Genomic DNA, 144,179 nt, shown 5'->3' on the forward strand with positions numbered 1-144,179 from the left:
CCATTATATATCCTGCCATAAGCTACAGAATTGAGTTGGAGAGAGTGTAAACTACAATGTAAACTATAATCCATGCTTAGTGGCAATGCTCCAAAATGTGTTCATCAATTGCAATGAATGTATCACACTAATGAAAGAAGTTGTTAATGTGGGGAAAAGTGGGTGGTGTGGGGAGTGGGGCATATGGGAATCCCTTATATTTTTTTAATGTATCATTTTATGTAATCTAAGTATCTTTTAAGAATAAATATTAAAAAAGAAAAAAACGTTCAGGCTGACAACTACCAAAACACAATTGGCATTAAAAAAAAAAAAAATCCCATCTCTTGCCTCCCCCGACCATGGTGTAAATATACAACCAAGTTATGTGTGTGTGGTGTGTGAGAGACAGGTGAAGAAAATACTAAATATGAGTATTTGTTTTTTGTTTTTTTTTTTTGAGGTATAGCAGTGCTCCAAAATGTATTCATCAAATGCAATGACAATGCCACACTGATGAAAGAGGTTGTTGAGGTAGGAGGAGGGGAGGGAGTGGGGAGTGGGGTATGTGGGAACTGCTTATATTTTTTAATGTAACATTTTGTGTGATCTATGTATCTTTAACAAAAAAGACAATTAAAAAATTTGATTTTCCAAAAAAAGAAAAAAGAAAGCACAACTACCTTGTCCCTAGGGTCTGCCTGAGGCTTCCCTTGCTTTTCCCATCCCTCCCAAGAGTAGTAATCAACAATAGTCTTTGAAGACAGGCATAAGGAAGGATGTATAAGGATACAAACTATATATACAGGTGGGAAATTATAGGTTCATGAACTAGATTGAGAGGCCAGTTTAGGAAATGAGCATTAAAAAAAATCCTGAGGTCAATATCTCTTTTACCTACTCAAATCCAATGTAATTTCCAAAGAGATCCTTATTTGGCCAGCTAAGAATAAATGTACCTTCATCTTACTTTTACATCCCTTCAGTGTAAGCTGGGATTTCCCTTAAGGAAACAGCAATTTTTATCTAGGTACTGAATTCCTTTTCTAACCCATATTTGACTATAGTTGCAGCTTATATCTTTGTAGGGGTGGTTTTCAAATTTTTAAAGCCTTACTGAACTTGCTTTTCCTTTCCAATAATCCCTTTCTTCTACCTAGACACATAGGGTTCCATATTTCAATATAAATATGAGTATTTGTAATCGCCCATTTGCTAGTCTTCTGGATGGCCACTTTTCTTTGTGAAACCAGCAGGAAAATGGGGTAGAGGGTGGGAAGGGGTGAGAAAAGGGAGAAGCTGGCAGTGAAAAGAGGCTTCAGAGTGCAAATGAAGAACCAGCATGGGCTGCCTGATTTAGGGGTAAGGAACAGGGATGGTGGTGGATGAGAGTGATGGATTGGCAGTTACTATAGTTATGTAGGATGAGGTCCACAGGAAACTTTCATAGAAGGTAAATATTACTCAAAATATTTACAGATGGGATTGTAACCCCTCCTCCTTTTTCTTTTACTTTCTTTTTTATTTAATAGCCATTTATATATATATATATATATATATATTTTAAAGATTTATTTTTTTATTTATTTCTCTCCCCCCCCCCCCAGTTGTCTGCTCTCTGTCATTTGCTGTCTGTTCTTCTGTGGCCGCTTCTATCCTCATCAGTGGCACCAGGAATCTGTGTTTCTTTTTGTTGCGTCATCTTGCTGCGTCAGCTCTCTGTGTGTGCAGCACCATTCTTGGGCAGGCTGCACTTTCTTTCATGCTGGGCGGCTCTCCTTATGGGGTGCACTCCTTGCGCGTGGGGCTCCCCTACGCGGGGACACCCCTGTGTGGGGGATACCCCTGAATGGCAGGGCATTCCTTGCGTGCATCAGCGCTGTGCATGAGCCAGCTCCACACGGGTCAAGGAGGCCCGGGGTTTGAACCACAGACATGCCACGTGGTAGGCAGACGCCCTATCCATTGGGCCAAGTCCGCTTCCCTATATATATTTTTTATTAGAGCAGTTGTGAACTTACAAAACAGTCATGCATAACGTATAGAGTTCCCAAAGAACAACCCTCCACCAACACATCGCATTGTTGTGGAACATTTGTTACAGATTATGAAAGAACATTATCAGACTATTACCAATAACTATAGTCTATAGCATACATTTGGTATATATTAATATTTTTCCATACCCCATTCCCTATTATTAACAGTTACCTTCTTTGATATTGAGGCAAGAATTGCCATTTTGAAATATTCCTTGAGGTGAGGCAGAGTGGCATGAGCATTCTGAGGTGCATTCCAGAAAAGTCCATGTCCTATCAGAGTCAAACAATAACCTGATCACAGCTCTGGATCACTGGCTCTTCCTGTGATTTAAACCTTTCCTCCTGAGAATATAGATAAATTGGAATGCATAGAATCTTCAGGAATCAGTAATGTTACAGAGAGCAAACAGTGGGTAGAGATTATGAAACAGAGTCTGGATATAGAGCACCATGAGCAGGCGCTTCTCTGCCTCTGCGTGACTGTCTACGCCCCCCACTCCCCGCCAGCTCAGGTGCCACTCAACCAAGCTTCCCACGCAGCCCTCGGTGCCCACAAGCTCCCTAACAGCTTGAGGTGCCTCGATTTCTGTCCAGAACACATAGGCCCTTATTGACATCTATCCTTTTTAATTATAGCCCCTTCCCTATTTTAAGACTCCTGTGATGCTTTCTCCCATCTTCAACTAAATCAGGCTACAGAGGAAAAAATTAAAGAAGCCCCAGCCTAGTTCTGATTATAGCAGTTAAATACAATTATGCAGCAATCACCTATAGTCTCATAAATATGCACAAATTGAGACCCAGAACTTGTGCAATATAAATTTATGTATTTTTTTTTCACCTTAAATAAACTAAACCCACATTGTACGTGTCACTACTCTTGGCCCTCATCCATGTCTGCATCTTCCTAGACTCACACATTACAGACCGCCATGCCGCCTTTTATGTAGAGGGGACACGTCCCAGAGTTGGAAGATCGTGGGTTAGAATCCTGTTTCAAACAGATTATTATATGGCTTGTGTGAAGGGGAACCTTCTAGTTACCGAGCAAAGAATGCGTGGGGGGAGGTAGGGTTCTCTGTTCGTTAACATACTGAGGAGAAAGAGTGGGTAGACTGGGAGGATCAGTGACTCCATAAAATCCTCAGAATTTCTACTGAAAATGTTAGGTGTTCTAAACTGTAGGGAATCCTTTTCCTAACATTTAAAACGTGCTTTCACATCAGTCACCCCCTTGAGGTTCTGCCCTGGGGCCTCACATACACTGTATTATTTCTTTGTCCGCACTGAGAAGAGAAGGCTCTTCAAAGAGTTCAAACTGCAGAGAAGGAAAACAAGTTAGTCCTACACCAAGGATCTACTTTATGTAGAGAATTTAAGTTCCTGAAAGGGGGGGAGGGATGCAAAAAAATTTCTACTCTGAAATAACTACCATTTTGGGGGGCGACAGTCTTAATAACCACAGCTTAGTTTGACGGGCTACAGCGAGGAACACCCGGAAGACTCCACGGTTCTAGTAAGAGGTCGTGCCCGGAAGCCCCCGCCGTGGCGTCCCGCGCATGCGCACAACCCCACCCTCGCCCTCCCCGGCTCCAGGGGGGCGGGCCCTGGCTGCCATCTTGCAGTGCGCGGGATCCCCTCGCCGCCTGCGTAAAAGCGGGGTCGGGCGCAGGGTGTCACTCTTTACCCTTAAGCTTGCGAGCAGCCTCACTTGCGCTGCCCGTTCCCAACTCTAGGCCCATGAGGTGAGCCGTCGCCTGAGGCCCGCTTCTCTGCAGCCCTCTTCCCCCGCGCTGCGGAGCACCAGCTCCCGCCTGCCGCGATGCCGAACGTGCAGCTGCCGCCCAAGGAGAGTAACCTCTTCAAACGCGTCCTGGTGAGTGGCCGCAGGGCGCGCCGCCGACCCCCGAGGCCTTGCCCGGCGCTGCCAGGGCTTGGGCCGCGGCGCCTGCGTGGGCCGGGCTCCGCCTCGCCGGTTTCTTTGTTTATCTTGAGCCCGCAGCACCGAGCTGCCCGCCCTGCCCGGCGCGCTGCCTCCCTGCAGCCGCCTGCCCACCTCCCGCCGCGCGCTTTCCAGAAACTTCACGCCTCCTGTACGCCCTCCAGGCAAACCTCCTCTGCCCGCCCGGGGCTCCTGAGTCCCCGCAGCCTCCTCCCTCCCGCGTCCTCCTCCATCTGTTTTATCTTGCCAGCCTCACCTGGTCTCACCGCTATTGATTGCACAGCGCATCCCAATATTTATTTAAAAGTATTCAGCAGAGCGGGCGCTACCCGATGGTGGGGCGGAGCCCTGACTTATCCGGGAGAATTGAAACTGGACATCCTAGTCAAACTATGTCCCTTTGGGTGAGAGTTTGCAGGTTTTTAAAATACCCGTTGTTATTAACATAAATCCGAATATAGCCCTTTCGTTACTTTTAACTTTGCAGCCCTTGTCTTGAGTAAGGGGTTAAGGGCGCCTGGACCTGCTTGCTGGGTTTGCAGTTGAGAGCACCTTGTTTCCGAGCAGAAACTGAATAATGGCCGGGCAGTTTTCAACGTGTGTGCCAGCGGGAGGGGAAGTTTTCAACGTGTGTGCCAGCGTCTGTGGTGCCCTCATGGTTTTCCAGGTTCCGTTCTACCAGAGAGGAGAAAGCCGCATACCTTTGTTTTCCTCAATGTCCACTGAGGATCCCCACACCTGCAAAATCAGCAGGTCCAGACGGCTTTCACCGCCTCGTCAAGGCAAGGTTTGCGCAAGTTAAAAGTAATCCAAGAGCTGTATTCGAATTTACGTTAACTTAGCAATACAGTTCAAATCGGTTTTAGATGATTTTTTTTTTTTATCTGAAAACTAGCCTTTAGATTTTAAGGATTAATTTATTTAGAGCTTGTGTTGGCTTTATGGCTGTTAACCAATGCTTAACCTTACTGTAAGCACAATACTAGTTTTAGGATAGTTTTACATTTTATCAGAGGCACATAACTTCTATTTCAAACCAGCAAAACTTCACACTTAGTCTTTAGAATGTCAAAAACGATACATAATAGATGGGATGCAAATTTTAACTCAATTTTGTGTGGTGCTTAATGTGTAAATGAGAGACATGAAAAACAAAAATAAAGCATTGTGTCAAATTGTATTGGGCTGTGTATTTTTAACTCTTGGTTTTCTCATATCATTTTTCACAGTATGAAACGGGAAGTGAACTTTTCTCTGACTTTCAATTTTTAAAAAATGTTTATTCAGGCAGCGGACTTGGCCCAGTGGTTAGGGCCGCGGTCTACCACATGGGAGGCAAACCCTGGGCCTCCCTGACCCAGTTGTGCAGCTGGCCCATGCCAGTGCTGATGCGCACAAGGAGTGTCCTGACACACAGGGGTGTCCGCTGCGTAGGGGAGCCCCCCATGCCAGGACTGCATGAGTAAGGAGAGCCGCCCAGCGTGAAAGAAAGTGCAGCCTGCCCAGGAATGGTGCGGCACACACGGAGAGCTGACACAAGATGACGCAACAAAAAGAAACACAGATTCCTGTGCCGCTGACAACAACAGAAGCGGACAAAGACGACGCAGCAAATAGACACAGAGAACAGACAACCAGGGTGGGGGAGAAGGGGAGAGAAATAAATCTTAAAAAAAAAAAAAAGTTTATTCCGTGAACCTGTAGCATTGTTAGTGAGAAATCATCTATAGATTTTTTTTGTTAGATTTCAGGAATTTGACTTTATACCTAAAAGATGACAGAAGACTTCTTTTCTCTGTTCAAATCATGTAATCAGGAGCATTAAGAGAAACAATTATTTGATAAACTCAAGTTATGAAAAAGTTAATGCTGCTGTTGAGTTCTTTTTCCCCAAATAAAGTGGGAAATGCTAAGGGTTTTCTTTTGTGGGTATGTAATGTTTATTCCTAGGTTGCATGAATTTGGGAGCATACCTTAAAAGTGAGTGATTGCAATAAATATGGTAAACTTTGCTGGAACAAATTCCATGGCAAATAGAAGTCTTTATAATTCAATTATTTTTTAAGTTTCCTTGGTGTATGAAAGTGCTTTGCCACCAACAATAAATTTTTAAAAATTAATGATAATTTACTAAACACATTCACACAAATTCATCAGCTAGCTTATTGCATGCTCTGCATGGCTTATACTTGCCTAACTTATTTCCCAAACTGGCTATACACATTAAATTTGGTTGAATTTTGGAGCTACTCCATGCTGTTTTTTATGCATCAGAAGAATGAAGCCCAAGAATGGTAAATGATTCTCTGTCTGATTAGTAGCAAAGTTGAGACTAGAATTGTTATCACTTTTATTAACTATACTGTTGTTCCTTACAGAACTGGCTTTTCTTTAACCTGCGTACTAAGTCTGGAGCCAGACAACCTGGCTTTTAGTTGTGACTCTTGACACTTAGTAGTTGTGTAAACTCAGCTGTGCCTCAATTTCTCCGAATGGAGATAAAAAATATGTAACTCATAAGCTTTCCCAGAATTTGTTAGGTTTAAATGAGAATAATGCCTAATGCAAGTAAATGCTTCCAATAAGTATTAACTATTATTGTTACTGTTATAAATAGTTGTATGGTTATATTTGTGGAATACATGATACATGCCTAGGGTTCAAAATTCAAGTTTTTCTCTTTTCTCCCAACCACTCAGTTCCCTTCCTAGAAGCAACCAGTAAGCTTCAGTTTGAACACTTAAACATTGTTTTTCTTTGAAGACTTTTCTAATTGTTCACTCCCCACCTCTACTGCAAGCATTAATTACTTCCTCCATTGGTTGGTATCATTTTGCCCAGAATTGAGTAGACTTTATTTATTTAGCAGCTCTTATTTGTCTAAGTCTTGTGGATGCAGCAGTGTTAAAATAGATCCCTGCTCTCATGGAGCTTACATTTTGGTTGAGGAGACAGATGATAAGTAATTAAATAAGAATTTCAGAGAATGATTGCACTGTAAAGAAAATGAAATAGAGTATTATATAGAATGTGTATGTGGGTGCTAGCAGACTGTCAGTATTAGGTAGAATGGTTGAGGTGGTGACGTGAGACTTAGATAATATGGAATCAGTTGTGGGAAGATCAGGTGAAGAACATTTCATACAGAAGAATGAAAGTGTAAAAGTGGGGATAAACTTGGCATGTTGAGGAATGGAAAGACCACCCAGTTTGGCTGGACAGAATCAGTGAGGGGGAGAGGGGAAGAAGGTGGTGTTCTCTTAGGATCAGTGGCTGCTGAGGACTTAATCTGGCTGCTAGCATTTAGGAATTAAGATGTCATGTACAGTGGTGTGGTAATGGGGAGTGACACTAGAGTGTGCTGCTAAGTTGAAACACAAGTCTTATGAACTCTTTTCAGTTTCCCTTCTGTAAGTGGAGGTAAGGATGCCAACCTTAAGGAATTGTTAAGAGAAGTAAGATATAAAAAGTTTTGTACAGGTGCATAGTGGAGTACTATTCTTGAAGTAACAGACGTTTCTAGTATTTTTCTTTTAGCACATTTTTGCTTTTGAGTTTTAAAATTCTGTATCATTATTCATTGACAATTAAACTCCATGTTTCTTTGCTGTGTTTTTTCATTTTCTTCTATAAAAGTAAAAAATACCCTTTGATTCCAGAGCAATTTCGCAAGAAGTGACAAAAGTACATTTCGTGTTATGATCAACATAAATTGCTATAAAAACCTTTCCAGCATATACTTTTTAGAACTCCTTTTAGATCTTGAATTTAGAATTTATATGATGCAATGAAAAGGGCTCCATACATATTCATTTTATAAAATAACTTTTGTTTGTATTTCTTTACAGAAATGTTATGAACAGAAGCAGTACAAAAATGGCCTCAAGTTTTGCAAGATGATTCTTTCAAACCCAAAATTTGCTGAACATGGAGGTATTACTAGCCCATCTGTGAGAAATAAAATTGCTTTGGAAAAATATTCCAAAATTGGATAAATAGAATGCTAAGCTGAAAGAAGAATGCTTCCCAGACCCCTTGACCTTTAGCTCTAGAGTATATTAATGTTCAACATTTTTAGTTATGCCTCTTTATGTGCCTTACTCTAGATTACCGTACATTATGTTAGTACATGTACAATGTCTACTTATAGATGAGAGGTTGGTGGTTCTGTTGGGGAAACAAAAATTGAAATGAGATAGGTAACAGTATTTTTATAGACCTATTTTCCTTTGTTACTTTGAAAAGATTTTATATTTTGGTTTTCTATGCATAAAATGAGAACAATATTTGCAGTACAGAAGTAGTATGATGATATAGTCAAAGAGCATTTTATTCTTTGGTAAAGTCTGCTGACCTTTATGTATAATATGATACTAATGATTTACTCTAAGAGTATCTATTTTGAGTTGTTTTTCTAGCTGATGTTAACAAGTCTGTATTTGCTTGTGTGTCACCCTTTCTCATCAGTGCCTGGGAGGCATCCATCCATACAAGGATGGATCAAGTTAGACTTAAAAGTTATTGTACAAAATCAGAGCAAATCTAATAGGGGTTTCTGAATATGAGTTGAGTAACTCTTGAGACCATCTAATTGGGAAACAGGCTGCCCCTTCTCACTCTTCAAATAACCTAAAAGTCTCTTTGAAGGGAATAGAAAGAAGTCTTCATTTCATAGAAGTTTAGAAATCTAAAGCTTGTTTTCAGACTTTTTAGCTGTGGATCCTTGTCTGAGTAGAAGCTTGAAGGGAAGTTTAAAACAGATAAAAGAAGTTGGTTCTAGGGGCCTGGGCAGTTGGATCACCTTATTCTGCAGGGAACCATAAGAACCCACAAGCTCAGTTTGAAAATTCTTGATCTTGTCTACTTCCTTTCTTGTGGATTAATCAGAGAATTATTTTATCCCAAACTATCTTCCATTAACTTTCCAACGTATTCTTGGGTTGTCACTCCCCAAATCGTGTATTAATACTCTTGAAATTCAAACTGATATTAATTAGCCTAAGTAGAATTCGTTGTAATAAATGGCTGTCAAAAACGAAGCCCAATCCAGTATTGATTACAATGATTTTTAAATTGTGTATTTAAGATAGTTTGGTTGTTTCTGTAGGTCGTGAGGTGATAATTTGATAAGAATTGATCTCAGGTGAAGGCTGTGGAGCTGCTGAAATAGATTTAATTGAACAAGGATCTCTTCCTATGCCGGTTGTGTTTCTTTTTTTCAGCAAAATAATCTCAGCCCCCTTAATTGAGTCTTCTAAAGGCAGAAAGCATTTTAGCATCTCAGTCCCAGCTGAACAGACTTCAGAAAAGGACATAGGTTAATCTTTAAGTAAAAGCTTAAATGTGGTTTTGCTCTTTGTATATGGAGAGATGTTCTTCTATGGGATTAAAAAGATGACTAGTATAAGCATTGGTGTAGTAATAATCTTTCAGATCTCAAATATTAAAATACTACCAAGAGAATAATTTGAGTCTTTCCTGTGCAAATAGAGGTCACAATTATTTTTCAGAGACTTTGGCTATGAAAGGATTAACATTGAACTGTTTAGGAAAAAAAGAAGAAGCTTATGAATTTGTTCGTAAAGGACTTCGTAATGATGTCAAGAGTCATGTCTGTATCCTTTTGAAGTTGTTGAATACTTTAATTTCATCTGTATATTTTCCATTTACTAGTTTTTTCTTCAAATTTTAAAAAACCTTTTTACTAAGAAATATTCAAACCTACACAGGAGAGAATTTAATGAACTCTTACATACCTATGACTCAGCCTTAATAATTATCAAAATTTTGTTATATTCATTTTGTCTGTTAATTCCCTCGTTTATTTGTTGGAGTATTTTAAAGAAAATCCCTATTCAGTATATGTATGTGTTTACTTCAGTTGTGCTTAGTGTGAGAAAAGGTTACTCTGCGAGTTTTATGTAAACTTGAAACCTGTTTTTTCTTAAATGTCCGTGAACTGAGTGATACTCTAATAGTCCAATACTTTTAATTACTTATCCATATAGAAAACTTGTGTTTTTTAAACTTTCTAAAGAGTTTTAGAAGAAAATTTCAGAAAATACTTATTTTTAAACAAGTTTTTATAGTATTAAGAATGATTGTTTTGGTTCTTCAGCTTGGTTTCTCTTTTACGGGGATATAGCTGATGTTTTGCTGGATACTTAAAATGTAGTTTTCTTTTGCTAGTATTCTAGTTGGTTAAAAATACTGTTAAGAATGAATCATTGAAATTGGTTTTCATTTGTTTTGCTTATCTATATGTTTGTTCACAATCTTTTCATATATGTCCTTGTATCTTTTTACATTTAATTCATCTAGCCATTGGCTAATACTGAACATGAAATAATCTTAGTCTTTTCACATATTTACGTTAAGGTTCTTAAAGTATTAAGTACTTATTTATCCCAGTGCTTATTTCAGAGATATGATAGTATCATATGAAGTATGGTAGTTTTTTTTGGCTCTAAGATAAGCTAAGACTTTAATTTAAAATAAACAAAACTTAATTTTTGTGAACTTCTTTAATATCACTAATCAGTTAAATGAAGGTTACATGTTGCTTTAGGGCTGGTTGAATGTAAACTTATTGTTTTAAAAGGTAATTGTGATTTTTCCATGGTAATTGTTTCATACATTGTGGTGAAGAGTAAGTGAATGTTGAGACTGAAGAGGTAGGGAAATGAGGCTATCAGTAGAGGCCAGGGAACATAAGGGATTTTTACCAGCAAGTCTACTTAAAAAATGCTATGGAAAATTTTAAACAGGTACAGAAGTAAATGGAATGGAATAATGAATCCTCCCCATGTTTATCACCTAGCTTCAAAAGTTTAACACTTGTGAGCAAGACTGAATTTGTCTTTATCTTTACCCCTCACTGTTCCCCCCTCCATCCTTGTGAAGCAAGTGTCAGTCAAAATATCATTTTGCTACGGTAAGTTTTATACTAGATGTATAGCTTAGTATATTTTAGTATCTGTGAATTTCTCTATTTCCTTAACTTACTAGGTTGGCATGTATATGGACTCTTGCAGCGTTCTGATAAGAAATATGATGAAGCTATTAAGTGTTACCGAAATGCTCTCAAATTAGATAAAGATAATCTGCAAATTTTGAGGGATCTCTCTCTGTTGCAGATCCAAATGAGAGACCTTGAAGGTTACCGAGTAAGTACTTTGGTGTTAAGTATATGTTTTTACAGTAGATATAATTTAAAAGTGTGTAAATTCAGAATGAGATGAGTGTAAGCCCAAGATCATGTAGATTTGCTTGCTCATTATAGTCTGTATTAAAAGGAGGAAGTCATTTGGGACCTCACCTTTCCTTCCCCGTAGAAGTTGTGGAACTGCTTATTTGATCATCAGAAATGAAAGTTTTTACTCATTTAATTCTCTCTTTTTAAAATAGAATACCTTTTACATGTAAAATGCTGTACTAGATTCTTTGTGGGTTTGACATTTGCAGATTTGGTCAAATCATTAGAACTTTTATAATTGAAATATAAAATAAATGCACTGAAGATTAATTAGCTTTCTTTATTTATGGGTGAGCAAATATTAAATAATATGAGAAGGATTGCCATGAATCAGTATTTTTGTAGTCCATACCCCTCCATATTTGCATGTTCAACTCTGCCGGACAGCTCCTTGTGCTTACCACTGAGTATCACAGCTTCAGTATGTCCAAGATGGAAATCTCTCATTTTCTTAAGTGAAGGCGACCACAAACTTTTTTTAATGAATATTTTTATTATTGAAAATTTCTCACTTCTGTGAAAGTAGAGTGACTGATAAAATAAATTCCATGAAACTATTAGCAATGTTCAACATTTATCAACTCATGACCCTCCTTATTCATCTAAATTGTACCCCCTCATACCCTTGTATCCTTCTCCACACTGTATTAATTGATACTTATAGTACTTCTGTTGGGGATTGAATCTTGTTCCCCCAAATGTCACATTCAAATCTCAATCCTCATTTCCTGTGATGTGAACCCATTTGTAAATAGGACCTTTGAAGATGATGTTATTGGTTAAGGTATAGATGCATTTGCACATAGGATCTTTTTTTTTTCTTCTTTTTTTTTTTTTTTTTTTTAAGGATACATAGATGTGCATAGGATCTTTGAAGATCTGATTTAGATGATGCCACAGTGAATCAGGGTGGACTTTAACCCATATGGCTGAAGTTCTTACAAGGACAGGAGGTCTAGACAGAGACACAGGCAGCTGAGCAGGACAGGAAGGGTAGAAGCCAGAAGCAGCAGCCAGGTGACAAAGGCAGAGATACAGGCCAGGGCATCCAGAGATTGTAGCAAGCCAGCACCAGAGCACTACAGACTAGGGGAGAATGCACACATGGTCTGTTGATAACTTGATTTTGGACTTGTAGCTTCCAAAACCACTAGACAGTAAATTCCCATTGTTTAAGACATCCCATTGTGTGGTATTTATCTTAGCAGCTGTGTCAAATTAAGACAGCTTGCAAATTTAAATTGTATGTGTAATTAGCCAACGAACATTTTTGTGATTAAAGTGTTTTGTTTTATTACAGTAATTTCTTTATGATAGATCTTTGGAAGTAAAATTATTGGGTCATTAGGTAATGTGTTTTCTTGTTTGATTGTTTTTTACATTTTTATTATGGTAACATACATAAAATTGTCCATTTTAACTATCATACACACAATTCAGTCTTAATTAGCGACCATCAACTCTTAACAGTTTTCTTCAAATAAACCTTCTTTCATTTATGTCTTACTTTACCTTTCTGCTGTCATAGATGTCCTTACATCCTATGCCTGCCTAGATTATTGCCGCAGTTTCAAGGGCTCTGCTGAGCCTAATTAGGGTACCATTCTTCTAAGGTCATATTTCTCTTCAGTACTTAGCAGCCTGAGTGGGTGGGAGTTAAAATCAGTTACCTTTAGAAATGAGACAAAGACTTTAGGAATATTGGTAAGAAAGTGGTTGCCAAGCTGGTTAGTGAAACAAATGAAGATAGAGAGAGCTGATGGTAAGAAGTGAAGGACCCAAGGAACTCGAGGTAATGGTGATGCCGGAGAACAAGGGTATGGGAATGTCACCAAGGGAGAGTGTCTGAAGCATTAGAGTTATATTCAGAGTGAGATTTCAGAATTAATGATTTCTGGGTGGCAGTAAGGTCTGGGTGTGGTTGTGGTGGTGGGTCTCCAAAGCGGGAGGGACGAGAAGAGGATCAAAGATGAGGAAATCTTAGACCTGAGAATACAGGTTGTTGGTGGGACGTCTACATGACTGTTACATTTGCCTGGGATAATGGCAGGATTTGGGAGAGAGAAGAAAATGGAGCCAATCGCCAAATACTTTAATGGAGTAGTGACAGAAGCGAAAAGAAAGTAAAGGGTGGGAGTAGTATAGCTTAATGTTATATGCTTAAGGGAACCAGGGACTTAACATGAATTAGAGGAGCGAAGCACTCTGAATTGTTTTGCCAAAGTTTTCTTTTGAAAAGACATCTGACCATATTACTCCCTGTGGCTGTGGAGGGACTCCAGTCGCCTCCACCAGAATCAAGAAGGTTAAACTACATTATCCAGGCTCTACCGCAGTTAGGGTGCTTGTGCATATAAGTTGTTGCACTTCCCTTAGAGGCAGCAATAGACCATGAGAAGTGGAGTCTGTTGGGAGGTTGGATTTCTGTCTAGTGAAGAAAATGTGATTCTTCTGAGGAAGTTGTGATGGAGTTTCTGGTGCTTTGTCCCTGATGTCATAGGTGATGAGCTGTCAGACAGTGGCAACAGTGCTCTTTTTACTTGAAGAGTCCTTTTGTATGTTTGTTTCCCAGGCCTTCTACCCTGTTTGCTTTTGTAGCTGTGAAGTGTTAAGCTGTGGGCCAATTATGACAGTATAACTAGGTTGAATTTCATATAACTTTGTGAAAAGCAAATTACAGTTTAAAAAAAGCTTAGTCTCTATTCTAAGATATTTAGTTATCAAAAGAAATGTGCACTATAAAAAGGTAATTTTATAAAGCAGACCAAAATCCTGGCCTCCAAGGACAGCTTCTCAATAGCATTGTGACAGTGTACATGACAGAGTAGTCTAGGACTTAAATAATTTAGATAAGGTACATAAAAAAATCTATAATCTGAAACTGGTGTTTGTTGATTGAATTTTTCAGAAAGATATTAAATATAATTGTTTTTTAAAACATGAAATGTAACCTTTAAAGACAGTTAAAAAGTTTAAATTTTTATTTATTTATTTTTTAAAGGAGACAAGGTATCAGCTTCTTCAGTTGCGTCCAACACAACGTGCTTCCTGGATTGGATATGCTATTGCATACCATTTGCTGAAAGATTATGATATGGCACTAAAACTATTGGAAGAATTTAGACAAACTCAGCAAGTAAGAACTTCATTTTAATGTTCCATCCTACCTTTACAAATGAAGATAGTTATTTATAAATTTCCCTCCCCCTAAAATTTGTGAATTAAAGTCTTTGGAACTTATGGAAAAAGTTCTAGAATAAGTTAAGATGTAGAATTTCTAAATGCAAAATAATATAAGCTTTGAACACAATATTCAAGTGGATAAAGAAACTAAAGGAATTGTAAAAATGAAAATAGCTTTGGAGACTGGGAATTTTCTTTAACATATTTTATACTTTAGAAATATGTATATTTAATACAAATTTTGTGAAATTTAAAAATAGAAAAACATACATATAAATATACCACCGGAGAGATTAAGTAGATGTTGACAGTTTGCAATAATTATTCCAGATTTTATTCTTTTTTAAAGAATTAAATGAATTAGCTGAAGCCCTCCCATGGACCTCTCCAGAGGTTACCATGACTCTGGAGTTGGTGCATGCCATTTCCACTCATGTTAGCAATATATATAAATCCACTAAAGATACAGACTATTACTTTGTGTATTAAAAAGTTTACATGAATAACTCATGGTTTTTTCATCCAACTTTTTTTTTTTATTTCCCCTTCCCTGCCCACCTTCCCCCCCAGTTGTCTGCTTTCTGTGTCCATTCGCTTTGTGTTCTTCTGTGTCCGCTTGTATTCTTGTCAGCGGCACCAGGAATCTGTGTCTCTTTTTGTTGCATCATCTTGCTACGTCAGCTCTCTGTGTGCCGCGCCACTCCTGGGCTGGCTGCACTTTTTTCTGCACTGGGCGGCTCTCCTTATGGGGTGCACTCCTTGTGCATGGGGCTCCCCTACATGGGGGACACCCCTGTGTGCATGGCGCTCCTTGTATGCATCAGCACTGTGCGTGGGCCAACTCATCACATGGGTCAGGAGGCCCTGGGTTTGAACCCTGGACCTCCCATGTGGTAGGCGGACACTCTATCCATTGAGCCAAATCCGCTTCCCTCATTCAACATTTTTTGAGCTATATCCATGTTGATAGGGCTAGTTTAACCTTTTTTAACTGCTCTATGAAGTTCCATTATGTAAATAAGAATGCTGCAATGAATATCCTTACCTGTTTTTTCATTGGCTATGTTTGAGTTTCTCATAAGTGTATACTTAAGGCATATGGTTTACAAGTATTTTTCCCTCTTATGTTGATTGTCTTTTCACTTTCTCGATAATGTTCTTAAATGCACAAAAGTTTAAATTTTGTTGAAGTGCGGATTATCTATTTTTTGTTTTGTTGCTCTGCTTTTGGTCTTAGAATCCATTGTCTAATAAAAGGTCCTGCAAATCTTTGTAATTTCCTCTCAGAGTTTTATAGTTTTAACTCTTAAGGGTTGTTGATCCATTTTGAGTTAATTTTTATACATTGTCTGAGGAAGGGGTCCACTTTGATTCTTTTCCATGTGGATATCTAGTTTTCCCAGCTCCATTTCCCCATTGAGTGGACTTGACTCCCTTGTCTGGAGTCAACTTGGGAGCTGAGGTGGCTCAGTGGTTGAGTCCCAGATTCAATCCCCTGCATATGAGGTCCTGCATATGAGGTCCCAGATTCAATCCCCAATCCTGGTACCTCAAAAAAAAATTTGTGTGTGTGTGTGTGGGTGCATTTCGGTACTCTCAGTTCCATTCCATTGGTCCATATGTTTGTCCTTGTATTAGTACCACACTGTTTTGATTACTGTAGCTTTTTAATAAGTTTTGTAATTGGGAAGTATGAGTCCTTTAACATTTTTTTTCTTTTTCAAGATTGTTTTGGCTACTTGGAGTCCCTTATAATTCCATTTATATTTAAGGATTGTCTTTTCCACTTCTGCAGGAAAAGTTGATGGAATTTTGATAGGGATCACATTGAATCTGTAGGGTTTTTTGGGTGGTTTTACAATTTTACAAGTCTTGCAATCCATAAACATGGGATGTCTTGCTATTTATTATTAGATGTTTCATTTATTTCAGCAGTGTTTTGTACTTCTGAGTGTGAAGTCTTTTGCCATCTTGATTAAATTTTTCCCTAGGTATTCTTTTTTTTTTTCTTTATAATTCATGTTTTAAGTATTTTTTTTAATGCTGTTGTAATTGAAACTGTTTTCTTAATTTCCATTTTGGATTGTTCAGTGCTTGTGTGTGGAAACATGCCCGACTTTGTTTATCTTGTACTGTACAACTTTGCCGTATTAATTTATTTGCTCTGGTAGCTTTCTTGTGGATTCCTTGGCATTTTCTGTAATCAGGTTCATGTTAGCAGCAATTATAGATGGTTTACTCCTTTCCAATTTGGATGCCTTTTCTTTCTTTTTCTTACTTACCCGCTCTGGTTAGAATTCTAGTATAATGTTGAATACCAGGGGTAAAGGCAAGCATCCTTGTCTTGTTAATGGTCTTAGAAAATGCTCTCCTTTTAAAAACAAAATTACAACAAATTTATGGTTAAATTCAGATGTTTGGGATTTTTTTGTTTTTGTTTTTAAAGTTCTATTTGATTACAATTTACATCCATAAAGTTCACTCATTGTAAGTGCATATTTTAGTGTTTTGTGTGTTTATTTGTTTTTAGAAAATTTATACCATTGTGTAACTGCCACCACAATCTAGTTTAGAACACTTCGTCACCTAAAACTTCTCTCCTGCCCATTTGCAGTCAATTCCCACTCCTGTTCCCTGCTCCAGACAATCACCAATCTGTTCTCTTTCTCTATAGGTTTGCCTTTTCTTGAAATTTCACATAAATGGAATCTTAATGTAGTTCTTCATTTCTGGGTTCTTCCATATTACAGCATGTTTCAGTATTTTATTCCTTTTTAGTGCTGAATAGTATTCTGTTATATGAATATGTCATTTTGCTTATCTATTTCTCTTGATAAACATTCAGCTTGTTTCCAGTTTTTTGGCTACTGTGAACAGTGATGCATGAACATTCGCTTATATTTTTCACAGATACATGTTTTCATTTCTCAATTAGTTGCATTTGAATGAAATTGCTGGATTGTACAGTAACTGTATGTTGAAATTTTTAAGGAACTGCCAAACTGTTTTCAAAGGCAGTTGCACCATTTTACCTACCAGCAGTGTATGAGGGTTCCAATTTCTATGCATGCTTGCCAACATTTGTTGTTGTCTGTCTTTTAATGACAACCATTTTAGTAGGTATGTAGTGTAGTAGTACCTTAATTTAATTTGCATTTCCCTAGTAGCTAATAATAATGTTGTTGTTTTTTTTCATGTACTTATTAGACATTTGTACTTACTTGTGTTTACTCTTAGGTGAAATGTCTACTCAAATCTTTCCCCATTTTCAAATTCTATTTGTTTTATAAGTAATTTGTGAGAGTTTCTTACCTACTCTGAATACACATTCCTTATCAGATATATGTTTTGCAGAGTTTTCTCCCAGTATATAGCTTGTATTTTCATGTTCTTAATGGTGTACTTTGAAGAGGAAACATTTTTTAATTTTGGTGTTCATTTTATCAGTTTTTTTCTTTAATGGGCTATGATTTTGATATTCTCTCTAAGAAATCTTTGGTCTAAGGTCACAAGGATTTTCTTTCATTTTTCTAATAAACCTTTTATGGTTTTAGTTCTTATATTTAGATCTCTGATACATTTTGGGTTAATTTTTGTATATGGTATGAGTTACATGTCTAGGAACATTTTTTGTATGTGCATATTTAATTGTTGCAGCATCATGTGTTGGAAAAAACTGCCATTTCTCCATTGCTCCTTGACTCCTTTGTTGAATATTAATTGGTAATAAATATAAAGGGTTATTTCTGGCCCTTGTAGTCCATTTATCTGTATGTCTATACTTATGCTGATACCACATTATCTTGGTTACTATAAAGTGAGTTCTGAAATTTGAAATGTATGTCCTCCAGCTTTTTTTTTTTTTTTAAGTTGTTTTGACTATTCTGGGTTCCTTGAATTTCCATATGAGTTTTAGGATCAGCTTGTCACTTTGAACAAAAAAGCTTAATGAGATTTTGATAATAATTGCATCACATCTGTCCAGTGATTTGGGGAGAATTACCATCTTGACAGGATTTTGTCATCTAACCTGTAAATGTGGAACTGAGTGCTTTTTCACTAATTATAACTTTAATTTTCTTGGTAGTGTTTTGTAGTTTTCAGTATATAGATCTTAGTTCTTTGGTTAAACTTATTCCTAAATGTTTTGCTCTTTTTAATGCTATTGTGAATAAAATTCTGTTCTTAATTTCTTTTCCTTCCTAACACATAGAAATACAGTTGATTTTTCATATATTGCTCTTGTATCCTGTGACCTTGCTAAACTCATTTATTAGTATTTGTAGATTCCTTAGGATTTTGATCATTTTTATACTTCTTTTTGGGGGGGATAGGATTTGTTGACCACCTTACTTTACCAAAGCAGAAATCTTGTCCTTATTTGTTTTAAAGGATATAGCAATCTTTTGTGCTGGTAATCAGTCTAACCTTTGCACTTGCTTGTGAGTTGCTTTTTAAAGTCTGTGCAAATATTTTTGGTAAGGCAATTTAATTAAATATCTGTAACTACTTTATTTATAGATAGATAGATACAAATCAGGTAATTCAGTTTTTTAAAAATTTATTTTCAGGTTCCTCCCAACAAATTAGATTATGAATATAGCGAACTGATATTATATCAAAATCAAGTGATGAGAGAGGCAGATCTATTTCAGGAATCCTTGGAACATATAGAAATATATGAGAAACAAATATGTGATAAGCTTTTGGTGGAAGAAATTAAAGGTAAGAAGGCTGTTTTTTGTCTTTAATAGCCTCAATTATAAAACAAAAACAAAATTCCATGTACTTTATTCTGTACTAACATTTAAATAATAGTTTCACTTTATTATTAAGTCGTTATTAATTAATTCTCATAACCCTTTTCAGAGATGCAGGGACTGAGGCACAAAGAGTTTAGGTGACTTCTCCAAAATCATGTAACTAAGATTCATTGCTGGACAGGCTGGGTTTTTTTTTTTTTTTTTTTTTTTTTTTTTTTTAAGGTACTGAGGCCAGGGATTGAAATCAGAGCTTCATATGTGGGAAGCCAGTGCTCAACCACTGAGCCACATTGGCTCGCCTGAGTTGTTGTTTGTTTTTTTTTTTTAAGGAGGAATGGGGAACTGAACCTGGAACTGCCCATGTGGGAAGCAGGTGCTCAACCTGTTTGAGCCATGTCTGTTCCCCAGCTGGGATTTACGTCCAGGTGGTTTGATTTCAAATTCCATTCTCTTAAGCATTATGTTATAATGGCTTCATACCATATATATGTGTGTGTCCATCTGTATAAAATACAGTGAGATTAGTAAATGTTGACACTTGGGCCAGTCATCAAAGCAAGATGAGTTTATTTTTATTTTTGGGTAATTATGAAAATAAAAGCCCTAGAAATATTTTTAACAAGATTCATTAACAAAGAATCAGACATGTTTTTTCACAAAGCTTAATCAGTTATCCATTCCTTATGCAATACTGTATTATTGAACTATTGTAAATAGAATGTCCAACTAAAATAATTTACATAAAACTAAATTTTCATAAAGTTGCAGCAAGTCTAAGACTTACTAAAAATAATAATTAACTTTTATTTTCTCTTCCTGTATATTACAGTATACTAATGGCTCAACATGCATTATTGCATTTAATTTTTTTGCAGCTCTGAGATGGGTACTACTTATTACCTCCATTTTATACTTGAAGAAATTGAGGCTTAGGGTGGTTAAGGACTTGTGCAAAGTACCTGGCCTTTGCAGTAGTAGGTAGTTTCTAAATACATCTTTTGGACTTCAGAACCCATACTCTAACTGCCATACTACCCTTAACTTGTTAATGTGTAGTTTTTATTGAGATTGATAGTAATACCAATATTGACTATAACACTATTTTTTAAGCTATACATAAAATGTGTATAAAGAATTTAATATTGTACTCGCTTCGGCACATATACTAAAAGTGGAACGATACAGAGAAGATTAGCATGGCCCCTGCGCAAGGATGACACGCAAATTCGTGAAGTGTTCCATATTAAAAAACAAAACAAAACATAGCATTAGTGAAATAAAACTATGCCCTGAACAACTTTCAAAAAAAAAAAAAAGGATTTAATATTATGGTTTCTTCCTTGTTTTATTACTTGTAACTGGGCCCCCTCCAAAGTAACTTTTGCTGTGTGATGTACTATTATATTTCCTGTTAATACATAAATCTTAGCTTGCTGTTTTTCTTTCTGTGGACTGTAGCATCAATAGGGAATGCTTTAATTAAAAAATAGATATATGATGAGATCAATTCTAGTTTTTTTTTTTTTAATAAAACAATTCTGCAAGCTGCAACATAGCCACATTCATTCATATAGTGCTGGTGAGGGTAATTTGGGACTATTAATCTTCCTTATAGTGATGTATGTTGCTTATAGAGGCAGGTTATTGGTTTGGCTTTTTGGTTTTTTGTTTTTTTTTTTAAAGTGACCCTTGCACATCCCAAAAGACCTTGGATATTCACAGTTTTACAGCTTTCATAGTCATTAGCATATTAAGATCTTTTTTACATAATAATTTTTTAAAAATCCATGGAGCTACACTAAACAAACATTGAACCCTAAGTTAAACCATAGACTTTAACTAGTAGTACAATTATAAAAATGTGCTATAATCAGTTGTAACAAATATTCCACACCAATGCAAGGTATTGGTGGTGGGATGGCGTATGGGAATCCTGTATTTTATGCATGCTTTTTCTGTAAATCCCCAATTTCTCTAATAAAGGGGGAGATAAAAAGATCTTTTAAAAACTTCAAGAATAAGGTTAAAGATTTTTAAATTATTTTATTAAATGTACTTTATGTTTTGAAGGGTACTTTTTTGTTCTTGTGTTTCAATGATAACTTTTGTGTCGTGGCGGTAGCAGATAAAGGATTTTGAAAATGAGAACTATGTTGTCTGTTACATCTGGAGTTAGCAGGGCAAAAATTCGACTGGTCAGAAAAGAATTGAAGGTGGAATGGGGCATAATTAGTTTTAAGTAGCAAATATTTCTCACTTTGTATGAGACACTCTGTTAGCCACTTTGAATTATTTCATTTGATTATCACAAAACCTGGTAGTTGATATTTTACAAGTACAGTTGACTTTGGAAAGTTGTAACTTGCTTAAGGTCAGATAGCTACTAAGTAGTAGAGCTGGCATTTACACATAGTTTGGCCTTAATCTAGAATTTGAGTAATATATACTATATATACATAATAATAGTATTTAATAACTGCTATAATATGCTGCCTCTTCCAAGGCAATAAAAGTTGAAGTACTGTGAAGACATTTTTTGTCTCAAGTAGATTTTTTGAGGAATGGGAAATCATGGGGACTGAGGTTGAGGTCTATAATTTTTGCAAATCCCTTATCTTAGATATCTGACAGGTCTTGAATCCCTCTTTCCCACTCCCACTTTCAATTCCTGTGGCTTAGGAAAAGCATTTGAACATTGGAGGTAGCCCACACATTAATGTGGTCTCTGGTTTCTTGCTCTAAAGTGTTTTCTGGTGTTACTATTTTACTGTGTTAAATTTCTTCAATTTTAGGGACCTGGAAAGGAAATTGAGAGAGTTGAGTAGAGAATTGTTTAATAGATTAATTGATCAGGAAAGATCCTTTGAAATTTTGTAGTAGGAAGGCAGGGATATCTCATTAGAGTTGTTTACCAATCTAATTTTGCTGTATAGGGAGTCTTTAGTTTTCTTAAAGGATCTCTAAAAATGTGTAAATGCAAAGTGGTTTTTTTTGGTTTGTTTTTTAAATTTATTGAAGTATATCAGTCATACATAAACATACATAAACAATAAGTGTAGAGTAATAGTTGTGAACTTACAAAACAAATATACATAACATCATACAGGGCTCTCAAACCTTACCCTATCACCAATAACTTGAATTGTTGTGAAACATTTTCAACTAATGATTAAAGAGCATCCTCAAAATACTACTACTAACCAAACTATTTCTCCTCTATCACACCCTATTATTTTTTATATCATTTATACATGGATATACACAAACAAGTGTATAGTAAGAGTTGTGAATTTACAAACCAAACATGCATAATGTCATACAGGGGTCCCATGTATTAACCTACCACCATGCATTGTTGTGAAACATTTGTTACAAGTTATGAAAGAATATTGTCCAAATCTTGCTACTAACTATAGTCCTTATATTTGGTATATTCCCCCCCAACCTATTATTTTAAAAATAATTTTTATGACAGAAGTTGTAAACTTACAAAACAATCATGCACATGTGCACAATTCCCATATAGCACCCCTCCATCAGCACACCACATTGTGGTGGAACATTTGTTACAGATGATGAGATAATATCATCAGATTATTACCAGGTCCATAGCATACATTTGGCACACTATTTCCATACTCCCTCATTATCAACACAGTATGTCTTTAGCATAGATGAGTGAATATTACATTACTACTCTTAACCACAGTCCATAGATCAATCCAGTTGTATTTTTCCCTTGCTTCTCCATATTCCCACCACCGTGCAATAGTATCTTAAATATATCATGCCACTCCCTCCTAAAGGTGGGGCTGAAGCCTGGGCTGGGGCTGCAGGCTGATAGAAACCAGTCCCTACAGTCACTGTAATTTTCAGTCAACCCATCTCCCCCTCCTGCTGGGGATGGAGTCAAAATAGCAGCTCCCTGCATTTTTCCAACTTGGACAGTTTCAAACTTAGCTGTTTTTAGAGTTATACTTTAGCCAGTGGAATTTACTAATCAGTTGCTGAAATCAGTGGCCAACCATCTCTTATTCCCCTGTTTTTGGGAAATGGAGCCTTCAGTTCCAGCCACAGAATAGCTCCTGAGGTGGCTTGTGCTGCCCGAGTAGCCCAAATGATCACCAGCCTCTTTGCATGGCCAATGTCCCAGAGAGGCCAGTGCATGTGCTCCTAGCTTCCTCCCCGCCAGGGGTGGGATCGGGGCTTAAGCTAGAGCTGCAGTACGATCTGGATGGAAAGAAGCTGGTTCCCACCAGCACTGTGATTTTCAGTTCGCCCCTCTTCCCCTCATGCCAGGGGTGGAGTTAAAATGGTGGCTTCTGGCCCCTTTCTGACTTGGACAGGTTTAAACTTTAGCTGTTCTTAGGATTATACTTTAGCCCACCAAATTTACTTATCAGTAGCTGAAACTGGTGCCCAACTGTCTCTTCCCGTCCCGTTTTTGGGAAGTGGAACTTCCAATTCCAGCTGCGGAACAGCTCCTGAGTAGGCTTGTGCATCCAGTGGAGGGTGGGCTTGGGCCTGTGGGGTGTGGAGTGCTCTCTTTATGAGTCTTCTCTGCATTTGGGCAGTCTCATGCTTCCATTTTTTTCCGGGATGTTGTAGGGTGCTCTTCTGGTCTCCTGGAGCCCCTAAACAGGTGCTTTAGATAGCTCTGGGTGATTACTAGCAGTTGACTCTAGGAGCTCCTTACTCTGCCGCCATCTTGCTGGTTGTCTCACATGCAAAGATTTTGATGAACAGCTTTATATGCTGCATGTATATTTGTGGTATGGAAGGGAGCAAAAAATGAATGTTAGTATGATGTCTTTCTTTTAATAGGATGCATAAATGAAGGTTCATTTCCAAAGCCAAGCTGTAAATTAATCTGTGCTTTGTTATATAAACTACAATGTACCCGAAGAGAATCACATGAATTTTTGTGTTTCATAAACATCTATTACCCTAGTAATGCTTAAAATTTCTGGGATTGAAAAGGTATTTAGGGGAAGCAGACTTGGCCCAGTGGTTAGGGCATCCGTCTACCACATGGGAGGTCCACGGTTCAAACCCCGGGCCTCCTTGACCTGTGTGGAGCTGGCCCATGCGCAGTGCTGATGTGCGCAACGAGTGCCATGCCATGCAGGGGTGTCCCCCACGTAGGGGAGCCCCACGCGCAAGGAGTGTGCCCCATAAGGAGAGCTGCCCAGAGCGAAAGAAAGTGCAGCCTACCTAAGAATGGTGCTGCCCACATGGAGAGCTGAAACAAGATGATGCAACAAAAAGAAACACAGATTCCCATGCCGCTGACAACAACAGAAGTGGACAGAGAAGAAGACGCAGGAAATAGACACAGAGAACAGACAACCGGGGCGGGGGGAGGGTGTTGGGGGGGGAAATAAATAAATCTTTTTAAAAAAAGGTATTTAATGTTTTACATAAAATGAATTTGACTTTTAACTTTATTTTAGGAGAAATGCTGTTGAAATTGGGAAGATTAGAAGAAGCCAGTGCAATATTCAAAAACTTGATTGATCGGAATGCAGAAAATTGGTGTTATTATGAAAGCTTGGAAAAAGCTCTACAACTTAGTATGTGAAGATTTTTCTTCTCAACTTTGTCTTAGCTGGTATTTGAAGTATAGTGAAATGTGATGCTGTAATACTGCTTGAGGATAGATATTTTAGTATTTAGGAAGTGAGAATGAGTTTGAATATTTAAATTTAAACTGTTAAATCCTTACATATAATCAATCAGATTTTGCTGAGGGTATGTAGTATATAGCATCAGAGTGAAAATTACTCTGCTAATTTCGAACTAGACTAATTTATGTAGAGCAAAATGTTATATAACTTGTTTTAAAATTGGATAATCTCGACCATTTTCAGAAAGCTAGAATATTATTCCACATTTTCCCTAATATTTTCATAATTAAATGTTTAGGGTATCTAATGATGCTGAACTCAGGTATGGTCGTGGATAAGTGTATGGCTAAAATAATTATGAAAGTATGGCTTGAGAATGTTGAAACAGTAGAATTTTTAAATTTAAAAGTTTGGGTAAATAGGTAGCTACCCATATTCATTTATAGTAGTATGAGCTATGAGAAAAATGTATGTGTATTGTAATTACTACTATAAATTAATCAAGATGAATTCCTTAAATGTTTTTAATAAATAATGAAAAACTATTGATTAGATCAATAATCTAGTTGACAATAGGGGAGAAAAATCATATACCAGATGGTCAGAAATGTGAGATAGCTGTCATTTGTCTTTAAACTACTAGTTACTGACGCCGTAATTAATAATAAAGATACTTAATGTTTTAGTCAAATAAATGTAAATGTTCTTTATGTCAAGATCCTTGGTTACTACAGAATGTATCCATCACAAAACTAATTATACTAATTTATCTTTTTAGGTTCCTTAGGACCTTTTCTCCCCCATGGTAAGTTCTGGAGCTCCAACTTGTGATTTCACACAGGGCTTTGAAATGGTTTGGTTTTGTCTTAATGCTAATTTAACTACATATATAAAACTTGCTATATCTGGAGTAGAGAATTTTTTTTGATACTTACAGCTTGTCATTGTTTTAAGATTAGGCATTAAATATGAGGATTGCCTTTTTTTTTTTATGTACAGTAGCCTTCATGTAAATTTTAGTGTAATGGTCTTTACTATTTCATGAAGTCTCTAAATTGTTAACAGAATGGAAAATTATTTTTCATACATCCCAATTTTTAAAATTCCGACCACATTGGAGCTCCAAAACATATTACTGGGGGAGGGAGGAAGAAGTCTGAACAAAATCAGACTTTACCTCTTAAACTTTAGTCTTTATAATCTTGACAAATACTACATTTACTATGGAGATAGCTTGATTCTTTTCATTATGGAGGTTATTCTAATGATAATTACATTTCTGTACTAATTAAAATTCACATAAACTATAGTCTAAAACAGATTTGTATGCTTTTCTTAAAATTCTGCTGTAAATTGTTTTATTTCTTGTATAAAATAATGCATATAATCTCTTTGTAATTATGTAGGATATTACTCTGAAATAACAAACTAGACCCAGATCCTACTCTAAATTATTGTTGAAGAGTAACATACAGTTTATATAGAGATCTTCTGTGTGGTAGTATAAAATTAGGTTGGTCTTGGAAAGAAGATACAACTTCATGTTAGAACTAAATTTTATATCATATTTGGGAGAAATGATTTCCACTTTAAACAGTGCGACCCCAGTGGGTTCTTTATAATGGAGTTTGGAGTTCCATTGAAGCTTTTAAATATCAAAGTTATTGTGGAAATTTAATTCATCTTTTAAAATATAAAATGTTTGCATTTATGATCCTAAAACTGTTGCTGTTTTAAGCCTAACCAATAGGAGTTACAGAGTTTTATCGGGATATATATGTAAGCTTCATGGGTTTAGAGTATTTATGTAAGATATGTTAGAAAAGATCTTTTTTGTTTTTGTTTTTCATGGTTTGTGTGCCAAGGAATATTAGAGAAGCACACTGTGTCTAGTTGGATGTAGAGTCTGTTGGGATGAAAGTAGTTTTGGATTTCTCTAGAGATTGGGTTTTTAAAAATGTGATTTTACTAATTACAGTATTTTGCCACCACAGAGATTTTAATGTTGTTCCTACCATAATTGTGAGCACCTTTAATATGGATGATGCAGTTTATTTATAACTTTTAATTTTTAAGTTTATTAGCACTTTTTAATAGGTAAAAGTTTTGATGTTGTGTTTCTTACACCTATTTATTGATAATAGGTACATTAGAAGAAAGACTACAAATTTATGAAGAAATTAGTAAGCAACATCCCAGAGCATTTTCACCCAGAAGATTACCTCTGAATCTTGTCCCAGGTAATATTGGGATATTTTTTGTAAAACTAATAATTATCTGTAGAAATTACTCAGCACCATCTACATTTTAAAAATGTTTGTTTCTAATACAGCGTATACATCTATACCAATCTTAGGGTTGGGAGTAATCACTTACAAATTTTATTATGCACATGTTAATGAGAGTTTTATGCTTCATTGTTTAGCTATATGTTGGTCTTAAGCATCAGATATAAACTTTATAAAATAATTTTTTGTGTGATTATAAATAGTACAAAGGTAAATTATATTCCTTAGAATTAATGGTAAATTATTTATGGGGAATTGTGATTTAAGTGGTAGAAGGTTTTTGTTTTTTTTTAAATTTAATTTAATTTTTATTAAAAATTTTTTTGTAGAGGTACTGGGTATTGAAACCAGGACCTCGGGCATACGAAGCAGGTGCTCAACCACTGTCCTACACCTGCTCCCCATAAGTGGTAGAAGTTTTGAAGTTTCATACATTATTTTAGAGCATAAATTCTAGAGGTGAGCTGTTTTTGCCAACTATACATCTAAGGTGGAGCCATCACCATGCCCTTTGAAGGCCTCTCAGAGTTAACCACTTTCCTCAAGTTTGCCTTTTTTTATGCCATTGCTTTTCTTTACAGAGTTCTGTGCATTTTGTATACCTAAAAACAAAGAAAAAAATTGCTCTTTGCTTTATGTAAATTGGAGTACTATGGTTTGTATTTTGTTATTTACTTTTGTATTCTTTTATTTACTTTTATCATAACAGTATATGCATCACCTTGATCCAAGTTGTTGTATGTATCTGAACTCATTCACTTTTTGGCTGTATAGAATGTGGAGAGTATATTAGCTTTTCAGACAGTTAACATCATTGTTGATGATTTTATTTTGCATTTTTGGTAAAGCCTTATTTTAAATTATAATTGTATGGATTATGAATTATCTGTTGGAACACCAGGTATTTCTTTGATATGTCTGGCCTAAATAATCTAATAACTTAAAATTTCTATTCCAAGGAAAGATTGTACATTTTCTAATGAATTCTCATTTACAGTAGAAATATTTGTTTAAGTATGTGTGTTATTCTTTTATCAGAAAATTTATGGAAATTAAAAACTTTTAGTTGACTCACCTTAAAAATATATGAAATACCTTTTAGAAATGTATTGGATTAGATAGTAGATGTAAATTCATTTAAAAGATCCATTTTCGACTAGAGCATTTCATTTCTGCAGATGATGAGTATTACTCTTCTGATCCTCTCTTTTTTGTATTGGCTTTGTGAACTGCTGAGAACAGAGTTCCCTAATGTTTTCCAGGAAACACTAAGTCTGAATGATATTAAGTGGGGAGGGTGCTGGTGTGCTCTTCAGTTAAGTAAGGTGGAGAAACTTTGGGTTAAACACAGCCACCAGATTTCTTTGCTGCAGGATTTCTCTGTGCTTTTCATATGCATATACATTAGGAAATTCCATGATGGGGATATACTGTGCAGGGAGGAGCATTTCCCTAGTAAAAGTTTTTTTATGGAAGATGCTTAGGCTCACATTTCTACAACCTTTTTTTTTTAAAAAAGAGCTTTATTTAATATAATTCATTTACCATAAAATCCAGCCTTTTAAAATGTACAATTCATTGTTTTTTAGTATATTCATAGAGTTGTGCTACTATCACCACTATCTGATTCCAGAAAATTTTCACCATACCCAAAGGAAATCCCGTACCCATTGGTAGTCACTCCCTATTTTGTACCCCTGGCACCAGGCAACCACTAATCTATTTTCTGTATCTATCGATACGCCTATTCTGGACATTCATAATCGATCTAAAGTCTTGTCTTATGTTTCATAGTGTGGGTCAGTGGTATTCTTTAGTCTAGAGGTTTAAAATGCACTTATGTGCCTCTTGGGAAAGGAAGAGATCTCATTTTTAGTGTTAAGATTATAAACAAGACTTTTGTTTTTCCTTTTTGGAACGTGGAGTATCAAATATATGCTGCCTAGATTTATTTCCATAGACAACAAAGTTTCCTAAAGCTCTTAGTATGTTGTAGGAAGTACTTTTTTACTGAAAGGTAACCTGGAACCACCTATTCATGGTAAAGTGCAATTCAGGTTAAAATGGAACCCCGTGGACCCTCTGGATCCATTTTGTCTTTGAGATGTTAAAAGAATCTGTTTTCAAGATAAGTCTCACTTGAGGAACTCTGATGTTATGGGCTTCAGCGTCAACAGTACTCTGAGGTTCTAAAATGACATGTATTCATACAGCTCCAGTGAACATTTTACCTAAATACTTAATAATAAATTGTGCTTGTGCAAAAGCTGAACACTATGAAATTTTTTTACCTGTCTAGAAATATTCTTATATGCAATAAAAAAGGCATCTCAGTACTATCAAAACAATAAAATATTTTTCAAGAAAATGAGATGGAATTTGAGAACGCAAGGTAAAAGTTTTTAATAAGATTTTCCATTGTTTAGATTAAAAAGCTTAATTCCTTCAGAGCAGTGATACAGCAGAAGTCCTGGGGAAACACCCTAACTATTAAGTGTAATATAGGGATAAAGTTACTTACCAAAATAATTTGTTTAATTCATCCTGTTTTATTATTTTCTGGCCAGGAGTAGAATGAGGTAAGGAGATAATCCAGAGTGAGAGTGTGAAACAGAATTCTAGTCAAATTTTGTTCCATTATTTAGAATAGGTTTCCAGTGAATTATAAACAGTCTGATTTGGCTGTTAATGTTAATTACTTTAACAGTGGTTTTGGGGACCTTAAATTTGTTGTGAATCTACCCTATACATCTAGAGAAGAATTAAGCATAGCCTCTATGTAATTATATAACCTATTTTGTGAGAAGTAATGCTAAACACACACATAATGGTCGACAGTCTTTTTTCTACCTAAAATAAAGACCATAGGAATATTAAAGTATTATTTAAAAAACAAAACAAACCAAAGAAAACTAGGAAGAAGGAAGATAATTTGTTTTCGTGAAAGGGTTTTCCTTAAACCTAAAGAAAAAAATTGTAAAATGGATTTTAAATAGTAATTTTGGGATATGCTGTATGACTAAGCACTTGAGTTACTGTGTGTGGACTTTTTGTTTAGGTAATATATTCATACAGTTCCAAATTAAAAGCTTATAAAAGGGTTAGTAAAGAGTCTTCCTCCTCCATGGCCACCAAATTCACTTCTGTAGCAAAAACCATTATTAAAAGTTGATAGTGTATTCTTCCAGGAATATGTTGTGTATATAAGAAACAAAAATGTTTGTGTGTGGGGTGTGCATATAGCTTTCCTTTCTCTCGCTCCCCATCAAAGTAGGAGCATAGGTTACTATGTACCTTTTCATTTCACTCTGTATCTGCATACAGATGAGTACTGTATCAGCATATAAAGAGCTTCCTCATTCTTTTTCACAGCTGCACACTCAAAATAACGGTTTAATGGGAGAAGAGGCTTCCAGCATTATGGAAAATTGAGAGTTGAGTGTATGGTCTTTTAAATCAAATCTGCTAGTACAATCTGAGTAGACTGACTCTTCTGAGTAATGGCATCTTACTGTCTGCCGCAATATTTTTAGTTTTCCTCTCTGCTCTCTGATACGGTTTATGATTTTTAAGGAAATTATGATACATATGGAGATGTTAAGTTCTGTGTGGGGAGGATTTAATTTAAAAACCTGTTTTAATAACTGCTGTATCCTTAGTACCTAGAACAGTGCCTGGCACATAAGAGGTGCTCAGTACATGATTGTGAAATGAATGTTTATTAGTTAATTCGGGAAAGCATTTGTAAATACTGCTTTAGTATTTTAGAAGATATTTTAGTTAAATGCTGGAAAATAGTTCTGACTGTAGTAGTAGATTCTTTTCACAGTCTGCAGAGTGCTTTGGGTTATAGATAGTAGGACTGAGTCTGTCCTAGTCATTGAAAATTGTGAACAGTACTTGGTATGGTGGCTATATTCAGAATAGACAGCAGGTTACTTTTACTCTCTACTTAATGCTGCACAATCATTTTGTTTACCTGTCTTGAATTATCCCTTGGAGATAGTTTGAACCTAGAATTAGGGGAAAATATGGTTGCCAGCTTTTTGTGGTAACAAATAAGAAATATTGCTCTTTTTTTTTTTTGGTTAAAAATTGGATGGGGGAATAATTATTTCTGAGGGAGTTTCATATTTATCAAATCATTTTATAAGAATTGTCTGCATCAATTGGAATATAACAAAGTACACTTTTGTTTCCAGGTGAAAAATTTAGAGAACTAATGGATAAGTTCCTGAGGGTTAACTTCAGTAAAGGCTGCCCACCCTTGTTTACTACTTTGAAATCTTTATATTACAATACAGAAAAGGTAAAATTTGGTATTTATTCAGTTTTGCTGCTATAGTCTTTTTACTAACCTAATTATTATAGAAAGATTTCCGTGTAAATAATATGCTATGATTTAATCATTTCCTCTATTCTGATAATGTTGTTCACCTTATTTTTAGTCTAATAATAGATGAACTGAAAGTTATGTATATAGTATATGTTATATCAAAGGAAATGCCAATCTGAAATATATAGGAGAGTAAAGGATTTATATAAACACTAAGATTGTAAGTTTTATTTGTTTTTATGGGTATACTTCTCAAGTGGAATTTAAAATTTGACATTTTAATTTTGATATCACTAGAAGTTTATATTTAATGATTCCATGGACTGGTTATTACTTTGTAGTATGGTTATGGATTTTTCAGTTATGCATGCTTTTAAAGGATGCATGAAAATTGAATTAGTAAAATAATAAAATGCCATTTGGTCAATAGAGTATTAATTATTAGCTTTAATGGCTATATTTTAATAAAAATTTTTTACTAATTCTTGAATAAAGAGAATATACTTTTATGTTTTTTTAAAATTAGAAAATGGACATTTAACTCATGAGCTTAAATAATAGGAAGATCATTAAACATTAATAGAAAACTATGCTCTTATTTCCACGTATTGCTTCTTATTTACTATGATCCAAACTCTTGCATTGTTTTCTGTGGTCAGAACTTCTGAAAATTAACTAGTGGTTAAGGAAATGGATAAGGAACAAATTTTTTTAGAAATGCCAAAAGAATTTTAATTAATCTTCTATCACTTTATATTTATTTGGCTTTACTTATATTAATTTGTTAATTAGCAATTATTATAAATAATACTGAATATAAGGTCAATGATAGGTATAAATGATTGACACTTTCCTCCCTGGCAGCAGGTTTCATAAACAACTAAAATAAACTGACATTGTCTAGCAAAAGTGTCATGTATCTTTTTTGACTGTAGTCTGCTTTCTATGACTATAATGGCTTTGCTGTCAGTTTTTTTGAGAAGTAGTGAATGGTTTATATGAAAATGTGTAGCATTGTCTACCAATAACTTTTTTAAAAGATTTATTTTATTTATTACCTCCCCCCCTTTTTGTTTGTGCTCACTGTCTGCTTTCTTTGTCCGTTTGTTGTGTGCTCTCTGTGTCTGCTTATTTTCTCTTTAGGAGGCACCAGGCACTGAACCTGGGACCTTCTATGTGGGAGAGAGGTACTCAATCATTTGAGCCACCTCAGCTCCTTGTTTGTTGTGTCTCATTGTCTTTCCTCTTTTTGTATCTCTTTGTTGCATCATCGTGTTGCATTAGCTTGCCATACCTGTCCATCACAGCAGCTTGCTGTCTTGCTCATCTTTTCCAGGAGGCATAAGGAACTGAACCTGGGACCTTCCATGTGGTAGGCAGGAGCTCAGTCTCTTGAGCCATATCCACTTCCCACCAACAACTTTTTTAGGTTGATGCATGGCAAAATTCTTCTCTCTCACTCTTTCTGGCAAGGGTGACAGAGCAGAAGGACAAGATAAAATGTTGTAAATAATGAAGTTCTTATGTCTGTCAATTAGAATACACTTTTTAAAAAATTTTATTTTATTTTTTATTTTTTATTTATTTCCCTTTTCCCCTTCCCCCTCCCCAGTTGTCTGCTTTGTGTGTCCATTTGTTGTGTGTTCTTCTGTGACCATTTCTATCCTTAGCAGCAGCACCGGGTCTGTTTGTTGCAGCATCCTGTTGTGTCAGCTCTCCATGTGTGCGACGCCATTCTTGGGCAGGCTGCACTTTCTTTCGCTCTGGGCGGCTCTCCTTACGGGGAGTGGGGCTCCCCTACGTGGGGGGCACCCCTGCATGGCATGGGACTCCTTGCGCGCATCAGCACTGTGCATGGGCCAGATCCACATGGGTCAAGGAGGCCCAGGGTTTGAACTGCGGACCTCCCATGTGGTAGGCAGATGCCCTATCCATTGGGCCTAATCCGCTTCCCTAGAATACACTTTTATAACATGATCTTGCTGTAACTACTGACTACAGCAGTCTTTAAATAATTTACTTTCAGGCTATCTCTGAGCTTTCACAGGCTCTTTGTTTTTGTTTTTTAAAGATTTATTTTTATTTAATTTTTAAAAAAATTTATTTCTCTCCCCTTCCCCCACCCCAGTTGTCTGCTCTCTGTGTCCATTTGCTGTGTGTTCTCTGTCTGCTTGTATTCTTGTCAGCAGCACCAGGAATCTGTGTCTCTTTTTGTTGCGTCATCTTGCTGTGTCAGCTCTCTGTGTGTGCAGTGCCTCTCCTGGGCAGGCTGCACTTTTTTCATGCGGGGCGGCTCTCCTTAGGGGGCGCACTCCTTGCACGTGGGGCTCCCCTACGTGTGGGACACCCCTGCATGGCATGGCACTTCTTGCGCACAACAGCACTGCGTGTGGGCCAGCTCACCATAAGGGTCAGGAGGCCCTGGGTTTGAACCCAGGTCCTCTCATGTGGTAGGCAGATGCCCTATCAGTTGAGCCAAATCTGCTTCACTCTGTTTTTTCACAAGGAGCTTAGATGTTTTTTCTTTTAAAGTCCTTCCTAATACTGATCTAAAATTATCATCATAAACGTGTTAAGCATTTGTTAGTACTTTATATAAAGCTTGGAAACTTTTTAAAAAGGCTCTGAGGATGCATTAATTATATAGGAACCTTTGACTTCTCTTCAGTGTTGATTTTTCCAGCAAGCAACAGAAATATTTACCAAGTGCTTTTTTAAAAAAAAGATTTATTTTATTTATTTATTTATCCCACCCCCTCGTTGTTTATACTTGCTGTGTCTGTTCATCATCTTTGTTTCTTTCTTTTTCTTTTTCTTCTTTATTTTCTTTTAAATGTTACATTCAAAAAATATGAGGTCCCCATATACCACCCACCCCCCATCTTTGTTTCTTTAGGAGGTGCACCGGGAACTGAATCTATGATCTCTGATGTGGGAGTCATCTAATCGCTTAAGCCACCTCCATTCCCTGCTTTTGTTGGGTCCTTCATTATGTTTTTCCTCTTGTATCTCTTGTTGCATCATTTTGTTGTGTCAGCTTGCTGTGCCTGCCCATCGCACCAGCTCACTGTCTTTAGGAGGCACTGGGAACCAAACCACCTGTGTGGTAGGTGGGAGCCCAGTCACCTGAGCCACATCTGCTTTCCAACCAAGCGCTTTTGAGAAATAAACCAAACTATAGAAAATTGAGTTCAAGTTATCAGAATTTAGTATAGGGAGAAAAAAAGTATGGGATATGCTTCTCAGTAATTTTTGGCCATAGTATTCGGCCACATATATATGTGATTACTCATAAGGGCATTTAAATGTTTGCATATTTCTAACCAATAGTCTTGTTTTTAACATCTTAACTTTTGGGAGGATTTCAAGAAGGGGATCAATTACTGTTTTGTAACCTCCCAAGTCTTAAAGAATAATCCGTGTCAGGTAGAATCCACATCAGGGTGCATCAAAATGAAAATAGCTTTTGAATTTAGCTCAAGATTTACAATTGTAAAAAAGTATTTTTAAAATGTCTCCAAAATTTAATTTTTTTATTGGCAACAGAGCTGGGTAGAATGGAAAGCTGTAAGTATAAAACAGGTTCCAAAATTTACAAAAAAAATTTTTTAAGCTTAAAAGACTAGTATTGAAAACTGTGCTAGATTTCAGTTTTAGGTAAAACACATTAGATATTTGAAATGGCAATCACTTTACTAATGTCAGTGAGCTTTTGGAAATTAAACCAACCTTTGAACAAGGATTTTGGATATAGATTTTACTTTACTGTTGCATTTATATACATAATCATAGTATGATTACATCCAGGTGAATAGGATGGTGGCTATTGTGTTTTAGAAACTGGAGCTTGTGTTTTAGTTTTTAAATGATATAGAAAAAAAATATGCCAGTCTTAGTTTGTGTCTGCGTAAATGTTATTTGTTTCAGAAATGTGAAAACCACAATGCTAAATCACTCACTCCAATAATGTATTTTAGTGGCATCCATAGTATATATATATAAACATTTCTTTCTTAATTTTCATTAAGATTGCAAACTTTCAACTCTGTAACCTTGTCTTAGGTCTTTATCTCAATATAGGTGATTTTTTTCCTCAGTATTTTCTCTGTAACTTATTACTTACCTTTTTTTAAGTAATCTCTTTTTCTTTCAGGGAAATTAAAATATTATGAATCTTAGAACTAGAAGAAAACTTAAGATTTGGTATATAATTTAAATCTTTTTAAGATTAAAAACCAAACATTTTAGATTGTTGTAGACAACATAGATTCCAACATCTTTCATGCTTTGCTGAAATAATATCATTTTTACTGAAGATAATGGTAAGAATATTTGTACTGTATTTTGTGTGGCTATCACCTCATTGTAAATATTAATTTTATGTGGGTGATATCACTTTAAAATGTACTGGTGAACATTTTAGAAAGTCAGCCCCTACTTTTAAAAATAATTGATATCCTTGAAGTGCAAGGCTGTTTTCATCTGTAATGTCTTTTTGTCTTATACTGTAATCTCTCATGTATTATAGTAAAACATTTTATTATGGATAGAGTCTTGTGATCTCTTGTTTACAGTTTTATATTATGAATTTTTTTCTAAGTATGAACCTTATCTAGTAATTAGGATTGGATCTCAGGACCCTTCTGTTCCAGTAATGGATTTCATATAATAAAATACTGTGTTCCAGAATTTGGCATTACAAAAAGATTATAGTTTTTAAGAAGCCAAAATTAGAAACGGCCAAATAACCAGCATTGTATTCAGAGCATATCTAGCAGTTTAGTGAGAGAAAGGTTTTATATGCATGCTCACATGCTGGTGTTCAAATCATAATGCCAACAAATAATTTCTGTAATGTTCATAGATAAGATGCCCAGTGGGGCAGCAAATCAGGTGTTTGACCAACTGTTTCATATGGCACACAACCAATCTATATTAGCTTTTGCAGATTGATAAGATTTACAAGAAATTTTTCTCTTTTGTTTCCTCTTGGCATTTGTACAAGTTTGTTGCACACTGTCCCATCAGCTTCCAATTTTCCAAACAGTAAAAGTGCTTGAAAACTTGGTGCAAAATTTTTTCTTTTCTTTTTATTTAGGAGGTACTAGGAATTGAGCCCAGGACCTTGTACATGGGAAGCAGGAGCTCAACCACTGAGCTACACTTGCTCCTCCAAAATTTTAAAAATAATATTTATCATAAAATTACTAAAAATACAATAGAGAAAATTTGGAAAAAGGACAAAAGATATCTAAAAGAAGGGACGGAAAACCAAAGAAAACTCATTCATAATGGCAAGGCATCCTGTGTTCATAGATAAGACTTAATATGTAATGTCAGTAATACTAAGAGCAATTGTAATACCTGTCAAAATCCCAACAGCCCTTTATTTTTAGAAAGGGAAAAGCCAGTACTCAAGTTCGTATAGAACTACAAGGGACCCCAAATGGCCAAATTCATATTGCAAATGAAGAACAAGGCTGCGGAGAACTCATTCTTCCTGATTTCAAAACTTCTGACAAAGCTACAGTAATCAAAACATTGTGGGAAGCAGATTTAGCTAATGGATAGAGCATTCACCTACCACATGGGAGGTCCAGGGTTCAAACCCAGGGCTTCCTGACCCATGTGGTGAGCTGGCCCACACGCAGTGCTGATGCATGCAAGGAGGGCCGAAAAAAGTGCAGCCTGTCCAGGAGTGGCACCGCACACATGGAGAGCTGATGCAGCAAGGTGACACAACAAAAAGAGACACAGATTTCTGACAAGAATGCAAGCGGACAAAGAACACACAGTGAATGGACACAGAGAGCAGACAACGGGGGTGGGGGGAAAGGAGAGAAATAAATTTTAAAAAACGATAAAACAAAGAAAATGTAGTGATGGTATAAAGCTAGACAGACTAATGGAATAGAATTGTGAGTTTAGAAATAATACCCATACGTGAGTGGCTGCATCTGATTTTTTGACAAGGATGCCGAGTACATTACTTGGGGAAACAATAGCTTCCAATAAATGGTGCTAGGAAAACTGGATGTCCACTTCTAAAAGAATGAAGTTAAAGAACAGCTCCAACTCAACAATAGAAAAAATGACACAATTAAAAAATGGGCCAAGGACTTGACATTTCTCCAAAGAAGACATGCAAATGGCCGATTAAGCACATGAAAAAATGCTCAACCTCATTGGTCATCAGGGAAATGCAAATCTACACTGTGATAAAATACCACTTCACACCACTAGGATGTCTAATCATAATGCTGGCATTATGATTTAGAAAACAAAAGCCAAATAACTGTTGGTGAAAATGTGGAGAAATTTGAACTCTTACACATTTTTGGTGGTGGTGTAAAATGGTACAACCTCTGGAAATCAGTTTGGTGGTTCCTCAGAAGGTTGAACATAGAATTGCCATATGACTCAGCAATCCCACTTCTTGTTAGACCCAAAAGAATTGAAAACAGAGACTTGAACACATATTTGTACACCAATGTTTACAACAGCATTATTCACAGTATCCAAAAGGTAGAAGCAAGACAAGTGTGCACCACTGGGTGAATGGCTAAATAAAATGTACATACACACAATGAAATATTCAGCCATAAAACGAGATGAAGTTCTTATACATGCAATGACATAAATGAACTTTGAGGACATCCTGTTGAGCAAAATAAGCCAGACATAAAAGGACAAATATTTTATGGCCTCATTTATATGAAATACCAAGAATAAGCAAATTTCATTGAAACACATTAGAATACAGGTTACCAATGCCTAGTTGGGTTAGATGTGCAGGGAGTGAAGGGTAAATAGGTGCAGAGTTTCTGTTTGCAGCAAAGAAAAAGTTAGTTGATGGGAGCACAATATTGTCTTCTTTTCACAAAATTTTGGCTTTTCCCCCTAGCAATCATAAGGATTTACTATGTTGTATAGTCTTTACCATCTTGCTTTTTAATACCCCCATTTTGTTTATCTAAGTTTTCACTATTAAAGACTATAAATAACTTTGTACACATAGCTCTGCTTGCTTCTCCAAAATTCCTAGAATGAATTAATGGGTAAAAGGTATAACCATTTTTGTGGTTCTTGATAGACACTAATAAATTGGTTTACCTAAGGTTGTAAACACCAGTTTTTATTGCTACCAACAATGTGTGTGAAAGGTTCACAGAACCCTTGACAGCATCGGTTATTGTTAAATATTCTTGTCTGTGATTGCATTTCTAGGGGAATTTTTTTTTTAAACAGAGCAGTGAAAAGTTCTAATATAAACAGATTTGTCAATCTTTATTTATGTTGTGGAAGTTCATCAGTTGTTTCTAAGCTTGGAAAATAACCTTCCTCTAGATTCCCTCCCCCCCGCCCCCGAGGGTTACTTTGCAATGTTTAGAAACATTTTTTTCCCCTTCCAAAATGTAGTAGTTTACTGATGTAGTTTTTGATAATACAACTTCAGCATAGTAGAGATTGCTTATATTTCATGTTTTTTTGTGTGTTTGGGGGGTCGGGGATTGAACTCTGGACCTCGTACCTCGAAAGTTGGCACTCGACCATTGAGTCACATTGCCTCCCCAGAGTTGGTTTTTTCGTTTGTTTGCTTGTTGTTTGTTGATTTGTTTTCAGGAGGCATGGGGGACCATATAGGAATCAGGCACTCAGCCACTTGAGTCACATCCCCTCCTGATGTTTTGATTAGATGGAAACAGTTTTGATTTTCTGCACTTGAGGGTGGGTGGTTGTGCTGCTGGCATTAATATTGAGAAGATGCCAGCAGTGCTGCTAAACAGCCTTTAATGCAGCTTCTTACACAACTAAGAATTCCACTTTTGACATGTTGGGCTAGATAATTCTTTGTTGTAGGGAGCTTTCCTGTGCATTTTAGGATGTTTAGCAGCTTGCCCGGCCTCTACCCACTAGATGCCAGTAGTATCCCTCCAGTTTTGTTTTGTTTTGTTTTTTTAACTGGTGTAATGACTTTATCGAGATGTAATTCACATATCATATAAGTCATCCATTTAAAGTGTGCAATTTAATGGTTTTTACTATATTCACAGAATTGTGCAACCCTCACCATAGTCTAATTAGAAAATTTTAATCATCTAAAGAAACTGTACTCTTCAGGTATCACTCTGTAACTTCCATGCCCCCAGCCCTAGGCAGCCACTGGTCTTTATATTCCAAGTTCATTGGCATATTCTGTGGAATGTACAGAATCATTTAGCTCTTGTCACTGGAAAACACTGATCGGTTCTTGTGGGGGGTGGTGAATATCTTGGATTTTGATCCTGGAATATATTGCCTGTACAATGCCTTTTGGTTCTTCCTTTATCTTCTGCTAACTCAAGCCAGCTATCAAATTGAGTAAAGACCTGTCTGCTGTCTTTACTGCCATTGTGGGGGGAAAATAATGCTAAAAAACATAGGTTATTGTCAATATTTTAATATCAGGCCTTCACAGCTGTGGCCAAATAAAATGATTTCATATTAAATAAATGCTTCATTTCATTTATTTTGAAAAACTGTGATGTTTCAGACGATGATGTAGGTAAATAATTAGCATGGAAAACAAGAGTTTGATTTGTATTTTAGGGCAATACAAAGAATTTTTTCCCCTTAGATGCTGTAAGTAATAGAGAAGAAGGGCTTACCTTAAGCATATTTGTGATAATTGTGGATTTTTTCACTAAAAGGAAAAGAATGAGCCCAGCCAGGCTACATTTTATCATTTCTTAATGCATTGTTTGCAGTGTCTGGGAACTACTCTGGTTTTATTTATATTGCGACACTCTGATAAAACAATTAACGGTAATTGTAATGAATTAGCTTTTTTACTTAAGTTTTGTTTTGGAGGAGGAAAACAAACACAAGTCCTCTTCCATCTAGCAAGGCATCCTAGTGTAGTATAATATCTACCAACATTCAGTTTATCCCTTTGTGATTTTTTTTCCCTATTTAGGTACCACCCATAGTGTTACTTATTATATACTTTTTGTTAAATTTGTTCCCTTCTTTGTTTTTAGTGAAAATCATGAATTTGTGCTAGTATATATGTTTTTATAAAACATTAAAATATAATTTTAAAAAGTTCATTTGAGGAGCTAACTAGAATCTCATGTTCTAGCATACACTTTAGGAAATATGGGTATAGTTAAAAGAGCATTTGCTTTTGAATCCTGGTTCCATTGCTTATATACTTGAGCAGCTGCCTCAGTCTGTTAATGCATCATAAATTCAGGGAAAATAAAACTTAAAGGATTGATGTGTGTTTTAATTAAATAATAAAAGTTTGTAAAGACATGGTGTGGAGAACATGGTTACAATATTTCACAGCACATCCCTACAGAAAAAGCAGGTGGAGGATAAAAAGTTTGTAACTTATTTCCATTTCATTGGTATTATGCTTGGATAATGTAGCACCTTTGGAATCATAATTGTCACTACTAATTGTGCATTAATTGGAAATTAATCCAACAGTTTCCATGCTTGTTGATAAACTGTTATGCTTAATTTTCCAATTTGGGTTAAAAAAAGGAAGTTGCAGTGATTTTTCATGTTTCAGTAACAATTAAACCTCTGATTTGTATCCATATTGTGAAAAACTATCAGGTTTGGTATTGTGGGATTTTGTCTTTAAAGTTAATAAAGAATTCTTTTAACTCTCACATACAGGAAAAGCTGGTCAAGAGCAGTACTTTGGAAAATTATCTATAGTAGTTAAAATATTTGCCCTGGTTAGATTTTGTTAATGAAAATTTGCTTCAAATCTGATCATACATAACTGCATTAGAAGAAATTGCTTAAATCACAAAATGCTGGTTGAATTTGGAAATTCTTTCAATTTAAAAAAAATTTACCTATATAAGATGTCCATTTTGAAGCTTTTAAGTTTTCGGTGCACTCTTGATTTTAAACTGGCAATGGCTTAATGTTATCAAGAAGAATGGCCATTATATATTAAAGTTATACAAGAAAGGAGGTGAATATACTTTCTAATTGAGATAGAATTGGTATGTAAACTTGAGTGAAATGGGTGCTTTTTATGTTAGTGGAAAACTCCTCTAAAGTTTTAAACTAACTTTCATAAACAAAAACGGGAAAATTATCACTCAGCTACTGAGTTAAAAGTGACTATAATATAATCTTCTGAGATTCGGGAAATACCTTAATGAACCAGGAAGGCCAGTGGTCTTCATTTATTTTTAATTAGGAAATTATATATGGACTTTATATTATCTTAACTTGATGTTCCTTGAATAAAATCTTGTTTTGAAACTCCGAAGCAGAGACCTATTTGTTCAGTAGTATTTATACTCCCCTCTGGAAAAGTGTGTGTGCCTTCATTATACGTTTTACGCAACTAAAGAGTAGCACCAGCGCACTTGACTGGTAGTTAATGATGGGTAAGATCTCCAGAGCGAGACAACCTAAGACAGGCATAGTCACCTTGGTGCTCATTCAACCGCCTAATACTTCTTAAAAAACAAAAACAGGGGAATTGTGAGTGAGCTGCAGGCGCCACTCCTTAAAGATGGCGCTGATCCTCGCAGTAAACAACTGTGAGCCACTCCTAATTCTTCCCCAGCCCTCAGCAACAAGATCCCATGAGCCAACCAGCCTTGCTGAATTAGCATAACCAATCAGGTGCTTGCATGACGACTAGCTTCCCCCTGGCCATCCATAAAAGTTGTTGCACTTCTTCAGTAAACTAGACCTGCGTCACCAGCCTGCATCTCCAGAGCAGTTACTGTGTGTTGTCTTGCTCTGTTCGTCCTTACCTCTTCGGGAGCAGAGCCACTGGACAGCACCGCAACAGTGCTTGATTTAGGAATTAAAACTAATTTCTTTAAAAACCTGTTATTCTCTAGATGCGCAAAGGCAAAACTTGTTTAAAAACTGTTCTCGCTTTAGTTTCTACAACTGCCAGTAGATGGCATTGTAAATTCGTGCAAATGTATTTGTCTCTGTAAGTGGAACAACCTGAGTACTGAATCTCTAAAGCTGGTAGAAGGTTTTTGAGTTGTAGATCTTCTAAAAGAGTTTGATGGTTGTGGTCTTGGCAGTGGTGGGTTTAACAAGTCTATTACCTTTATGTTTTCTATATAAAAAAATATTTTTGCAGCATTTTAGATCAGTGGCTCTTAAACTCTAGTGTATAACATACTTATCTCAAGAGTTTGTCAAAAACAGATTTGCTACACCCAGAACTTCTGATTCTTCTGAGTCTGCAGTATGGCCCAAGAATTTGCACCTTTTAGTTATAGGCTGATGCTAAGGCTGATACAGTTTGATATTAATGGTCTGGACCTCATACTTTCAGAAACACTGGGTTTTTTGTTGTTTTGTTTTTATTAGAGAAATTGTAGGTTTACAGAAAAATCATGCAGAAAATAGTCTCACATCTCCCCCCATCTTAAACACCTTGCATTAGTGTGGCACATTTGTTAAATTGATGAAAAAATATTATAATTTTACTATTAGCTATAGTCCATGGTTTACATTAGGGTTCCCTGTTTGTGTTGTAAAGTCCTGTTTGTTTGTTTTAAAATTTTTATTCTAGTAACATATATGACCTAAAATTTCCTCTTTAATCACATTCAAATATATAGTGCCGTGCTAATTACATTCATGATGTGCTACCATCACCTCCATCCATTACCAAAACTTTTCTATTATCCAAATAGAAACCCTGTACAATGTGAGCATTAACTCCACGTTCTCTGTCCCCACCCTAGCCCTTAGTTACCTATATTCTAGTTTCTGATTCCATGGATTTGCCTACTCATTATTTCATATCAGGAACTATTATTTTTAAACAATCTTTGTTTCAAAAGTCTTATTTTTAAAACAATACAGCATTTAGGTTGTATTACATAATCTGAAAAGAATGGGCCCATTTTCAACCACTGATTTACTTAATCTTATTTTTGTCTAGTATGTATCTATACTTACATGTTTTAGTGTAGTCATAGTATGTGGTTTTTAAAAATGTGCTGTTTTTCTATTTGCTTACACATTTTTTTCCACTTTAATGTTTAGTCTCATCAGTTTCCCTGCTGTCTTTCTAGTATAACTCTAAAAGAATTATGTCATAGTGATGTAATATCACATCAGAGAGATATTGCATAAACCTGAGAATGTTTTGCTTTTTTTTTTTTTTTTTTTACATTAATGGGGAGATGGTCAGTAGCTTCATGGATACTGTACCCTGTGACTTTGTGGGATGGGTTCTAGTTTGAATTCAAAATACAGCTTTATCTTACCCCTCTTTATTACAGGGAATGCATGAAGAGGTTTCTTTTATAGCCATATATACCAAAATTTGTTTAGATTCATGATACATGGTGTGCTTTTTAGTGGCAGTGAAATCATGGTAAATTTATTGGTTTGTAAAGAGGCCTAAGGAAAGAAAATAGGTGTTTTCTTAAAGTCTCAAGTACCAGATTTCACAAATGTGTAAGCAGTGAAGTGTTTCAGACCTGGTTTTAGTACTTGGTAGCTAAGAAAGTTTGGATGGTTGAGTCCTGTTTAGATACTTTAGGTTAATTTATATTTTTAGATGTTTTAATTAGAATAAATGCAAATGAAATCTAGTAATACTCTTTTTTAAAAATCCAGTTTCATTTATGCTATCAGGAAACAGACCTAAAAAGCCTACTCATGATTTATCAGTAGCATAGAAACAATAATTCATGGAAAAGTTATAATTGAATTAAGTATAGATTCCAACTTTCTGCCTTTTACTAGGTCTGCTAACAATAATAGGCAAAACGGTCATTTTTCACGTCACTTATACCTTTTCATACCTTTTTCATTTATTGTTAAAAGTGCTAACATGATTCATAAACTTAATAAGCCCCTTTTGTTAAGTTTGTTTGCCTGTTTTTAGATTGTTGTAATAAATATTTAAAAGCATTGAAAAGGGAGAGAGAAGTTTATTTAATGGCATAATTAGTTCATAGCACTTGATATCTGATTAGTGATCATAATGTGTAAATAGCCCTGAAACATAGGTAGTTTCAAGACTTCCTGAGGAGAGACTGGTTGATAGACCGGTATTTTACCTTATTACACTCCTACAAAGGAAAACCAAAGCAAAATTTCCATGAGTTTCAACAACTCTTAAGATTCTTGGAAACTCAGTTTAGAAATGTGCATGTGTAAGTATGTTTGCTTAATGCCACATCAGTATCTCATAAAATCTTTCCTTTTTTTCCCTCTCTTACATACTACCCCCCACCTCATTTTCTTTCTTTTTGTTTTTGAGATACTTGGGGCAGGGAATTGAACCCGGGACCTTGTGTGTAGAAAGCTGGCGCTCAACCACTGAGCCACATCAGCCTCCCTGAGTTGACTTTTTTGTTGTTGTGGTGGTGGTGGTTTGTTCTTGTTTATTCAGAAGATGGGATACTGAACCCGGGACCTCCCATGTGGAAAGCAGGCGCTTAACTGCTTGAGCCACATTTGCTTCCCTGAAACTTTTTTTTTTTTTTTTTTTGAGATACTGTGGCCAGGGATTGTACAGTGTGCAGGAAGCTGGTGCTCAACCACTAAGCCACACTGGCTCCCTGTGCCTCAGTTTCAGTGTTCTTTTTTTAATGTTTACCTCCCCAGTTTAGATGCACTTAGTGTACCTGGTGTGTTTTCCATGATCTGGCTTACCTATGTGCACTCCTTAATGGTTTGTACACTCAGACTGATTGGGGAAAGGATGCTATCCAGATTCAGTCCCTAGTCTTAAGTTACTCCTCTGAGTGAAGGAGAATTGCCCTTTAGTTACAAAGGTGCCCTATTTACTGATGGTATAGCAGCATAGGTAAAAGCTAAACTTTGGAGCCATGTTGCTTGGGTTTAAATTCTGGCGCCACATACTTTCAGCTTATTTTTGTTTTCTTTTTACCTGTAAAATGGAGTTAATAATAGTACACACCTCTTGGGGTTGTTTTGAGGCTAAGTTCCTAGAACAGTGCCTAGTACATAATGAATGTTATAGAGAGTTGATTTTTATTTTAACCATTACTAAAATATGTGTAAAGAAAGCACTTGTGATAGCTGCTGGTATGTTTTTGTTGCTTTTCATCTGTCTGGTTTGTTCCTTTTGTCTCTGGGTATTAGTAGCATCCCATGTTTTTAAACTTGGGATACTAAAAATGACCATTTACTCTCCTGGTTAAAATAATATCATATTTGCCAGGCAAATTAAAAGTTGTAGGGTAACAGGTATTGCTCAGTGGTTGAGCACCTGGTTCCCATGTACAGGGTTCGCTCTCCAGTACCTCCTTTTAAAAAAAAATTGTAATGGTTTTCCTTTACTTTTAGCCCTTTTTTTTTTAAGATTTATTTTATTTATTTATCTCCCTTCCCCCCTCTGCCCCCACCCCAGTTGTCTGTTCTCTGTGTCCATTTGCTGCATGTTCTTCTTTTTGTCCGCGTCTGTTGTTGTCAGCAGCATGATAATTTGTTTCTTTTTGTTGTGTCATATTGCCGTGTCACCTCTCCATGTGTGTGACGCCATTCCTGGGCAGGATGCACTTTTTTTCATGCTGGGTGGCTCTCCTTATGGGGCACACTTCTTGCACGTGGGGCTTCTCTACACAGGGAACACCCCTGCGTGGCACAGCACTCCTTGCACGCATCAGCACTGTGTGTGGGCCAGCTCCACACAGAGTTTGAACCGTGGACCTCCCATGTGGTAGATGAATGCCCTATCTACTGGGCCAAGTCCGCTTCCCCCCCCTTTTTTTTGAAGTTCACAAAAACAGTAATATTTTTTCAACTCGTTAACAATTAAGATCCATAGGCATTAAAACCAATACACAAGCTGGTTTTTCTTCTCCTGTCTTTAAATTTATTTTAAAGAAAAAATTTTTTTTTTTATTTCCTTTTTTCATTTATTTCTCTCCTCCCTCCCCATTGTTTGAGTTCGCTGTCTGCTCTCTCTGTCCAGTCACTGTGTTTTCTTCTGTGTCCGCTTGTCTTCTCTTTAGGTGGCACTGGGAACCAATCCTGGGACCTTCTGAAATGGGAGAGAGGCGCTCAGTTGCTTGCACCACCTCAGCTCCGTTGGTCTGCTGTGTCTCTTTTTGTTGTATCATCTTGTTGCACCAGCTTTCCATGCGGGTCAGCACTCCTGTGTGGGCCAGCTTATATTCACCAGGAGGCCCTGGGAATCAAACCTCGGATCTCCCATATGGTAGATGGCAGCCCAATCGCTTGAGCCACATCTGCTTTCCTTCTGTCTTTTTTAGTTCTTCTATCTTCATTTGGCACTTGCCAAACATCCCGCATTTATAACCTTGTTTATAATACTTCAGTCCTATCTGAACATAGCTTTGAAGTGCAGATCTGTTTAGCAAAATGATAGTAGAAACAAAGATGGTCTAATCATAAGTTAGAAGTTTATGTCACATTGTCTTCTATCACCTCTGTATAATTTGAATAATTTCATTTGACTTTTTTTTAATCCCCCCCTTGCAACTTGCTTGCTATCTGTTCTCTGTGTCCATTCCCTGAGTGTTCTGCTTTTTTTTTTTTTTTCTTGTCTCACTTTTTGTTGCGTCACCTTGCTGAGTCGGCACTCTGTGGCACTTTTGGGCCAGTGGCTCTCTGCAGCGTGCGAGCAAGCCTACCTTCACAAGGAGGCCCCAGGATGTGAACCCAGGGCCTTCCATATGGTAGATGGGAGCCATATGATTGAGTCACAGCCACTTCCCTGTAATGATTGTGTTTTTAGAAAATTTGAATATTTGAATATTTATGTATCTGTTTCTCGCAGGTATCAGTTTATATAATGACTTTACAACTGCCTTATATAACATCAGAAAGCTAAAAGACAAATACATTAACTGTACTTAAACAAATGTGTTTATTGGCCAAAAAAATAAATTTTCTAGTACTTAGTGTTAGTTTGTCCTTTAAAACCTCAGGCTGCTTATTGAAATGAAAAAATGAGATTCTCTTTTACTGTTAATAAAGACACGAGTGCATTTTCTGTTGTTTTTTTCCCCTACTTTCTCCCATATTAGGAAATGTTCATGTTGGAGGAAAAAGCAAAGACTCTAATAGTAGTTTAGTTAATTTATAATTCTGAAATCAGCTCTGTAATGTTTTCTAAACTTGAATGTTTTTCACAATAAGCAAAAATGAAATTAACAAAGCATTTTTAAATCTTAAACTGTGTTTCTTTAATAGGTTTCTGTAATCCAAGAACTTGTTACTAATTATGAAGCCTCCCTTAAAACATGTGACGTTTTTAGTCCTTATGGTAAGTTTAAATTAGATTGCATTCAAGAATTTGATTACTTACATCAATCCATTTTAATCTCTTAGAGTAATTATACATTTACATGAATGTTTATTAAATAGCTTTTGAATTAGTGAATGAGAGTACATTCACTTTTATTAAAATTTTTCTTGTGGTATGGGAGTTAACCCTATTTTAATATGATGAAACTGGCTTGGGAAATTCAATCACTTGTCCAGGATCATGCAGTTTGTTTGTAGGAGAATTGGAACCTATTTTTCCTGAGCCCCTAATTCTCTGCTCTTTCTACTGTTTCATTACTTTGTATTTTTGGTCCTTTTTTCCTCTGGTTGTAGGGGCATTTATAATCAGGCAACTTAGTTTAAGTAAAAACTCTAGAATGCTTTCAACCATTACTCCTGGTAACTCTAGTCTGGGTTCTTCATTGCCTTTTGATTTAGTTTTTTAAAAAATCATAATAAAATAACATAATGTACACAGAAGTAAGTAGAATAATGAACCCTTGTATTCTCATTACCCAGCTTCTACTGTTACCAAAATTTTGCCAGTTGTATTTGACATTTCTTTTGGCCACTTCTTTTTTTCTGGGATTTTTAGAGCAAATTTTAGATGTATTGTTTCACCTGTAAATACCTTAGAATGTATTTGTAACACTTTTCAAATGCTTAAAACATACCCACAATGCACTCTCACACAGAGTTACCTCTACTATCATAATATCTAATACTATTGTTTCACCTGTAAATACCTTAGAATGTATTTGTAACAGTTTTCAAATGCTTAAAACATACCCACAATGCACTCTCACACAGAGTTACCTCTACTATCATAATATCTAATACCTAGTCCACAAGGAAAATTTTTCCAGTTACCTCAAAAAATGTCTTTGTATTGTTGGTTTACTTGAATCTAGATCAAATTAAGATCCAGGCTTTGTATTTGATTGTGTCTCTTATGTACGTCTAATCTAGCGTAACAGCCTTCCTTCCCTTTTTAAAATTGCCACTTATTCTTCAAAAGGTCACTTGTCTCATAGAATGGCCTATATTCTAGATTTGGCAGATTGCCAGCTCATGGTATCATTTAACATATTTCTTTATCCATATTTCTTATAAACTTGCAGTTAGATTTGCAGACTTGTTTTTTTTTATTTTTGAGGGGTGAAGAGATTAAAAGCCCAGTCAGTCCTCACTCTTGTTTCTTTGCTTGGCTGCCACTATTTGAACTGTGGCATAAAGTCATACCTCTTTAAAAATTGGTCATCTTTGCTGGGTTTTTACTGTTTATTATTATAATTATTAATTTCATTATGCAGTGGAGAGGGGAAAGCCTATGATGTGCTCTACTTGGCCTTCTTCCCTGTAATAATTTTATATTTGTTTGCAGAGAAAGGGGAGAAGGAACCACCAACGACATTACTGTGGGTTCGCTATTTCCTGGCACAGCATTTTGATAAACTAGGACAACATTCTTTGGCCTTGGATTATATTAATGCTGCAATTGCTAGTACTCCAACTCTAATAGAATTATTCTATATGAAAGCAAAGATTTATAAGGTAAAATTTTCACAGTGTTTTTTTTTTTTTGACTATATGAAGAATTTATCAAATTTAAAGAACTCATAGAGCTTTTTCCATTTTTAATACTATAATAGTCCTAAGGAATTTTATGTTCCATGATTGTGTAATTAGTATTGGTTGATTCAGCTCTTAGTAAATGTGAATTGTAATTTATCAAAAGACTTTTCTAGACGAATTTGACAGAAGTATTGCCAAATTTCTAATTTGTCTTTATCATTTTCTTCTGTTTATATATCACCCATATGCTCCTGCTCATAAACTGTAATTTCTTTAATGCTTGCACCTCTTATAGCATATAGGTAATCTCAGAGAAGCTGCAAAGTGGATGGATGAGGCACAGTCTTTGGACACAGCTGATAGATTCATCAATTCCAAATGTGCAAAATATTTGCTTCGAGCAAATATGATAAAAGAAGCAGAGGAAATGTGCTCTAAGTTCACAAGGGTAGGCAATATCATACATGAGCATGTGATTGTCTGAGTTAGTAAAATTAAACTTGAGATCTGTGATGATTTGTGAAGTTTGCCACTAAAGTTCTACAAGAATTCTGTGTGGGTTTTTTGTTTGTTTTTAATCCCATTTAGCTCATATCTTAAGTAAGTTTTCTTACTTTGGTTTTGTTGTGTGTGTGTATTTCTGACAGGGGAATGGTTAAAAAGCAATTGCACGTACAGAGTATGTTGGTAAAAAAGTAAATAATATGCCTTACTTCAGAGCTTATGTATAAAATGATATTTACATTCCAAATTCTTTTGAATTGTGACGACTTTTTAATGCTTTCTTTTTTACAGTGTTTTACTTCAGAAAAGCTCATAGTTCTTTCTTTTTAGAACTAACTTTTATGGACTACTAGACATTCTAGAATTTAATTATGTCTGTAATTATTGGATTAATCATCTGTTCCTTTTCCCTCCTTTGAAAGCTTTGGTGCTTAAGTAGCATGCTTTAGTGATCTGTAATCGTGTGTGTGTGTATGTTTAAATATAGAGTGTTGAATTATCTCCAGGTCTGGATATATAAGACATTATGTAATTTAAAACCAGTAGGATCCTTTTGGAAACAAATTGATATATTTGCCAATTCCTATTTATTGGCATAATAATACTTGTAGCCATAGTTTAAAAAGAAATTGAAATAAATACTTTTTTTAAGGATCTGTTTTATTTGCTTTCTATAATTATGAACATTTCCATTTCAGGAAGGAACATCTGCCATGGAAAATCTAAATGAAATGCAATGTATGTGGTTTCAGACAGAGTGTATTTCAGCTTATCAACGTTTGGGAAAATATGGGGATGCCTTGAAAAAATGCCATGAAGTAGAAAGGGTAAGTTGAAATTTTGGCTGCAATTTTTTCATGTAAGGTGACCAGAAAAAGGCAGGCAGATTTCTGTATCTACCTCTTCTAACTACTTTGGAAGCTTCATTGTGAAAAAATTTCTTGATCTTAACCTTTCAAATGTTGAGCATTTGTGAACAAATGTTTGCTTTTCTTGATCCTGAAATTTTTATGATTTTTACATGTGTATATTTTTGTGTGAAGGAAGAAAGGAAAAGTAATTTAGTAAACCATCATTGTTACTATAAATTCAGAATTTCTCTTCTCTAATTGGGCCATTATTTGATTTTCATCACTAGCCTAGAAGGACACACAAGCTGATGGCAACCTCTTTCTTTATGTCAGGATCTGGTCCACAGCCAGCCTCTCTCCAATTTGTCTTCCCAGGATACTTGTTCTCACATTCAGTACTTTGTACAGCAATCTGTGACCGGTTGGCAGGCTTATTTTATTATTTGCTTTTAGGATTATGTGTGTGATGTGCCTTACTGTTCCATGCTATAAAAAGGTTTAGTGAGGGGACTTTTCTTTTCCTTTGTGTGAATTTTTGTTTTCCTGTTCTTTGTCATCTCTGAAGCACTCTCCTTCCAAATGGACAACAGGAGGAAAAGAGCCGCAAATACACCCCTTGAGGCAGTCCTCAGCAGCCCTCAGTTGTGGGGTCAATCGGCAGCACTGTTCCCATGCTGACGCAGTATAAAACCACAGGCATCATAGTCAGGTGAGCCTGATGTCTGCACCGTGGCAGTCACTTTGGCCTTTTTCCCATGTGAAACGTCTGAGGTTACCCAAAGAAAGGCATCTTAGGGGGTGGCTTATGAAAGGAATTGGAACTAGGATTACTTGAGCTCTTTTCAAAGTAACTTAGTTTTTTGGTTTTGTTTTGTTTGTTTTTTTTGCCTTTTAAAACTAGGCTTGATGGCTGCATCTATGGTGAAAACCCTCTCATCCTCTCCTTGAAAAATATAAAGCCCTTGGATGATATATGAAATGACTTCTCTAGTTTTAGATCAGGCTCTTTTTCCTGTAATAAAACCATAGATAAGTGACTTGTTTTGACATTTCCTCAGTGACCATGATTTAAAAAGCAGTCTGCTTGTTGTTATTCAAGAAGGATACATTTTTATTAACCAAGATGTTCTCAGTGAGACGTAGATTATCTCTTTGAATGAAGAAGTTGTTAGACACTGGTGGGTCATTAGTTAGACACTGGTAGGTCATTATAATAGTAGAAATTTATCAAATTTTCTATGAAACGAATGTGAATATTCTTTGGATCATTAAAATTGTGAGCTTGTTGAACTCATTACCCCTAACATTAATGACCATGTTACTTTTTAAATATTTTTGAGGATTATTGGAATATAAGTAGCTCTTTCCTTACTTAAGTTTCATTTAGGTTATTCTTCCCCTGAAATTTTTAGTGGTTTTGGCTGAGTAGTGTGGAATAAAATTCTGTCAGATAAACTACTTCTAGTTTTGGAAATGATTTTAAATGAAGAGTTTTCGTAAATTAGTATTAAGCTTTTTTTGAAGAAAAAATTTACTGGAAATCTGCAGCCGTCAGAGATTAAAACATGGCAGAAATCACCTTTTGGGCATGTTACATCATTATTATTGCTAGAAACTTTTAGCTGTGTTTAGGTTTTGCTCTTGGTGCGTGAGAATGGAAAGAATTAGAAACAGATAAAACATGAAGACAATGGACTTTTACTGTTGTGACATTTTAATATAATTCATATTAAAAGTAAAAAATAAAGAACAAGAAAATAAATAAAACTTCACTCTCCTAACAGTTCTATTTAGAAATTTTTGAATGCTTAGAGGTAATTGAGGAATTATTTGTCAACAGGATGATTCCTGCTTCTAAAATTAACTTCTAATCCAATTGAAAAGAAAATTCTCATTTTAATGGTATAAATGAGAAGATTTAGGAGTAATTCTAGAATTGAAAGCTTTATTGTAATAGGTACTTTTGTGCTTGGATTTTAAATATTTTATAATACTAATGAAGTGATCATTTTGCAAAAATAAAACTAGATTTACATTTTCATTAGTTTACCTTCTAAATAGAATGTCAGTGAGTAGAGACAAGTTCATATAAGAATTAGGTTTTTCTTCTGCCTTCAAGAATTCTTTCAAGAATTCTTTCATTGAAGGCAGTTTTAGCTTAGGATATATATTGCTGTGGACCCTTAGAAATTTTATTTGAGATATTAGAGTTCTAGACCCAGAATAGTAATTTCTTCTGTCTGCATCTTGCGCTCTCATAGCATTTTAGGATTATATTAATGTAATTTAACCCAATCTGATGTTTGAAACTTGAGTTTTATTTTAAAAAGACCAAAGAAAAAAAGGGACCAAAACCCAAAACAGCCTTCCTCAAAATACTGGAGATAAACTTGAGAAGAATTTTTTAGACTATATTGCCTTTTCAGATTTTTTTTTTCCTTTTACTGTTAACTTCTCATCATTTTAGTGTGCTAATTTATATTTGAGACAGGGCAATCAATATATATTCCTGAAACTTGTTGATTTAGGATTTATAATAGCTCAAAACTATAGGAAGTTCTTCACTTTATCTTCTGATGTACCTTAATATTAATTTGACACATGCTTGATATCAACAGATTCTTTGTAGAGCGAACAGGGATGCTTAAGTCTGGAGTTTTTCATTGTCTTTCTGTGTCTGAGCTTTTATTAGTCTCATTCAGGTACTCTGAGGTAATTAGTGGAAAGATCTGGGTCAGAAGAGAAGCCTACTAGGAATCCCTAAGGAATACCTCACTCCAACTGTGAGTGGCCCTTCTTAAATCTTTGCTGACTTGTTTTACTTTAACTCAAGCCTAATTTTGACAACTTGAGTAGTATTAATGTCCCCCTGCCCTCTAAAACAGGAACTAGTATTTATGATGAGAGAAAAGGAGTTAAGGGCATGGGCTGTATATTAAGATTTGGGCACCTTGTTTTCTGCATTGAGCTGTCATGCTCTTGATGTTTGCCTTAAATGCAGAGAAAATTATCCAGTTGTGTTACCTACCATATTTTTATATTTTGTAAATTTAGGGGTTAAAAACCAATCCAAGAGAGCAGGAGGGAGATCTTTGTGGTGATGAAATAGTTCTGTGTCTTGATGGTTGTGGTGATTTCACAAATTTACACATGATCAAATTACATAGAACTATACACACTCTACTACTGTGTGTGTCTTCCATATACCATTTCTTCCAAAAGCAAAAGTATTAATAAGCCATTGGCAGTATACCTCCTCCTCCCCCCCCACCCCCCTTTTTTCCTAGTTTAATCTAGCCATATCCTGTCCACCATTATTTAGCTTATTGTAGGGTGATCAACCATCTCAAGTTTGCCCTGGCCTGAGAGGGTGTCAGGGACTAAAGGGGTTCCCTGGACACAGGCTTTTCGGTAAAGCTTGAAATGTCTCAGGCAAACCGATGAGTTGGTCACCCTATATTTATGGAAGACATTAACTGGAGAGAGGCAGCCTGTGGGCTATTACTGATAAAGAGGTGGCTTAAATGTTTGTGGTTCCATACAGCTCTTTCCTCTCAACTATCAGAGGCTCGACTTAAAATCTCTGTATTAATGCTGCTGGGAACATTTCTTAAAACTTGTGTCTGCCTTTTAACGTGTATAAATGTTTCTCAGCCTAAAGAAGTCCTGTAATCTCTTAGATGTTTTCATCTCATTTATGTGTGTAGTACTGTCATTTTTCCTTAGTTGTGTGCTGAGGTTTGAAATATTCTTATGGTGCTAGGTATAACTTGATTTACAATAAGGAAAGCCACTAACAACTTAATGAACAAAGTTGATTAACTTTTATGAAAAATCCTTTGACTTTTTTTTAAGAAATAATACCAAGTTTATGTTGTTATTTGTGAATTGTCTTACTGATAGAAAGGGATGCAGTCTTCAAATGTGACATAATTAAGGCATGATTTTTGAAGTAATAAGTATTAACTTATGTGAAATCTTTTTTTTTTTTTCCCTATTTTCCTCCACATTGTGTACTTTTATTCTTCTTATCTTTGAATTCTTCTCTTAAAATCTCAGGTACTTAATGTGATTCTGTGATTAGGGTATTTCTCATGACCAAGATGACTAAAATTATGAAAGGATTATGGACAATTACTAATGTGTCCTCTGCACAGTGAGGTTCCCAATACAGAAGAAAGATGAAGTAGTAGAAGCTTGGCCAATATTGGTATATCTAATCATTCATTTTTCTATATGTGTTTGGAGAAGCAAAAGAAGGGGAAAAGAAAGAAGAGAGAGGAAGAAATGCATGTAGGGGAAAAAATACAAGGTGGTGGGTGGGGAATCGATCGGTGTTCTCTCCATGTAAGGGATTAGTTTTAAGCCTTTTTTTTTTTGGTCATGGACCCTTTGAAAATGGAATGAAACTTTGAATGTCTCTCCTTAGGAAAAAGCTGTTAAGCTTGTTTATACATAGACTTCAAGTTAAGAATCCCTGCTCAAATGGGATATATAGGTAGGGAATGGGAACTTATCACTATATATTTATATAGTGGTTTACTGTTTAGAATATATTTTGATATACGTTTATATTTGATCCTTTAACAGTCTTATGAAATTGCACAGATTTCTTTATCCTAGTTTAGATTAAATAATTGAGGCTCTCAGAAATTAAGACTTGTCTAAGGTCACATACCTAGTGAGAAGCTTGTCTGTTGAATTGACAAATCCTGTGCGTGTTCAGTTCCTGCTGTGTTAGGCCCTGGGCCAGGCAGTAGGGATGGCAGGGCTCGTCTTTGAAGAGCTTATAGTCGAGTAGGGCATTCTTACCTGTCAACATTTAGTGTGCACCTCTGTATATTTACTCTTCATTCAGTGCTTTTTATAACTGCCATGCTGGTTTTCACGGTATGCTGAAGAGAAATATTTCATGAAAAATAAATATCAGTATGTACTAAGTTTCAGGTTTTAAAAAATAACTTGATCATCCGAGTTATTATATAGGAGTTGAATATCATAGGAAAACATGATTTATAGGCCATGGGCATGGATCGTAGGAAGAGAAACTTAACTTGGATAAAGAACTTATTATCCTTTATAGTTTTCAACCCTGGAGAAGGCAACTAAGAAAATTGTGACCATTTAAATTGTATTTTGGGCTTCTTCTGATTTTCTATTAAAAAATAGACATTGACATAAAGGTAAGGAATAACTCTGTGATTTTGTTTTTAAGCATTTTTTTGAGATAACTGATGATCAGTTTGACTTCCATACGTACTGCATGAGAAAGATGACCCTTCGTGCCTATGTTGACCTTCTGAGATTAGAAGATATACTCAGAAGACATGCCTTCTATTTCAGAGCTGCTCGATCAGCGATTGAAATATACTTGCAATTGTATGATAGTCCTTTAACCAATGAAAGCAAACAACAAGAAATAAACTCAGGTAACTTGCTTAAACATTTTTTTAAAACCCCACAAGTTTTAAAATGCTATTATCATAAACTGTACATAGACGAGTATATCCACAAATGGATACAAAGATAACATTAGATAACGGGTGTGCAAAAAAATAAAGTGGGGAAACACTTTAAAAGTCAGTGAGATGATGTTCTGTATCTGTTGCTTATAAACCACTCTAGTGTAATTACTGGCAATTTTTTTTTTGTTTTCATCATCTGTAAGGCCAATTCAGGAAAATAAGAACTAGCTGTGGGCTAGGGCTGGAGTCTTTTTTTTTTTTTTTTAATTATAACTGAAAATAGTTTTGAGGCCCTTACAGAAAAATACTTATTCTTAGGATTTCTGAGACCTATCTTACTGATAATCAGGATGCCTACGAGAATATCTGTACAGTGTTTTATTCACTAAAATATTACTATCTAGGCATATTTGGGAAATAATAGCATGGAGGCAGATTACTATTGGTCTTTGATTCCTAATATTTAAATAGTGTGTAGTGATCACAAGTGTGTTTATATGCACTACCTCACTTTTTCCTGAAATAGTCCAAGAGGATATTGTTGCTGTTATCAGCCACACTTTATGATTTGGAACTTGAGATCAGAGGGGCAAAGTGCTTTTTCCAAAGTCATGTATCTTATAAGAGGCAGAGTTGGGCTAGGATTGGCTAATTTTAGTCAGTGCAACAGTTGCTGGTTGCCTTTTATGTGCTAGGTTTCGCGCTAATCATTGGGAACACAGAAATGAATAAACACTTTCTAAAAGCTTTTATATAGTTGCCCTCCCACTCCAAAAAAAGCAAACTATTATAATAGTACGTAATGCAGAGAAATATGAAGAAATATGGAAACATTCACTTAGTAGAATTTAGGTTCATTTGGATATTTATAGAAAACCTGTCAGCCAAAGAATTGAAGAAAATGCTTAGCAAGCAAAGAAGAGCTCAGAAAAAGGCTAAATTAGAAGAAGAGAGAAAGCATGCTGAAAGGGAACGTCAACAAAAAAATCAAAAGAAGAAAAAAGATGAAGAAGAAGAAGAAGCTAGTGGTCTCAAGGAAGAACTTATACCTGAAAAATTAGAAAGGGTGAGATGTCTTTGTATTTACTATCTTTATGTTATTTGGTAAAGTCACTTTATTTGGTTCTGTTCTGACCATAAACCTGATTTATTTAAATCTTTAAATTAGAAGCCATAATTAGTATTTCATAGTCATTATGATAAACATCAATTGTCTTTGAGTTATAATAAGCAAATTGTGGCTAACTTGTAAATAATATGTAGAATTATTGTGGTAATAGAATAATTGCCCTCCAAAGAAGTCTACCTTCTAATTCCCTTAAATTGTGAATATGTTAACTTACATGGCAAAGGGAATTTAAGGTTGCAGGTAGAATTAAGGTTGTAATCAGCTGGCCTTAAGATAGAGACATTATTGTGGATTATCCAGGTGGGCCCAGTATAATCACAGGGAGCCTTAAAAGTAGAAGAGGGATGCAGGAGAGGTCAGTTTGTGATGCACTGTAGGAAGGACTGACCTGCTGTAGTCAGCTTTGAAGATGAGGATGGAGCCACCAGTCAGTGCAGATGGTCTTTAGAAGCTGGGAAGACAAGTAATCAGATTCTCCCCTAGAGCCTTCAGAAGGGAATGATGGCCTGCTGATGCCTTGTTTAAAGCCCGGTGAGACCCATGTTGGACTTTTATAATACAAAACTGCAAGATAATAAATTTGCTTTGTCTTTAAACCACTAAGCTTGTGAACATTTGTTATAGCAGCAATAGGAAACTAATTCAATTGTCTATTAAATATGGTGGTAGCATTTTATAGATCTTACTTAGCATGTTTTAGATATGTTTCAGTCAAAGAGAATAGTACCTTACCTCCATTTTCACAAAGTGTGAATAGTTTTTAGGGACCAAGTTTAGCTTTCTGGTTTATTTGGTATTAATCAAGTGTAGCTTAAATTTGTCATTACTTCTTTCTACCTTATGTGATGCTACTTCTATATTTACCTGTTATTTTAGATGTTTGTAGTATAAGGGACTGTCAGTATTTGATGTACCATCTGCTTATTTGTAAATCTATAAATCTATTTTAAAATGTTTCTTTTTTTAATTTTTTATGAAATAGATTCCATCATCAAAAACAATAGAAGTATTTCCATTTTGAAAATTGACTATAGTTTATAGTTTAAAATGTTTTGTTGTTAATTTGATCATATAAAGAAAACTAAATTAGATGTTAATATAAAACTTTAGGGGAAATTTGACTTGTGTAGCTGTTTCTCAAATAAAATAATTTTCCTTTCTGTCTCAAATAGGTAGAAAATCCATTAGAAGAAGCTATCAAATTCCTTATACCTCTTAAGAATCTTGTTGCTGATAATATTGACACTCACCTATTAGCATTTGAAATATATTTTAGAAAAGGTAATGAGTAGTTTGAGCTCAATTTTTAATCCTTAATGATAGTCAATGTAATCTTTGCCAGTTAGATATATTTTTGTTTCTTAGAGTCCCACTTTAACCTTCCACAAAGACTACTTACTATTTCCTTTGTTTACTCAGAACTTAGCTGGGTAGTAAATTAGCATATTAAAATCAAATCAGTTTTAAGGATAGTTTGAACAGTGATCCAAATTAGCCATTTTTCATGATTTTTAAGCCTTGTTTTAGAAAACAAAAGTTGTCTTTAATAAGCAAAGTCAGTTTTTTGAATTTTGCTTCTGAACATTATGGAAGAAGTAATGTTTTGTTACTGAATTTTGTGTGAGGCTAAGACAAAGTGAAGAAAATAACAAAAATACTGATACTGTTATTTTTATGTTTTTGCTGATAGGAAAGTTCCTATTGATGTTGCAGTCTGTTAAGCGAGCTTTTGCCATCAACAGTAATAACCCATGGTTACATGAATGTTTAATTAAATTTTCTAAATCTGGTGAGTACTAAAAAGGTAATTTTTATAGTATTTAAATGAAGATGTGTCTGTAAATTAAGCATACTAGCAAAGGGATGCTAATAATTAGTGCATTTTTAGGCTAGGATGTGTTTATATTCCAAAAAAATAATTTTCTTTATTTTAAAATTTTCTATAAGATTATATTTGCATGTAAAATATATCTAGTTTAATAATAAACACAAGGGAAACGGACTTTGGCCCAGTGGTTAGGGTGTCCGTCTACCACATGGGAGGTCCGTGGTTCAAACCCCGGGCCTCCTTGACACGTGTGGAGCTGGCCCATGCGCAGTGCTGATGCGCGCAAGGAGTGCCCTGCCACGCAGGGGTGTCCCCCGCGTAGGGGAGCCCCACGCGCAAGGAGTGCACCCATAAGGAGAGCCGCCCAGCACAAAGGAGGGAGCAGCCTGCCGAGGAATGGCACCGCCCACACTTCCCGTGCCGCTGACAACAGAAGCGGACAAAAGAAAACAAGACGCAGCAAAAAGACACAGAAAACAGACAACCGGGGGAGGGGAGGGGAATTAAATAAATAAATAAATAAATCTAAAAAAAAAAAATAATAATAATAAACACAAGATATTTTAACCTTTTTTTCTGAAGGACAAACTGCCTCCCTAAAAAGGTTCTTATGTTTTGTTTTTGTAGTGTCTAATCACAGTAATCTTCCAGACATTGTGAGCAAAGTTCTATCTCAAGAAATGCAGAAAATATTTGTCCAAAAGGATTTGGAAAGTTTTAATGAGGATTTTCTTAAATATAATGCTTCCTCTCTTAAGCATCTACTTTCAGGTTGGTATTTAGTTCCCAGAGTTAAAATATTTATGAAAAAATGTTCGAATGTGTAAGAAACATTTGGAAAGGTGTGCATTTTCACTGACTGTCATGAACACAGTACCATTTTGTGTTAAGAACGGAGGAAGTAAAAATGGAAACAAATTTAATGTTTGTCTAGTAATAGGAAAGACAGTAGTAGGATTGTAGGATGGAATACCTACATATCATTTAAAATGTTCATTCAAAGTGTTTGTAATAACCAGTGATAAATACTTTTGTAATGTGTACACAGAATTGGACATAAAATCCCAACTACGTAAAACTACATGTGGGAAATAGGTTAAAAGAAAGGATAGTGGAGTGGGTGCTAGCTCAGGGTTGAGCACCTGCTTTGCATGTTATGATGTCCTGGGTCCAATCCCCAGTACCTCAAAAATAAATAAGTAAATGATTTTTTTTTTTTTTAGAGGAAGTAAGTACAGTACTTTAATGGTTGCCTTTGGATGTTGTGGTTTTGAGTGCTTTACTGTTTCTTATATCTATATGTTTTCTCTTTTATGATTCATTTATATTCTGCCTTGTTATAGCAGGTATTTTAGGCAGTTAACACAAATTTCAAAAAAAATTACAAGATGGCATACATGAAAACTGGATAAAAAATGATTAAAAAAAAAAGAGGAGTTGGGGATAAAATGAAGTACATACCATAATCAACTTTACTCCTATTTTAAACTGTGTATTTAAACCTAAGCTTTCTTGTTATAAAGGGAAACTGCTCAGTTCTGATATCTGTGGGGGGAAAAAGATTCATTCCCTGAGTATATATAGCAATTCTTAGTAGTAAGGGCAGATACTCTTCTGTGTTCTCTTCAGGAACACAAAATAATAGAAGGAATTATTTTTTACTATAATTGTGGGAAATGCCTTTCTAAATATTATTTTTAATTTTTAAGAATACGAGAAATACTTTTCACCACATAAAACTAAAAACACCATAAAGACAAGACTAACTGGAAAAAAAGATTATATGTAACTGATAAAAAATCTGATATAGAAAGCTCTTATAATGAATAAATAAAAGCTCAATAGAAAAATGAGTAGACTATGGACTGTATAATTTATATGATAATATAAACTGGATTTTACTGAGAAATAATGTTAAAAACCTTGTTTTCTTGAAAATATGCAGAAATTTTCTACTGTTCCTTTACCACCTTCCATTTGACAATAAGTTTTTCTTTAGATGTATTATTTTGAGGTATCATCTTTTTTTTTCATGATTTTTGTCTGAAATATTGATTCCCACTGGGCAGTCCATATTTACATTTTGAGTAGATCATTTCTGCAGAAGGGAAGGACTTTTAAATCATTGGTGTTCTGGTAAATGTTTAAACAAGCAGCTTTTCCCACTTGGGAAAAAAACCCTCATTTGTTGTGATTTGCTATGATAAAAATACTCCTCTTGTGACCTCAAGCTTATTAATGGGATATCACTGAATAAGGATTGAAGAGATACCACAGTTGACTCTAAAGACCTGGTGGGAGGAAGCTGATATGGCTCAGTGGTTGAGTGTCAGCTTCCTACATACAAGGTCCCTGGTTCAATCCCTGGCCCCACAACCTCAAAAACAAAAACAAAAACAGAACTGGTGTTAACCAGCTTCGTCCCAGCACTAAACACTTGGAACCGTAGTGAAAGTCATGGGTCATTCTAAATCAGAGTGACTGTAAGGACATAGGAGTTTACTTATTTTTAAATATCTTGGTATTTTCAGGGGCTAAAATGATGTATTTTCTGGACAAGTCAAGGCAAGAGAAAGCAATTGCTATAGCTACCAGACTAGATGAAACCATAAAAGATAAAAATATAAAGGTAAGATTTTTCACTTCTGCAAATTTATGTACGCTGAGTGATCTAACAAAACATGTCTTTACAGTAAAACTCTAAATAATTGGGCTCTCGGAGTTAAACCTTGCCTGGATTTGAATCTCACCTCCACCAGTTTCTGGTTGTGTGACTTTATGCAAGTTACCTTCTCTTTGCTTCCTTGTCTTCATTTATAAGGTGGAATGAATGTGCTACCGGCCTCCTAAACTGTGGAGGGTTTAGCGCCTGGCCCTGGGGAAGCACTCAGTAATTGTGAGCCCTTGTTTTTAGTGAAGTCCACTTCCACTTCTAGTGATCACAGTTTTAGAGGTTCACTGTTTTTAGGCTAGTTACAGTATGAGAATTTTACTGCCTTTTTTTTTTTAATAAGACATTGCAAAATGGAATTATATGTGGTGTTTTTGTTTTTTGCAAAATTGAATTTTAATGTTCCTCTTTTGAGGTGAGTACTTAGTGTAAGTAGTAAGAACTTATTATAGATGAAGGTCTTGTCTTGGCATTGTTTCGGTTTTATTAACAAATTACATTTTCTCAAAGTGATTTTTAACCAAGGTCTTTTTAAACAAAAAGTTAATGTTTTTCCTTGTTTCATTAGACTTTAATAAAAGTTTCTGAGGCACTGCTTGATGGCAGCTTTGGGAACTGTAATTCTCAATACGAAGAATACAGAACAGCCTGTCACAAAATGTTTCCTTTCACGTCTGCGTTTTTTCCTGCCATGAGCGAAGTCGACAGTCACGGTGCCACACTAAACCATACAGCTATCAACTATGATGTCTTGGCAAATGAAATTTGAAATCTCATGAAGTGTTGACTCAAGGTAAAATTCATTCAGGATTTCTTTTCCAGGGTACATTTTAATATAGATGTGGAATGAAATACTTGGAATAGAATTTTTAAGCCTATTCTATTCTGTAGTGACTCTGCCAATTTACAAAATATCTCTTAAAATTACCTGTTTATACTTGTACAGTTTTTCTTAGACTCCCAAATTGGTAGCATTGTGATCAGTGCTGTCACTTCTGTATCATAAATGTGCGTCTCTATTATTTTCTTTAGATCCTGGTTTTAATATAGAATGATGTTTTGATTCCTTGTCTTACTTGTATGCTTTATTGTTTTTTTCTTGTTCAAAGCACATCAGTTTTTAAAGTGTTAACTCAGTGCTAGTAATAAAGAGTCTTATCTTGGCAGATATTAAAGATTTAATTTTAAATATAATTTAACATGCCCTCTTTTCACCTTAATTTTTCATGATTTACCATTTCCTTGTAATACCCATGAAAATGAGACTTTCTGGTTGAATTATTCCAGTTTTATATAGAGGATTCAGAATGTGGGATTGACTTGCCTCTTAATTGTGGAAACTCAGTCTTAAAGACTCACAGGCAAAATTATGCTTTCTTGACTAAATTACTTTTAATATTAACAAGTAGTTGTAATCTGAAGGGGGGTATGTTTCAAGGAAGCAAATTACAATGAAAACATGATCTTACTCTTACAGGCATGCGTCAGCTACTAAATGTATTTTATATCCCTCTGCTAAATGAGAGTTTACACTGTCATCACCTTAAACTGTTAAAAGAAAGTATTGTTGAACTATGTTTTTGTTTTTTGTTTTGTTTTGTTTAGGGATAGCTTTTCATCTATCTTGTACAGAAAACAAATGGAACCATTCACTATGTGTTTCTTTCAAACTCTGTAAATAGTCTGTAATATTAATGCTTCTCTTTAAGGCATATATAATATTAAAAAGGGAGATTTTATTTAGACAGACTATTCTAATTAAGGTGGTTTTCCTCCACCATTTTATCTAGTTAGATTCATGATTGTTAAGAGAAAAAAAAAAATCTCACTGTAAAATAATGCCTACCTGTATTATGCTGTAATAAATTATTTTGTACACAGTTGCTTATTTGTGTTTTGTGAGGTGCTTCACATTATCAAAGGATTTTGCAAAATATTCTTTCTTGAGGATAACTTAGTTGTCTTAACTGTTTCCAAGTTTATAAAAAAATGTAATTCTTATTACCAGCTACCAGACACATTCTGATGCCACAATGACTTGACTACTTTTTAATGATTTAATAATTCTAACACCAGTCAATCTTTGTCAGTAAGATCCTGGTAAATGTGTAATTCATCACATTACTTTCAACAAGGTGCCAGTTAATCATAATTAATGTGGAAATGTGCTTTAGCAGCATGCTTTTTAAAAATTATAAAAGCATTGCATTTGGAGATAGATGTGAGAGGAAGGTCCATGGTACACAGTAGAAGGTGTGGAAGGCAGGGCATAGAGTGACATGGGTTAATTAAATTCAGTAGCCTATCAGTTAATACCTAGAGGTTATTATCTTTTCTCACTCCTACCCCACCCCACTCTGAGTATAAACATCATTAGGGTAAGAGTTACACGTCATGTTCCTCCCTCCCAGCCACCACCACCACCACCTTACTTCCAGCCTTGAGAGAGGCCCTCATTGCTCCCACGGGCTCTAGGGGAATAAGGTTAAGCCTAAAGGAGGGGTCTGAAAACTAGGTACTTGGGACGTACCTAGTATCAAGAGAAAAGCAAAATTGTCCTAGGTTATCTGGCCAAGTTTACCAAAATAAATAGAAAAAGACTGTAAAGATTCAAGGGATACTGTGATAACTTAAGATTTGGCTTTAGGTTTCAGGAGGAACTGAATGATCTTAAGGAGCAAAATCCTAGAGGATAAAGAACCATAATAGATTTTAGATGTAGCTATTAGCTAGAATATGGGTCAGCAAACTTATTCTCTAAAGGAGCAGATAGTAAATGTGCTAGGGTTGGCAGGCCGTATGGTCCTCATCACAGCTATTCAGCTCTGCTGATGGGGTACCAAAGCAGCCATAACCAAAAGGGGGAAAAACTGGGGGCTGGGGCTGTCCTTGAGGCAGGGCTGTAGCTTGTGGATCTTGAAGGTAGAAGGATGTGTGTTAGATGTGAAATAATGAAGATACGTGTGCTTTCAATTTTTCTGCCTAAAGCCAGGTGAGTTACAAGTGTGTGTATTTTTTATTTGAAAACACTTCAAACATAGAGGACTGTTAAAAACAATACAAATCCCATACAGAGCTCTCCAACATATCCTCAGCCCCCACCTGCCCCAGATATGCAGACCCACCAATTTTAATATTTTGCCACATTTGCTTTTCCTCCCTCCATCCCTTTCTGTCCCTCCCACCCTCCTCCCCTTTTCTGAACAGTCTACTTTCTGAACACTTGTGGGCAGGTATACATCATGATCCTTGAACACCTAATACTGACATCCACATTTTCTAAGGATATTCATTTATATAATCCCCTTAAGTACAGTTATCAAGTATAAGAAATTTAACGTTGATATAAAGCTTACAGTTTTTTCATAGGTCCCAATAATGTCCTTTGAGCCTTTCCTCCTCCCTTGCTAGTTCCCGTCCTGGATCTTGTATTACTTGTTTTTTTTCTTTTTTTTTAATTGTGGGAACATCTATACACATAAATTTCCCATCTCAACCACTTCCAAATATACCGTTCAGTGGGATTAATCACATTTACGATATCCCAGTGCCCTCACCACCTTCCAAGACTAAAACTTTCCCATCTCCCCAGACAGAAACCCAAGCCTATTACACATAACCCCTCCCCCAGTTCCCTGCCCTGGCAACCTATACTCTAATTTCTGTCTCTGAACTTGCACATCCTCTGATGCTTTTCTCTAGTTACCATGGAGCTTAAGTTTAATCTCTCAGTCTATAACATTCTCATTTGCTTTGATACCAACTTCAATAGTATACACAAACATCTTCCTATATCCCTCTGTCCCCACCTTTATGTAGTTCTTGTCAAAAGTTATGTTTATGTAACTGCAAGACCTTGCTAGAACTTTGAGTGTAACCTTGAGGTCCCAGTTTCTCTTCTGGGACTTACCCTTGGCCCTGGATATTCCAAACAGTCCTCACAGTTGATCCCACCATTGGTGGGGTAACCAGTAATAGCTGGGGCCCACCCCCTTATCATTTGGAAAGGGGAGGAATAATTTTAACACTTTGAAAGGTAGTCGAACAAGGCAGAGCTCATTCTCTCTGCCTAGAGGAGCCCACACCAAATCTCAGTGCATATTTCTGTGTTTCCCATTTCTCAGCAAGCTCTGCTCTTTCCCCCATTTCCCAAATAAATTTCTTTTTACTGGGTTTAAAAAAGAAAAAAAGCTTATACATTGTGTTCAAAGCTACTCATTTATCATTACCTTTTATGCATTTGCATTTTAGATCCTGTAAGAAGTAAAAAGTTGGGTTACAAACCAGAAGTACAGTAGTACTGGCGTTTATATTTACCATGTCATTACTCTTATAGTAGATACTTACTTATTCATGTGGCTTCGATCTTTTGGCTGTTGTCTTTTCCTTTTAACCTACAGACCTCTCTTTAGCATCTCCTCTAGGGCTTGTCTAGTGATGACATACTCACTCAGCTTTTGTTTATCTGAGAATATTTTAATCTCTCCCTCATTACTGAAAGACAGTTTAGCCAGATATATAATTCTTGTTTGGTGATTTTTAGCTTTCAGCACTTTAAATATGTTTTCCCACTGCCTTTTTGCTTCCATGGTTTCTGATGAGAAATCAGCACTCAGTCTTACTGAGGCTGTGTTATGTATGACGTGTTGGTTCTCTTGCCACTTTCAGACTTCTCTATCTTTAGCATTTTGGGCAATTTGATTATAACGATGTGGGTCTATTTGTGTTTCTTATTTGGAGTTCATTGAGTACTTTGGATGCAAATATTTGTGTCTTCCATTAAATTTGAGACGTTTTCAGCAGTTATTTCTTTGAATATTCTCTTTGCCCTTTTCTCTCTTCTCGGACTCCCACAATATGCATATATTGATATGCTTGATGATGTCCCACAGGTTCCTCAATTCTGTTTTCTTTTCATTATTTCTGCTCAGACTAGATGATTTGCATTGTCTTACTTTCAACTTCATTTATTCTTTCTTATGCCAGCTTCAATCTGCTGTTGAACCTCTCTGGGGAATTTTTTATTTTTTTTTACTCTGTTCTCCTGTTCTGTTTGGTTCCTTTTCCTGAAAATCTTTGTCTAGTATACTCCAGAGAAAAATCCTCATTAATGGTTTCTAAAGCTTTAATCTTCTGATGTGCCTGGGTCGTCACTTCCTATTTCTTTGTATATTTTGTAATCTTTTGTTAAAACCTGGACATTTAAAAAAATTTTAGTGTATTATTCCTGGAATTTAGACTCTAAGGTGTCTGTTCCTTAAACTTGTATCCAGCTATTGTTGACAGAGCTTTCTGAATACCAGGAGCCAACAGATTGACCTGCAGCAATAAGAGTGGCCTATGTGAGGGATCCTTATACATGTATGTTTACTCATACAGTGCCATTAGAGAATAGCTCCAGGCCCTGATCCTGGGCCCTGTATTGTATGTTCTAGAGCCAGCAACCCCTTGCCCTGGGCAGCTACGGTTGGACTGCTTTCCCACAGTGTTCTGTAGGAGAGATCTTTGAGCTGCCTTCTACACACAGGGCAAGTTTGAGGACAGCACACTGCAATGAGTGTCCTGGATCATACCCTCAGGTTGTCACTAGAGAGACTGGGCCACACATACGTGCTCCCATTGTATGCATGAGGGTTACTCTGCTCCCTCTGGAATCTGCACTGGGAGTGTAAGCCAGCTCCCTGCCCAGCTGGTGAGGGCATGGGGAAGGAGCCAGCCAATGTGCCGTGAGATCCTACCACTTTCAAGTAGCCTTTTGCTTGATTTGGTATACACCCTGTAACTGCAATACTTATGTTTTCTGGAGGTTTCATTTTAGGGTATTCCTGCCAGTTCTAGTTGGTTCAAAGCTTTTGTGGGGGGCAGAGCCCTCAAGCTTTTTATTCCACTATCTTGATGGGGGCAACCTATATGTATGTATTTTATTCCAAACATCTTGATGCTTTTTCTGTAGTTACTGAATTCTTTTTTTCTCCAGCACACTTAAAGTAAATCCATGTGCTAGATTCTTTTCTATATATTAAAGGTTACAAATATTTTGTTGGATGCCTTTTATATGCCAGATACTTTCTTACATGTGGAGGATAACAGGAAAAAAGTCACTGAATTCACTCATAACTTTTTAGGCATATTAGTGGGAAACGTGATGGAGAAAGGAGGAAAGAATCATTTATCCATCCAGCCTGTATTTGTTAACCACTTGTTATGTTTCAGACACTGTTGTAGGTGTGAGGTAAACAACAGTGAACAAAAAAAAAAGTCCTTGTCTCATGGAGTTTCTATTTAGTGGGGGACAATTATTAAGCAGAGTGTGAGTATAGGCAGTAATGTGATTATAGTGAAATTTAAAACTATCCAAGAAAAAATATAAGCTTACAGAGTAAAAGAGCAGATTTCTCTCAAAGGAAAGAAAACCATATTGACTTAAGATTTCTCAGAAGTATTTTGTGTAAGAAGTCTACGGAATCATACATTTTAAGTATTGAAGAAAAGGAACCTTGAGTTAAAAGTTTCTCTCCTGCCAGATGAGCATTAGAGTGTGACAGCATATTAAAAATATTCTTAAGCATACAAAACCTCAAAAAATTGTAGTACAAATATTCTTACAGAAAATACTTTGGAGCAATATTAAATCTGGAATACATACAAGAGATATGGGAAGAAGGATGATCAAATATTTTTGTAAGGTTTACTGTTATCTTAAAGGAAAACTTTCCATTATAATATTAAAATTGTTGGCTCTATCATCTTGCTTGGAGTTGGAGATACAGGCTAAGATTTAAGACAATTTTAAAATGGCTTTCCTTTAGAGGAAGTTACAGATACTGAAAATGTTAAGAAACATGAGTATGATCTTAAGAACCATCATAAGAACACAAATAGAATGTAAAATTTTTAATCAGAAGTAAACTCATCAAGTGGAAAGCAGGAACAAAATTCAGTAAATGGAAAATAAGGTAGGTAGAAACTCTGAATTATAGTAATTTCAATAAATTACATAGGTTGTTAACCAATTAGAAGATTCCTGAATTGGGTTAAAAATGGTTGTCTACAAGCAGAACATTTAAAATAAAAAATTGAAAGGATGGAAATAGATATAGTTGGCTATTATAAACCAGAAAAGAAGGGATGAAAGTAAAAATAGAATTTAATGTAAAATATGTCTGTATGACAGATATGTTACTATACGTTGGTTTAAAAAAAAGATGCATCTTTTTGGTAACTTTCTGTTTTTAGACTAATGCATGACAATTGTAGTTGAAGGTCTTGCCCCCGCAGGCTCCCCCATGGCTCCCTCATCTGTTTACTCATTTTCTCTCGTTGGGCTGCTTTTTGTCTGGTTTTTGGTGTTTTTGTGTGTGTGTGTTTTTCTTTAGGAGGCACTGGAAACTGAACCCGGGACCTCCCATATGGGGAGGTGGGTACTCAACTGCTTGAGCCACATCGGCTCCCTGAAGATTCACTTCCCTCCTCAAAATCTGATAGATCAAGAAGGAGAAAAACAGTAGACTGCAGTTCTTGAAGAGGAACAGTATAACTAATATGCCTTAGCTAGTTTAAAAACTACCAAAAAAATAGAGTGATTGGGAAGGGCTTAGTGTTTTTAAACAGGATGTGCCAAGAAGGTCTTTCTGATAAATTGACATTTGAACAGATACTAAATGGAACCAGCTTGGCAGATCAGACGTTTGTGGGGAAGAGCATTCCAGAAGGACCAGAAAGGCCAAAGAAAGGCCGAATAGGTAAATGACTGAATGACAGTGTGTCTCTTCAGGTTACACTCCTTAATACGTTGTAGAATAAAACCCTTTGGTCATTGTAGATATAAGTAACTATATCTGTTATGTAAGTAACTGGCTCCTGTCCTCTGAGAAAGTGTTAATGCTGTGAAAAGTTCCGTGAAATAGTTTATACCTGTGGACAGTCTCATTATAGGTTTGTTAGGAAAATGCTTTTAATCACTGATGGTGTCCTCCCTGCACTGAACCAGTAGAGGTGGTTCCAGACCACAAACTCTGTTAGTATTTTAGCTGTACTATGTGACTTTGCACCTTTAGGCTAACTTGTGGTAAGTGGACTTTCTGCACCTCCAAATAGCTGAAGTGGCCTCGTAGCATCTCAGTTGGTATGTTGCCTTTGACGCTATTCCAGTCTCTCAGGACCTGGGCACCTACAGCCATCTGATCTGTCTGTCCTCCAGCTCATGCAGGAATGCTGGGAGCTTTCCAAATCCCTGAGGCTAGGATTGCCTTTGAAAGAGATCCTCTCTGGGCTATTGCTGACTTTGAGAAGGGCTTGAGGTATCCTGTCCCCTGTCCCCACCTTACTCCTAATCCACCAGGAGGCTGCGGGGGCTGGTACTCGAGGCAGACTTGTGGCCAATCTCAGCCACCACTTAAAGCCTAAGGCCCTCTAGCTAGCAGTCCTCTCTTCACCTCATCCTCGTCTCGTCCTCTGTCCAGTGTCCCCTTACACCTTGCAGTCCCTAATAAAACAACAGACCCAGGCAACATCCTTAGTGGTAAAATCATTAGCTAGAGCCACTAGGTAAAAAAGGCTTATGGGAATTTCACAGTGGATATGATGGATAATGCTCACAGCACTTAAACCCGCTGATAGTACCTGAACTTTTACTGGTCAATCTTAGCACCACAAAATAGAGTGCTAGACCTTGGGTACATCCTGGTGGGTGGTGGGTGTAACAGGATGGACACACCACCTCCTACGGAGTCTTTTGGGGGGGGAAAAACCCAAATCTGAATGTGAACAAGCCCTTGCCTAGGTAGATTTAACATCAGTTTACAAGAGATACCAAGGAACATGGAAACTGTTGAATGACAACATTGGGATGTAACCTGCTGAATCCAAAATGTGGGAAATTCTACAGGATAACTGACCTGGCTAATTGAACAAATAAATTGTGAAGGAAAAAAAAGAAGGGAGAAGGATGAAGAGAGACTTTGAGAGACATGATCAAATGCAATTTGAATCATGATTTGAACAAGCCAATTATTAAAAGTAGTCAAGACAATCGGAAAATTGGGCACTGGGTATTTGATAATATTAGATTAATTTTTAAAGTGTGATAATGACATTGAGATCTTGCTTTTTAAGAAGTATTTAGAGGGAAGTGGATTTGGCTCAACTGGTAGAGCATCTGCCTACCACACAGGAGGTCCAGGGTTCAAATCCAGGGCCTCCTGACCCATGTGATGAGCTGGCCCATGGCCAGTGCTGATGTGCGCAAGGAGTGCCGTGCCATGCAGGGGTGTCCTCCGTGTGGGGGAGCCCCACACACAAGGAGTGTGCCCTGTAAGGAGAGCCACCCCACGCAATAAAAGTGCACCCTGCCCAGGAGTGGTGTGGCACACACGGAGAGCTGACGCAGCAAGAATGACACAACAAAAAAGAGACATTCCTGGTGCCACTGAAGAGATTACAAGCAGACACAGAAGAACACACAGCAAATGGATGCAGAGAACAGGTGACAGGAGGAGGGGGTGAGAGGGGAGAGAAATAAATAAAAAATCTAAAAAAAAAAAAGTAGAGGTAGATACTGAAGTATAATGGGAAAAATGATATGCTGTCTAGTATTTGCTTTAAAAAAAATCCATTGGTGGGGGCTGTAGCTGGAACAACATTGACCATGTGCTGGCAATTGTTAAAGCCAGGTGATGGCTCCCTGGGGTTCTCTTTTGCCGCTTGTTTTAGTTTGCTGGGTTATGTGGCAAATCTCTGTTCAACTTCTTTAGGAAGTGCCAAACAGTCATGCAGATTGGCTGTACCATTCTTCAATGCCACCAACTATCAATAAGTGTTTCTCTCCAATTTCCTCCAACCCTGTATTTTCAATAGTGCCCATTCTAATAGGTATGAAATGATATCTCATTGTAGCTTTGATTTGCATTTCTCTAATCAGTATTGAACCTGGACATTTTTTTCATGTTTTTTTTTGCCATTTGTATTTCTTCTTTGGGCAAATGTCTATTCAAATCTTTTGCCCATTTCTTTTGAGCTGTAGCATTTCTGTATATATCACAGATATTTAGCCCTTATTGGATATGTGATTGCCAAATATTTTCTGCCATTGATTTGGCTACCTTTTCTCTTTTGACAAAGTCCTTTAGTGTGCAAAAGTGTTTAATTTTGAGGTCCAATTTATCTATTTTTCTTCTCATGCTTGGGGTGTAATGTCCAAGAAACCACCACCTACCACAAGGTTTTTAAGATGTTTCCCTAAATTTTCTTCTAGTAGTACTCTGGTCCTGGCTTTTACATTTTGATCCATTTTGAATTGAGTCTTGTATAGGGAGTGAGATATGGATTCTCTTTCATCCTTTTGGTTGTGTATATCCAGTCTTCCAGAACCATTTGTTGAAGAGACTGTTTTCTCCTGTTAACATGGATTTCATAAGTTTACAGAAAACCAGTTTGCTGTAGAGGTGAGGGTTTGTTTCTGGACTGTCAATTCTATTCCACTGATTGATGAGTCTATCTTTATGCCAGTACCATGCTGTTTTGACTACTATAGCTTTGTATTATGTTTCACGGTCTGGCAGTAAAATTGCCCCCACATCATTCTTGTTTTTTAGAATGCTTTCAGCTTTCAGGTGCACTTTCCCTTCCAAATGAACTTGGTAATTGCCTTGTGTATTTTGGTAAAGTAGGCTGCTTGAATTTGATTGTATTGTATTGAATCTACAAATCAGTTTGGGTAGGATTGACACCTTCATATTTAGTCTTTTAATCCATGAACATGGAATATCTTCCCACTTATTTAGGTCTTCATTAATTACATTTAGCATTGTTTTGTACATTTCTGCATTTAAGTCCTGTATGTCTTTGGTATTTGGTTCCTAGCTATTTGAGTCTTTTTGTTGCTGTGGTAAATGGAATTTTTTCTCTGATTTCCTCCTCAGATTGTGCAATACTGGTGTAGAGAAACATTCTGATTTTTGTGCATTGATCTATCCTGCCACGTTGCTGAACTGGTTTATTAGCTAAAGTAGCTTTGTCATAGACATTTCAGAATTTCTAAGTATAGGTTCGTGTCATCTGCAAATAGTGAGAATATTCCTTCCTCTTTTCCTATTTGGATGACTTTTTTCCCCTCTCTAATTGCTCTAGCTAGAACTTCTAAAACAATGTAGAATAACAGTGGTTTCAGTGGGCATCCTTCTCATGTTCCTGATCTTAGAGGGAAGACTTTCACTTTTCCCATTGAGTATGATGTTGGCTGTGGGTTTTTCATATATGCCTTTTATTATATTGAAGAAATTTTCTTCTATTTCTATCTTTTGAAGTGTTTTTATCAAGAAAGGAGGCTGGATTTTATCTAATGTTTTCTCATTGGTTGAGATGATCATGTGGTTTCTTCCTTCAATTTGTTAATGTGGTGTATTTTGTTAATTGATTTTCTTTTTTGAACCACCTTTGTATACCAAGAATAAATACTATCTGGTCATGATATATACATCTTTTGATATCATGCAGAATTCTATTTGGAAGTATTTTGTTGAGAATTTTGCATCTATGTCCATTCGATATAATGGTCTGTCATTTTCTTTTTTTTTTTGTAGTATCTTCCCCTGGCTTTGGTATTACATGATGTTGGTATCATAAAATAATGTTGAGTAATTTTCCCTTCTCTTCAATTTTTTGTAAGAGTTGAAACAGGATTGGTGTTAATTCTTTTTTAAATGCTTGGTAGAATCTATCTTTGAAGCCACTTTTTTTGGGAATTTCTTTGCTGGGAGATTGTTGATGATTGATTCAGTGTCTTTAAATGTAATTGGTTTAAGTTCTTGAATTTCTTGTAGCATCAGCATAAGTTGTTTGTGCACTTCTAGAAATTTGTCCATTTCATTGAGGTTGTCTAGTGTGTTGGCATGTAGTTTCTCATACCCTCTTATGCTTTTTTTAAAAAGATTTTTATTTCTCTCCCCTTCCCCCCACCCCCCACCCCGGTTGTCTGTTCTCTGTGTCCATTTGCTGCATGTTCTTTTTTGTCCGCTTCTGTTGTTGTCAGCGGCTTGGGAATCTGTGTTTCTTTTTGTTGCATCATCTTGTTGTGTCAGCTCTCCGTGTGTGCGGCACCATTCCTGGGCAGGCTGCACTTTCTTTCATGCTGGGCGGCTCTCCCTACAGGGCACACTCCTTGCGCGTGGGGCTCCCCTATGCGGGGGACACCCCTGCATGTCACGGCACTCCCTTCGCACATCAGCACTGTGCATGGGCCAGCTCCCAGCTCCACACGGGTCAAGGAGGCCCGGGGTTTGAACCACAGACCTCCCATGTGGTAGACAGATGCCCTGTCCACTGGACCAAGTCCACTTCCCCCTCTTATTCTTTTTATTTCTGTGGGGTCAGTCATAAAATTCCCCTTTGATTTTTTATTTATCGCATATTCTCTTTTTTTCTTTGTTAGTTTACCTAGGGGTTCATCAATATTATTAATCTTCTCAATGAACCTGCTCTTGGTTTTGTTGATTTTCTACATTGTTTTTTGTTATTGTTGTTCTTCATTTCATTTATTTCTATTTCAGTCTGTATTTTTTATTTTCTCCTGCTTGTTTTGGGAATGGTTTGCTCTTCTTTTTCTAGTTTCCCTAGTTGTTCAATCACATATTTGATTTTTACCTCTTTCTTCTTTTTTAATATAGGCATTTAAGGCTATAAACGGCAAAGGCTGGAGAACTGCCTCTGAGAATATTTGAATTACTAGCTACTTAGCTGCAAGCAGGATTATCTGTCAAACTGATATGGTACATGTTGCAGGTAACACTCCAATCAGGCATTCTCCTGAGAGGACCATTAAAGAGTACCATCTTCTGGTGGACCAAGGAATTGCAGATAAGAAAAGTAAAACTAAATAATTGACAGGCTTTTTCTGGCCTTTTCATCCTCCGCCCACCCAAGGCCTTAGGGAGCTATTCTGCATTACTGGATCCAGTGCCTAGATTTGAGCAACTAACAGGGACAATCCTAAATACACAGAACAGATAGAACCAGGGTATTACAGCCGCAGCACCCTGCTTCTCACTGCTAAATCCCTACAAAAGAGAGCATCTGAGTAATCTCACCATCTTAATCAGATGCCTAGACATCAGCAAAACACTACAAGCCATACTAATACAATGGAAAAATGGTCCCAAGGAAAGGAACATATCAAAGCCCCAGGAGAGATACAGGATTTGAGAAAAGTAAGCAAGGAGATGCACCCAAATTAGCAAAATCAAATTAATGAGTTGAAAGACAATATGGCTAAAGAGATTAAGGACATCAAGAAGACAATGAACAGACATGAAGAAGAATTTGAAAACCTTAAGTGAAAAGTAACAGAACTCTTAGGAATGAAAGACTAGATAGGTAAAATTAAAAAACAAACATATTAGAGGCATATAACTGCAGACTTGAAATGATGAAGAATATATGATAGAGGTGACAGAACTGCTGAAATAGAAGACAGAAAAGAACAGAGAGAAAAGAATGGAAAAAATTGAGCAGGGACTCAGGGAATTCAATGATAGTATGAAACATAATAACATGAGTATGGGAGTTCCAGAAGGAGAATTCAAGGAAAGGGGAGCAAAAAGTATATTTGAGGACATAATAGCTGAAAATTTCCCAACTCTCATGAAACAAATGGACATACATATTCAAGAAGCACAGCATACCCCAATAAAAATAAATATGAATATGAATAGATGTACTCCAAGACACATACTACTCAGAATGTCAAATGTCAGAGATAAAGAAAATTCTCAGAGCAGGAAGGGAGAAGGAAACCATTACATACAATGGATGCCCAGCCAGATGTAGCATGGATTTCTCATCAGAAACCTTGGAGGCAAGGAGGCAATGGAATGATACAATTAGGATACTGAAAAAGAAAAAGTACCAGCTGAGAATTCTTTATCCAGTAAACTTGCCCTTCAAATATGAAGGGGATTTTAAAATATGCACAAACAGAAAGTAAGAGTGTTCATAAAGAAGAATCTACCTTTGCAGGAAATATTAAAGGAAGCCTTACAAACTGAAAGAAAAAGAAAGGAGAGGGATGCTTGGAAGAGAGTATAGAAGAAAGAGTATAGAAGAAAGAATAGCAGAAGTGATAACCAAAAAAGTAAAAAGACAGACAAAAATAAGATATGACATATGAAAACCAAAGAATCAAATGGTAGAAGCAAATAATGCATTTACAGTAATATGATTGAATATGAATGGATAAACTCCCAGTGAAAAGATACAAGCTGACAGAATGGATAAAAGAAACTTGAGCCATCCGTATGCTGACTACTAGAGACTCCCCTTAAACCAGGGATACAAACCAACAGTGAAAGGTTGGAAAAATACTGCACACAAATAGTAACCAAAAAATAGCAAGGATAGCTACACTAATATCGGACAAAACAGACTTTAAATGCAAAAATTTGTGAGAGGTACAGAAGAACATTATATATATTAATAAAAAGGACAATCCACCAGGAAAAAATAACAGTCACAAATACCTGTGCATATATTTTGGATACCCCAAAATATATGAGGCAAACTCTGGCAAAAGTGAAGACAGAAATGGATATTTCTACAATAGTAGTTGGAGACTTCAACACAGCACTCACATCATTAGATTGAAATAGACAGAAGATCAAGGAAACAGAGGACTTGAGCAATATGATAAAGAAGTTCGACGTAACAGACATACAGAACATTGCACCCACATTCAGGGGTCATACATTTTTCTCAAGTGTTCTTGGATCTTTTTCCAGTATAGAACACGTTTTAGGTTAGTAAATATAAAAAATTGAAATTATACATAGCACCTTCTCAGATCATAATGGAATGAAACTGGAAATCAGGAATAGATAGGAAAGAGGTAAATTTACAAATGTGTGGAGGGTGAACATCACACTCCTAAATAATCAGTGGGTGAAAGAAGAAATTGTAAGGGAAATTAGTAAATATATTGAGACGAATGAAAACATGAACACAACTCATCAAAACTTAAGGGAAACAGTAAAGGTAGTCCTGAGAAGGAAATTTATACCCCTAAATGTGTATATTAGAAAACAAGAAAGAGCTAAAATCAAAGAGTAACTGAACAGCTGGAGAAAATGGAAAAAAAGCAACAACCATTCCCAAAGCAAGCAGAAGGAAAGAAATAATAAAGATTAGAGCAGAAATAAATGAAATTGAGAACAAAATACAATAGAGAAAATCAACAAAACCAAAAGCTGGTTCTTTGAGATGATCAATAAAATTGACAAACCCTTAGCTACACTAACAAGGAAAAGAGAGAGAAGATGCAAATAAATACAATCAGAAATGAAAGGGGAAATTTACAACTGACCCCACAGAAATAAAAAGGGTCATAAGAGGATATTATGAGAAACTCTTTAGACAACCGAGATGAAATGGACACATTCTTATAAATGCACATATAACTTACACTGATGCTACAAGAAATACACGAATTTAACAAACCAATCACATTTAAGGAAAATGAATCCGCCATCATAAATCTTCCAGTAAAGAAAAGTCCAGGACCAGATGGCTTCACAGGTGAATTCTACAAAGTACTTCAAATAGCATTAACACTCATCCTATTTAAACTCTTCTAAAAAATTGAAGAGGAGGGAAAATTTCCCAACACATTTTACAAAGCCAACATCACCCTAATAAGGAAGCCAGATAAAGATACCACAAGAACAGAAAATTATAGACCAATCTCTGTAATGGACATAGATGCAAAATTTCACAACAAAATACAAAGAAAATCCAACGGCATATCAAAAGACTTATACATCACAACCAAGTGGGATTTATTCCTGGTATGAGAAGCTGGTTCAGCATAAGAAAATCAGTCAGCATAATACACCACATTAACCAATTGGAGGGGAAAATGCACACAATCATGTCAATTGATGCAGAAAAGGCATTTGACAAAATCCAACATCCTTTTTTGATAAAAACACTTCAAAAGATAGGAATCGAAGAAAAATTCCTCAATATAATAAAAAGCATATCTGAAATACCCAGACCTAACATCATACTCAATGGGGAAAGGTTGAAAGTTTTCCCTCTAAGATTGGGAAAAAGGCAAGGATGCCCACTGTCACCACTGTTATTCAATTTTGTACTAGAAGTTCTATCTAGGACAATTAGACAAGAAAAAAAAAATTAAAGACATCCAAATAGGAATGGAGGAAGTAAAACTCGCTGTTTGCAGATGACATGAATCCTGTATTTAGAAAATTCTGAAGTACCCATGACAAAGCTACTTGAGCTAATAAATGAGTTTAGCAAAATGGCGGGATACAACATCAGCATGCAAAAATCAGTCATGTATTTGTACATGAGTACTGAACCATCTGAGGAGGATATCAGGGAATATTCCATTTACAATAGTAACAAAAAGACTCAGATACCTATAAATTAATTTAACCAAAGAAGTACAGGACCTATATGCATAAAAATACAAAACAATGCTAAAAGAAATTTTAAAAGACCTAAACAAATGGAAAGACATTCTGAGCTCATGGATTGGAAGAATATGTATCATGAAGATGTCAGTCTTACCCAAACTGATCTATAGTTTCCATGCAATACCTATCAAAATCCCAACAGCTTACTTTACAGAATGAGAAAAGGCAATTATCAAATTCATTTGGAAAGGAAAGTGAACCTGAATGGCCAAAAGCATTCTAAAAAAGAAACATTCTAAAAAAGAACAAACGCATTCTAAAAAGAACAAAGAACTGCCTGACCTTGAAACATATTACAAAGCTACAGTGATCAAAACAGCATGGTACTGGCATAAAGATAGACACATCTATCAGTGGAATAGAACTGAGAATCTAGAAATAAACCCTGTTTTTGACAAACCTACCAAGTTAATCTTAATGGAACAAAAGAGTCACTTCAACAAAGGGTGCTGGACAACTGGATATCCATACCAAAAGATGAAAGAGGACCCCTATCTCACTCCCCTGTACATGAGTAAACTCAAAATGGATTAAAGACCTGAATATAAAACCTAAAGCCATAAACTACTAGAAGAGAAACATCTTCAAAACCTTGTAATATTTGATGGTTTCTTTGACCTTACACTCAAAGTGCATGCAACAAAAGAAAACGTAAATAAATGGGACCTCCTCAAAAGTAAACACTTTTTCACCTTACCGGACTTTGTCAAAAGGGTGAAAAGGCAGCCAGTTCAATGGGAGAAAATGTTTGGAAATCACATATCCCATAAGGTTAATATCCAGGATATATGAAGAAATGTTACAACTCAACAATAAGACAAATGACCCAATTAAAAAATGGGCCAAAGTGTTGAATAGACATTTGTCCAAAGAAAAAATACAAAGAATAAAAAAAATGAGGAAATGCTCATAATCACTAATGATTAGGGAAACGCAAGTCAAAACTATAATGAGATATCATTTCACACTTATCGGAATGGCCACTATTAAAAAGACAGAGAACTACAAGTGTTGGAGAGGATGTGGAGAGATAGGAACATGTGTTCACTGTTTTGGGGAATATAGAATGGTACAGTCAGTGTGGAGGACTGCTTGGCAGTTCGTAAGGAAGTTGAACATAGACTTGCCACTTGATCCTGCAATACCACTACTGGGTGTATATCCAGAAGAATTGAGAGCAGTGACACGAACAGACATCTGCACACCGATGTTCATAGCAGCCTTATTGATGACTGCCAAAAGTTGGAAACAATCCAGGTGTCCATCATCCAATGAATGGATAAAAGAACTGTGGTGTATTCACATGATGGAATGTTATGTAGCCAAAAGAAGAAATGTAGTAAAGCATATGCTAACATGAACGAACCTGGAGGACATTATGCTGAGCGAAGCAAGCCAGACCCAAAAGGCCAGATACTGTATTTTACTTTATTATGAAACAAATATATCGTGTAACATATTGTATGATTCAAAAAAAATGTGTATGTATCCTGTATATTGAATTGAGAAGTGTATGTTTTTATTCAATTGTAAAAAAAAATAGTGCGAGAAAAATTAGCCTATGGTGAATTGAATCGATTATTATTTTTAGCTTTCAAGACATGTATTTCCAGTCTCAGCAAAAAACATGCTGTCTGTTGTCTTCTGCCATCATTTAAACAATTGTAAACAAACAAATTCAAATGAAAAAAATAAACAAGGAAATGCCTGTAATTAAAATATATGGGAAATTTATATTTGCGGCCATCTCCACATTTGTAGAGGTAGATATTTCCCATGTAGCTTCTCATCTGTGACTCAGTATCACTTCTCTCCGCAGTTTGAAATAATTTTGGGAGATTAAAATTCTGATGCTTGTCTCCCATTCCCAGAACTTGACACCCAAGTTGCATGCAACAAAAGGAAAAAAAGGATAAATGGGACCTCTTCAAGATAAAAAATAAAAAAAAATTTGTGGGAAGCGACTGTGGCCCAATCAGTTGGGCTCCCGTCTACCATATGGGAGGCGCTGGGCTCCCGTCCCGGGGCCTCCTTGTGAAGGTAGGTTTGCCCACACACTGCAGACTTCTGCCGGCCCACAAGCACCGCAGAGAGTGGACTCAGCAAGGTGACCCAACAAAAAGGGAGGCCCTGGGGATTGAACCCTGGGCCCTCCATATGGTAGGTGGACACTCTATCAGTTGAGCCATGTCTGCTTCCTCAGCCAGCAACGGCTTAATGGCAAGCATATATAAAAAATTCTACTACTCAAGAATTAAAAGGCAACCCATTTTTTTTAAATGGGCAAGAGATTTGAATAGACACTTTTCCAGAGAGGAAATATATACAAATGACTAAAAAGCACATGAAAAGATGCTCAACATCATTAGCTATTACGGAAATGCTGATCAAAACTACAATGAGATACCTACCATCTTATACCTATTGGTGTTGGGTATAAAAAAAAACAAAACCAAAACAAAATTGAATAATTTTAAAAATAGAAAAAAAATCAGAAAACTACAGGTATTGGAGAGGATGTGGAGGAAAGGTAACCATCATACCTGCTGGTGGGATTGTAGAATGGAGCACCATTGTGGAGGATGGTTTCACAGTTCCTAAGGAAGAAAACTACGATTGCCGTACGATCAGCATTCGCACTTCTGGGCATATACCCAGAAGAATGAAAGTAGGGACAGGAACAGATTGATGCACACCAGTGTTCATAGTGGTATTATTCACTATTACCAAAAGTTGGACTCAAGCCAAGTGTCCATCAACATATGAATGGATATGCAAAAATGTGAATTTACATACAATGCTTTTATTCAACTATAAGAAGGAATGAAGTATTGACACCCAACATGGTTGAATCTTGAAGACCTTATTTTTTTAAACTTTATTTTGTACATTTAAAAATTAAAAATTTAAAACTACACTTGAATAAAAACATAAAAACTTGGTTGAGTCGCCAGTCACTAACCGCACTGATATCAAATGAGCGTGTAGAGCCGAGGTTATCAGGAGACAGAAGGGAGGGTCCTGGGTGAGTGGATGCTCAGCCTGGGCAGAGCCTGTGCTGAGGCGGATGGGGTGAAGGTGGAGCCCAGATGGGAGGGTCAACAGTGCTGGAGTGTGAGGCCGATCAGGATGTGGGCAGGGTGGGACTGTCCGTGCAACTGCGGGGAGGACTGCAGGAGGGAGCAGGTGGACTCGGGATGTGTAGGTCTGTGCTTGAAACTAAAGTGGTGGGAATGTTCTTTTGGCAGATATGGCAGGGGAGGGTCATGGGTTCCAGGTGTCAGTGGTGAGCGATACGTGGGAAAGGGTGCGCCTGGGGCGTGCGTCTGTGGATATGGTGGTGTTCATCTTGTCGTAGGGTGTTATCTGAGTGAGTGAAGATTCACACAGTACACAAGAAAATAATGAACTCCTGCCCTGGGGAGTCCTGCTACGTTCTCAAATAGAGGGCCAAGACTCTCTCCATAGGCAGTGTCTAATAAAAGAAAACAGACCATATATGAGGCCCTCAGTATTAATGCATGCAACTCTGAACCTTATTTAAAGAATTGAAACTTAGTGGTTACTCTAAGTTCTGAGTGGAGGGGGAGGAAGAACAGGTGGAACATGGGGCATTTTTAGGGCATTGGAATTCTTCTGCAGGATTTTGCAGTGTCAGATACAGGTCGTTACACACTTTCTCAAAACCTGTAAAATTGTATGATGCACAGTGTGAACCAAAATGTATACAATAGACATGGTTAGGAGCAGTGCTTCAATATTTGTTCATCAAGTGTAACAAATATACCACACTCATCAAAGATGTAACTAACTGGACAATATCCGAAGGGAAGGGGATGGGGTATATGGCATTTCCCAGTATTTCTGATGTAACTTTTATGTAATCTAAAACTTCTTTTAAAATAAAGGGAAAAATCAGAAAAAGTAAATGATATATTCCTCCTATCATTAAAATAAAAAATATATCACCTGTCTACAATGGTAAAAAGAACATGATACTGGCATAAAGGTGTACATATAGACCGATCGAGCCGAATGGATGGCTCAGAAACAGACCCCCACATCACAGGTCAGGTGATTTTTGACCAGGCAGTCAAGCCCCCCAGCTGGGGCAGAGCCTCTACTCAAAAATGGTGCTGGGAGAACCTGATATCCATGTCCAGGAGAAGGAAAATGGACCTGATCTCAGTCCTTACACAAAAACTAACTCAAAATGGATCAAAGACCCAAATATAAGAGTAGAACCATAAAATTCATCCAAGAAAACACAGGGATACATCTTCAAGGCTTGGTGCAAGGTGGTGGTTTCCTAAATTTTCCACTGAAAGCAGGAGCAATGAAGGGGAAAAGGATAAATGGGACTTGCTCAACCCTCACCTCTGTGCCTGAGAGGGGTTAGTCCTGCCAGTGAAAGGGCCACCCACTCGGCGGGAGGAAACAGACCCAGCCACGCGTCCTCTAAGGCTTTGTATCCACGCTCTCTCAAAATATCTCTGCCCCTAACCGGAAAGCCGCAGAGTACACAGGAAGAACTGTGGCAAGTTTCCAGACGATGGTTGGAACCCGCCTTGGGGGTGCCCGAGACAACGTGGGGTGTGGGGCAGAGGGCGCCCTAGACCTCTGGACCCCCGCCCGGTGGCCGCAGGGCAGGGCCCGCTGAGCGCCCGCCTCGGCCGCCCTCCCCTTGGCTGCAGCGGGGGGGCTGGCGGGGCCCTGGATGGTCGGTGGCGGCCTTGGCGGGGGATCCCCTCAGCTGCCAGGTTTGCTCTGATCGGGGAGCTGAGCTGGTCGACCTGGTCAGTGGTGGAGGGGGCCGCCTGGCGTGCGGGACCCGGGGGCCTGGCGCGCTGGCTCGCTCGCTCTCTCCCTCTCTCTTCCCCCTCTCTCTCCCTCCCTCCCTCTCTCCCTCTCTCCCCTCCCTCCCTCTCTCTCCCTCTCTCTCCCTCTCTCTCCCTCTCTCTCCCCCCTCTCTCCCCCCCTCTCTCTCCGGAGTGGACAGTCGAGGGTGGGGAGGGGCCCCGTGGTTGCGCGCTGCTCCCCTCGTGGCCGCGCACGGTCCTGTGTCACCACTACTGCTGACCCTGAACCACACGGAGGCGGACGCGCCCCTGAGGGCCTGGCCCAGCAGCCAGCAGCGCTCGGGGGCGGGGGAGGCCCCGCCACCAACCCCGGGGAGGGGGCCCGCCGCCCCCAGGGCTCCGACTCGCGGGCACCCGCGGAGCGCCCGCTGTCCCCCAGACCCCGCGGCTGCGGCCCGAGGCCCTAGTTCCCCCGCCAGGCCCCTCCTCTCAGGGCCGCCTCCAGCCCCCCAGCCCCCGACCTGAGGGGCCCCCGGGCACTGGAGGTTCTGCGGCGCCGCAGCCGGGGCGCGGGGGGCGCGAGGGGCGCGCGGGGCGCGGGGCGGGGCCCAGGCTGGGGACGGGGCTGAGCGCAGAGCCCTCGCGGGGCGGGAGCCGTGACCCGCCGAGCCGGGCAGGGGGTGCCTTCGGCGCAGGTGGGGAGACACGAGGGGGACGGGCCCGGGGCGCGGGCGGGAGACACGAGGGGGACGGGTCCGGGGCGCGGGCGGGAGACACAAGGGGACGGGCCCGGGGCGCGGGCGGGAGACACGAGGGGGACGGGCCCGGGGCGCGGGCGGGAGACACGAGGGGGACGGGTCCGGGGCGCGGGCGGGAGACACAAGGGGACGGGCCCGGGGCGCGGGCGGGAGACACGAGGGGGACGGGCCCGGGGCGCGGGCGGGAGACACGAGGGGGACGGGCCCGGGGCGCGAGCGGGAGACACGAGGGGGACGGGCCCGGGGCGCGGGCGGGAGACACGAGGGGGACGGGCCCGGGGCGCGGGCGGGAGACAGAGGGGACGGGCCCGGGGCGCGAGCGGGAGACACGAGGGGGACGGGCCCGGGGCGCGGGCGGGAGACACGAGAGGGACGGGCCCGGGGCGCGGGCGGGAGGCACGAGGGGACGGGCCCGGGGCGCGAGCGGGAGACACGAGGGGGACGGGCCCGGGGCGCGGGCGGGAGACACGAGGGGGACGGGCCCGGGGCGCGGGCGGGAGACACGAGAGGGACGGGCCCGGGGCGCGGGCGGGAGGCACGAGGGGACGGGCCCGGGGCGCGGGCGGGAGACACGAGGGGGACGGGCCCGGGGCGCGGGCGGGAGGCACGAGGGGACGGGCCCGGGGTGCGGGCGAGAGACACGAGGGGCCGGGCGCGGGCCGAGCGTGCGGGGCAGAGGCGCGGTGCTGGCCGCAGCCTGCCTCGGGCGCCCCATGCCTCTGCTGGGTGGGCGGCGCCCCGGGGTCGGGCCCGCGAGCTGCGGAGGAGGCGCCGCAGGGGGCGCCGGGGGGCGCGGGCGGTGGGGGCTAGGAAAGCTGGGTCCCGCGGGGCGGGCGGCGTGGGAGTGGGGCTGTGCGTGGTGGGGCGGGCGGGGGCCGTCCAGGACTGAGCAGGCGGGGGCTGCGCGGAGGTCCTGAGGGCACAGCCCGGGGTGTGCCCGCGCCTGTGGGGTGTCGGAAGCCGGGCGGAGGCCGTCTGGGTGGAATCCGCGTGGCGGGGTCCCCGGGACCCCCTGGGCTATGGGCAGAGGGCGCCCTAGGCCTCTGGGCCGCCGCGGGGTCTCCTCTCCCCGCCCACACACACACTCCTTTGCCTGCCCAAAGCCACCCAGAGCTGGGCTCCCTGCAGCAGACCACTGTGGACACTCCCGCCCCTCCCGGCCCCTGTGCGGGTTCCACTGAGCACTTGTTTCTCACATTCTGTAAGATTCTTAAATTGCATTGATCTGGTCCACTGCAGCTCTTTGGTTGCTATTCGCATGGAATACCTTCTTCCAACTTTTCCCTTTTAACTGGTTGTGTCCCTACACTTGAGCTGGGTCTCTTGTAGGCAACACATACAGAGCTCCCGTGTTTTAATCCCTTCTGTCAGTCTATGTCTTTCGCTAGGGGAGTTCAGTCATTAACATTCAGCGCTATTCCTGTACAGGCATGACTCACTGCATCCTCTTGTCCTTTGTGTCTCTGCTGTCACATTCTTCTGTTGTCTGTCTTCTCATACTTTAGTTTAGCCTTCCTAATAATCTTCATTTCTAAACACTTCTCCAAATCTCTGGCCCTTTTATTTCTAACTTTCGGACTGCAGCACCTCCATTGTATCTGTTGCAAATCTGGTCGTTTGGTAACATATTCTATGAGTTTTTGTTTGTCTTTGAAGACTTTGAACTCACCCTCGTTTTTGAAGGACAGCTTTGCTGGATACAGCATTCCTGGCTGGCAGTTTTTCTCCTTCAGTACCTGAATACACCGTACTCCTTTCTTCTCTCCTCCCTGGTTTCTGATGAGAGGTCTGCTCTTAAATCTTCTCGAGTTCCCTTGTATGTGATGCTTTCCTTTCCTCTTGCTGCTTTCAGAATCCTCCTTAGCTCTGATATTTGTCTTTCTGAATAGTGGGTGTCTCAGGGTAGGTCTTTTCGAATTTATTCCGTTTGGGGTGTGTTGTCCTTCTTGGATATTGATATTTATGTCCTTCATAGGGGTTGGCAAGTTTTGGGACACTATTCCTTCAGATATTCTTTCTGCCCCTTTTGCATTCCCTTCTCCTTCTGGGACTCCAATAACAAATGTTTCAGCATTTCCTATTGTCAATCAATTCCCTGAGACTCTTCCTTTTTTTTTCTTTCTTTTTTTAAAAATTCTGTTTTCTTTCTGTTCTCGTGTGTTTTCCAGTTCAGAAAATCACAAATTCTGTCTTCAAGCAATTCAAGTCTGCTTTTATGTGCCTCTAGTGTATTCCTCCCTCCCTTGTGGTTTGCTTGTTGTCTGCTCTCTGTGTCCATTAGCTGCATGCTCTTCTGTGTTTTTTGCTTGTCTCCGTTTTTTTTGCATCACCTTGCTAAGTCAGCCCTCCATGGCGCTGGTGGGCCAGGCTGCACTCTGCGATGCGTGGGCAACTGGCTCTCTGCAGCGTGCGGGCGAGCCTGCCTTCACAAGGAGGGCCCAGGACGTGAACCCAGGGCCTCCCATATGGTAGACGGGAGCCTGACTGATTCAGCCACAGCCACTTCCCCCTCTAATGTATTTTTAATCTCGTCCTTCCTGTCCTTCATTCCTATAAGGTCTGTTACTTTTCTTTGCAGGCTTTCAAATTCTTCTTTATGCTTTGCCAGTGTCTTCTATTTTTTAAGATTTATTTTTTATTTATTTCTCCCTCTCTCCTTGTTGTTTGCTCTTGCTGTGTCCTCATTGTGTGCTCTCTGTGTCTCTTCATCTTTTTTTTTAGGGCTCTGAACCTGAGACCTCCCATGTGGGAGGGACGCACCGAATCACTTGAGCCACCTCCACTCCTCCAGGGTCTTCTTAATATCCTTTATTTCTTTAGTCATAGTTTCCTTAACTTCTTAGAATTGATTTAGAAGAGTTGTGGGATTATGACTGATTTATTGTCTTAAATCCTGTATGCCTTCAGGATAACCGGTTTGTCCTTTTGGCAGGGCCATCTCTTCCTGTTTCCTCGTATGGCTTGTAATGTTTTTCCTGTTGTCTAGGCATTGGAATATGTTGGTGAGTTTACTCCAATGGCCGATTTCTCTGTCTTGCCTGTTGTTTTTATGTTTTTTTTTACAGCACTTCTTAGACATTTTGTTCAACTTATACACAGTCTTTAAAACTGCCCAGCTTAAGTTTTCAAAATTGGGCCAAAGACTCCCTAGTGGGGCACAGATTTTCTCTCAGGGGTTGGATACAGATTGTGTGAACAGTGTTCATCCATGCAATCTCCAGACCGGCCAAGAGATGGCGCTAGTCATCACACCTTTCCAGCGTGTCAGTCTCAACTTGCCTGTGTTTCTGTGTTGAATCTCCAGATTGGAGGTTCAGAGCTGGCTCTGCAGGCAGAATTCACTGAAGAAAAGCACCCACCTCTCCTCCCTTTTCCCTTGAAACAGCTGACAGGGAGGAAGATGACTTTTCCCTCTCAGTTGGCTGTCGCGAGCCAGGGGTTTTAACCAAGCTCAATGTCTTGTGCGTGCAGTGAGAGCCCTTCCTCACCACTGCAGGGCTTGGTATCTCACGTTTGTCCTTTCAGCTTCTTCATCTCTCTGTCCCTCACCCTCCTTCGAGTTGACATTGTGTGGCACTGTCTTGCTCTGCTGATTCCCCAAAGCAGGTTCCTCAGCCAGCTTTTGGCTCTTTCTCCATTGTCTTTGTGAGAGCATTCAGCTCTGCTTGTAAGTCTGGTGCCCTCTACCAATTTAATTTTTGTCGTTATTTCAGGCAGGGAAGAAGGTCTTGATAAACAAGAAATAATATCTGTGCAATATATCTACAAGAAGAACACACCCACCATGACATCAGTGATAACTTCATATGTGTAACAGCCGACCATCCAAATAGGGGTAAGTCATGAATTCAGCACAGTCACCTGAATGCGAGAATATGGAAGATCACACAGTTACTTCTCTCCCCCAAAATGGTGAGAGGATGGGCTACAACTGTCTGGAAGAACAGTTCTAGGGATCTGGAGATCAGGAGAGGTCTAGGCAGCACCCAGAAAAGAGAGGGGTGAGGAGGAGGAGACTCTGCAGGAAAGGTCCTTGAGTAACTCAGGCCACTGCTGCTGGAGGCACCCGACCCCACTCACAGAGCACACAGCTCTGGGTCGCCCTGTCCCTGGTGGATGGCTTTGGAGAGAGGGCTGCCAGGTCCATGTCCCCAGGAAAGGGGAGGGGCAGGCACAGCCTACCATCAGTCCAGCTTCTGGCTGACAAATCTGGTCTGCTGGGTGCCACACTTTCCACCCGCCCAGACTGGGCATGGCTGTGCCACTGTTCCCACCTGGGTGCTGGCAGAGAGCTAAAGATAGCCTGACTTCTCAAAGCCCTTCCTTATTGACCAGGACAGGTTGCTGTTGATACAGAGGGGGTAGATTTGTTTCCTCCCTGGGAAAAGTGAGGGGGCAGCTGAGAGGTAATCAATGTATTTCCACTGTGAGGTTTCGCCCACCCAGAAGGGACCTTTGCCAGACATTGCTTAGGCACCACCTGACAGCTCATGGTTTCATTGAATGCATACTCCGCTGGGTTTGAGCAGTTTGTTTGGGCAGAGAGGTTTGCTTGTCAAAGAGCGCCATCCGCTGTCAGTCCAGGAAAGTGCACACTAGAAAAAAAATATGAGGCTTCTTGGTGTCTTCCCAGTCCTCTACTCCAAGCCCTTGGGAACTGGTCTGCACCACATAAGTGGGCCCCTGGCCAAGTTTTTTCTTACATACGATGTTTCTATTTATGTCAAATTCAAAAGAGACAAAACCATACTAAGGTTTGAGAAGTCTTTCTCCCAGTTTCCTCTGGGGAGACACAGGGGTCTTGTGATTGGGAGAGTTGGGGTTCTGATCATGTTCTCATTGTTGATTGGGGAGTGATTTCGGGGGGGGGGGTCTTCCCTTTGTGGAAATTCCTGGATCTGTAGACTTATGATTTATGCACATTTTTGTTCATAGATCATACCCCAGTTATGCTCATTTAACAAATTATATAATAAATTAAAAAAATAATCAGTTGATTGATAACTAGGCTGTGGTTTCAGGGCCAAAAAAAATGTTGTGCTTCTTTTCCCTTGGCAAAACCAGCATAATTATGCCTTCTTTCCATTTTCAGCTACTTATGTGTTCTTCTCTTGGTGTTTTATTTTTCCCAAAAACTCTGGTCAAATTCTGATGCCAACCAACCAGAGCACTAACTCAAAAAATTAGATTTCCATTTCTGATGCCTTTAGTTCTTCCTCAGAGCATGGAAACTCCTAATCTTTAGCTCTTTCTTCTTATTATTTTAAACTTGAGCTCTTTACATTTTAGGGTTATGCCATTTTATCTGGGGCTGAACCTCATTTATCAAGAGAAACATCCCATATTCTACTTGGGCCCTTATTTTCAGAGGGCTATTTTGTGCAGATTGCAGGCATCTCTTATTTTTTTTTAAGATTTATTTATTTTATTATTTATTTCTCTTCCCTCCCACCCCCCCCCACCCCGGTTGTCTGTTTTCTGTGTCTATTTGCTGCATCTTCTTTGTCCACTTCTGTTGTTGTCAGCAGCACGGGAATCTGTGTTTCTTTTTGTTGCGTCATCTTGCTGTGTCAGCTCTCCATGTGTGCGGCACCATTCCTGGGCAGGCTGCACTTTCTTTCGTGCTGGGTGGCTCTCCTTACGGGGAGCTCTCCTTGTGCTTGGGGCTCCCATATGCAGGGGACACTCCTGCATGGCACAGCACTCCTTGCACACATCAGCACTGTGCATGGTCCAGCTCCACATGGGTCAAGGAGGCCCAGGGTTTGAACCATGGACCTCCCATGTGGTAGGCGGATGCCCTACCCATGGTGCCAAGTCCGCTTCCTGCCTGAAAGTTTTAAAGACTCTAGGTCCAAAATCAAATTGTCAGCAAGGCCGTGCTTTCCCCTGGAGCTGTAGCATTCTGGTGATGGCAGTTTCTCGTTTCACGGTGATGTCCTGCATCTCCTCTGTGGCTTTCTCTACTGTCTTTGGCCACATTTCTTCTGTTTATAAGGGACCCAGTAGCACAGATTCAACTCCACCCTGATTCATTCACACCACACCCAAATAGAATCTCAGAAGCTCCTATTCACAAATGGGTTTACACTTCAACTGATAACACAACTTCAAAGGTCCTATTACAAGTAGGTCCACACAGAAACATGGATTAAGAATGAGAACATGGGGAAGCAGACTTGGCCCAGTGATTATGGAAAGTTTCTCCTCAATGAAGCTCACTGAACAGGACAGGGGCTTCATGCTGAGTTGTCCTATGGGGAAGGACAGGTTGAGAGACATTTGCTTTTCCATTTTTTATATATGATGCATCATTATGTTGAGTGACATAAGCCGGACACAGAAGGACAAATATCATATGGTCTCACTAATATGAACTACTCACATAGGTAAACTCTAGTTTACTAGGAGATAAAACGTGGGTTGAGAATGGGTGATGATGCTCAATGTATGTTGAATTTTTAATAAGGTTTTTTGTAAAAGGGTGGAAATGAAGAGTTGATGGTAACACATTATAGTGCGTATAACTAACACTGCTGACTTATAAATGAGATCGTGGCTGAAAGGGGCCGAATATGGAAGTAAATGCCAATTGAAAGGAAACTAGAGAATAATCTAGGGAACATATAGTCACTTCAGTGTTGAATGAGATGGTGATTAATAGTATAAACATAACAATGTTCTTTTACAAAGGATTAAGAATATGGTGATATATGGGAAAATTACAACAAATGTAAGTTAAAGATGATAGTTAACAGTAATATTGTAATATTTTTGCAGCAATAGGGGAATATATAAGGTATGGGATTTTTCCTTCTGGGGTAATGAAGTATTCTAAAATTGACCGAAGTGATGACAGAATAACTGTGTGATGAAAGTGAGAGCCACTGAGCATACACTTTGAATGGACTGTACAAATCACGAGACTGTATAACACAGGGAACCTGGTGGCAGAAGGACTGTGGTTAAGAGATCAAATATTAGAACATTCTCTCTTGAACTATATCAAATATATAATACTAATATAGTGTGCTCATAAACAAAAGAGTTGGGGGAGAATACACCAAATATAAGACATGGCCTATAGTCAGTTCATAGTTTGTAAAATGTTTCACAACAATGCAAGGTGTTGGTGGTAGGGTGATGTATGGGAGCAGATCTGTTACATAAGTTCACAATTTTTCCTATGTACTTATAGGTTAGGTAGGTGCCTGTATGATATAGTTCATTAAAACTTTAGAAAAAAAATGTATGTAGAGCACATAACACATATTAGGTGCTCATTAATTGGCAACTATTATAACTGTTACTACTGTGGTTGATAAATGCCATACAAATTAGCTCATAACTTGCATTTTACAGTGCCCTAACACAGACAAATAATTATGACTCGCACATACTGTGGTCTTACTTTCTGCCAAGCACAGGGCTAATTCTTCATAAAACAGTGATGTGCACCCTCTTATTACAAATTACTAAGCCCTAATTACTTTGGAAAGTGATAGCATCCTCTGGCTTATAACACGTTCATGGCTACCCATTATAGTTAGAATCAAATTAAGTGCTCATTTTAGTTTATGTGGTGGGCAGCCTGTAAATGGCTTCTAAGGATCTCTGCCTCCTGGTTTATGCAATTTTGTCTGGAATTAGGAACTCTTCTAATCAAATAATATGGATGAAAAGATGTGTCACTTCCAAGATCCATTAAGAAGCCATCTGTGACGTCTGTCCTGCCAGTTCTCTTTTGTTCTTTCTCTATGGATGTAAGTGTCTATATCTATCAATTTTTCTCTATATATCTCTTTCTCTTTCTCTCCCTCCCTCCATCCCTCATCTGGGAAACAAGCTGCAGTGTTTTGGGCTGCCCTGTGCAGAGGCCCATGTAGAATAGAACAGAGGCAGTGCCTGAAAAGAGAAAGGGACACAGGCCCTCAGTAGAAACTGAATCCTGCCAGTAACATGAGTGTGGATCCTTCCCCAGGGGAGCCTCAGCCTTGGGGGGGGCGGGGCGGTCACGGGGTTGGCAGGTGCCTCCAGATTAGGAGAACTAGGCCAGACTTGACCCTGGAATTGGCAGCAAGTAGATGGTTGGGGATTGCCAAGAACAAAAGTGGGGGTAGAGGTCATGGTGGGGTCACAGACAGAGGTCGTAGATACAGGGCGCTGTGGACTGAAAGGCAGGAGGCAGGACAGGCAGTTGGGAAGTGGCAGTTGTCAGTTAAACTGCTGCAGCCCTAAAATTCTAAAGAGGAGGCGAGGGCCAGTGTAATCACCTGCGCCTCCTAATGCAGGGAAGCAGGGAAAAGAGGAAGCCAGGGAGCTTGGAAGCACGAGAAGGACTCCAGGTGCCACTGCTGCCCTGCAGAGGGAGGGAGATGTGGAAAGCTTGAGGAATAGAATTTGCCGACCTCCTGAATGGCCTTAGAAGTGGACTTTCCGTAGAACCTCCAGGAAAAACAGCCCTGCAGACCCTGGATTTCTGCCTGGTAAGACCCTGAGCACAGGACCCAGCTGAGCTCACCCAGACTTCTGACCCACAGAAGGTGCTGGGTAATAAATGGGTGTTATTTAAAACCATTACCTTTGTGGTAGCTTGCCGTGTGGGAAAAAGCCAAAAACAAACCAAAAAACCACACAAGACACAATCTGATGCAGGCTACTTGATGGACTTTACCCAAGTGAAACTTTAAAAAAATAAATAGGAAATATCTTCATATGTGTGATCTTATTCCCTTTTCCTTTTCTTTATTAAAGAAGTGCTTGGTTTACAGAGCAATCTATCATAAAATACAGGATTCCCATCTACCATGCTACTATTGACACCTTGCCTTGGTTCAGAATATTTCTTACAATTGATGATGGCACATTTTATAAGTGTACTACTGGCTACAGGCAATGGCTTGACTTAGGGTTCATGCTTGTGTGGGGCAGTGCCATGGATCTTTTGAAGACTTTATTCTACTACCATCTATGCCACCTAACATTTCCTTTTCTGACCTCATGCAGATAATATTTCAGTGCTGTTAATTACATTCACAATATTGTGCTCCTCTCACCACCATCTATTACCAAAACTTTACGGTCACCCCAAACACAGGCTCTGTAGAGTTTAACCCTGGACTTCCTATTCCCCAACCCTACCCTGTCCCCTGGTAACTTTATTCTAGATTCTGACTCTGAGTCTGCTTATTCTATGTATTTCTTATCAGTGAGATCATACAATATAGGTACCTTTTTGTTGTTGTTTGCTTCCATTGTTTACATTCATTTATTTTTAACTGTTCATCAAATGTTTTATTTATTTTATTTTTCAATTATCTTTTAAAAAAGTTAATAGATCATGCAAAATATTACATTAAAAAACATAAGAGGTTTCCATATACCCAACTCCCCACCCCAATATAGGTACTTTTGTGTCTGGCTCATTTCACTCAACATAATGTTTTCAAGGCTCATTCCTTTTTATGGGCTTCTTCACATTGCCAATTACAAAGAAACATGAGAAAACTTTGTTGAATGATGGATATATTCAATGTCTTAATGCAGCAGTGAATTCATGGATATAGTAGTTTAAGAATTATGTCCACCAATTCTGTTATGCTCCTGCCTTCAAGAGGCATAGCTTAATTCCTCCCCTGTTGAGCACAGGCTGCCCTAGTGGCTCACTTCTAATGAACAGAACATGGCAGAAGTGATGGTGCATCCTTCCAGTGCCAAGTCATAAAAGGCATTGCAGCTTCCTCATTGTGCTCTTCCAGGTCACTCACTCTGGGGGAATCCAGCTGCCATGGCATGAGGACTCTCAGGCAACCCTATGAGGAGACCTATGTAGCAAAGAACTGAGGCCTCTTCCCACAGGCAGTAAGGACCTGGAACTTTCTGCCCACAGCCCTGACAGTGAGTGATCTTGCCCGGAGATTCTCCAGCCTCAGTCAAGCCTTCAGGTGGAGGCTGCCTAACTGAGGTCTTGACTGCAGCTTCCTGAGAGACCCTGAGCCCCAGTCAGCCAGCAAGGCCACTGCTGGATTCCTGGCCCACAGAAACTTGTGAGATAATAAATCTTTATTGTTTGAAGCTGCTAAGTTGGGGATAAATTTTATATATATATTCATTTTTCTTTTATTGAAGCATATAATTCACATGGATATACATAAACAGTAAGTATATAGTAAAAGTTGTGAACTTACAAAAATAAACATACATAGCATCATACAGGGGTACCATACATCATCCCACCGCCAACACCTTGCATTGTTGTGAAACATTTGATACAAACTATGCAAAAGCATCATCAAAATATTACTGTAGTCAATATCTTACATTTGGTGTATTTTTCCCAAAATGCGCCCTATTATTTTTACAGTATATTTTTATTATAGAGATTGTGAACTTATAAAACAATCACGCACATTTGTATAATTCCTATACTAACACACCTTCACCAACACACCACACTGTAGTGGAATATTTGTTACAGATTATGAGGTAATACCATCATACTATTACCATGAACCATGGTCCATAGTATACATGTGGCACACTTTTCCCATGTCCACACCCCACCCTCCCATTATCAACACAGTACACCTTTGGCATTCATGCAAAAATATTATAGTATTTCTGTTAACCACCGTCCATAGGTCACACAAGTTGTATTTTTCCCATGCTTCTCCACATTCCCGCTGCCCTGCGATATTGATGTTCATCCGCTCTAGGTCACAGAAGCACACTCTTCCATCTGGACCATCAACTACAATGCTCATCCACCTCTGAGTTCACTGTGTTAGTTCCTAGATCATTCTCTTGCTTTCTTTCAATTGACATTTACATCCTAGACTACCCTTTTCAGCCACAATCCCATTTATAAACTAGCTGCTACTTACTCTAATGTGTTATCATCAACTCTATCCATTTCTACAGTTTTACATTCTGGCTAATTAAAACTTCTCTATACGTTAGGCATCGGTAGTCCTTCTTAGCCCTCCTCGTATCTCCTAATGACCTATCCCCTAGGTTTTAAATCCATAAGTTCTTGGTATTTAGTTCATGTTAATGAGACTATGCAATAGTTATCCTTTTGTTCTGGCTTGCTTCGATCAGCATAATATCTTCGAGATTCATCTATGTTATCATATGTGTCCCAATTTCATTTCTCCTTACTGAAGTATAGTATTCCATCATATGTATATATAATACCACATTTTGCTTATCCATTCATTGCTTGATGGATAATTGGGTTGTTTCCATCTTTTGGCAATTGTGAATAATGCCGCTATGAACATCTCTGTGCTAATGTTTGCTCGTGTCAGTTTTTAGTTCTTCTGGATATATTCCTAGTAAAGGAATTGCGGCATCATATGACAGTTCTTTAGTTAGCTTTCTGAGGAACTGCTAAACTGTCTTTCACAGAGGCCACACCATTTTACAATCCTGTCAACAGTGAAGGAGTGTTCCTTATCATCCACATCCTCTCCAGCACTTGTTGTTTTCTGTTTTTTAGTAATGGCATTTGTATGTGATGTGAGATGGTATCTCATTGTCAGTTTGATTTGCATTTCCCTAGTAGCTAGTGATATGGAGCATTTTTTTCATGTTTTTTGTCCAATTGTATTTCCCTTTGTAGAAATGTCTTTCTTATCTTTTGCCCATTTTTAAATTAGATTGCTTGCTCTTTTAATGAGTTGTATGATCTCTTTATATAGAATGAATATCAAACACTTACCAGATATATCGTTTCAAATATTTTCTCCCATTGAGTGGGCTTTCTTTTCACCTTCTTGACAAAGTCCTTTGAATCACAGAAGTGTTTTAAATTTGAGGTGGTCACATTTATCCATATTTTCTTTCGTTGCTTGTGTTTGCAGTGTAAGGTTTAAGAATGCACCACCTACCACCAGGTCTTGAAGATGTTTTCCAACATTGTCTTCTAGGAGCTTTATGGTTTTTCCTTTTATATTTAGGTCTTTGATCCATTTTTAGTTAGTTTTAAAATAAGGTGTGACATAGGGGTTCTCCTTGATTCTTTTGGATATGGATATCCAGCTCTTCCAACACCATCTGTTGAAGAGACTGCTCTGACCCAGTTTGATGGCATTGGCAGCCTTGTCAAAAATTAATTGACCATAGATGTGAGGGTCTATTTCTGAATGCTCGATTTTATTCTATTGGTCAATCCATCTGTCTTTATGCCAGTACCATGTTGTTTCTACCACTGTTGCTTTGTAATATGCTTTAGAGTCAGAAAGTGAGAGTCCACCAGCTTTGTTCTTCTTAATGAAGATTTTTTTTTTTGTGGCTATTTAGGACCCCTTGCTCTTTGAAATAAATTTTATAATTTGCTTTTCCATTTCTGCCAAGTAGGCTGTTGGAATTTTGATTGGGATTGCATTGAATCTGTAAATCAATTTGGGAAGACTTGATATCTTAATATTTGGTCTTCTAATCTATGAACACAGAATGCAGTTTCATTTATTTAGGCTTTTAATTTCTTTTAGCAATGTTTTTATATTTATATAACTATTTTTACTTTTATATTTTTATATTTAGCCATGTGTGCTGAGGAGGAGACCTTCACTGGGAACTACTGGTTCCTTAGAACCATTGGAAAGGGTGGCTTTTCCATGGTGAATTAGCATGGCACCTTCTCACTGGTCACAAGACAGCCATGAAAATCATCCAGAAAACTGAAAACTCCACCAGCCTTCACATGTTTTCATGAGAGGTGAGCATAATGAAGGCCTTGAAACCTCCAAACATCATCCAGCTGTCTGAAGGTACTGAGAACGTCATGGAGTGGAGTACGCCAGAAGAGGAGAACTCTTTGACTGCCTCATGGCCCAAGGCCCTCTGTTGGAACAAGAAGCCCAAGAGGATGTTCACCAAGCAGTATCTGCCATGCAGAATTGCCACCTGTTTATTGCCCACGGGGACTTGAAAAGAGAAAACCTGCTTTTGGATGCTGCTGAGAATATCAAGCTTACCAATTTTGGCTTAAGTAATACATTTAATATCGACCAGAAGCTGAAAGCCTTGTGCGGCAGTCCCTATTGTACTGCCCCCGAAATCTTTAAGGGACACATGTATGATGGGTCAGCCGTTGATGTCTGGAGCCAAATAAAACTAATAAGAAAATGAAATAATATTTATTTATCTGCATTCTGTGTCCATTCACTGTGTGTTCTTCTATGTCCTCTTGCATTCTCGGCAGCACCGGTAATCTGCATCTCTTTTTGTTGCATCATCTTGTTGCATTAGCTCTCTGTGTGGCGCCACTCCTGAGCAAGCTGCACTGTTAGGCAGAGGGCATCTCAATGCGAGGAGCACTCCTTGTGCATGGGGCTCCCCTACATGGGGGACAACCTTGTGTGGCACAGCACTCCTTGTGCATGGCAGTGCTGTGTGTGGGCCAGCTCACCACATGAGTCAGGAGACCCTGGGTTCGAACCCTGGACCTCCTGTATGGTAGGTGGACACTCTATCAGTTAAGCTGTGTTCACTTTCTATAATAGTTTTAAACATAAGAAATAAAATTCAGAAAATTTTAAAAAAAGTTAAAAATTGGGATTTAAAAAATAATGAAAAATATTTAAGAAAATATTTTTTGACATTTTGCCATTCATCACTGTAAGATCTGTTGTCCTATATGTACACTGACATTTTCTTCCATTTGCTCCCATAGTGTCTTACTTTTTTTCATTTTGTCTTCAAAGAAGTTTTAGGCCACAGTAAAGTCACATAAAAAATACAGGGGATCCCATTTACCCCACATCCTCCCTGTTTCCCCCTTCCCATATTAATCTTTTCACATGTGGATGATACATTTCTTACAAGTGATGAACATAGCTACTCACCACGGTCAATAGTTTGCATTATGGTTTACATTTTTGATCATACACTTACAAAATTTGGGGAAATTTAACACAGCCTGCATCTATCATTGCATGATCATTTAGAACACTTGCATTGCCCCAAAATACCTCCTGTTCCATCTTCTATTCCTCCTTTCCCCTCAATTCTATAGTTGGCAAAAAAAATCAGGAGAGGAACAGTTCAGTAGAGACATTGGTCTCAGCCAGAGGTAACATGACTTCTCAATTTAATAGGAGAGAAGGTGTAGCCAATATGCGTGATTGCAAGGAATATTTGAAGATGTTATGATATGAAAGGGTAGTTTGAAAATTGATGATCCATCTGCTTATTAGGAGGTTATTCTGTTGATTAAAAATGAGGCATTAAGTTAGAATAAGCGTGATCATAAGTCATGGGGAAGACGTCATGTATTTATTGAGACCAAAGCAATAATTCAATTATCAAGACACTAGAGTTGCCAGATATATTTGATAGTCACTAGGAGTAGTGGGTTTGTGTTTATACCAGGAACAGTATCTTAATCTCATGATGTGTCAGAAGCAATCATGGAGAAATGCAGGTATTTGGGTCTTGATCACTAGAGGTAGCAGTTACAAGGGACATAAGAAATTAAATGTTGGACTTGTAATGTTGAAATGTATAATTGGATTAAACTAGGCAGTGAAAATGAGAGAGCTAGGTCAGAGGCTGATGTTTGGTGAGAGGCATGAAGACATGAGGAGATTCCTGTGAACAAACCAAAAGGGAGGTGGTTGTGACCACAGGGTGTGGCCTCTGATGAGTGATGTGAGACGGGACAGTCCAGGTAAAGCCTAAGTGTGGAGAATAACATGCCAGGAATTTAAGCTTGGCACACAGGCTGAGCAGCATTCAAATTCTAGCTGTGTTATCTTCTAGGCAAGTAATTTGATCATGTTATTAAAGTTTGGTGAACTTCTCATCACAGCCTTTGTTAAATTGTTTAAGAAAAACAATCAACAGGATTACTGTGAGAATAAATTAAGGGGATCTATGTAAATATTTTTCTTTTTCTAGACTTAAGGTAAAAATGGGTGTTTACTTCATTTATGACACATCAACATTTTTGTCCTTTGAATGCAGTTAATTATTAACAAAGTTTTAAGGGAAGAATTTACAGTTTATAAATGATTAATGCTTTTACACTTATGTGTATCTATATATAAATAGACAGATGTTGCAGCAATATTGATAAATATAGGACAGGATTTCAGCAAGCATTTTCTTAAAAGATCAGATGGGCAAACACCCGTCCATCCTATATTTTCTGAGCCTTCTTGTCCTACAAGGATTGTGTCTCTAGGCACAATATTATAATCTATGTATTTCTTTTTTTTTTTTAAAGATGTACTTATTTATTTCTCTCCCCTTCCCCCCACCCTCCACCCCGGCTATCTGTTCTCTGTGTCTATTTGCTGCATCTTCTTTGTCCACTTCTGTTGTTGTCAGCGGTACGGGAATCTGTGTTTCTTTTTATTGTGGCATCTTGTTGTGTCAGCTCTCCGTGTGTGCAGCACTGTTCCTGGGCAGGCTGCACTTTCTTTCATGCTGGGCGGCTCTCCTTATGGGGCGCACTCCTTGCGCCTGGGGCTCCCCTACGCAGGGAACACCCCTGCGTGTCAGGGCACTCCTTATGTGCATCAGCGCTGCGCATGGCCAGCTCCACAGGGGTCAAGGAGGCCCTGGGTTTGAACCACAGACCTCCCATGTGGTAGACGGACGCCCTAACCACTGGGCCAAGTCCACCACCTACCTAATCTATGTATTTCTGCTAATTTCTAATAAATGGTATTTTCAGAGCTGGCCTTGGAGGATGGGTGACATTGGTCACTCCAAATGAATACATTTTTAACTTATTAACTCCTTCATGAAATAGATTTTAATTTGCATGAATAATATCCAAATGTACAGGAGAAATATCTAAAAGTCAGGCTTGGGAGAGTGATAATTCTTGAAATCCCAAGTGGGACAACCAAAATGATTTAGGGAAAGTGTATATAAAAGAGCAAGAAATGGAAGGATTGAAGTGGGTGGTTTCCAGAGGACTGGGAGGAACACTGGTGAAGCAATGAAGTCCCAATGTATGCAACAACATGGATGAATCTTGAGAACATCATGTTGAATGAAATAGGTCAGATGCAAAAGGACAAATCTTTTATGGCCTCAGTAATACAAACTAATAAGTAAACTCATGGAGCTAAGATCTAGAGCATAAGTTACCAGGATACACAATGAGGATAGATAATGGGGAACTGATGCTTAATGTGTGCAGACATTTTAATAAGGTTGACTGTAAAGGTTTTAAAATGGGTACATGTCATGGTAGCAAATTATTGTGAGTGCAATTAACAGTGTTCCTATATGGGCATGATTGTGGTTGAAAGGGGAAGTTTATGGTTGTTTATGTCATTAGAAGGAAACTAGAGAATGAACTTGGCACTATATAACATAATGAATCCAGTTGTGGATGATGAATGTAGTCAATAATCAAATATAAGAGTGCTCTTTAATGAACCATAATACATGTATGCCACTCATATAAGATGCTAATAATAGGGTGTTACAGGGGAATAATATGAATAATGCAAATTCTGACTCTAGTTAACAGTAATATTGTAATATTTTCATCAACTGTAACAAATGTACCTTAATAATGCTAAAGAGCATTAATAGAAGAAACAAAGAGTATGGTAGCCTCCTTTTTGGAGTAATGAAAATGTTCTAAATTCATTGTTGATGAATACAAAGTTATGTGATTATGCTGAGAGCCATGGATTGTGTTTATGAATGGAGTGTGTGGAGCACAAATAATTAAAACTTTTAAAAGGAAAAAAATCTAGCAATAATGTCATTCAATTCCTGGCTTAGATGTTAATAATTTGAAAGATTTTCTTGGTTATTCAAGTCTAACACTGGTGCCTACATTGGGCTCACAAAAATTTACTTTTCTAACATCAAAGTATGATATCCTCATTCATTATATCATATTATTAGTGGCATCTACTCTCCCAGTCATTGACTCATGCAGAGTAGAAATCATGTATGTCAATGTCATCTTTTATACCAATTCTTGGCAAAAAGAGCAGCTCAAGAATTTTATTGGCTGAATTACAGATTTTATTTTCAGGCATTTTGTGATGTTTAAGAAAGAAAACATCCACAAGGTAGTACTTGAAGAGATATAAAGTAGTCTGTGTTGGCATAAATACAGGCAGATTGACCAATGGAACCGAATAAAGACCTCAGAAATAGACCCTCACAGCAACAGTCAAGGGATTTTTGATGAGGCTATCAAGTCACCCCAGTTGGACTGGAAGAGTCTATTCAACAAATGGTGCTGGAAAAATAATAGCCACATCCAAAAGAAAGAAATGTGACCCATATCTCACACCTTATACAAAAATTAACTCAAAATGTATCAAGGGCCTAAATATAAAACCAACAACCATAAAAAATATTAGAAGATGTTATAGAGAAAGAGCTTCAAGATCTTGTGGTGGGTGGAGGCTTCTTAAACCTTACATGCAAAGCACAAGCAAAAAAGGAAAATATAGATAAATTGGACCTCTCAATATTAAACACTTTTGTACCTCAAAGGACTTTGTCAAAAGGGTGAAAAGGCAGGCAAGTATATGGGAGAAAATGTTTGGCAATCACATATCAAATAAGGATATAATATCCATGATATATAGAGATCATATAGCTCAACAATAAAAAGACAAACTACTGGATTTAAAAAATGGGCAAAAGATTTGAAAAGACAATTGTCCAAAGAAGAAATAAAAATGAAGAAAAAAACACATGAAATTTTGCTCAACATCAGTAGCAATTAGGGAAATTGAAGTGAAAACTACACTGAGAGAGAATTGTGAAAATGTGGTATTATATTAGGCAGGCAAGACTCAATTCTCTCACAAAAACAATGGAGAAAGAGTCAAAAGCTATCTGAGGGAACTGCTATGGGGGTCAGCAAAACAGTACAGTGCTACACAAGTGCCAGGAGGGTAAGGGACAGAGAGAGGAAGAACCCAAAACAACAAATGCCAGTTACCAAATGCCTGCAGTTTTGGGGCTGGCTCCCCTCCCCACTCCAAAGATATTAAGCTAGGGTAAAACCCCTGGTTCACTGCAGCTGACTGAGAAGGGAACAGATTTCTTCCTCCCTTTCAGCTCATTCAAGGCAAAATGGACAGGGAGGTGGGAGGCTTTTTGTGAATTTGGCCAGCAAAGCCCCATAAGAATCTCAGCTCTAGATAGACCAAGACACAGGAAAGCCAAGACTGAAACACTTCCATGGAAATATGTGGTGTTGAGTGCCATCTGCCAACATGTCTGAAAATTGGATGGGAAAAAAAGTTTCTACTTTTCTCGGTATCCTATGTATCCTAATCACTGGGAAAAAATCTACACCCCATTGGTGAGCCCTTGGCCCGATTTTGATAACCTAAGCTGGGTGATATTTTTAAATTGGGAGAAAACAAATGCAGTCACCCACTACCACAAATTAGGCAGGAGATTTTCCCGTACTCAGAGAAATTGCACATCCAGAGTACGATGGGTAGAACTCACCCTGGGAAAAACCACCTTCATGATCTTTGTATCTCTCCTGCTAGGTAAGTATGGGGTAATTTGAAGAACATAGAATAAGATGAAACAAATAACAAAGAAGAGCTGTGAAAAAAAAACAAACAAACATGGAAGAGAGAATTTGGCCATCAGAGTAAATTCACCAACATATTCAGATAGCTAGACATCAGCAAATAATCACAAGCCATACTAGGAAAGAGGAAGAGATGGCCCAGCCAAAGAAACAAACCAAAAGACCTGAAGAGATACAGGATTTAAGATAATTGATAAGTGATAATCACACAACTCTCCTAAATCAATTTAAAGAATTTAAAGAAAATATGACTAAAGAAATAAAGGATATTAAGAAGATACTGAGTGAGCATAAAGAACAATTTGAAAGCATGCAAAGTAAAGTAACATACTTTATGGGAATGAAAGACATGATGGATGAGAATAAAAATATATTGACATATATGAGCAGATTTTAATTGCTCTAGGACAGAATTAGTGATTTCACAGACACAATATCTGAATTGAAAAGTCAGGAGAACAGAAAGAGAAGAGAATGGAAAAAATGAAACCAGGTCTCAGAAAATTGAATGGAGATGAGAAATGTTTATATACATTGTCAGTGCTCCAGAAGGAGAAGAGCCTGGAAAGGGGGGGAGAAAGAATATTTGTGGAAATAATGATTGAAAACTTCCCAACCCTTCTGAAAGACATAAATATCAATATCCAAGAAGGACAATGCACCCCAGACAGAATAAATCCAAATAGACCTACCCTGAGACACCTACTATTCAGAATGACAAATATCAGAGATAGAGGATTCTGAAAGCATCAAGAGAAAAGCAAAGCAACACATACAAAAAATACTTGAAAAGATTAAGCGCAGAACCCTCATCAGAAATCATGGAGGAGAGAAGCGTTCTCTATCTGGCAAAACTGTACTTGAAAAATGAATGTGATTTCAATGTTTTCACAGACAAATAAAAATTGATGAAATATATTACTGAAAGATCAGAATTCAAGAGATACTAAAGGGAGTGCTGCAGCTTCCAAGGAAAAAGCAATGGTGAGATTTCCAGAAGAGTATAGAAATGAAGATATTAGGAAGGGTAAAAATTAAAGCATAAAAAGGCAGACAATAGAAAGATATTCTGAAGGAAGCAAAGGATAAAATGGATGATGTAAGTAATGCCTTTATAATAATAACATTAAATGTTAATGGCTTAAACTCCCCAAAGACATAGACTGATAGAATGAATTTTAAAATATGAGCCATCTATATGTTTTCTACAAAAGACCCACTTCAGATATAAGGTCACAACCGGGTTAAATATAAAATGTTGGAAAAAGATATTTCATGCAAATAGTAAACAAAAGAGACTGGAGTATTGATATTAGTACTGGACAAATAGATTTCAAGCAAAGAGCTGTTATAAAGGATGAAGGTCATTATATATTTTAAAAGAGGCCATTCACCAAGAAGAAATAGCTGTATTAAATATTTATACACCTAACCTGAGTGACCAAAGATACATGAGGAACACACTGGTAAAACTGAAGGGAGAAATAGATGCCTCTATAGTAATAGTTGGAGAGTTCAATACACCCCTCTCAGTATTGGATAGAACATTAGGACAGAGGATAAAGAAAGAAAGAGAGTGTGAATAATATGATAAATGAACTAGACCTAACAAACATCTATGAAGCACTGCATCCCCAAACAGAAGCGTGTACTTTACTTTTCAAGTGCTCATCAATTGTACTCCAAGAGAGACCATTTCTAGGGTCACAAGGCAAGTCTCAAAAAGTTTATAAAGATTGAAACTATACAAAACACTTTATCTGATAATATCAGAATGAAGCTGGAAATCAGTAATGGATGGAAAAAGGGAAATTCTTAAACATATGGAGATTAAACAACATACTCTTAAATAATCAGGGGGTCAAAGAAGTAATTAAGAGAATTCAGCAAATATCTTGAGATGAATGTAATGAGAACACAGCATATCAAAATTTATGGGACACTGCAAAGGGACAGTGTTAGATTAAAAAAAGAGGAAAGACCTAAAATTGAAGATCTAACTGCACATTTGGAGGAAATAGGAAAAAAAAGCAGCAAAGTAATGCCAAAATAAGCTGAAGGAAAGAAATAGAAAAGATCAGAGTAGAAATAAATGAAATTAAGAACAAAGAAACAATACAGAAAAATAAGAAAACCAAAAGTTGGTTTGTTGAGATCAACAAAACCAGCAAACCCTTAGCTAGACCGAAAAAGAAATAAGAGAGAAGACACAAATAAATATAATCAGAAATGAGAGAGGAGACATTACTAATGATCCTGCAGAAATAAGAGAGCTCATGAGAAGATACTATGAACAACTGTATATGAAAAAACCAGACAAAGTTGAGGAGGTAGATAATTTCCTAGAAACCCATGAACCACCTACGCTGACCCTGGAAGAATTGGAAGAGCACAACACATTGTAAGAGATTGAAAGAGTCATCATAAACCTCCAAAGGATGAAAAGTCCGGGACCAGATGCCTTAACAGGTGAAATTACCAACCATTCAAAGATGGTCTAATACCAATCTTGCTCAAGCTCTTCCAAAACACTTCAGAAGGAAAGAATACTACCAGACTCATTTCATGAAACCAACATCACCCTAATACCAAAACTGGATAAAAATACTAAAAAAGTTTTAAAATTCCAGACCAATATCTTTAATGAATAGAAATGTGAATATCCTCAACAACATACTTGCAAACAGATTGCAAAAGCACGTTCAAGGAATTTCACACCAAGAGCAAGTGGGTTTTATCCCAGGTATGGAAGGGTGGTTCAATAGAATAAAATCAATTGGTGTAATAAGCCATATTGATAAATTGAAGAAGAATAATCACATGATCCTATTCATTGTTGCAGAAAAGGTATTTCACAAAATACAACACCCTTTCTTGTTAAAAACACTCCAAAGATAGGAATAGAAGGAAGCTTTCTCAATATGGTAAAGTGCAGATATGAAAAACCTACAGCTACCCTTGTCTCGATGGGAAGGACAAAGCTTTCCCACTGAGATCTAGAACAAGATTGTAGGCCTACTGTCACCACTGTTACTCAATATGTGCTATACAAAGACAAACTAAACAATTAAAAATGGGCAAGTGACTTGACAAGATAACTGTCTGAAGAAGAAATACAAATGGCAAAGAAACACATAAATAAATGTTCAAGATCACTAGCAATTAGGAAAATGATTTTAAAACCACAATGAGATATCATTTTAAAACAATTAGATTGGCTGCCATAAAAAGTCAGAACCTGTAAATGTTGGAGAGGATGTGAGAGACAGTGATGCTTATTTACTGTTGGTGGGAATGTAGAATGGTACAGTTACTGTGGAGGACTGTTCGGCAGTTTCTAAGGAGGTTGTATATAGACTTGCCATGTAACCTGACAACATCATTCCTAGCTATATACCCAGTAGAACTGAGAGCAGAGACACAGATGTCTGCACACCAATGTTCATATTGGGATTATTCATGATTGCCAGAGGTGGGAAACAACCCACGTGTCCATCAGTTGATGAATGGATTAACATTTGTAGTATGTGCACATGATGGAATGTTATGCAACTATAACAAGATATGAAGCCATGAAGCATATGACAACATGGATGAACATGGAGGATATTATTTTGAGCAAAGCATGCCAGACATAAAAGGACAAATAATGCATGATTATGCTATTATGAACTAAATATATTGTGTAAACTTAAGGAGTGAATAATTAGAATACAGGCCACCAGAAAATAGAATGAAGACAGAGAAAGGAAAGCTGAAGATTAATCTGTGCAGAACTGGGAGAAAGGTTGTTTTTAAATCTTAGAAAATTAATAGAAATGGTGAGAGCACATCATAGTGTTTGTAACTAGCAGAGCTATTACATGGGTTTGACAGTGGTTGAAGGTCCGAGGTCATGTACATTACTAGAAGGAAAGCTAAAAACTGTAACATGGGACTGTGTAAGATAGTAAAACCTCACATAAAACACGAATATGGGTGATATTGCATACATAAAACTGTTTTTACAAAATATAAATAAAAATACCTAGAAAAAATGAAAAAGAACAGCAGCTATGTATGGCAGGGGAAGCATAGAGAGATTGGAAGGTGCTGAGATTGCTTTATTATTATTATTACTATTATTATTGGAATAAAGAAATTGCTCTAAAAATGACTGAAGTGATAAATGCACAACTATGTGTTTCTACCAAGTACCACTGATTGACTATTTTGGATCTATGTATGCTTTAGTAATATGTATCAATAAAATAGATTTGTTAAAAAAAACTACAATGAGGTATCATTTCACACCTGTTAGAATGGATACTATCAAAAAGTCAGAAATCTCTCAGTGTTGGAGAGGATGTGGCATGTTAGGACCCTTATTCACTGTTGGTGGAATGTAGAATGGTACTACAACTGTGGGAGACTGCCTGTCAGTTCCTAAGGAAGTTGAACATAGACTTGCCATGTAACCTGGCAATACCATTGCTTGCTACATGCCCAGAAGAACAGAGAGCAGTGACACAAAGAGACATCTACCTGCTGATGTTCTTAGTGGTTTTATTCATGATTTCCAAAAGCTGGCAACAATCTAGGTGTCAATCAACTGATGAGTAGATAAACAAACTGTGGTATATATACACGATGGAATGTTATGCAGCAATAAGAAAAATGAGGTCATGAAGCATATGACAACATGGATGAATCTATAAGACACTATTTTGAGTGAAGCAAACCAGACACAAAAGGACAAAGAGTGTATCACTGTGCTATTAAGAACTAAATATAAGGTCCTGAACATTCATCCATGTTATCCCATGTGTTAGTACTGTATTCCTTCTTACAAATGAGTGATATTCTATTGTATGCTTATTCCACATTTTGTTTATCCATTAATCTCTTTTTAAAGTGTACTAACCACTAAATGGTAAATATAATAACATTCAATTTACTTTCATGTTTTATTTTTTACGGACTTATTTTATTCATCTCTCTCCCCTTCCATCCAGTTGTCTGCTCTCTGTGCCCATTCGCTGTGTGTTCTTTTGCATCCACTTGCATTATCAGGCAGCACTGGGAAAACTGTGTCTCTTTTTTGTTGCATCATGTTACATCAGCTCTCTATGTGTGTGGTGCCACTCCTGAGTGGGCTGAGCTTTTTCAAGTGGAGTGGATCTCCTTGTAAGGCACACTACTTGCACAGGGGCAGCACTGTGCATGGGCCAGCTTACCACATGTGTCAGGAGGCCCTGGGGATCAAACTCTGGACCCTCCATATGGTAGGTGGGTGCTCTATCAGTTGAGCCATGTCCGCTTCCCATATCCATTCATTTCTTGATGGGCATTTGGGTTGATTCCAACCTTTGACAATAGTGAACAATGCTGCTATGTACATTGGTGTGCATTTATCTGTCTGTGTCCGTGCTTTCAGTTTTTCAATTTTTCCACCATACTGTGGAATTGCTGGGTCATGTGCCAGATCTATAGTTAGTTTTTAGAGGAACCGTTAAACTGTCCTCAGCAATCACTGCATCACTCCACATTCCCACCAGCAGTGGAGGACCAGGTTTCCTGTTCTTCCACACCTTCTCCACCACTTGTAGTCCCCTGTTTTTTAATAGCTGCCAGTCTAATGGGTGAAAGATGACTATCTCATTGCAGTTTTGATTTGCATTTCCCTAATAGCTAGTGATGTTGAGCATCTTTTAATGTACATTTTAGCCATATGTATTTCTTCTTTGGAGAAGTGTCTACACAAATCGCTTGCCCATTTTTTAAATGTGTTGTTTGTCTTTTTATTTTCTAGGTATAGGATTTCTTTATATATGCAGGATGTTATGCTCCTATCAGATATATGGTTACCAAATATTTTCTCCCTTTGAATAGGGTGCCTTATATTGATTGAAGCAAGCCAGGTATTGAAGGACCTCACTGATAAGAATTAAGCAAATTGAGCAGGCTCACAGAGCTAGATTTGTAAGATAGGTTTACAAGAAATAGAAAGGGAGAAGAAGGTTGTTAGCCAATGCCTATAAGGTAAAATCTATGATAATGTGAAAGTTTGTACTTGTGCAGTGAAGGGACATGACAGGGGTGTAGGGATACTAATGGGTTGGGTGGTACAGTTTTGACAAGTAGGCAGGGTGGGGTGATGTGTTGAATGGTCCATGGACCTGGGGAGAGGGTTGGGGGAGGGAGCTGGTGAACATGGGATTCGTGGGTACATAGCTGAAACCACAATGTGGGGAAAGCTCTTTTGGCAATAGACAAGAAAGGGTTACTGGTTTAGGGTCTTCGATGGGGAGGCATTTGGGTCAGGGCAGGCTTGTCGGGAGTGTGCAAGGGATCATTTTGCCATAGTGTGTTATATCAGTGGGTGGAAACTCACATAAAGAGTGGGAAGGAGTTGGGCTCCCAACCTGGGGAGGTCCACTCTGTTCTCCAATAGAGGGACAGGAGTCTCTTGAGAGCATGGGTGGTGCCTAATAGGGGAGGACAGACCAGTGTGTCAAGCCCTCAATGTTGCTGCAAACAATTATGAATCTTGTCCTTCAAGCAGTGAAGCCACAGGGGAGGGGGAGGGAGGAATAGAGTAGATGAAACAGGGGATATTTTGAGGGCAATAGAAGTTTTCTAAATGATCTTGCAATGATGGATACAGGCCATGTTAAACTTCATCAAAATTTATAAAAGTATATGGTCAAAAATGTAAACCATTGACCATGGTTAGTAGTTATGTTCATCAGTTGTAAGAAATGTATCTTCCACATATAAAAAGGTTATTAATATGGGAAGGGGGAAAATGGACAGGATGTTGGGTAAATAGGATCCCCTGTATTTTTTATGTGACTTTACTGTGACTTAAAACTTCTTTGAAGACAAAATTTTAAAAAGTAAGACACTATGGGAACAAATGGAAGAAAATATCAGTGTACATACAGGACAACAGATCTTACAGTGATGAAAGGCCAAATGTCAAAAAAAATTTCTTATATATTTTTCATTATTTTTTGATCCCAATTTTTATTACGTTTTTAATTTTTTTAATTTTCTGAATTTTATTTCTTATGTTTAAAACTATCAATATTATTTCATTTTCTTATTAATTATATTTGGCTACTTATTGGCTTCACTTTCTAGAAGTTTTGGATCACAGAAGGATTACAACTGTGGCAGGGGAGGATCAGTGGAGCAGGGTGTCAGTGATGGGGATACATGGGAGGAGGTTCACTGGGCATAAATATAAGGCATAGAAATGTGTTCAAAGGTTCATGGGGCATGGCCACAGTGGCTGGAGATTCACACAACAACCAAAGAATATCAAATGCCCATCCTGGGGAGCTCTGCCACATTCTCTACTGGAGCCCCAAATACAGGGGCAATGACTAGTGGAGGAGGATGGTCCATTGATGGGCCATTGATACTGATGACTATGATTATGATGCTTTACTCTTGAAATTCAGACTTGGCATAGTATTGTAGGATGCCTAAGAATTACCTACAGGGAGCCTCCTTGTTACTCAAATGTGGCCCCTTCTAAGCCAAAACTCAGTTTATAAATGCAATAAATTCCCCCAAGGGAAATGACTCCTGGGAATGAGACTCCCTGGTACCCAGGGATTGCTACCAAGTACCAACAAACAATGCAAGTGGGAAAAAAAAGGCCTTGAACAAATGGGGGAAAGGTGGAGACAAATGAATTTATTTGGTTAAGAGACTTCAAAGTTAGTTGGGAGGGAATTCCAGAGGTAATCTTTATGCACATCTCAGCACGACTGCCAAAGTAGATACAACCCAAATAGCGGGGCTCCTGAGGGCTCTGGAGACATCCAAACACTATGGTCAGAGCAGATAGCTCAGGAGCCTGGGCCCTTGCCAGTGGGCCCTACTTTGGGATTTATGCTCCCCAGTGTGACAGAGTCAGACTCACTTGTGGTTTCCCTACACATGGCTCCTCTGTCCTTCTGTTTGAACTTTTAATTAGTACTAAAGTTGGTAGATGTACATCTAAGAGACATAAATCTCTGGGCTGCCTATGTGGCAGCCTAGTCCTGAATCTTAAAGGAGTTGGAACACCTCCTCTCCAGTTGATTGGATTGACCCAGAACAAGTAACAGGGAGAAGATGAAGGAGAACCAACATACCAAGGATTTAAGAGTGCCTACAACTGCAGGCAAGAGAGTTCCATCCATTGGCTGTATGGGATTGAAGCACCCCCCTCAAATAAAGGTGGAGTGGGCATCACCATCCCAGAATCCTCAGGATTAGGGAATGAACTATGGACTAAAGTAGACTTACTACTATTCTACTCTAGGCCTTCTGTAATTCTAGCAATGGAGGAAATATTGATGTGGAGGCAGTGGCCACTGGAAGTACTGAGAGTAGTGAGAGGGAAAAACAGGTGCAATATGAGGGCATCTTTGAGACTTGGGAATCAGCCTGCATGACATTACAATGACAGACACAGGCCATTATATATCTTGCCATAAGCTACAGAATTGAGTGGGAGAAACTGTAAAGTACAATTCAAACTATAATCCATGCTTAGTGTCAAAATGTGTTTTCAATTGCAACCAATGTACCACACTAATCAAAGATGTTGCTAATGTGGGAAAATGTGGGAGGTGTGAGGAGCAGGGCATGTGAGAATCCCCTACACTCTCTGTAACATTTATGTAGCCTAAGTATCTTTTAAAAAGTAAAAAAAAAAAAAAAAAAAAAAGAGAAGACACGTGCAGAAAGAACTGGATAAATTGTGTAACAATTAGAATATAGGTCACCAGAAAACAGAAAGAGGTAGAAAAAATAAAAGTTAAGGGTAAAATGTGCAGAATTAGTATAAAGGTTGTAAATCTCTAGAAGTGAATAGAAATTGTGACAGCACATCATAGTGTTTGTAACAAGCATTGCTATTATATGGGTATCACAGTGGCTGAAAGGGTAAGTCCAAGGTCATGTATATTACTAGAAGGAAAGCTAAAAAGTGTAACATGGGACTATATAACAGAGTGAAAACTTACGTGAAATATGAATATGGGGGATATTGCATATTTTAAACTAACAGAATATAAATACAAATAAGTAGAAAGATGTAAACAGAATAGCAGCTATGTGTGGCCAGGGAAGTATAAAGAGATTGGCAGGTGTTTTTTTTTGTTGGTATCATACCCAGAGAAATAGATTAGTTTACAAACATAATCTTTTCCTTTTGGGGATTTATAAATAACTTCAAACAGCCACATACTGACTGTAGCAGTTTGATATGGTTATGAATTCCAAAAATTGATACTGGATTAAGTTTGTTGTCTGGTCTGTATATGGGCATGATTAAGTTATGATTAGAGCTTTGTTGGGTCACGTCATTAGAGTGTTCAGTCCCCGCCGCTTGGTGGGTGGGGACTCACAGATAAAAGGCATGGCAAAGGACAGAGTTGAGGGTTTCTGAAGTTGGAGCTTTGATGTTGGCGATTGATGCTGAAGCCTTAAGCTGGAGCCCTGGGAAGTCAGCTCACAGAGGAAGAGAAGCCAGCCCCAGGAAGAGAGGAACCCTGAGCCCAGGAAGAAGCAAGCCCTGGGAAGAGAGGAATCTTGAATACAGAGAGAAGCAAGACCCTGGAAGGGAGGAACCCAGGAAGCCTGAACCCTCACAGCTGTCAGCAGCCATCTTCCTCCAACACATGAAAATAGACTGGTGAGGGATGTAGCTTATGCTTTATGGCCTGGTATCTGTAAGCTTCTATCCCAAATAAATACCCTGTATAGAAACCAACTGATTTCTGGTATTTCACATCAGCACCCCTTTGGCTGGCTAATACACTGACATAAGACTTCTCTTTCCCATAATTAGCAAGTAGTTATAATATGGTGAATTAGACTGTTAATGAATTCCAGGAAAGAAAGATTAAACAGCTCTTTCAGTTTCTAGCTGTGCAGGCAAGTCAGCGAAGTCCTTGGGGACCATTTCTCAGCCTTGCCTCCCCCCCTCACCTTGGTGTGCAGAGGCTTCGTGTCTCCATTCTAGAACCCTGGGAGGCGTAGTCTAATGGAACAGCCTGAGCACACCTTGAGACCCAAACATGGAACAGAGGCCCCAGCTGCTCCTCAGGGTGGGAACTGCACAGAGGTTGTGTGGTACCTGCTTCCTCCTCAGGAGAAGGCCCGCTCCCACTGGACGTCCTGCCTCTCCAAAGTAAAGCTGTGTGTGGAGAGCTGCGTCCAACAGCCTGACCTGAGCCGTGGACCTCCTCGGGGGACTGGCGAGGAGGGCATCTCTTCCCGGGCCCTTTGGTGCTCTGTGCTGAAGAAGTCATACAGCGGTCAGTGCTGGGGAAAAAAAGAGTCAGTGTTAAACCAGGCAATGCTGGGCAGTTACTTGGGTGCAGATTTGGCTTAAAGAGTCAGTGTCAAAGCCAATGCACTCACAGCCATCCAGGCTGACTGAGCCAAACCATTTCAGAGCTCACTGAGCAAAGACTGCTGAGGACTGGACAGTGAGAGGGAAAGGCTGACCACAAAGTCCAAATCCGTGAATACTGGGAGGTTTCTTTTCTCAGGTCAAATAGCTCTCCTAACAGAACTTAACAAACACCAATCACAGGGAGTTCTCATCAAGAGGGCATTTGCTCTAGAGAAGTGCATATATTCTGTTTTTCTCCCCTGTTCATTTGTTGGCTGTTACATTAATTTTGAGTATTCCTTTTTACATTTTATCAAAATTATTTTCATGCTTTAAATCTAAATAATGAAAACACTTCGTGGAACATCTATCTTAAATGATGGCGTCTTTTCTTTTGAGAATTATCTTCTAAATATTTTAATGACATTCAGATTTTTGAAGATTGAAATTTATCAATTATATTATTAGCAATTCCTTAATTTATCTTGCAAGGGGATTGCTCTTAGGATTTTTCGTTCTGGTAATAATCAACTTTCAAAACTTTGGCACTCTTTATAAAATTTAAATATTTTCAGCAATTCTCAGTCTTTCCAGGATTGTGCTATTTCTGTGTTTCATAAAATTTTATCACTATTTAAGGAAATATATCCCTGATTAATTTTTATATGGACTTTTCTATTGTATTGAATAGACTCTTCCTACTTCTCATACTGGGGATAAGAATTTTCACATCCTGGGTTCAGAAAGAACTTCTTGACCTGAGGACATAATAGTAAGAAAATGGAGTCAACACAGTTTGCCAAGCTTAGTTCAAAGCCCTCTCTAAGCATCAACTTGGTTTATCCTTCAAAACCTGCATGAGGTTAACGGGGGAGGGGTGCTGTGGGCGGGAGGGGAAGGTCCGTGGGAGTTGATCTCGTCGTGGTGGCCGCACCCGTGTTCGGGGGCGTGGAGCTGCGGGGGCCCAGCTGGAGCCGGGGACCCGCCGAGCCCGCAGCCAGGCGGTGGGACCAGGCTCCTGAGCCCGGGCTCCAGGGCCCCGCCCACTGAGCCTGGGGCCGGGCGCGGGGGAGCCCGAACCCAGCCAAGCCCAGCGAGGTGAGCCGAGCCAGGCCGGCCCAGCCGAGGCGAGCCGAGGCGAGCCCTGCCCCACTGAGCGGGGACCAGCTGAATGGAGCCAGAAGAGCCCAACCGAGCCAGGCCCAGCCGAGCTGAGCCCTGATGAGCGCAACCGAGCTGAGTCCTGCCGAATCCAGCCGAGCTGGGCCCAGTCCAGGAGAGCCCAGCCGAGCCCAGTGGAGGCAAGCGCCGCCGAGCAGAGCCTAGGCCAGCCCAGCCCGAGGAGCCCGGCCCAGCTGAGCCCAGCCTAGACTCGCCGAGCAGAACTCGACTGAGCCGAACCCGACTGAGCCGAGCCCAGCCGAGCCTCCCGCGCCACACACGCCGCACCTGAACTTCCTGCCAAAGAGAGAGGGAAACTGGAATATTCACAACTCAGTGGAAATTATGAACTACACTCAAGCTGCAGATTTTAGAGGAATAAAAGGTCAGTAAAGGAATATCATGAACAATAGTACAACAAACCAGATAACTTAGGTAAGACAACTTCCTAGAAGCATACAACTACCAAAACGGACTGAAGAATAAATAGAAAATAAGATCAGAGCTCTAACAAGAGATTGAACGATCATCAAAAATTTCCCCACCCAGAAGAGTCCAGGACCAGATGGCTTCCCTGGTCAATTACACTAAAAACATACAGAATAACTAACAGAATAGTTTTCAAACTCTTCCAAATATAAAAAGAGAAGGTGAGAGAATTTCCTAACTCCTTGCCTGAGGCCACCATCATCCTGATAACCAAGATTCCACAGGACCCTATAGGCCAGGAGTTACTTGAACTCGTCTGCAAACCCCTGAACCTGCCGCACAGCACCCCCCGCAGCTTGTCTGCAGGGTCGTGAGCGGGAGGAGCAGGAGTCTCCCAGGAACCCAGCAGGGTCCGCGCAGGAAGATCAAGCACTGAACAGCACCTTGGGCTCCTCAGCTCGGCCCACCAGCGGCTGGGGTGCAGGGGGAAGCTGGCCGAGTCGGGGGTCGCAGGGCTGCCAGGGCTGGGGGCGCTCGGCCCTGCCGCCCCAGGATGCTCTGCCGCGCCCCAGGGCCACGAGGCAGGACCTGCAGAGGAGCCCAGCGGCGCAGGCGCAGTAGAGCAAGGTGCCGGAGCCGCGGGTGGACTGCGAGAGGGGGCTTCCTGCAGGGATCCAGGTTACTGGAGACCCTGGTGCACGTGAAAGAGAAGTCGAGGAGTGAGCTGAACCCCAAGGTGAGCCTCCCGGGGAGCGGCGCAGACACGTGCAGGTGAGCTCCACCTGCAGCCTCCGTGCACACCCGGCCGCGCTCCAGCTGGCGCCGGCAGCAGCCACAGGGCGAGCCCTTCCTGGCCTGGCTGGGGCAGCCGCTGTGGGACTAAGCGGACCCACCTTGCCAGGAAAGCGCAAAGAAAACTGATGAACCCAGATGAGAAGATGGAGATGATCCAGCTGTCACAGAGCAACTCTGAAATAGGAGTGGATCCTGCCTCTGTTGTAGGAACAACCGGGAACCAGGTCAGTTCTCTAAGAAATCTCTAAATGTCTTTCTGTGAACTCTGCAAAATCAACTGAACGCTATATCTTTGGCACACTGAGCTTGGTCTCCTAATTTTAACTGTATAAAAACATTTGTGTACACTTGTTGATGCAAGAACTAAAATAATGTGATTATTTTACAGTTTCCTTTGAAAAGAAAACAAAACAGAAATGGACTTAATTTCAATGTTTTGGACTTTAAACTAGATTTCACTTTGTGGCCATATAAATAAACTTTTTTAGCTCTGGAACTTTTTGAAGGCTTTTTTTTTTCCACGTGGACATCTTATTTCATTTTTTTGAGAAAAATTATATTCTTTCTGTGTATTTGGAAAACAAGACAGGCGAAACATGGTAGTTTAATGCGACCCTACACATTTCAAAATCTTGAACTCTTGAAGAACAGATCTTAGGATTCCTTCTCTGTGAAACAGAATGAAATTCAGCAAGAGGAAACATGAATAATTAGGGGTTGCACAATTTAAACAAAGTTTGATAGTCGTTATGGGGAAAAGTACAGCAGTAATCTCTCCTGTAATTTTTATTCATGTCAATGTTATTGTAGCCTGATTGAACTCACTTTTTAAAAGATTTCTAGTACCATGAACATCTTACTTCTCTTAAGATCTATTTAAACACAGTTGCTTTCTAGCAGGGATATTTTACCGCAAAAATATAGTGTTTTAGAAAACGGACAGCTGGCTATCAAGCAATACTGGAAATGTGTCCTCTTTATTTACAATAAAACATTAATTCCGTACAATTTGGTACCAAAATATTTTTTAGATAGATGTGTGTGTTTAGAAGTTAGAAACTTTAAACACTGTTCTTATGTTCGATTTGGATTTTTCTTGGATACACAATAGTAAAAGTTGTAAACTCGGAACATGAGTGGGGCATTGTGATTTTGCATACACTTGAACCAGTTAGTTTTATCTTTGTGGTGGAATTTTTTTTTAGCTGAAATTACCTCATGTATAAGTCGGGTAAGTGAAGTAGTAGGTAATTGAAATTTCAATAGAATCAAGTGAAATATAAAATTTTAAACTTATTCATTTGAGTTTCAAACTTATTGAACATAAAACACTAAAAAATGTAAGTTATTTTTAAGTACTATCTGCAATAAAAAAGGAAAAAGCTGAAGATATATATTTAGACTGGCATAGAATTTTTATTTTCATTAGCCCTGTTTTGATTTTTGACTTATACATGTTTTGCAGACATTTTCACTTACTTTGCAATTGAGACAAACACTTGAAGATCTGGTCCTGCAGAGGAAGTGGGAAACTTACTCCCAGATCACAAATGCTTGCCTCTGAGTAAATGTGTTCCCTTGAGATGAGCCTTTCCACTGTAGGATAACAGCAGATTTACTTTGTTTATAAGCCATTTCCCTTTTGTTTATAATTTAGAAATTGTGAGAAGCTGTATGTAATTTTTTCAATGTGGGAATATAAATCAGATTTAACATGAATGTGTTAGTTCTCTAAGAGGAATAGTGCAGTCCAAAATAGCAAAAGTGGATCCAGATAAAACATGTAGTCTTTATTTTAAAAAACACATTCTTGGTCTTTTGTCTGTGTGTCTTTTAAGCCACTATAGTAAATGTGTCCTTGATGTAAATGCAAATCATTTTGTCTTGATTAAATTGCAGACATACTACTTAAGCCTTTACAATATAATTCAATAATAAAAAGTAATTAACCACTAAACAAACCTCATGCTAATTTCCCGAGGGACACGAGTCTCAGTGTATCAGATTGAGCCAAGTTGCCTGCCCAAGGACTGCCTCGCCAGTTCTAGAGAATGTGATGGAAGGTTTTGCTCATGTGAGCTTGCTGTAGTGCTGGTGCCCCATGTGTAAGTCTTTCTTCCTGGTAGAATCACCCAGATTCTTCATGTAATGGAAATGGGTGGAAACAGAATGCTGACAATGAGTGATCCTCTCTGCAAGCACATAGTGTTCATTTTATCTTCCTTCCCACCCTCTCTCTCTCTCCCTTCCCCCTTCCCTCACTACCCCAGCTGCCCTCCATGGCAAAGACATTTAAGCCAGGAGCCTCCCAGATGACTTTTCTGTCCAGATGCCAGTCTTCCTCTGACACCCACAGTGGGCACATAAAGGGTTTCGTTCTTCGGCAACAGTAGAGAGTTCATATTCCTCTTCTGGAGCTTTGGAAAGCCTGCAAGATTAGTAGCCAAGCTCTTACAAGTGCCACAGCTGCTTGGTAGATTCCTAATGGCTCAACTTTCAGGAAGTGCACAAACTTTGGAGGAAGTAGAGTATCTCCAAATCACAACTACACCACCCTTGGACACCCAGTTCCTGTTTTCATCTTCTTTAAATCTGAATTTCCAAAGGTTTCTTGCTTCCATAAATGTATACACATTCCAGGTAAACACTACCTCATATAGCTCTCATGTGGGTAAAAAGACAGTGAATGTTGATATGACCTGGTAAATCATAAGCTCTGTTAACTTGTCAAGTTAACTGCCAGGTGGCTTTCACTGTGTTTAAAAATATACTGCGTTCCAAACAAAACTAAACTAAACTAAAAAGCTGTTGTGATTAAAACAGTGTGGTCATGGTGAAACAATAGACTGGCAGATAGTTGGAACAGAATAGAGAGAAAAGAAGTATATCCTCCATATGTATATAGTGAACAGTTAACTAATCTATGACAAAGGAGCAAAGGCAATTCAAAGATGTAAGGACAGAGTTTCCAAGAAATGAAGCTGGAAAAACTGAACAACCAAATACAAAAATAATATAGACATATACTATATAAATTTCTCTAAAACAATAAAAAAATTTTCTCTAAAACAAACTCAAAATACATCATTATTCAAAAATAAAATGCAAAAATATACAATTTTTAAAAGAGTAATTATAGGTGGCATTGGGTTTAGCAATGACATTTTATGCAGAATAGTAGAAGCATGATATATTGAAAGAAAAAATAAAGTTAGGTTGGACTTCATTAAAAAATTTTAAAACTGTATTCTGCAAAACACTATTAAAATGAAAAGATAAACTACAGAGTGGGAGGAAGCATAAGCAATCCATATGTCTGATAAAGTATTTATATCCAAAATATACAAGGAACATTTAAAACTCAACAATAAAAAAAACAACCAAATTAAAATGGGCCAGAGATCTGTACAAACCCCTCACCAAAAAAGATATGCAGATGACATAGAAGCATACGAAAGGATTTGCATCGTCTTTAGGATGTGGGTATTTAGGGAAATACAAAATTTTAAAAGTTAGATACCACTACACAACTATTTGAATGGTTAGAAACCCAAAGCTGACAACTGCAAATGCTGGTGTGGATGTGAGCAACAGTAACTCTCATTCATTGCTTTTGATAAAACAAAACAGAACATTTTCAAAGAGAGTCTGCCAGTTTTGTAAAAAGCTAAACATAGGCTTGCCACACAATCCAGCACTGATATGGCTAACTATTCATACAAATTACTTGAAAATGTACATCCACACAAAAACCTGCACAAATTGTTTATAGCAGCATGTTCATAATTGCCAAAAATTGGAAGTAATCAATATGCCATTCAAAAGATGCTTGGATAAACAATGTGTGATACGTCCATAGAATGAGTGTTTTCCAGTGATCAAAACAAATTAGCAGGAAGCTGATGTGGCTCAAGCAATTGGGCTCCCATCTACCATATAGGAGGTCTAGGGTTTGATCTCAGAGACTCCTGGTAAAGGAATGCTGGCCTGAGTGGGAAGCTGGCCCATGCAGAGTACTGGCCCACACAGCATGCGGGCCCATGTGGAGTGCTGGCCTGCATGGAGTCCTGGCCTGTACAGTAGTGCTGGCCCATGCAGAGTGCTGGCCTGTGCGGTAGTGCTAGTCCACATGGAGTGCTGGCTCACATGGAGTGCTGGTTGACATGGAGTGCTGGCCCACACAGAGTGCTGGCCCACATGGAGTGCTGGCCTACATGGAGTGCTGGCCTGCATGGAGTGCTGTCACAGCAAGATGACAAAATAGGAAGAGACACACAGGACAATAAGAGACACAGCAGACCAGGGAGCGGAGGTGTGCAAGAGAATGATCACCTCTGTCCCACTTGGGAAGGTCCCAGGATCAGTTCCCAGTGCTGCCTAAAGAGAAGAGAAGCAGACACAGAAGAACATACAGCAAATGGACAGAGAAGGCAGACAGTGAGTGCAAACAATGGGGTGATTAAAGAGATCTTTAAAAACAACAACAAAAACAAATTAGCTATCAAGGCATGAAAAAGCATAGAGAAATCTGGAAGGCATATGACTATGTGAAAGAAACCAGTCTAGAAAAGCCTACATACCATCTAATTCCAACTATATGATATTCTGGAAGAGGCAATATTATAGAATCAATAAAAAGTTCAAGGTAGCCAGGGTTTCTGGGGGAGGGAGGGAAGGGTGAGTTGGTGGAGCATTGGCAGTTTTAGGTGAGTGAACTGATCATATGGTACTATAATGAACATACGACCTTACACATTTGTCAAAAGCCATACAACTACACAATCCAGAGTAAACTCTAACATAACCTATGAAGTTTCATTGACAAAAATGGATCAATATTGATTCATCAACTGTAAAAAATGTACCACACTAATGCAAGATGTGAATAAAAAAGACAACTGTGGGCAGAGGATGAAGAGGGGGGTATTGGAAGTAACTATACTTTCTGCATACTTTTTCCAGAGACCTAAAAGTGCTCTGAAAAATAAATTCTATTGTAGGAAATTAAAATCCAGGTTGCCTGGGTCAGGGTGGGTATAGGGAATGGGGTAATTCTAAATTGGTATAGATTTTCAGTTTGGGGTGATGGGAAAATTTGGGTGGCAGATGTAGAGACAATATTGTGAATGTAAATAACAGCACTGAATTGTATATTGGAAAGTGGTTAAAATGGAACTTGTTAGGTTGTATATATGCTACCAGAAGAAAAGGATTAAAAAATCATAGAATTGTACAACAAAAACAGTGAATCCTAACATAAATTATAAATTACAATTAAACATATAAATCTTGTCATAGGGTTTCATTAATTTTAACAAAATTACCACATTAATGCAGTGTTAAGTATAGGGAAGTCTGTGTGTCTGTGAGAGGTACATGGGGATTCTGTACTTTATGCATGATTTATCTGTAAAAAACTTCTTATAAAATAATTAGTCTTACAAAATAACATATCATTAACTCAAAGAAAACAAAACAAAAAATTTGATCATGTCTATTGCCACAGAAAAACTATTTGACAAAATCCAATAAGCATTTGTGCTTAAAAACAAATACATATGCAAACATATATGCAAACAAAATCAGGAATACATATTTACAAAATCAGGAATACATATCTACCCATTGGAAAAGACTAAAAGTTTTCCCAATGGAATAAGAAACAAACCAAAGATGATCTCTTTCATCACTGCTATTGATCATTGTCCTGGATATAACAGCCAGAGCTATTAGGCAAGAAAAATAGAATAGACATCCAAATGGGAAAGGAAGAAGTAAAAGTACTGCTACTTGCAGATGACATGATTTATACATAAAAAATCCTCTAGAATTCACAAAAATACTTTTACAGCTAAGAAGTATTTTCAGCAAAGTTGCACAAAACTTTCTTGTATTTCTATGCCACAGCAACAAATAATATGAAAAGGAAATTTAAAAAGCAATTTCTTTAACAGCATCAAAAGAACAAAATACTCAGGAAGAAATTTAACCAAGGAGGTGGAAGATTTGTAACTTGATAATGACAAACCATTGCTGAAATATATTAAAGAAGGGGAACCTGAGGAAGACATTTTAGGAAGATGTATTAGGGTTCTTTAGGGAAACAGACTCACCAAGAGATACCTGTCAATAGTATGTGATTTTATGAGCCTCTCATGCAGCCATGGGGAGGCACAAGTCCAGGTTCTGCAGGCAGGCTACACCCAGGGGCTGCAATGGAAGTCCAGTGAAGGTTCTTGACGAGTTCTGGGAGATGCTGGCTGTCCAGAGACAAGCTGGGGAATTCTCTCTCAATGCTGGAATCACTCCCCCTTTAAGGCATTCCACTGATTGGGTTAAGCGTCACTCACTGCTGATGGCAATCTCCCTGACTGATGTAATTATAACCAGCCAGCTATGACTTACCACTGCAGTAAAGTCAATGGTGACTGAAGTCCATAAGTGTCCTTGTATTACACTCAGCCCAGTGCTTGCTTGACCAAGCAACTGGGCACAAACACCTGGCTGAGTTGACACAATAGCTTAACCATCACAGAAGGTAACATGAATCAAAACTTATTAATACATAAATATGTGTTAGAAGTAAAAAACAACAACAACCTTATTTAACACCATTACTGGTGATTGAGAAATTGTTAAATGCTGCAATTATGCCAATTGAAAATAAGATGAACATATAGTAAAATTAGAAAATACTTTCGAAATGTCCATTTTCCTAAATTCAAGAAATACATATTAAAATAAATCCTGGATTTGTTACATATGAAACTTCATACTTAAAATATTGTTTTATTTTAAATTCCACATTCTACTCAATTTTAAATACTTTTCACTACATTAATGTTGGAGGAATTATTGCACATTTAAAATTGATGAAAACATGTAAACAGGACCACCCATGGTCCCTTTCTCCGTGCGCTTCCATATGGCTCATCTGGCACCAGCCTGTCCCCAACTTAGCCAACTGGAAAATACAATCTTTTGTATATTTGTGTCCCAACTGTATATCCTTTCCCACTCTCTCTGAACCTATCAGAATTTTACTTGAAAACAACCCTGAATCAGAAAAGAAACTACAGCATGCCTTGATTGGAAAGTTGCTTAAGTCTTGCTTAAACTTTCCATGAGAAAGTTAAGAATAAATCCCAGGGGAACAGTGCAGAAAATGAAATGTTTGTGCTCCCTAAGAACAGTCTTCTCAGAGAACACATGGCAAAGCCCCCTCCTCAGGACAGATGCAAACAGAAAATCTTTTCCTCACTGAGGAAATATCTAAGAATATATCTGACCAAGGAATAAAGGAATTTTATACAGAAAAATACAAAACATTGCTTTAAAAAAATCAAAGAAGACCTAAGTAAATAGATAAACATTCTGTGTTCATGTAGTAGAAGACAAAATATTGTTAAGATGTCAGTCATACACAGAGCAATTTATAGAATCAACAAATTCCCAAGCAACACCAACAACCTTCTTTGAAAAATTGAAGTTTTTCTTTTTGGAGTAATGAAACACTTCTACAGATTTTTGTGGTGATGAATACACAACATTCTGATTATACTAAAAGACATTGATTATACACTTTGGATAGATCATATGATATATGAATATATCTCAGTAAACCTGCTGAATAAGAATTGTGCAAGAATAGCCAGAATCAGCAGCTATATACAGCAGAGGAGGCATAGAGAGATTCAGAGGTGAAGAATTTTTTTCTGTATGTCTGGGTTTTGTTTGTTATTATTATCATTGAAATAATGAAAATGTTCTAATGATGACTGAGGTGATGAATGAACAAATATGTGCTTATACCAAATACCACTGATTATACACTTTGGGTGAATTATATGCTTTATTAATATGTGTCAATAAAATAGATTTGTTTAAAAAACAAATATAAAAGAACATGGTATTCCCAAAGACAGACATAGAGATCAATAGACTCAAATTGAGATGTCAGAAACAAACCCTCCCATTTATGGCCAACCTTTCTGACAAGGGGGCAAAGACCACTCAGTTACTCAATTATGAAAGAATAGTTTCTTCAACAGATGGTGCAGGGAAAATTGGGTCTCCATTTGCAAAAAAAAAAGGGATGATTGCTACCTCATACCTCATACAAAAATCAACTCAAAATGGATAAAAGACCTAATTGTAAGACTCAGATATATCAAACTCCTGAGAGGAAATGTAGAGAAGCATCCTCAAGTCCTTGTGTTAAGCGATGGTTTCTTAGACTTCACACATAAAGCACAAGCAACAAAGGAAAAAATAGGTAAATGGGCCTCATAAAAGTTTAAATTTATAGCCCTCAAAGGATTTTATCATGGAAATGAAATCACAACAACTTACACAATGGGGAAAAAATATTTGGAAACCACATTGTTAGAGGTTTGCAAAAATTAACAAGATGTAGCTCTGTTTCCCCTGACATGCACTGGGAAAAAGGCACCCTGTCCCCCATGTCTGAGGGCACTTCCCGACAGGTTAAACAAAGGAACCTCATAGAGACAGGAGTAGAGGGAGATAGAAACCCTCACCTCTGCCTCTCAGAGGGAGGTGGAGATCTTTACTACTCTACCTGCGTGTCAGAGGGAGACAGAAACCTTCAGTGTTTACATATCAGAGGGAAACAAAGAAGCCCTTTAAAACCCTACAGATGAAAAGAAACCTGTGCTCCTGCAGCATTCCAAGAGACCCTGAACTCCCTAATCATTATCAGGAAAATTTTCACCTCTAAAGCCCCTATTGGTCCCTGCACCTCGCTCAGACCCTCAACCCCCTCCCACTAACTATCACTTCCGCACCTAGGAAAGTTCTGTATGAATTCAAGGCCCCCCTTCCAGGAGTGGCTGAAGTCTCTCTTCAGACCCCACCATGCTGGTGGGGGGAGTGAGTCTGTTCTTCAGACCCCTCCGTTGGGAGAGCTTCTCAATAAACTCTTTTTCTGCCCATGGTCAATCAGTCTCCATGTCCCAGTGAATGCCATTTTTCTCCAACACACATATTTGATAAAGTTTTAATATTTAGAATTTATAAACAATCCTTGACTTAACAACAAAGGACACCAACAAAAATGATAAAACAGGGAAAAGAATTGACATCTTTCCAAAGAACATATAAAAATGGCTACAATACACATAAAAAGATGCTCAACATCATTAAATATAGGGAAATGCAAATCAAAACTACATGACATACATCCTCTCACACCTATTAGAGTGACTGCTGTTAAAAACAAAATCACACATGTTTGAGAGGTTGCAGAGCAATAGGAATACTCATTCAATGCTGGTGGGATTAAGTAAAGTATAGAATTAACATATGATCAAACTCCCTTGTGGGGAGCCCTGCAAAGCAGGGTTCCCAGAAACCTGCAAGGCAGGCTCCAAAGTTCATAAGAACAATGTAGATAAAGAAGGAGGCACCCCTGGGTAAGGTTATGTGCTGAACAAAATATGCTGCGTGTGGATAAGAATTCTAGGAGAATGGTTATCAGAGGGCTATTGAGAAGAAGAATAACTGTTGTATTTGTAGTGACCTAGAAACAAGAGCTTCCCGTGAGAACTGCTGAATGTGCTGATGTCCCTTAAGGTGTAAAATGACATGCCTGATTAAACTGGGTGCCTGTGGTAGCTGCAAGCTCCTGCCATCTCCTCACGGTCCACCTGGTCCCTGCTATTTTGTGTCTTTCATTTTTTCATCCTCTCATCCCCTCCTTGCAACTGCACAGACCCTGTTCAGCTGCAACTGCACTGCACGGGTCGCGGCCCTCACTAAGGAAATACCCAAAATATTTGAAAGTAGGGACCCAAAGAGATATTTGCACAATGCTATGCATAGCAGCATCATTCCCAATTGCCAAAAGATGGAAGCAACCAATGTGCACATCAACTGATGAATGGATAAACAAAATATATACATACAATGGAATATTTTTTCAAGATTTATTATCATTATTTTTAAACCCCTCCTTACCACTAGCTCTGGTTTCCAGGACTCTGTGTCCATTTGCTGCACATTCTTCTATGTCTGTCTTCTCAGCTTGTCCTCTCTTCTCATCTTTTCTTTAGGAGGCACCGGGAACCAATCCCAGGACCTCCGATGTGGGAGAGAGACATTCAATTGCTTGATCCACCCCAGCTTCCTGGTTTCGTCTCTCATTGTCTTTTCCTCTGTGTCTACTTTTTTTTTGCTGTTGTTGTTGTGTCATCTTGTTGTGTCATCTCTCCACATGGGAAAGCGCCACCATGCAGGGCAACTCGCCTTCACCAGGAGGCCCTGAGAACTGAACCCAGGACCTCTCCTATGGTAGATGGAGCACAATCACTTGAGCCACATCCACTTCCCTATGATGGAATAGTTTTAAGTTGTAAACATGAATGAAATTCTGACACTTGCAATAGCATGGATGAAACTTAAACACATCTTGTTGAGTGAATAGCCAGGCACAAAAGGGCAAATATTGTAGGTTCTCACTGATATGAAACCATCAGAACAAGCAAACTTATAGAGTCAGAATCTAGAATAGCAGATAGGGCAGTGATAGGGAATGGGAAGTCAAGACTAAAAATGTACAGAGTTCCTAATTGGAATGGTAGAAATACTTGGTAATACATGGTGCTGATGGGAGCATTACCTTGTGGTCATAATTAAAAGCACTGAAGTATATATATCTGAATGTGGCTAACGGGGAATTGTTAGATTGTATCTATGGTAACAAATTAAAAAAACAAACATGGAAATGCACTACACAGAAAGTGAAGCTTAAGGTAAACCATGGGCTATAGTTAACAGTACAATTATAAATCTGTTTTCCTCAGCTATAACAAATGCTGCCTATCAATGCAAGCTGTTAACAATAGGGTGGTATGTGGGACTCCTCTATTTCATGCAAGATTGGTCTGTAAACACACCTCTTCTCTAATAAAGGAAAAAAATGGTATTGACATGTGCTAGAAGAAAATAAATTCATGCAAAATCAAGTAATTAATTTTAAAAAGGAGCCACAATCTGATTATCAGCGTCACATCATGAATAATATGAGCAGTTGGAGGTGGGCACAACTACCACAGCTGCCTCAGCAAGCAGCGGGCGCCCCTGCTCTACGATGTGTAGGAGCCGTGCAGTGCTCCAGGCGTGGGTGCTGTCCTACCGCATGCAGACAGTGGTGCTCTTTCACAGGGAACTGGTCCACATTAAAGTTTCTGGGTTCTCGTTTTAGTGATATGTTTTCCTTTATAGGAACCGATTGCATATTTACGTCTTAAAATATTTATACGAACTAGAAAAAGAACAAACATCCCAAAGGAGGAAGAAAGTAGGAAATAGAGCAGAACAAAATGAAATTGAGAATTAAAAGCAAAAAAAAAAAAAAAAAGCACTAGAAAAATTAGCCAAAAGCTAGTGCTTTGAGAAGATTAATAAAATTGACCTTCTAGATGAACAAAGAAAAATGAGAGAGGATGCAAATAAATAAAATAAAAAACAAGAGAGGGATATCACCACTGATCCCACGGAATTAAAGAGTATCATTAAAGAGGATACTTTGAAAAACTGTATGCCAATAAGATGGATAACTTAGATGAAATGGACAAATTTCTAGAAACACACAAGCATCCTACACTGATGAAAGAATAAATAGAAGAAATCAAGAGACCAAAATTGAATTAGTCATAAAAAAATCACCCCAACTCAGAAAAGCCCAGCACCAGTGACTTCCTGGGTGAATTCTACCATCATTCCAGGAAAATCTAAAACCTATTCTGCTTAAACCCTTCCCAAAACTTGAAGTGGAGGAACATTACCTAGCTCGTTCTTTGATGCCAAAATTACTCTAATACCAAAGCAACATAAAGACACCACAAGGAAAGACAACTGCAGATCGATCTCTCTAATGAGCTAAAATCCTCAAATAAACATTAATAATACTATTCAACAACACATCAAACAAACTACACGCCATGATCAAGTGGATTTTTAAAAAAGGTTTATTTATTTACTTATGTTCCCCCTTCCCCTCCTCTCACCCTGCTGGGTTTTTTGTTTTGTTTTGTTTTGTTTTGCTGTCTCTGTTGTCCTCTCTTCTCATCTTTCTCCTCTAGGATTCTATCCTGGAGACCTCTGATGAGTAGAGAGGTCCCCTGTCAATTGCACTGCCTCAGTTCCTGGTTTGTGTTGCATTTCTCCTTGACTCTCCCCTTGTCTCTCTTCTGATGCATCATCTTGCTGCATGACTCACTTGTGCCAGGCACTGGCTCACCACGTGGGCACTCCTGCGGGCACTTGTGTGGGCACTGGCTCACCACGCAGGCACTTGCTCTGGCACTGGCTTGCCACATGGGCATGTTTTCTCTTATTCTTTTTCACCAGGAGGCCCCAGGGATCTACCCCAGGTCCTCCATATAGTAGGTGCGGCTCTGGGCCTTCCTCCTGCAGGACAGGTGGGGAGGAGAGGTCTGGGTGGGGCCCTGGCACCCTGGGGAGAAGGGGAGAAAGGGGTCTCAGGGCCAGCCCTTGAGAGCCCATCCCCTCCATAGCCCATTCCCGGCTCTGTTTGCCCACCCAGTCCTCTCCACCCCACGATCATGGTCCCAAAAGGGAGGTGTGGCAAGACGCAGCACGAGGGAGCTGGGCAGGGGATGGGGAGACTGGTGGGCAGGACCCAGGAAGAGCCTCAGAAGCTGCTGTTGTCCAGGAGCTAAGAGAGAGGAAGCCCAGGCCACGCCTCCGGGGGTTGCAGACTGGGGCGGTCCCTGGGGGTGTTTGGCTGCTCAAGGCTGTGGGGTGTTCTGTGCTTTGAAAGGCAGAGGGATGGCCGGTTGTGGGGTGAATGTTTCTCCTCTTGCAGCTCCAGCACCAGGTCCAGAGCCAGACCAGACCTACAGCCAGACCTGGAGCTGGAGTTCCCTGAAGCACCACCGCTGCCACCAGCTCCAGCTCCAGGGGCAGCTTCTGGGTTGAAGGTACCTCAAGTTCAGAGGCATCTCTAGAGTCAGTTGTAATGCTCGCTCCGGCAGCTGCTCAAGAGCTCGAGACTGAGGGGGTTTGGCCCCCTCTAAACCAAGCCCTCCCTGGAGAGACAAGAGGGAGACCCTCTTCCAGTGAGGGAGCAGGGCCCAGCACGGACCTATCGATAAGCTCAGGCCCTGCAAGCACCAAGGACATTGCTTCCTGGGTTTAGGAGAGAAGATACAGGAATTAGTGGGGATGGAGGATTTGGGGAGAAGTGGGAGAACAACTGGCTGCTGTATACAAGTCAAAAGAAATACTAACCACGTGGGTAGGGACATGATGAGTTTTTTAAATAGCCAGCTCTTCACCAGAACATGACATTAAATTTCTGTTTCTAGGACAGCCTGGCGGTGCAGATTGGTTCTTCATTTCCTGTGTTAATTAAAGTGAGATACAGACTCATTATTTCCTTCTTCAATCAAGTCTGAGAGTCATCAGTTTTTTAACATGTGGCAGGTTCAAGGGCCATCCGTCCTTCTCTGGTGCTGAAGGACACACACGAGTCCCCCTGCAGCAGAGTGAGGTGCATTTCACTACCGTCAAACTGGGTGAGGAGCAAGACAGCCCATCAGAACCCCTGGGTGAGGGGTGAGGGCGTTCTCCAGGCACGGAAACCACCTCTGAACAGTGGGTGTCTCTAAGACCCCGTGTTCAAGGACCGCGTCCTGTCGCATGGCAGTGCCTTTCTGTTTGGAGAAAGAGGGAATCTGCCTGCTTCTCGTGCCGAGGTTTCTTTTCACCTCCGCTTAGGAACCCGCAGTCTTCATGGTGGGCTCTGGAGCCCATCGGCACCACGTGGGGGAAATGTACAACGCACGAGGCTTCCCACGGGGAGGGACAGGACTGGGGAAGCCTGATCGCTGGCACGTGGGCTGCGGGGGCAGGACTGCGCACCCTCGGCTCCCTCTGGGGTGAGGAGTCCTTAGGCTGCCTCCTCCTGGATCCTGGCCCTGGCCTCCGAATATCAAGCTGGTTGGGTGGACCCAGGGCAGACACTTGGGCACCTTCACGGCTCCAGCGGGGCCTCCTGTCATGAGCATCAGTGCTCCTGTGAACTGGCATTTGACTGGGGGGTCAGGGAAAGGTGTCCTGGTCTAATGGGTGCGGTTTCTATGGGGTGATAGAAAAATCTGGTAGTGGATGACAGTGACAATACTGTGTATGCAAATTAACATCACTGAATTGTATATTTGAAAATAAATAAATGGGAAATTTTAGGTTGTACGTATCTTACCACAATAAAAATTTCAAACATAGAACTGTACAACACAAACAGAACCCTAAAGCAAACTACAGACTACACATAACAGGATAATTCAACTAATATTGTTTCATCAGTTAAAACAAAAATACAGCATTAAAGCAAAGAATTAATAATACAGAAAACTGCCTGTGAGAGGGTTATATGGAAATCTGTAATTTAAGCATGATTTTTCTGAAAACCTTAAACTTCTCTAATAAAATATTTTAAAAAATAAAATGGAATTAAGATGCAAAGTAACAAGCAACATTAATTCAACGAGAAATGAATACTGTGGGGAAGTGGATGTGGCTCAAGTGATTGGGCCTCCGCCTACCATAAGGGAGGATCTGGGTTCCATCCCTGGGGCCTCCAGGTAAAAGGAAAAAAAGCATGCCTGTGCGGCAGGCCAGTGTCCATGTGTCGAGCCAAGTGACCGCGCACTGAGTCCCCGGCAGCAAGCCAGTTCCTATGCAAGGGAGACATGAAGCAAGATGATGACACAGCAAAAGAGAAACAAGGGGAGAGTCAAGGTGAGACATAACAGAAACCAGGAATTTCCGTGGCACAAGTGACAGGGACCTCTCTCCACAGCAGAGGTCCCCAGGATGGGAATCCTAGAGGAGAAAAAAGGAAAGAGAAGACAAAAAGAGAAATAGATACAGAAGATCACACAGCACAGGGACACAGCAAAAACAGCAGGGCTGGGGGAGGGGGAAGGGAAGGGAAAAAAAGGAATACTGTGGCCATGCCATTTGCTGCAGATAAATCATCCGACACAATCCAATACCTTTTCATAATGAAACACAAAGAAACAAGCCAGCAAAACGAGGACAACGTAACTAGTGTCATTCTCGATGGTGAAAACCTGTGAGTTTTGCCAACATCAAGGCCCAACCCATGATGCTGCTTTTGCCACTGCTATTCCTCACTCTAGGATGTCCTAGCCAGAGCAATTAGGCAAGAAAAAGGAGGTAAAGGCCCCAAATTGGAAAGGAAAAACAAAAGTATCTCTATTTAGAAAGGACAGGATTTATGTATAAAAATCCCTCTAGGACTCACAAAATACTCTTACAGCTAATAATGCCAGAAAGTTGCACAAAAGTCTGTTGTATTTCTATAACATTGAAGCTAACAATCTGAAAAGAGAGTTAATAAAGTCATTTCTCTTACAAGAGCATCAGAAAGAATAAAATATTTAGGAAGAAATTTAACCAAGGAGGTGCAAGATTTGTTACCTGAAATCCACAAACTGTTGATGAGACACATTCAAGGAGGGGGGCCTGGGAAGTGATTTTAGGAATTAACCTGAATGAGAACTTATGGATGAAGCTTCTGACTCGCTACGGACAGGGCAAGAGTTGTCCCATGGCCCCCGGAGCTTCCCAGGACAGTCCTGCAGAATGAAGCGCTTGTCCACATGGGACAGGGCAACCAGGCCTCAGGGCCACAGGGAGGCCTTCTCCACTGGGTCTGAGGTCCAGCTGGGTCAAAATGATGGCTCAGTTGTCCTAAATGGTATTGCAGGGACAGATGCCGGACAGTGTATGTCCTGCCATAACCCACTGAATGGACTGGGGAGAGTGTAAACTACAGTGTAAACCATTATCCACGTGGGGCAGCAGTGCTCCAAACTGTATTCACCAAATGCAATGAGGGTGTCACATGATGAAAGAGGTTGTCGAGGTGGGAGGAGTGGGGTGAGGTGGGATGGGGGTATAGGGGAACCTCATATTTTTTTATTGTAAACTTTTTATGATCTAAGTATCTTCAAAAAAATACAATAAAAAAATTGATGGGGTTGGGGAGTGGGGAGTGGGGAATATGGGAACCTCTTATGTTTTTTAATGTAATGTTTTGTGTGGTCTCTTAACTTTAAAATAAGATAATTTTTTAAAAAAGATCCTCTGGCACCTCTCCTGGCAGCCAGGGTGCAGGAGAGGAACTGCTTGAGCTCACTGTTCAGCTGTGCACACGCGCCCCCTTCAGGCTACCAACAGAATCACAGAAATTAAATTTTTATAAATTTGCTATAAATTTGGAAGTTCAGACGAAATGGAGCTAACTATCCAGTGCCTTGATGAGACTGCATGGAGATAACAAGAAGCAAAGTACTAGGTATGTATACAAAAATCAATAGATTTCTCCATCCCTGCAGTGAACAATGAAATAAAAAACAAATACATTTCTAGTTGTAAAACCACATAATAAATTCCTTTGCTCATACCTAAGAAAATAAGTACATATTTTTGTCCTATAACCTATAAAAACTTGCAAGTAGTAAAAAGTTAAATAAATGGAGAAATATTCCTGTTTCATGGTGGGTAGAGACAATATTTTTAAGATCTTATACAAAATCATAGAAAAATATTTTGTATATATTTTTGAACTTTTTCTACTCCTAAAAAAGCATGTAAAATGTTTAAGAAAACAAAACTGAGCAGTTCATATTGCCTGGTTCCAATTCTTATTATAAATCTACAATAATTAATAGAGTTTGAATTTGGTACACAGAAAAATGGGGGGAAAATAGAGCCCATATGTAGACCCATTAAAATATGCTCAAGTGAACATAATCCTTTCAAAATATGGAAATGGAACAACTGATGGCCTTATTGAAAATAAAGAAAGACATAAACTTTACACCTTACACACAAATTCACCTAAAGTAGTTTATATATTAATGTCTAAGAAGCAAAATGATAAAAAAAAAAAGTGTGGTTCCAACAGAAAAATGACCTTGTGTTTGCTGATGAGTTTTTAAATGCAACATCTAAAGAAAGAGTCATAAAAAGAAAACAATGGTAATGGGACTTCATTTGAAAAATTAAAATTCTACTATGTGGAAGACACTGTTAATTGAATGAAAAGACCTCAATCCTGCACTGGGAGAAAGTTTTGTAAAACACATATATTTTGTATGAAAATGTACAAAAGGTCTATAGAGCTCAAAAAAAAGAAAACAAATCACACAACTAAGAAATTGGAAAATGACTGAACAGACCCCTCACCAAATTAGGTATATAGTTGGCAAATAAGCACACATAAAGACACTTAACATCATTTGCCATTATTGAAAAGTAACTTAAAACAACAATGAGAGATCCTACCCACCCACTGGAATGGCTAACATCCAAAGAACAGACAATCCAACTGCTAGCAATGATGTGGGACAACAGGAACTCTCCTTCCTTGCTGGAGGGAATGCAAATGGCACAGCCCCTTTGGAAGACATTTTAGCATGGCTTACTAAGGTCTCAGCATGTGACTCATTAATCACACTCCTAGGCATGTACCCAAGTTTGTTTGACAACTAATGTCCACATAAGAAAAACCAGCACTGATATATTTATAGCAATTTTTAGTTGCAATAGCCACAAGCTAGGAGAAACCAAGATGTCCTTCACTAGGTGAATGGATAACCAAACTGTGGCACAGCTATGTCCATATAGTTACTCAGCAGTAGAGAGGAAAGTGTTATCCTGCCACAGAAGGACATGGATGCATCACAAATTCATATTAAGAGAAAGAAGCTGCTCAGTTAGGGCTACGTAATGCATGATAAGGCCACGTCTGCTTGTTGATGGGGTACGGTGTTAGGGACCTCTTTGCATACACCTAAACAAATTGCTCCAAAAGTTGTCAAATTTAAAAATTCAGATATTTGCTGAACTGTCATTTTGTCCTCCTTTCACATCTGAATTGCAGTGGGGAAAAGAGATGATATTAAGTAGTTACTCAAATCTCAGCACCATAATATGAGTTAGGCACTGGTCCATCTGCTAGAGAGGTAAATAGACAGTTGAACAAACAGAAATATTCTTGCCATCTTGTCTCTCACATTATTGCAAGATAAAGAAATACAAAAAACACCGTGGCAACTAGTTTGAGTTTCTTCAGGTTTCCAGAGTTAGAAAAATTCCAGGACTCTGGCTGGGCCTTTCTTAGTTGAGAAATGTGGGTCCATAGTTCAACATCCTGTACATTAGTCATAGTACCAGAAGTTAGATGAACTTGGTAGGAGGTCTTTTTCTTAATGGGGGTCTGTCACCTTGATGGAGCAGCACAACTTGCCAGAATGTTTCCATCATTCCAAATAGGAATGCTGTCAATTTTAAGCCTTTACTTCTCATTCTGTATACACACCGCAGGAATGAATACTCTACATTCTGATGCTATGAGATTATTTATTCTATATATTTCAAAAAAGTGAGACTACAATACTTGTCCTTTGTGTCTGGTTTATTTCACTCAATAGGATGTCTTCCAAGTTCATCCATATTGTCACACGTATCATGAATTCATCCTTTGTACAGCTGAATAATATTCCATTGTATGTCTATTCTGTTATACATTTTATTTATCCATTCATCTATTGAGGGAAACTTGTGTTGCTTTCATCATTTGGCAATTGTGAATAGTGCTGCTATGAACATCGGTGTCCAGATATCTTTTTGAGATGCTGCTTTCAATTCTTTGGGGGTATATACCTAGTAGTCCAATTGCCAGGTCGTATGATAATTCTATACTTTGCTTTCGGAGGAGCCATCAATCTGTCATCCACGGTGGCGACACCATTTTGCATTGCTACCAGCAGTGAATGAGGGTTCCTTTTCCTCCACATCCTCTCCAACACTTGTGCTTTCCATGTGGTTTAATAAAATGAGAGGTGGCCAATTCAGCTGTAAGAAGGATGCTCCCTGGAGGCTCCTTCTGCAAGCCACCTGGGAAAGCAAGTGCTGAGAGGGCAGGGCCACATGGGGAAGGAGACTCAGTCATCAGTCACCTCAGGAGAGACCCCCATCCAGGAAGACTTGGATTAGAGGGGGACCAATGTCTCCACAGAAAACCCATGAAATTTTCAGACACTGCCAGTCCCAACAGATTTCTCCCAAGATCCTCTGACGGTCATGCAGGTCAATTTGGTGAGACGCTGCAGAAGTCCAGTGCCCCTGCTTGCCTTGAGAAAAGGGGAACCCACGGTGGGGGAGGGGGGAGTTTCCTGTGATGCCTGCGGCAGGATCCTGCTTCCCAAGGGCAGAAAGAAACACTTAGGAGAATGAGCCCACCAGGCTGTGGGTACAGGAGCCTTCTATTGGTGTGACTCCCGCCATTGTGCCCTGACATGCTCCGTGCAGGGGAGGGGTGAGGTCAGGGCACTGCTTGATCCTCTGGTCTTGTTGTCGGCCCAGGTGGGGCACAGAGAGGCCAGAGCACAGGGGCTGGTCTCCTATGCCTGGCATTAGCCAAGTCCCTTTCATTAATGCACAGGACAACTAACATTTTCTATTTATACAAAGAGCAAAGCTAGAGAGCCCTGTTGTATAGAGCCTTGATGGTCTCCCCCACGACAGCCCAATGAGTCTTCCCTGGTGACATCAGGACAGCTTCCCTGAAGACCCCAATGCAGCCTCCTCTGGCTCTCCTTTCAGAGCTAAGCTCCTTAGAAACAGTCCCATGCAGTCCCTCTCAGACCTATTCATCTCTATTTCAGCCCTCTGTGTTTTTGAACCTGCTGAACCCTAGCCAACCACTCCAGTGGAACAGATCTCCTATGGGTATTCCAATTACATTCAAATTCTCACATGCAAAGGCCACTTTCTTTATCATTCTTGAACTTTCCTTCCTGATTTTTCAGCAGTTTTACAGATTTGATTATGTTCTTCCCCTTCTGCTATCTTGGCTTCACCAGGCTTGGGCTTGGGGCTCCCTGCTAATTTTCTTTCGTACATCTCAGTGTCTTCTTCCTCTGTTAACTGTTTACATGTTGATGCTCCACAAGGTTCAATCTTCTTCTCACTTTCCTTCTCATTCGCCCTAGTCTATTTCAGTGACCACATCCAAACCTATTGTTTCAAGCGGGATGCCAAGGACGCTTAACTTTTCATATCTAGACCAGATCTCGCTCCTGAGTCCCACATGTGAATTTCTCACTTTTCTTTCATAGATTACTCAAACTAAGGCTGTTACCCCACAGCTCTACACCATTTTCTTTTTCAGTCTGAATGTCACCACCCCATGCCCAATTCTCTAAACCAGAAACCAGATGATTTCCTTTATATTTCCCACTCTATCATTCTTAAATACAATTAGTCTGAAGATGTGTCACTACTACTTCCAAAATACATTTTCTCAATTCCACCCCTCCTCCCCATTTCTCACTGTAGACTTAGTCCAGTATTTCATCACTGATAGTCTGGATTATTGTCACAAGCTTCCAAATATTTTCTCTGCTTCTGGTCCAGCCTCCTTTAAACTTATCTTTTACACTGAGGCTAGGACATATATAAAATTCAAAATATTTCTTATCTAAAACCATTCAATTATTTATATAGTTTGCATAATAAAATTGAAATCCTTCCAGCATTTTAGAATAGAAATCTCCAAACTGGCCACGATCCACCTCTACGACTCATCTGTGAACCACCCAACAGAATTATCTTACACTAAAGGTCGGCATATTCTAACGTGTTCCAAGGAGCACTTCTTCCAGATATGAATAAAATTCTGGTTCAATAAGTTTGTGAACACGGGGAAATGGACTTAAACACAGTGATGGGCAGGGAGTGTAAACTACACTATAAACTATAATACACGTTAGTGGCAATGCTCCGAAATGTGTTCATCAATGTAACAAATATACCACACCAATGGAGGATGTTGTTAATGTGGGGAAATGTGGAAAGGGTTGGGAGTGGGACATATCAGAATCCCCTCTATGTTTTTTGTAAAATTTATATAGTCTAAGTATCTTTTTTTTTAATTTAAAAGTATATTAAAAAAAAAAAAACAGTAATGGGCATTGGGGATATCCGAATAAGGAACAGAGAAGATAAAGTTTGAGTACTAAACTCCTGTTTTCCACTGAATAGCTACTAACATCTGAAGGCATTCAGTTTGGGAAATGTTACTGAAAGCATTTGGGCAAACCTAAAGTTCCAACAATATGCTCTACTCTCCTACTTCTTCACCTCTGCCTGGTGAGCCACCCATTCATTCAGCCATTCATTTGTTCGTACACTCCAAAACAATCATTGGAAATCAACTAGATATGCTGTACATTCAGGGGGAGAGCACGCTCTTGGTGAGCCAAACTTTGTAAACATATGATTAAAATAACCAGGATAAGTGCTCTGAATTTTGGAGCATAGTGCAAGGACCTGAGTTTGGGAGATAAATTGACAGCAAGCTTTCCCCCTCCTCCTTGACAGGGCTATCCCTCAGATAGGTGTCAAGTTTTTTTTTACTTTAGGTATTAAATTGAATCTTAGGTGTTAAATGAGCACATATTTACAGGTGTCATATCTTTCTCTTGGGTTGATCCTTTTATTCTTATGAAATCTCCCTCTCTGTTTGTAGAGGTATAGGTAAAGTATATGTACATGTCATGAAAGTTAAGTTGGTATCAAATGAAATATGATTTTATTATTTAGGATGTCGCATTTTAACCCCATGGAAAACACAGGAAAAGGAAATGACAATATATCCATACAGGAAAAGGAAGGCAATCAACGTGGTACAATTCAAACATCCAATACATATAATAGTAGGAAAAAAGGGCTGTGTTTAAAATGAATTGTTACGTTAGGAAAAACTTTCTGGATAGAGTTAAGAAATTCATAATAATAATAATTTGAAAGAGTGGCAGAACAAACTAGGCTGAAGGGACAGAAGTGATGGTGAGATTATTCTAGATAGATATTTTTCATTATGCTCATGTACCTAATCAAGAAAACTAATATATTTTAATAAAGTACAGATTTCTGGTTCTCCACACTAAATCACAGATAAAAATATCTGGCTATAAGGTATAGAAAATAGTATTTTAAATATGTTTCCTACAAGATTTTCATGTACAATAAAGATCCACACTTTCTGTTGGGAGACTGTAATGAATTCAATAATTGAAAGGTGCAGAACCCCTGACATAAGTCATATATATTGACTTCTTCATTTTCCACTGACCACTAAAATATTACATACCTGGACCAGAGCTAACCTCCTGCCTCAATGTCTTTATCAAGTGATACTTTATAATTATACTTTTGTTTTTTATTTACCAAGAAAGGGTTCATATTTGCTAAAAAAAATTATCTTTTTTATTATTGTTCTTTTTTATTCATTGTCTCTAATAACAGTTATATGTTATTTAATGACCCCTGTAAAAGCTACCACTTTCAGCATTCTTGCATCAGGAAAACTTTTTCTTAAGAATGGTATGTTTTCTTCTCTGTTGAAAGCAAATATGTAATTGATTTTTGGCCTGAGAAACTATTTAACAAAACTGAGAAAGGCAGGGCTGCCCTGATGGAAGAGGCTGAGGGTCAGAACTGTGTACTCTGTTTCCTCCATGACTCCTGCGTTAATTTCCTACCTGCTCTAACAGATTCCATATAATGGGTTGGCTTACCAGCAGGGATTTACAGACTCAAGGTGTCAGAGGCTAGAAGGCGTGCTTCCTCCCAGAGTCAGCACTTAGAACTCACCAGCAATCTTGGTGCTCTCTGGCTTTTCTGTCATGTGCTGATGCGTATGGCTGCATCTTCTCCTTTCTCTTCTGGGTTCCCTTGTCTTCCAGCTTTTGGCTGCTCCCAGCGCTTCCTTTCCACATCCATTTGCTTTGCTTATAAGGATTTCAGCCACACTGGATTAAGGCCCATATATTGAAAGGTCCTATTTACAAAAGTGCTCACACCCACAGACCAGGGCTTGGAAGCTGAACATACCTTTTGTGAGGGACATTATGCAATGCCCAACACCAGTGATATCCTCTGACCACTCACCTTCCCAATGGGACCCAGAAAGCAATTCAAAAAATCATTAAGTGAAAAATCACTTTGGAAACCAGTATTTCAAATGTCCACAATTCTCACTTTGCTCTGAACACTAAGAAATTCAGTCAAATTTAATACAATATTGTATTAACTCTCTTTGTGAGAATGTTTACTTTTGCCTTCTTTGTGGCTTTAACTTCTTTTGTGCTTTAGTCTCAAGATAATTTCTTAATTATTTCTATAAATATGTATTTTGTTCCTATACTAAAAAACCATTATGGAAAGATGGGGTAGAAATAGTCCAAATACATATGCATTATAATTATCTTTATTAAAATCTTGTGAACTCAAATGGCTTCCATTACTTTACAATGATTCTTCTGGGAAGATGGCAGACTAGCAAGACAGAGGACTCTTCTTGCAGAAAAATAGCTAGAGGACAGGCAGAAATGGCCTGGAAAGAAATCTTTTAGGGTTCAGGACCCCAGGGGAAGGCTAGACACCACCCAGCAGAGAGAGGGGCAATGCAAAAGAACCATGATGGCAAAACTGTGAGTACATGCTGCAGCTGCCAGTATCCACCCCCACCATATAGACACTTTGAATTCTCAGGCCTCAGGACCACTGGCTACAAAGGGGGATCCACCTCCCAGGAGAAGTGAGGAGAGAGCAACACAGCCTAAGGCTGACTCTGCTTTTGACCGACACCTTTGGTCTGCTGTGCCCTTGAGCTCCTGCAGCCTGCATGGGCCCTGCCATTGTTTGCCTGGGGAGCCAGCAGGGGACTAAAGAGATCCAGGACTAAGGGTATCTGACCCTCTCAATCACCCTCTCTATTGACCAGGACTGATTGTTTGAATTAGGAGGCTCTTAGCCTCCAGGCAGGATCCTCTATCACGGTGATCTGGTCTGGTGGACAAAAACACACTGACCAGGCTTTGAACTGAAGGGCTGACAAAGAGTGCCATCTGCTGGTGGACCAAGGAAAAGCATGTGGGGAACACAGACGTAAATAAGCCAGAGAGGCATTTTCTGGTCTTTACAGTCTCCCTCCCCAAGGCCCTAGGAAGCAGGTCTGCAACACATTACTCTGCTCAGGGCCCAGATCTGAGCAACTAACAGGGACAATCCTAAAGACCCAGAACGAGTTAACCAACAATCAATGACACCAGTAACACACAGCCTCCTGCCACTAAATCCCTATGAAAGGAAAGTGAGCGTCTGAGTAAACTCACCATCTAAATCAGATGCCTAGACATCAGCAAAAGTTACAAGCCACTCAGAAAAGAGAAGAAATGACCCAAGAAAAGGAATCTATCAAAGTCTCCAGAAGAGACACAGGATTTCAGACAACTAACCAAGGAGATGCACACAAACTTCCAAAATCAAATTAATGAACTGAAGGATGATATGGATGAAAAGATAAAAGATATCAAGAAGACACCAAATGAGCACAAAGAAGAATTTGAAAACCTGAATGTTATAGACCAGCAATATTGCCTAGACTCAGACTTTGAATAAAGTTCCAATTGAGAGCTTTATTAGCCACGTGGCAACTGTCTCATCCTATGCAGAGAAGAGAGCAGCCCCAAGTTTAAGGGAAGAGGTGTTTTTATAGCTTTTCAGGGGGGGTTACTAGCAAGCAAGCAGGCACAGAAGCAGAACAATGCAGTTAGCTGAAGATAGCGTACCTATTTTTTTTTCCTTTTAGAAAAGCCCCTTCTTGTGAGCAGCCCCATGTTATTTATTGACACTCTCCTTGGAGGCCACCCTAAGTTATTTATTGGCACTCTCCTTGGAGGCTGCCTTAAGTTATTTACACTCTTTTTAGGTGCAGCCCTAAGTTGTTTACACTCTTCTTACGAGCAGTCCTAAGTTATTTATTTATCTGAAGGCATTTGCAATTCCTATTTCCTAATGTAGTTCTATTCTTATTTTCCCAATATGGCCTTACCATTACATGAATAGAAAAGTAACAGAACTCATGGGAATGAAAGACACAATAGTGGGATAAAAACAAATTAGAGGAGAGCAGTTGTAGCTCAAGAGGTTGAGGCTCTACTCCTCACGTACAAGGTCCCAGGTTTGAACCCTGGCATCTTCTAAAAACAAACAATTGAAAAGATGAACTCTCACTGCAGAGCAGATGCAGCTCAGTGATTGGGCACCTGCTTACCCTGCACAAGGTCCTGGGTTCAATTGCCAGTACCTCCTAAATAGGAAACAAACAAAAAACATGAGAGGCATACAACAGCAAGTTTGAAATGATAGAAGAAACAATAAGTGATGCAGAAGACAGAACAGAAATGGAAGAGAGAAGAGAACAGAAAGAGAAAAGAATGTGAAAAATTGAGCAAGGTCTCAGGGAGTTGAGTGATAACAGAAAACATAACCACGTGCATGTCATGGGAGTTCCAGAAGGGTAAGAGAAGGGAAAGGGGCAGAAAGAGTATCTGAGGTAATAAGAGCTGAAAATTTGCCAACCCTCATGAAAGTAATGCCCTTGCAGGTCCAGGAAGCACGGTGTACCCCAATCAGAATAAATGTGAATAGACCTACTCCAATAGTCCTATTGATATTCATAGTAGGTCTAATAAGACTATTCCAACTGTCAAATGTCAAAGATAAAGAGAAAATTCTGACAGGAGCAATGGAGAAGCAAACTATCACATACAATGGATGCCCATAAAGATTTATTGTGGATTTCTCATCAGAACTTGGAGAAGAGAAGACAATGACATGATATAATTAGGATACTACAAGAGAAAAACTGCCAGCTGAGAATTCTTTATCCAGCAAAATTGGCCTTCAAATATGAAGGTGAGTTTAAAATGCAAAGAAAACAGAAATTAAGAGAATTCATAAAAATGATACCATTTTGCAGGAAATATTAAAGGAAGCCTTACAACCTGACAGAAAAAGACAGGAGACTGAGGCTTGGAGGAGATTATAGAAGAAAGAATAGCAGAAAGGATAATCAAAAGAGCAAAAATACAGACAGAAATAAGACAGGACATATGAAAACCAAAGAACAAAGTGATAGAAGTAAATAACACATTTAACATAATATCATTGAATGTGAATGGATTAAACTCCACAATCAAAAGATATAGGCTGGGAAGCAGACATGGCTCAACTGCTGGCACATCCATCTACCACAGGGAGGGTCCAGGGTTCAATCCCCAGGGCCTCCTGGCCTGTATGGTAAGCTGGCCCACATGCAGTGCTGCCGTACTCAAGGAGTGCCCTGCCATGCAGGGGTGCCCCCGCATAGGGGTGCCCCATCTGCAAAGAGTGCACCCCACAAGGAGAGCTGCCCCATATGAAAAAAAAGTGCAGCTCGCCCAGGAGTGGTGCTGCACACGGAGAGCTGACACAGCAAGAGGACGCAACAAAAAAGAAACAGTTTCCCAGTGCCACCAGATAATGCAAGCAGACGCAGAAGAATGAACAGAAATGGACACAGAGAGCAGACAATGGAGGGGGAAAGGGATAGAAATAAAATAAATCTTAAAAAAAAAAAGATATAGGCTGACACAATGGATGGAAAAACATGAGCCATCCATGTACTGCCTACAAGAGACTCACCTTAGATCCAGGGATAAAAACTGCCTGAAAATGAAATCTTTGAAAAAGATACTCCATGCAAACAGTAACCAAAAAAAAAAAAATCATGTCCTCTACACAAATAAAAGAAAAAACTTGCCAACTTTGATGCATGATTCTGCAGTTCTTTGGGATTTGAGGGTTCTATGACAAAGGAAATGAGGCCACTGCCTCTTGTGGTTTAGAAAAGCCTGAGAGAAGAAGGAGGAGGAAGAGGAGTAGGGCAAGGAGGAACTGGAGGGAGGAGGGGAGAAATGGGACATAAAGAATGGCAGGGAAGGTTCATGTGGTCAGAGAGAATCCTGCAAAGGCACTAGTAGAACAGGGGAAGCTTAAGGAGCTGGGGAAAAAACCCTCTGACCAGGTTCTGTACTAGAGCAGGGAAGAAAAATGATTTAATTGGTTCTAGTGATGAAGACTAGCAAGAGACTTGCTCAATTGCAAAATTCCATTTTCCTCCTAATTCACTGTTGAGTATGTCTGTGTTGATAATACTTGTTTAACTTAATACCCTAGCTTTTAGCCATTTTTAGAACTAGAGAAACCTATTCCTTGAAGAGGAACCAGTCAGGATTTTTGTGGCTCCTTTCCAATGTAGGCACACCTTCTCCTTTGGGATGGCATGGAGCCCTCGCATCAGCAGGTGACAACTCAGAACTACGCAGGTGAGAGATATAGTAGAAAGTGTTCCTTTCAAGCACCAAAGAGCATCTTGATTATGAGAGTTTCTTTTTCCTCCACTTCACATTATCTATATATTTTTTTTGTTAGGTGAAAGTGACATAACAAAATTAACAGTACATTCTGTGGCGTTTAGTACATTCACTATGTTGTGCATCAAATTTATCTAATTTCAGAACATTTTTATCCACCCCGAAGGAAACCTCATAGACCCAAAAGGAGTTCCTCCACCTTCCCCACTCCCCTCAGCCCCTGCCGACCATTAATCATGGTTCTGTCTCTCTTTATTTGCATAGTATGGTGGGGGTGGCGTGCAGGAACCTCATATTTATTAATGTAACATTTTTTTGTCATCAAGGAGGCTTTAAAAAAAGGCAATTAAATAAAACTTTTAAAAAAGTTTCCATTTATATGATAGTTTTTTTGACATTACAGGAATAATTTGTTTGGAGTGATTATACAAGTCCTAAAAGATGAATTACTGACAGTTTGTCCCAAGTATTGCTCTAAAATATCCCAAGTGTTAATTCACTTATAACCATAGCATTTCATAGATTTTAATTTCCCTTTCAAGTGGCACAGGGCAGTGCTTGAATACCTAGGAAATTAGTGTCCCTGGTGCCACATTTTATGAAGACAGATGCTGTGACATTTAAAGCTGATATTAATTTAGGACAGAACTCAGCAGATCATTTTACAATTTAATCATAAACAGGTAAATATCTCAACTTGTTTAGCATTTTAGCAGTTAAGCACACAGAAACCAGAGGTACAGCAAAGCAGGCAATGGGGGAGCTGGCCAAAAGCAAACTAAAATACAGGCTGGAACCATGCAGCATTTTAAAAATATATTTTTATTTATTTTTAAAGATACATAGATCACACAAAATGTTACATTAAAAAATACAAGAGGTTCCCATATACCCCACTCTCCACACACACACCCCTTTTTCCACATCAGCAACTTCTTTCATTAGTGTGGTACATTCACTAATTTGATGAGTACATTTTGGAGCACTGCATGAATTATAGCTTACATTGTAGTTTACACCCTCCCAGTCCATGCAATGGGTTATGGCAGGATATATAATGTCCAGCATCCGTCCCTGCAAAATATTCAGGACAACTCCAAAACCGAAAATGCCCCCATATCACACCTCCTTTTCCCTATCCCAGCCTTCAGCAACTCCCATGGCCACTGTCTCCACATCAATGATACAGCTTCTTCCATTGCTAGAGTCACAATAGTTCTATAGTAGAATACCAGCAAGTCTACTCTAGTCCATATTTTACTCCTCCATCCTGTGGACCCTGCGATAGTGATGTACACTCCACCTCTAAATCGAGAGGGAACTTAGATCCCACATGGCTGACAGATGTGATTCTCCTGCTTGCAGTTATAGACTTTTTCAGTTCCCTGGTGTGGGGATAGACCATCCTCACCTCCCTGTTACCTGACCTGGTTTTTTATTATGTACCACTAATCAAGTGAGAAATATTTCATACTTTATTTTATATGTTAAAAATCCCATGAACTATGTGCTATTCATCACATTTCTAAGATGAGGAAACCATGGCTTTTAGGAGAGACTGGATACAGATTCAAGTCTCTTTGACATCAAAGGCCAACTCTTTCTATCCCTCTCCCTTAAACTTGAGTGAAGTAGTCAAAGACAGCTAGCAAAGGAGGCAAAGCATAAAATCCGTTATTCCTCCAAAAATATTGAAATTTCAATTCTTGGTAGAGTTCCTCTCATTATATGTCCATGAAATGTTTTACTGCTGCTTTGGTAGATGAGGAAACAAATA

At 38.7% G+C, this 144,179-nt stretch overlaps 1 protein-coding gene, 1 long non-coding RNA gene, 1 other non-coding gene and 1 pseudogene across 4 annotated transcripts; 3 read left to right on the top strand and 1 right to left on the bottom strand.

The window, feature by feature from the left end:
- Positions 1 to 3,605: 3,605 nt before the first annotated feature.
- NAA16 (N-alpha-acetyltransferase 16, NatA auxiliary subunit) lies at positions 3,606 to 63,584 on the top strand. Of its 2 annotated transcripts, XM_058276626.1 has the most exons (21): positions 3,616 to 3,897; positions 7,812 to 7,896; positions 9,474 to 9,578; positions 10,972 to 11,129; positions 14,220 to 14,354; positions 18,973 to 19,126; positions 24,618 to 24,737; positions 25,570 to 25,596; positions 26,936 to 27,031; positions 31,282 to 31,388; positions 47,604 to 47,676; positions 49,063 to 49,232; positions 49,549 to 49,701; positions 50,456 to 50,584; positions 55,824 to 56,037; positions 56,946 to 57,139; positions 58,375 to 58,483; positions 58,893 to 58,991; positions 59,658 to 59,801; positions 61,562 to 61,659; positions 62,270 to 63,584. In XM_058276626.1, exons 1-21 carry the CDS (start codon positions 3,844 to 3,846, stop codon positions 62,468 to 62,470), a joined length of 2,625 nt encoding a protein of 874 aa, XP_058132609.1. In that variant the 5' UTR covers positions 3,616 to 3,843; the 3' UTR covers positions 62,471 to 63,584. The 2 variants fall into 2 exon arrangements, with proteins under 2 accessions (XP_058132610.1, XP_058132609.1); XM_058276627.1 differs by lacking the exon at positions 25,570 to 25,596 and having other exon boundaries at positions 3,606 to 3,897.
- LOC111765225 (U6 spliceosomal RNA) lies at positions 20,309 to 20,412 on the top strand. The gene has a single exon (XR_002797624.2). It is a non-coding gene; the product is annotated as a U6 spliceosomal RNA (small nuclear RNA).
- A 19,261-nt stretch (positions 63,585 to 82,845) lies between the features above and the next one.
- LOC111765210 (uncharacterized) lies at positions 82,846 to 96,863 on the top strand. Its single transcript, XR_009180794.1, has 3 exons — positions 82,846 to 82,981; positions 87,456 to 87,577; positions 96,289 to 96,863. It is a non-coding gene; the product is annotated as an uncharacterized lncRNA (long non-coding RNA).
- A 5,234-nt stretch (positions 96,864 to 102,097) lies between these two features.
- On the bottom strand, positions 102,098 to 102,250 carry LOC111765214 (U1 spliceosomal RNA; annotated as a pseudogene).
- Positions 102,251 to 144,179: the final 41,929 nt, after the last annotated feature.

The sequence above is a fragment of the Dasypus novemcinctus genome, chromosome 15 (genome assembly GCF_030445035.2).
Source record: "Dasypus novemcinctus isolate mDasNov1 chromosome 15, mDasNov1.1.hap2, whole genome shotgun sequence".
NCBI lineage: Eukaryota > Metazoa > Chordata > Mammalia > Cingulata > Dasypodidae > Dasypus > Dasypus novemcinctus.

What these genes read in the sequence shown, in the direction of transcription:
- NAA16 (XM_058276626.1), top strand. Translation starts at nt 3,844, where the DNA reads ATGCCGAACGTGCAGCTGCCGCCCAAGGAGAGTAACCTCTTCAAACGC. An exon ending in ACCTCTTCAAACGCGTCCTG is followed by an intron (nt 3,898 to 7,811) that starts GTGAGTGGCCGC and finishes ATTTCTTTACAG; the next exon opens with AAATGTTATGAACAGAAGCA. An exon ending in AGGACCTTTTCTCCCCCATG is followed by an intron (nt 25,597 to 26,935) that starts GTAAGTTCTGGA and finishes TATTGATAATAG; the next exon opens with GTACATTAGAAGAAAGACTA.